Source organism: Python bivittatus, unplaced genomic scaffold, assembly GCF_059951505.1.
Source record: "Python bivittatus isolate LINGU-HERP-01145 unplaced genomic scaffold, Pbiv_v1 ctg000590_np1212, whole genome shotgun sequence".
In the NCBI taxonomy this organism is placed as follows: Eukaryota; Metazoa; Chordata; class Lepidosauria; order Squamata; family Pythonidae; genus Python; species Python bivittatus.
This window is the reverse complement of record NW_028277086.1, coordinates 31217500-31346616: the sequence shown is the minus strand read 5'-3', so window position 1 is coordinate 31346616 and position 129117 is coordinate 31217500. Positions and strand designations below refer to the sequence as shown.

The following is a 129117-nucleotide window of genomic DNA, read 5'->3' as shown; positions in this document are numbered from 1 at the left end:
AATAATAGATGATCGAAAGAAAACTAGTCCATGCAGAACATCCTGGAATCTTCAGAGGATTTTAGGTTATAGTGGCTGTGAAGTGAGTGATTACAGCCATTATCATAAATAGGGCAAAAGATGCTAGGCATAAGAGAATAGACTAAAAGGACTAGACTGAGAAGCAGAATAACACAAGGTACTTAGGGCGGAACAGGGTTAAACAGCTCATTTAATCAATTAGCATTATTCTATGTGATCAATGAACTCCATCTGAAGAGTTAAAGCTACAGAGAGAAAACCAAAGCTGCCCTATCTTACTCGGTCAATATGTGGTCAATCCAGAATAGTTGGAAGTAATAGGGAATAACTTGAAGTCCTGTGAAAGGTCTCACTGTGTTTTTATTTTGTGATGGCTTATTAATAGATGCAAGTAAATATTTGATGCTGCAGCAATCAGTGTGCACAGGTAGTAGATTATTTCACTGATATACATAATTGGCTTGGGCGTCTGCTATTAAGTAAGGCTGGGCTTTCTATATCTCAGTAGTAGTAAGATTAGACCACCAAGAAAGCAGTGTACAAGTCCCATGTTTATGAAAGCACTGCATTAATACTTGGATTACACAATACACTGGCCGATAGATAACTGCTTAAAAAAATTTTAAACCGGCTCCTCCTGGATAAGGTGCAGATGATTTGAATCATCTTTTACCATTAAATAAAAATGTATCTTGTTTTCCAGTTGTTATCTTGGAATGGCAACTTTCCCTTCCTTCATCTGAAAACTAAGTTTTGACAGAGCATATTTGAAATATAAAAATTAACATGGGAGTATAAACTCCATAACTGACTCCTACAATAATGTGCAAAAGATTTGTGGTGTGTACCTAACTTGCAGCTGTGAAGAACCTACAAACGCCAATCCCTGTATGGATCATTTTCCCTTTGCAGGTTGTTATGTTGTGCATGCATAAACCCAGATGTATTTTGAGTGGGTTTAATACAAATATCTATGCTGGATATTAGTGGAATTAATAGATTGTTTCTCTTGTAGTATTTGGCCACCTGCTGTATTCTTGAGCTGAAAGTTGTGAATTCTATTTCCAGTGCAGCCCTATTGTGTTGATTAGCAACTCTAATTCCTTAACATATATAGTTAAGTGGATTATAGACAGCAGCAACATAAGCAAAAAGCAGGAAAACAATACAGTAGGAAATGGGTCTAAGCACAATGTCCGCATTAAACTGGCAGCAGAACCTTTGATTTGGGTCTTTGGTATTTTTACAAATGAAAATAAGGATTGCCATGCAGCTATTCGCAGTATAATCATCATAATAGGAGAAACATTTCAAATGGAATATATAGGTAGCTTTTCCCAATGCTACCTATATATTCCAACCCACCATGCAAGTTGTACCAAGGACTAAAAACAACTCTCTCTCTCTCTTTTTGGTGGTTTTGAGTCAGTGTGGACTCCTGGAGACTGCCTGAACAGGTCCCTGCAGTTTTCTTGGCAAGATTTCAGGTTTGCCATGGCCTCCTTCCTAGAGCTGAGAGAGAGAGACTGGCTCAAGATCAACCAGCTGGCTTTGTGCCTAAGGCAGGACTTTCTAGCTTGATGCCTTAACCACTACACCAAACTGGCTCTCCAACAGACTCTGTCAGTATAAAAGTTTTCATCCATGTGTTAAAAAGGCAAAAAAACAGAGGAGGAAGTAGTTGCAGTCTTGCAGAAAAAAGCCTTATCTCTCGTCTTATTAATGGCCACTTTATATAGATACTGTGATTTTGTATGAAAAAGGCAAGCAACAAGAACAAAGACACATACCATAAACCCCTCTGAATATTAAAAAAAGGATCTATTGCCCTTCATATTTTGTACTTATTTATTATATTCTCCCTGTATTAAGCCTGGGAAAGGAAGAGACCTCAATGGGGGAAAGGTGTTAATGGTATAATATATGCCTAAATGGCTTGCTCCCTGCTACATGCACAACGAAGAGGAGACAGTTTATTAGGGTGCTTTGTTCTGCATGAGAAGATTCCTCTCCAGTCTGAGAAATTCCAAGATTACAGTTGTAGTTAAATGAGAAGCAGATTTTACTGATGATATCTTATCCATCCATTTGCAAGGGAGGACCCAATAACTTGAGATAGTGCCAGGTACATTCATTATGGAGCCCTTGGGTGCGTCCCAATAGCCCATATACTGGAGTACAATTTTATAGGTTAATCATACTAAGTATATGTGACTTAAAACTATGCTTCTTACTTACAATCACTACTGTATTTATAAGATATAATCACCAAACATACAAATGATCTGTGATGGTCATTCATTGTTTGCACCAGAGATGTTAATAGTTTGGTTCCAATCACCCCAGAATCAGCCAGAAGACACAACCAAGATAAATAGCTGATTTTTGTTTTTGTTTTTTTATAATATTTTATTGAGATTTTAAAGATACATATTTAAAAGTTAGAAATGAAAAGGAAAATTTGAAATACAAAATACAAAGAAAAGGAAAAGAAAAAGTGAGGTAAAGTAAAAGAAGAAAAGATATGAAAAATAGATAACTTCCAATCTATCTCTGGTCTTAGAAATAATAAGGCTATCATAAGTGCTAGTTTTTAATACATTCAATAGGAATAATTCTTTGTCTAAACATATCCCATTACATTTATAATCTAATCTTCAAATCCTCATGTAAGCTTCACCCCACCTGCATTTTGCAAATAGTCCATCAATCGTTTCCATTCTTTAAGGTAGTAGTTGTTTCAGTTTTCTTTTAATAGGCAAGATAAATAGCTGATTTTTATATGACAATATCTTTTGGAAAATTCCCTCACGCTATCCTCTCCCTTACATCATATGCACAGGAAAACACGTACAGTGGTCCTCCATCAATTTATTCTCAAAACAACCCTGTAAAGTAGGATTTAGGGACTTAGCTCAGTGGTTAAAGAGGGATTTGAACATGAGTCTCCACTGTTTTAATGTAATACTCTATACGCTTCTCTGTAATACAAGTATTCGTACATAATCCTCCTACATTAAAGCTGCTCTCTTTGAGTTTGTGGGTGGACCAGATCTTCTAACAAAAGGTGTCAAAACAAGCAGGCCTATGATGAACTTTCCCAGGAGAACAGTTTATTTATTTAGATTTTTGCAAGGGAGCTGCTGCTAGGTAATCATTTGGACCAAGTTTTAGTGGTTTAGTTATAAAGGTTATTTTAATTGTGTTGGTGTTTTATATTTTTATTATAAATCATTGAACGATAACAGTGGTTGACAGTAGAAACATGCAGAAACTAGTACATTTCCTTGTCCCTCTCCCTCTCTGCATCTGAGAGGCAGGGAAAAAAAAGCTGAGCATTATACAGAGGGAGGCAGAACTCAATACCTAGCTGCCATTTTTGTGGGCAGCTCTGGACGGAAGAGAACGAACTCCATATCTTGGACAGCAGTTCCTCTTTCTTACAGCACGTAGTTCTTTTGATATGTGCATAAGAGCAACTTCTATTATAAGAGTGATGCAACTACCTAGTAGTAGCAAACTAACATCACAGTTGCTATTCAGAGAGCTTTTAATCAGCAGCAAGATAATATTCAATTTTAGTTAACCTTATTTTACCTTTGGCATGGCTTGCATTGGGAGTTCTGAAACAACAGAATTATTGTGCTCCTAGATCATAAAAAGAAGTGAGTGTCCTGAAGTATAATTATGTCAAAATAAAAATAGGAAAGTTAACCTGGCAGCACTCACTCTTATTTCTGGCCAGGGGACAGGAAGATCAGAAAGAAAAGTGCTGGGCTGGACATGTGATTCTATAGCATGCTCTTGATGCGGTTCTTATCTTGCTGAGATACTCTGAATATCAGCTCATATTGCCCACAATCTTCCCACTGTTTTACCATATTTGTGTGGGTCTTCCTGCCAACGTTGGGATCAAGCTAAAAATTGAACCCACAACTGTCACATCCAGTTAATCAATGCTTTCATGAAATAGAAATAGTAGAAAGCATGCTAGCTCATGGCCAGTAAGAAGTGCCATAAAAATGATGTCCTAAATTTTATTGTTCTAAGACAAATGGGTTTTTGATGTGTATGGACTTAATTCCTATAAGCACCAATTTCCATGACACTTTTGGTTAGGCTGAAATAAAGATTTGCCATCTTTCTACACACACGTATTGTGTTGTCTTATGTTTGGTTTAGATTTTATAACTTAGAATGTTTGATTTGTCTTTGGTTACTATTATTCATATATCTATGACACTGGTTGATTTAAGGACAGGTATGTGCTAATTAGATTGAAAAAAAAAATCCAGAAAGATAGACTTTTGTATCCAATTAATAGAAACCAATTCAGAGCCTGATTAGGGGATCATCCAAATATGAAATATTACTATTCTCCTAAAATGTAAATTATTGCATAAACTATTTGCAGTAGTTCTCCTTGACTGCTTTTAGTTGTTTGATTTTGGTAAGAGCACAATTTTATATCTCTTCCCACTGCCCAGAGTACATCTGTTATTATCTCTGACTCTTAACCCATTCATGTATGGATTCACATATTGTCTTAAGCCAATCTATTTTCTTCTCATACAGTGAGTAAGTTCTGCATTCTCTCTTTTTGTTTGCGCATGTAAAATAAAGTTAATACTTGAACATGCTGCTTATAAGTGTTATTCTAGTTGAGCTAATTACACTGCACTATTTGTAAGTTTTGAGGGTGAGCTTGAACTAATTAATCCCTATTTGTTATTCTAAAATAGCCATTCCCACGTACCAAAACCAATATCGCATAAAAGTGCTTTTTTCAGGCTACTTCAGTTTAGAAATTCTTGAATTGGTTCCTGGTTTCACAAGTATATTCATGCAAATGTCAGAAAGGGATGCTTTGTTCAACAAACTTGTATGCATCAGGGCACCTGCACAAATTTCTTTTTTGATACAAACACCATGGAGCAATGTGGCAGGTGCATGCATTTTTAAAAGCATGGGGATAAAGAGACCCACAAAGGGAATTCTTATTTGTGGAAGGTGGTTTATGCTTAAAATAAAAGCATTTATCTGTTAATTAATGCTGTAGATTCATTTTTATAGCTGCAGCATAATAAAGTAGGATGGTATCTTACTGTCTCAAGATATAGCAAAACTAGTTATCCCCTCTTCCAGAAACACTGTAGTCCTTTTAACAATATTTCAGATGCCTAAAGGACAGCTGGAAAAAGTGGATTAAAGAAAACAGCACAGACCATCTGGCAGAAAAAAATTGTTCCAAATTTTAATTTTACCATCTGGGAACTGCTTTTTTCTCAGAGCATTTAGAAACCCAATAATCCACTAATTATGGCTAAATCGTCTCTGCAAAATTTCCTTCAGTTTTTGTCAGAATTCATTTAACCATCCAGTTTTGCCCTTTGCTGGTTTCAGAATTTATAGACATAACTTTACTAATCTGGGAGCAAGAAAATTAAAAATGATTGGGAGAGATCTACAATGTATTGGCTTAGTGGATGTGCAAAAGAATAGATGGACACATACAGTGTACAGAAAACCTTATTTTTATATTTATGGATTCTGTAGTCTAGAATTTTAACTCATTACATACTAATTTCTGCTCCATGCCATACAACTTGCTATGCACAACTGGCTAGGGAGGCGAACATCTTGGACAAAGGATTACTTTTATCAGTATCACAATAATGGGTCCCCTTTGATGGCCATATTGTTTTTAACAGATAGAATCTGACAGTTCTGAAATCTCAAGATAAATGGTCCTTTAGTGCAGTGTTCCTCAACCTTGGCAGCTTGAAGATGGGTGGACTTCAACTCCCAGAATTCCCTAGCCAGCCATAGAAGTTGAAGTGCACCCATCTTCAAGCTGCCAAGGTTGAGGAACACTGCTTTAGTGGCTTCTAGTATTGAATAAATTCTATAGCTATGAATCATCATCAGGGAATCAGTCACATGGAAATGAGAAAAAAGAATAATAATAAGCAATTGTAGATTGAGTGCAGGGAGAAAAAAATCAGGCGTCACACCTTTTTTTATTAAACTCCTAGAGTATGCATTACTTCACACATGGCTGATTATAATTTGGCACAAGATGCATTTTTGGTAGAAGAGCTAAGCAGTTAAATTGTCTTTTCTGAAATGATCCATGTAAAAATTGTTTTGTTTGGCCATTGTAACTATGAACAACTATGAGCTGCTGCCAAACATGTCAGTTATTTACCTGAAAACTTACCTCTTTTAGAATATTATGACTTCAAAGAAGGAAAATCTGAGTTAAAAGTACTTTCCCCCAACGTTTTATGTAATCAATCAATACAAACAATCCCAGCAACGTGCACCATTTAATCTAACCTTTATTCTAAGGCTCACTTGCTTTAAACAAAGTACTTTCCTGAACATGAACAATTGGCATTGCCGTTCTTTCAAAAGTTAAAAAGGAGAACGCCAAACATCACCATCTGAGCTGGACTGGCCTTTCTCCTATTTTTGCAGGGTTAGAAGAGGTCAGCCATTTGCCAACCACGATAAGTAAAATGCATCCCAGACAATGGTTTTACTTTATTCTAGGATAAGCACGGAAAGGGCTGATCTGGATCAGGACTTCTGAGCATGGAAAGGGGAAGTTAAACCTTTTCCTTTGGCCTTCTTAAAAATAAAACTCATTAAGGAAAATGTTCAGCCTAGTTCTCTGAGATACATCGTCACACAAGCAGATCTTGGCACTGTCCTTTGATTGAGAAGGGAGCTATGCTTTTAGCAATAAAAGGCCTTCCTACACAGAATCTCACTCCATTGCTTGGCTTCCACCAGCAGACAACCTATTTATCTACTCACAAATCTCCTTGGGGCTGGCCTATTAATTCCGCTGTATCTCCAACACAGAATGAAGTTCTCTGGGGCTCTAAGAGCCTTTAGCACATTTAATTAGTCTTGGATTACAGCAAGTTTTTTTCCTTCTCATTCCAGGTGCCAATTGTTACTGTGTCCCATCCCGAAAAGGCAGAAGATATTCTGAAATCTTGTAAAAAGAATAAGATAGGACCATATAAAATTAGTGTATAATGTAGTATATGATCGACCCAGGTTTGTAAATAAGAGCTTGTCTATTTGTAGGAAGCAGCAATTTCAGTCAACCAGGCCCAGGAAAAGATGTGGCAGCTTTAAGGTGTTACAGATGTTCATACTCTTGTGCACTCCAAATGCCTCTTGTAGATAGAATTTGAAGGGCTACACATAGATTCTGTTTTCTCCCATAACTTTACATCAGGATAAAGAGTGAAGATAGATAGAGCAAGTATAGCATCCACTCAGTGAATCAAGTTTTGCTTCACTGAGTGCAATGAATGAAGGGTATTTTGGAGGATAGCATTATAAAAGTGTATATTTCTGTCCCTTCATACATTGATTTCCAAGGGAACCTAATACGACACATTGTCTACATATCCAAAATAAAGCTGAACTTGTAAGTTAAGATAGGTGTGTTTCATTTGTAAACTATCCATGTTTTCCTTAAAAAAAAAAAAAAAAGCAAGGAAAATGCATAAAACACTGACCTGGCTTCTGTAAAGAGAGAGAGAAAATAAAGGACATCTACACATTTGTAACCAATTCTTTTTTTTTTTATTAGAGCAAATACAGTTATGAAAACTGTACATTATCCATTTTGGTTTCCAGAATTATAAATAAAGCAGCTCATTAGATAAAAGAGTTCATTCACAGCAAGAAATTTTAAATAGACAAAGTGACATGTCATTTAAATACATTGGCAGGGTTATAAGCTGTCCAAAATGTAGGGTACAGTATTACAACCAACTATAAATAAACTTTTATGTAAAATACAGCAATGCACATTTTAGAAAAATACTAACAATTTTTTATTGGAGCTTTACTCTTAAAAAAGCTTATAAATCATATTTATAAACAGAAACAACATGTTTAATTTATAAACATTTTCAAAAGCCATAATTTTTGGATTTTTAAATACACATATAATATTGTGTTACAAAATTAGTATAATCAACAACTTAATTGGGGCCTATTGTAGATAAGCATGTTTACATAAGGCTTGTTAAAATTTAATATCCTGATTCTCAATTAAGAATTATTTTTCTAAACTTGTAAGTAAACTGTTTTGCTTCTTTAAAAAAAGCATATCGTTTCATTTGCTGCCTTTTTGTTTTCTTCTCAATTCCATACTGGTCAAAACACAGGACTGTCAACCCATTTCTGCAAAAAATGCCACTATATTATTTTCCTGTGCTAAGAGCTCCAGGTTCTCCAAAATTATTCCAAATCCATTTCAGTTGTAATAGGCTGCCTTTTGTGATAGCTAATGTAATTATGAAAAACCTCTCTACTAAACCATGCAAATAATAGTAGTAGTAGTAGTAGTAATAATAATAATAATATACAATAGGATCAAATACCTGTTGAAAAGCATAATTTCTAAGAGATAAAAATAAAAGAAAACCCAAGCCCTATACCTTTAATTTCTAATTAAAATGCTGACTTTTCAAATGATCACAACCGTGTACAATTTTGTGATAAGTAAATAAGCATGCTCCTTTACTACATTTATTTCAGTGGGGAGCGAAAAACATGGATCACATCATCAAAGCAAAGGACTGTACATCTAGTTAACACAAAGAATCAAATGAAAGTTTGAGGCTTAAGTTTTAAGTGGCTGAGGTAAGATGACAGACTCAGTTTAACAACATTAAAGGCATCAAGCTGATAGTCATTGTTAACAGATTTAAATGTTCTACCTGAATGTATTCAACATGAAGTGTAATCTTAAAAAAATCGTTATTTATGGTAAGTTGAATTAACAGGTTCCACTATATAATCAGGCGTGGCTTTAATGCTAGTAGAATCTGGACTCAACAGGGCAATGTCCCACGTTGTTGAGTGACTGACAAAATGGTTTTCAAAACATTCCACCTTGCTAATCCAGCATGCTGCTTGATGAACCCTGCAGCATTTAAAATAATTCTACTTGCCAGTATCACAACGAAGATATAAACTATGGCTTAAAGTATCATGGTGTATTGCCTGCTAATCCTGAAAATATGACTTTTCTATCTTACATTTTAAAAGAAAAATTAGGTAGAAATGGATCTTGCCAGAAAACATTTGCACTGCACATATAGCACAGGCCTTATTTTGTTTTCTCCAATACGGGATAAAAACCAGTGAAGTTTTCCAGGCTGGTCAATATTATTATAGTACCGCTGTACAAAGGCTTTAAATAAATAGCAAGTGAGCAGAAATCATGCATAAGCAAATGAAACACAATCTCCCAGAAAATGGCAGAGATTTTAAAAGCAGCAGGTAATGGAATAAGACTGGTGAGTGATGCTGCTAACTATTTCTTCTAATGAGATAGGAGTGAATACTGGAATCTCTTCCACAGCAACAGAATCCTCTGACCACATTCCTCTGGCAGTCACTTTCCCATCTCCCCCACCAAAAACATCAGACAGCAAAATAGTAAGGCAGCTGTTCAGTTCCATCAACAAAAGTGCAGCTCCATACATTTCCAGTTTAGTTACACTCTCTGTTCAAACAGATGGAGTAACCAACACACTTTATTTGTTGGAGTGCTTCAGAAAGCTGGTGTGCACGATGATGTTTTTTTCCCCCAACAATGGCTGCTTGCTTCAGCTTTCAGAGGACCTCAAAAGCCCTTGGGCTGAATTTTCCAAGTCTCCACATCTCTCGTGTCCCATCCTAATTCCATGCCTCCTTCCCTGTGTCTGAACATGACTTGTGCCATTAAAAAGGCTGATGTCACAACTGCTGAGAACTGTGGACTTACGCCACTAGTTGTCATGACTTCACTGAAGGATCAAAACAGTTATATCATTAAGTAACTATGTTGAATCACATTCAGGCATAGCCAAAATTAAATTGGGGAAACATGAAAGTTTGCAAATCTTTTTATCATTTTAAATTGGAAAAATATTGGGGGAGAGTAGAATTTTTTTTATGTGAAGTACAAGAGCATTCTTACCTTTCTTAATTCCAATCAAGTTAGGAAATGGATGAAAAGAATGGCTAAGCCAATATTCAAGAGCATTACCAGGACAATCATGATTGAATTAGGACCCTGGAAATGGAAAAAAAAAAAGTGTAATTACACATGCAAAGTAAATAAATTGCTTCAAATTATATCATCATAACAGAATTAAAACACTTCATTGTAGGCCTTATGGTACTTTTGAAAAATTAAAGATTTTGAAAGGAAACACCTTGCTCCTGTTTAAAACCACATGTTAAATATATTTTCTGAGATGTCAAAGTAGCCATAGTCTCTTTGTTAAAAATAAACATGATATTGTCATATGGATTAATTTTTTCCCTGAGAAATCAAGAAACGCAGTGAAAAAAAAAAGAATAGCTCTAAAACTTCAAATAGTTTAAATTATAGATTTAATAAAGGTATGGCTTCCAAACACTTTGAAACTCTTATCTCTACAAACATTAAAACAAAAGATTTTGGAGAAATCATGAATCATAAATAAGAGCTGGGCCTCTCAAATGGCAGCTCTTAATAGAGTAGTCTAATTTTCCCCAATCTTGTGTCAACCAAATGTGTTGAACTTCAACTCCATGACCCTTACTCAGCAACACATTTGGATGCCATCAGATGGGGAAGGCACTTTTAATCCAACAAACTGAAATGTTATGAGAGACTAAGAAAAGAGAGAGGGGGGAAAAAAGCTTATTGTACTTATTATACACAAATCGCATCTTGCATTCTGCAAGTGGGGAGACACAGTAAAGTACAGTGGTACCTCGGGATACGAACGCCTCTACTAACAAACTTTTCGGGTTACGACCAGCTCCGGTTGCAAAAATTTACCTCGATGTGCGAACTCCGCCTTGGGGTACGGCCATTTTCCCGCCCCTGACACGTGGTCCGCGGCCGTTTTCCCGCCGTGCGGTGCGGCGCCCGGCTGTTTTCCCACCGCGAGGCGCGGCGTCCGGCCGTTTTCCCGCTGCACCGCGCCGCGCCCGGCCGTTTTCCTGCCGCGCCGCGCCCGGCCGTTTTCCCGCCCCTGACGCGTGGTCCGCGGACGCCAGAACGGATTAACGGTAATTACATTGAATCTTATGGGAAAATTTGCTTCGGGGTGCGACCAAATTCGGAGGGCGGAACGGATTAACCGGATTTACATTGAACCCTATGGGGAAATTTGCATCGGGTTACGACCAACTTGGGATACGCCCAGAGTCACGGAACGGATTAAGTTCGTATCCCGAGGTACCACTGTAACTTACATTCCTCTGAAGAAGAAGGAAATTCTTGCAATTCAGATGAATTATCTAAAGGACCTGAATTCCTTCACAATATTATCTGACATTTGCTCTAACATACAGTACTGTGCAAAAGTTTTAGGCAGGTGTGAAAAAATGCTGTAAAGTAAGAATGCTTTCAAAAATATATATTGTAATTCTTTATGTTTATCAATTTACAAAATGCAAAGTGAGCGAACAGAAATCTAAATCAAATCAGTATTTGGTGTGACTACCCTTTGGCTTCAAACCAGCATCAATTCTTACACTTGCACACTTTGTACACTTGCACAAAGTCAGGGATCTTGTAGGATTAGAGTCAGGTGTATGATTAACCAATTATACCAAGCAGGTGCTAATGATCATCAATTTCATATGTAGGTTGAAACACAGTCATTAACTGAAACAGAAACAGTTGTGTAGGAGGCTTAAAACTGGGTGAGGAACAGCCAAACTCTGCTACTAAGGTGAGGTTGTGGAAGATGGTTTCATGTCACAGGTCATACACCATGGCAAGACTGAGCACAGCAACAAGACACAAGGTAGTTATACTGCGTCAGCAAGGTCTCTCCCCGGCAAACATTTCAAAGCAGATTGGGGTTTCAAGATGTGCTGTTCAAGCTCTTTTGAAGAAGCACAAAGAAACGGGCAACTGGGGTTTCAAGATGTGTTCAAGCTCTTTTGAAGAAGCACAAAGAAACAGGCAACGTTGAGGACCGCAGATGCAATGGTCGGCCAAGGAAACTTAATGCACCGGATAGAAGACACATCATGCTTACTTCCCTTCGACATCGGAAGATGTCCAGCAGTGCCATCAGCACAGAACTGGCGGAAACCAGTGGGACCCAGGTACACCCATCTACTGTCCGGAGATGTCTGGCCAGAAGTGGTCTTCATGGAAGAACTGCAGCCAAAAAGCCATACTTCCGATGTGGACACAAGGCTAAGCGATTCAACTATGCACAAAAATAGGACTGGGGTGCAGAAAAATGGCAGCAGGTGCTCTGGACTGATGAGTCCAAATTTGAAATATTTGACTGTAGCAGGAGGCAGTTTGTTCGTTGAAGGGCTGGACAGCGGTACAATAATGAATGTCTGCAAGCAACAGTGAAGCATGGTGGAGGTTCCCTACAAGTCTGGGGCTGCATTTCTGCAAATGGAGTTGGAGATTTGGTCAGGATCAATCGTGTCCTCAATGCTGAGAAATACAGGCAGATACTTATCCATCATGCCATACCATCAGGAAGGTGTGTGATTGGCCCCAAATTTATTCTGAAGCAGGACAATGACCCCAAACATACAGCCAATGTCATTAAGACCTATCTTCAGCGTCAAGAAGAATAAGGAGTCCTGGAAGTGATGGTTTGGCCCTCACAGAGCCCTGATCTCAACATCATCGAGTCTGGGATTACATGAAGAGACAGAAGGATTTAAGGCAGCCTACATCCACAGGAGATCTGCGGTTAGTTCTCCAAGATGTTTGGAACAACCTACCTGCTGAGTTCCTTCAAAAACTGTGTGCAAGTGTACCTAGAAGAATTGATGCTGTTTTGAAGGCAAAGGGCAGTCACACCAAATATTGATTTGGATTTCTCTTCTGTTCGCTCACTTTGCATTGTGTAAATTGACAAACATAGTTACAATATATATATATTTGAAAGCATTCTTACTTTACAGCATTTTTTCACACCTGCCTAAAACTTTTGTACAGTACTGTATATTCCTGTTTTGAAGAGCTGGAACCTATGTTACAAATACTATGTAGTTTCATTACAACTGAAATAGCTTCAAAGGACCAACTTATTATCATATAACTTTCATTTGTGTTACTCTGTGGCTTGTTATGAAAATATTCCTATGCTATTCTCGGTAGCTGACACTGGCATAGACATCTCCACAGTAAGCACCAAACTCCTTTGAAGACTGGTGTTTCCTATTACGGTTCTAGTAAAATGAAGAAATCCATTCATTTATTTAGGAGAGTACGTGTGGGTTTTTGATTAGGGTTTTTCGTTATTTTAGTGTTACTTTATTATGTGTTTTATTGTTATACTTTACCCTGGACAGTTTATTGTTATTTCTGTTATACTGTGAATATTTTAAGTGTATTCTGTAAGCTGCCATAGGTCTAATTGGATTTGGCAAAATATAAATCACTCAGTCAGTCTCTACAGCATCGGCATGATATCTGTAATATATGCTTCAGCCTCAACTCAGCATTAACAGTGACCCCTGCTCCAAGGTATACAAAATGAATAAGCAATTTGCAAAGACGGTCATTTTTTTGATGCTCTCTGAGCTTGGTTGTTTGCTTGCAGATGTTTTATTACCCAGCTAGGTAACATCAGTGTAAGTATAGGCTTTGCTGCCTGTTGATGTTACCTAGTTGGGTAAGGAAACGTCTGCAAGCAAACAACCAAGCTCAGAGAGCACCAAGAACTTCTAATGGTAATTTTTGTCAGATTCCTAGTACATTATGATGTCAGTACTGCTGGTGATAGCAAAGGATTGATATGAGGCTCCTGAAAGTCCTGCGTGAGGCTCTGTGAGCTAGTCTAAAACTCAGAGCTACATTATTAACAGAAAATTAAAAACATGGGGAGCAATACTATAAATGCTTTAATGAATTTAATTATAATTTAATTATATTTAATTAAGCTCTGGCCTGGCTCCAGCAACGTCAAATTTAGTAATTTCCTAGCTTGTTTCCTCTTTTATTCTACTCCTCCTATATTTCAAAATGTGGCCCGTGGTGAGCCACTCAAGTATGGCACTTCGTTCAAAAAAGTTTGAGAGCCCCTTGATTCAGCTGAGATAAAAATATAACCACATACATCAAGAAGAAAAATAAATGGAATGTTTCAGATATCAGGAAGAACAGAGAAACACACTTACATAATTGCTTAAGATACTGGAGGTGTTTTAAACAATAAAAAACTGCAAAAAAATTGCTCTATAATAAAATTCAATGTGTGGCTCAACTTGCACCTTTTAAAACATTAATAGTGTGACTCCAGAATGCTTTAGGGTGAAGCACCATAAATAAGGGCTTAGTGATCAGCCATGGCTTAAAATAGAAAAAGACAAAATTAGTCTCTGCTTTCAGTGACTGATTTGAACAGGTGTTTATAAGGAAGCTATAATAGAAAAGCTTTATTCATGCCTGGAGAATTGTCCTTATATAACAGTAAGCTTAAGATGTACAAAAGAGAAAAATACAACATTAAACACCTTTTTTTCTAATAGGCATTATGATGTATTGGCTGGTAGGAATTGCATATTAAAAGAGGGTTGGTTAGGAAAGAACAGTTTTATTGTTGATTCTAGTTGCAGGTTTATTTTATAAACAGAATCTCATTATTTATGAAGCACAATTAAGGGGAAGGGAATGGCTCTGCAGGGCTATGCTCAGCTCTTTTTTGATCATCATATACCCAGGCTATGAAATATGTACATCACGCTGTTCCCTCTCAGGAAAAGTAACATTATGCAGAATGCAAAAAAAAAAAAAGAGGAGTAAGAACTAGGAAGCCAAAGAAATTAAAGGCATGAGACAAGGGAAAAAAAATAGCTAAAATTAGTTTACCCTAACACCATTCATTCTATCTGTCCATAACTTTCTGTCCTTGCTTCCATGACATTCATCAGCTGCTTCACGTGGAGCCTTTTAAACTTCTCACCTGTCTTTTAGAAGGTATCAACTCTACCTAACAATGATTTCTACTGTCTTCCTGTTCCTCTTCCTTCATGTATTTGTTTTGCAATTGGATCCTCATTCATTCTCTTGATATGACCAAATCATCTCAGCATACTCTTTCATACTGGTCATTCATTTTGCATTCAAACCACTTCATCTAGTACCCATTCATTGTTGATCCTATCTCTTCTATTACCACATTCCTACTGCATTCAACTTTTTTGTTTTATGTACCCAATTTTCACTTATATATAACAAAGAGATTATTCTTATACACAGCCATTTTGATTTCATTAGGCAACAGTAATTTCTCATTTTTCCATCGTTATTAAGCACTTTACCAATGTAAACAAATTACCTACTTGCCCTAGTTTTTCACCATGTATGTATAACTTGCAATTATTCACTCAATTTTCCCCATCAAACATAATTACCTTGGTTTTGGATACATGAACTTTCAGATCCATACTCTTGTTTCATCATACTATCTAATATTTGTTGCAAATCATTCAAGTTCTCAGCCCACAACTTAGAGTCATCTGCATATAAAAGTACATGTCCATTCCTGTTCCCTACTGATGCACCTCTAACATGATCAGAAGCATTCCTCATGCACTTATCCATAAATACTTTAGACAAATAAGAGGGCATCACAGATTGTTATCTCAGTCATTGCTCAATGTTGAACCATTTGCTAAGCATTTCATTTAAGCTTTAATCGTATACTGTTCTTTCTGTATTCATTAACCAGTCTTCCACTCCACATACGCACATAACTTTCAGTAATGGAAGCCTGTTCACTTTATCATACATGTTTCCTAAATCAACAAACACATTTTTATCACATTAATACATTTCCAATGATGTGCATTAGTAATCAAAATAAGGGGTTAGCCTTGGAAAGATCCCTTCTAGTGAAAGTAGATAGCTGTGGGCTGGAAGGATTAGCTGTTGTTATCAGACAGTTCTCTTCATCTCAAGCCTAATTAATTTTTTTTTAAATAATATACTCAGAACTTATTTCAAACTATTGTCTTTTACATCTTATAAATGTCACACCTCATTGGATTTTATCTCCAATATTTTCTTGCCATTCTTACTGCTGAGGAATGGCACACGGGATAGTCTTTTTACTGAAATGCTCAGAGGAGAGGTAGGAGGAGGAAGATAATTGCTTCCTTCCTTCAGCTGAAACAGTCCTGAAGAGAAACTGCAAGCAACATTGTAAAAAAGCTCTGTGTCAACAAGATACTGAGTGGATTTGAGTTCATTTAAGAGGAACTTAAATTGTTGAAAATAACGAAATTGGTGTTTGTATGGGAAATATTCCCATCATGCCCCAAAGACTGTGAAATTCTTTGTTGCTTGCAATGAGCAAAGTTGTAACACTTATGACCTTTTAATTTTTAAAAAAGGAGGCAAGCAAGCAAACACAAATATACACCTCTCTCTCTAGATCACCTATATAGCAAATCACTTTGATTACATTTGAACTAACTCTCTGACAGTTAGTTCAAAATCCTTGTTTTTTTCACTCTTCTTAGTAAAATCATTACATTCATATTGCCAACACAAACATACATACAGTAATTCAGTTATTCTACTAAGATGGTGTCTTGTGTTTAGTAAAGCTTATTTATCATATATGTGCATAAATCTGTTTCTCTTTCACAGTGCTGTTTCTCTGTGAAAAAGTTCTGAGAATGATCTTCAGGTATATACACATATAACTACAGGTTTCCTTACGCATTAGAAAGGCTAATGGTACACCTTTAAAAATTCAAAGCACTCAAGAAATGTTACGTTAGTACTTACCAAAGTTGTCCATGGACCATCAGTGCTAATTCTTAGTCTAGCAATAATCAAAAGGGGGATCATTTTGACCTGCATTTGATTTGCAGATGTTTCGTTTGCTGCTGCTGAAGGAAGCAGCTCTATGGGAGAGACCGTGGCATCCTTTGTAGCAACTACTGAATTAATATGGGAACTGCTTAATATTTAATACTCTCTGTTCTGTAAGGGGGGGTGGGGGTGAGAAAAACAACCTGTCTAGCCCAAAAATATTCTTAGGTTTCCTTTCATGCACGGTATGTTTGAAATCTGTCCACAAATTTTTAATAATATTCAAGTCTGAGGACTGTAAAACCCATACCAAAGCCTTTATCTTTTTTCCCCTGTAGTACTTCATGGTTATTTAGATAATAGTTTTACCAAAATGTCTAAACTTTTTCTGCTTTCAATTTCTTCACTGACTATGAGACAGCTTAGAGTATTTTGGAATTTAGTTGAATCCATTTTTCCATTGACACAACAGTTCCTGTGCCACTTGCTGCCACAAAACCTAATAGTATAATAAAGCCATCCCCAAGCTTAATGGTCGGCAAGATCTTCAAATGCCTCACCCTTTTTTCTCCAAATATATTTTGTGTGCCTGGGCCCAAACAATTAATTTTTTTTAATCAGTCAAGACACTTTCTTCTGAAACGTTTCAGGTTACTAAGGCTTTATTTTCCATACTTTAGACAATAAACTTTGTGATTATGTTTGTGGTAAGGTTTCCTTCTGACAGTATAGAGGTGTAAGCAGCTAACCTTGAAGAAGGAATGCAATAGTGGTTAAGTAAACATTAATTTAGCTCAGGAAGGGAAGGGGGGGTGACAAAGAATCTCAATATAACCCTGCACTGATTCTCTTTGGTATAAGAGGGGCAGAAGAAAATTCTGTCAGGCTTCCAATATTCTGTTATTAGACCTTACAACAATAACAGAGTTCCAGTGGTCCTTGTGGTGTCTATTTCCTGACCTGGCCTACCTGAAAGGGCTGACCCCCCTGCAGATCACTTTCATATAAACAATGCTTACATAAGGATCTGAGGTCAACTCTCCTGTGTTGGCTAAACTTTTCAGTAATGGTCTGTGAATTCTGTATCTCAGATCTGACAAATGTGGGGGAAGTTTAAGCAAAGATTTTTCTTGGCCTTTGAGATCGTCTCTTGACTTCCACAAGCCAGTGTAATTTTTATTTCTTAGCAATGTTTCTCACACTTGAAATTGCTAGCTGAAAATATTTAAAAACCTTTCCCTGCTTTGTAAGAGTGAACTATCTTCATTTTCAAATGCCCAGACAGTCATTTAGAGGAACCCAAAGTTATTGAAAGTAGAAAGAACCACAATGACAACTGAAGAGGCTGGGAAAGTCAGAGTATTCACACACTTCTGCTTTCTCCTGGTTAATTGTAGGTCTCAACAAGCCTATTACCTTTTCGGGCCTTACTAACAATTTTAAACTAAAAAAAGTAGCATTGAATTAACTCAGTGTCCAAGCTTCAGCACCTGCCATATTTACTACTTTATTATTTTGAAATAAACTGCATATAAATATACATTTAAATTTGCATCAAGATTTCATGGTTAACCTTCTACCACGGGGTGCTTCCACATGCAGCTGTACATTTCCCCCTTTCATAAATATAGTTTATGAATTCCTGAAAAATTTTACTATGTGGATGAAAAATATGAACAGTTCAGTAACAGAATTACCAGTTCAAGCCATTATTACTAATATGAATATGTGATGAAAGCAAGGGAGAATTACCTAGGCTTGTACTTTTTAGTGCGTCCATGAATATATTTTATATAGATTATAAATTGATGAAAATATTGTAAACAATCTAAGCAATGAAGATTTTCTTATACATTCTATACACTTTCCAGCCATCTAATATATCTCTTTCAGCTATTTCATTAGCTTCCATGCAAATTGCATGAGATACCTTGTATGTAGGGAGTACAGTTTATTCTGAATTTTCTCTTGATTTTCATGGAAAATGTCTAGACCATATAAGACTGCAGGAATATGAAGCCCACATTTAGGCTTAAACAAATTGTCATTACCCTCTAAGAACACATGTCAACAACAATTCTGACACTGATATAAACTACCGGAAAATAAAGGACAGCAGGAATGTACTATCAGATATGTGAGTCTCTTATTATTAAGAGATAGTCTTTAGCTTTCATAGAATCATAGAGCTGGAAAAAATCTTAAAGATTATCTAGACAACTCACTGCTCAGTGCAGGATCTCCTAGAGTAACTCTGACAATTGACTATCCAGCCCCTGTTTAAAGACCTCCAACTAAGGAGAACTCACTTTAGTTCTTAGTTCATGTGGCAACTTGTTCTGCTGGCTGACATCGCATATAATCAGGAAGTTCCTCCTGATACATAGCCTGAACTTAAAACTTCCTTCCTTGAAGTTTTAACCCACTGGTTCTGGTCTTTGGGGCAACACAGAACAAGCCAACTTCCTTTTCTATATAATAACCCTTCATATATTTGAAGCCTACAACCATCTCCTGTCAGTCAGCTTGTTTGTAGGCTAAACAGCCTTTAATCATTCCTTACAGGGCTTTCAATCCACCATACTTACCAAACTGATTTCTTTTTCCACTGAAGAGAAGTCATTATTATCCAGATTCTTTGGTGCAGAGGATTCCAATTTCTTTAATGATTCTTTGGCATCTAACTGAATCCCAGCTCTGGTGGGGCTTGGCTTCTGAGCTGATGCTACTGGTTTAAGTGCTGAAGATGATGGGTTGGTACGGTCCTCGTCTTGCCCAAGCTCGAATGGATACATTGTTGGATTAGTTTTCACATAGTACCCATGGTAATGATCGTGCAACTCTCCATTCTCTTTGCTCTTGGGATTGTTGCGGGGTGACAACTTTTGATGGTGTTTGGCCGTCACTTCCTCTTTCACAGCAGGCGCTTTAGAAAAAACAGGTTTGTGGATTACTGGTACAATGTTTTCACTTATTACATTCTTTTTTTCTTGAATAAGTCTGTCTTCTGAGGTGGAATTCTGTTTTCTTCCTTGTTCTGCAGAAGAAGGCTTAGCCGAAGGGGCTGAGCTATGCTTTTTGCTTTCTTCTGGAGACCCAGGAGGTGTAGTGCCCTTTCGATAGAAATGAGGAGATTCTTTTGGTGCAGGAGATTTTTCCTGAGCTTTTTCTTCAGGTATTTCCTTAATTTCCCCTCCTTCTTGAAATCGCTGCTTAATATAATCAGGGCCTGAAATTAAAAACAAGCCAACAATAACTTGAGTGAAGTATTAAATTATTGAAGCAATGGGAAGGAAATCCATTGGGTTTCTCACTGGAAATCCTTATTTTGTCCCTGTCACACAAAAAGCAAAGATACTCATAATGCCCATAATAAAAATGCAAAAATCCACAATGGGAGTAATATCCTAGTAATATTTTGGGATTGTTATTTTCGGTTTCCGTTTTGTAATAATGAATTATTTTCCTTGAGAATTAAACATTTCCACATTTTCTTAATATGTAAGAAATCAGACTTGGTTATAAGTATTTTTATATTTGTGTCCTCCTTTCAATAAAGACTATTAGTGATAATCAAACACACTTCAAACATTATTGTTTTCCTGATCTGTGACCTTGTCAGTAAAATATATTTGGAATTTTTATATCAGAACTTGTATTCTAAAACTCAAATAATTGCCACTATATTTCTATGGGAGTATTCATAGATACCATTTTAACAAGTAAATCCAAGTACATCAGTTATTACATCCGTTAGCAGAAATAAGAGTTAACTTTAAAAATAGTTAACTGTGAACAATGTTGAATCAGAATTGTTATGAGTAATATTATCAGTGGGAATTCAAATTTTCCACTATTTGAAACATGCAACTTCTGCAAGGCAATGAAGACTGCAAGATCAGTTTTCCAAAGCAGCTTCCAGAATGAAATCTCACTTATACCATTACTATTTCTTTTAATTCCTTTCACCTTGTCTCCATCTTTCCAGTACTGCAATTGCCAATATCCAATGCAGACATATGCAAGGAAGGGACTATCACTTTGCTTCTCCATGACGTTCTGCTTTTCCATACACAGCCTAAAATAGAATTAGCACTTTTGCAGTTGTATCACATTTCAATTACATGGGCTGAACCTGCAGTGTTTGGCAGTTAACTTGGACGGGTGTAGGATCAGGTTTCCCATCTAATGTGCTGACTCCTATCACCTCTAAGTTAGTTTCACAGCATTAATTTTGATTAATTCAAGCTTCTTCCTTTCACTCAATTACTATTTCTTTCTATTTTCTTTTTTGCTATTATAAAAGCATTGCCATTCCCAATCTCACCTGTATAATAAAAGCAATTTAGGTGATTTTTATTATTTTTTTTGGTAGTACTAACAATATGTCTCTGTGCTTTTTCGAAGTTTTGTTCATTTCACTGGCATTCAATTAAATAACAATATACATTCAATTGTAATTAAATCCTTTGCTATGCATTTCTGCTATGGTATGTATATGTGTATGTGTGTGTATGTATATATACATACATACATACACATACACCCACCCACCCACCATGCATACATACCCATAAACCCCTAGATTAGCTAAGTAGCACTTCCTTTAAATCTTACTCAAAGTTCATGTCTTTAAGTGAATAATTAGAGCTGTCCTGTTTATCCAGTTTATATTTCCTGATCTGCACATGTACTAGGCACTGCACATAAAATTAACTGCAAAGTAGGGATTGTCCTATAAGTGGCAGACTGAACAAAAGTTTGTTCTAATAGTGCAAAAATACCATGTAACTCTAACTATGATATACAAATACAGGTTACAAAAAATGTCCAGCATTCATACACCAAACTACAGTGAGTATTTTCAGAGCAATTCCCCCTGCTCCTGAATCTATTAATAGCAATACAACAGCAGGTTAAAAAAATGCAGTATTATTATATTCACCTAATACGACCTTCCCTGGTGTTCTCCAGATATGTTGGGCTGCAAGTCCCAGAGAAATCATCACTATAGCCTAAAAAGTCCAACACTGTCCTGAAAGGCCCTAAGTGGAGGAAATGCACATTAAATGTTGTAGAAGATAGAAGGAAGGCCATGAAGACCTGGGTCTTCCCCCAAGCATTGGGCTAGGATGGGGGTTTTGCTGAGAGGCTGTTTGGTCTGGTGCTTGGGGGAAGGGTGGTTTTGTTTTTATCTGTTTTAACTGATTGTTGTGCTGCCTAGGAATTATTATATCAGATAGGTGGCCATATAAGTTTTGTAAGTGTATAAAATAAAGAGAGATGGGCCTCTGGGGAGAGACTTCCCATAAATGGCCTGACCACAAGACCCTACTGCCCCTTGCCAATCCATATAACTTAAAAGGCAAAAAATGGGGACTGACACTTGATATATGGCAACTATGGTAAGAACGGGGGATATGTTCTTCCATAAAAAGCAATTGAATTTTCCTACACTTAGCAGTTATCAATGTGGAGAGAAAGTAGGTCCAAATATATACATAGCTTAAGACTGGAGCTATCCAATTTCTACTGTCTTTATCCATAGCCACAGAACATAGCCAAGGCTGGGATTCTCCACAATGTAGGGTCTGTGAAATGGATAAGAAGCACTCTTCTTTTAGTCTATAAAAGATCTGCCATGTGCCAATATGTTGATAGAACAACAGACAGCTTAGTTTAGAAGGGTTTTTTTTTTTTTTTTGCTGTCCTCAACAAAACTGGAAGCATGGGAATTAGGATCCAGAGAAGCAGTAGTATCTTGCAGCAGCTGGTAAACTGGATCTTCTGCATTGAGATAACTATTGAATTAGGTTAAGAGACTGCACGATTCAATTAATCCTTAGAGGAACAGACTCCTTCAGAAGGAAGGTAGGAGCTTCTGAGTGTTGGGCAACAAATAAATGGAAAAGCCTACTAGATCAAAGAGGCAAAATCACTGCCTTCTAAAATACTAGCATGAATCTTAAAGAATGGTGAATGGAGCATATCCCTAGGTCTATGGCAGTTGCGATATTTTGGGGATAGGGCATCTGAAGATGAAATTCTAATCTGTGATGTGATCATCGAGGTAGATACCATGTGCAAATCTGAAAGTGACTCTCTGGCCTGAGAATGGACCAGCAGTGTAGCAGAGATCTACTGATATCTCTTAAGAGATTATCACATGGACTCTAGAAGAGGCAGAAAGTCCCCAAGAAACTTTTGGCACATGGTAGGAGCACTGGAAGAAGATGAAGGTACAGTAGCCTTTAAATATGCAAATCTAAGAGCTTGTTCTCCAAGAATGGCATGCAAATAGGATGAATGATTGTGGCACACCTGGTTAGTAAACACTTGTCTGGACACTCCCAAGGGCTAAAAGACGAAGATTGTGCCTAAGTGAGAATGAAAATTTGCTTCTACAACACTAGCACTTATGATATTAGCCTTTGAAGTCATAAAGGTAAAGGCAGAATACTTGTCTACAAGAACAGTAAAAGACAAAATGAAACAGATAAAAGAACTCTAGGGTTTAGAAAACGAATATGCCATTGCTGGGGCAGTCTAAAGAAAGCATGTGTATAAACCACTCTTGAAAAAAAGACTAGCGTCTGTTCCTAAGTCAGCTCTACAACAGTAGTAGAAAGCCTACTCTATAAGATAAAAAATCTCTCATAACTTCCTTATCACCATTTTCTCTATGTAGGCTAGCATGGCTAGAAGCTTCCTCTGCAAATACAGATCCTGAGGACAGGATGCAGTGCCTCACTAAATAATATATGGGATATTTTTGTGTTTCCCTATTTGTGGTAAATGGCATTTTTCTTTTCTAGAAGCCAGGATAGTATTGTGGTTAAGGTATTGGACTTGGACTAGGGAGAACAAGGTTCAAACCCCTAGTCAGTTACTGAGATCACTGGGTAAGACACTGATTCTCAACTTCACCCAGTGTGGTGAAGATAAAGTTATGGAAGACTACATACCCTTGACCTTCAGGGGAAATACAATTATAACCCTCCAAATTATTCTCAACTCCTTTAAGGGCACATACAGCCTTTTCAAATATATAATACAGACACGGCCAGGTAGATGGTAATACTTAGCTAACCTTGGCTAAACTCAAAAAGCTATGCAGGGTTGAACCCAGCATGGTATTTGGATGGGAGCCTGTCAGGAAACCCCGGGGCTATAAGCTAGAGTTGGGAAGCTGAAAAACATCCCAAGGGAATGCAGTGGTAAGCCACTTCCCTGTTGTTAAGAGAAACTACACAGGCATGTCTATGAAGTCAGTGGCGTCAAGCATGACTTGAAAGGGATGTTGCTAATATACTTTCATATTCCTAAAATAAATAAAATACCAGTCTTTCCATCTGGGGCTGAAGAGGCTACATGGGATTCCTTCAGGGGTACTGTTAAATGGCTCTGAAATATTGGGGAAAGGCAAGATACAAATCTTTCATATTGACCCATAGGATATGCTCTTGGGAACTTTTGTATTTCAATGTACATAAGTAAATGAACTAGGAAATCTGTAAACGCTAAAGATGCTAATGTGATGACGAATTATACACCAAAACTCTGGACTCTGACTGTCTATGAGGGATTATGGTTGTACCCAGCCTGGGGTGGGGGTGGGGGGCAGGTGGCAAAAAGAATTACACTGAGAAACTGGAAAATTGCTATTATTTCAGACATTAAGGACTGGCTTTTGGAAAGGGAAACTATATTTTCAACTAATCATAGAATGAAACAATATGTTCTTTGATATAGGTGTGATGGTATTTTACAATAATACAGTGGCATTAATAATAATAAATAATTTATTAAATTTATATGCCACCCAACTTCCATGACTCTGGGTGGTTTACATTTAAGAGCAAAAATAAATAAATGAATAAAAAAACAAGAACAAAAATAATAAACAACCCCCCCTAACAATAAAGATAAAAAGAATGAAGGCAAAGAAAACAAGCCCAAAGGGGAACAAAAAGGAATAAAGGGGCATTACTCGTCTCCGAAGGCCTGGTCTTTAAGGCTCTTTGAAATACCAGTAGGGTGGCAACCATTCAAATTTTGGGGGGAACCTCATTCCAGAGGGCAGGCGGTGCTACAGAGAAGGTATGTTTCTGGCGTCCAGACAGATGGCATTGTTTAATTGATGGGACCCGGAGCGTGCCAACCCTGCCGGGTCAAACTGGTCGGGCAGACACTATGGGAGACAGGAGTATCCTCCAATAACCATCTAGAGCTTTATAAATGGTGACCAGCACCTTGAATCATACCTGGAAGCAAACTACAACCAGTGCAGTTCACAAAGCAGAGATGTTACACGGGCATACAGAGTCATGCCCTCACCACTGCATTCTGGACCAGCTGGAGCTTCTGGATTATCTTTAAGGGCAGTACCATGTAGTTTCTGTTGCAGTAGTCTTAGGCAGTTTCTTTTTATTTGTGTTGCAGTATTATTAGGTAGTTTCTTTCTCTTTTTTGCATTTTCTTTTCTTTTCTTTGTATTTGATTATAATATACTATTATAATATTTATTTTTTGCAAACCAGTGACTATTTATAAGTTTAAAACATGTGTTAGATCTTTACAATTGCAATTTGTCAAATTCTGTTTAGAATCTTTCAGGGTTTTAAGGGGGGTACATTTCCTTTTCTTTTTCTTTCTTTCTTTGGTTTGATTTTAATTTGGGTATTATTGTGTGCACAGCAGCTTAATGATGCTGAAAGTTGCCAGCCAGAAATGGTTGACACTTCAGCGGTTTGAGCCCAGCTCCGTGCAGCAGAGTGATTTCCTGCTTCCTCCCCAGCTCCTGCCAACCCAGCAGCTTGAAAACGTATGTGAATAGATAAATGGGTACTCTCACCCCGGTGGGAGGAAAAATGCTGGCGGCGCCTTGCAAAGGAAACGGGAGCAGTTGCCGGGAACGCGGAAGCCGTGCACGCCCAAAAAAGGCGCAAAGCAATGGAAACCCCGCCTCCTGCGCTCTCCAGCTGGGCTCTGCTCTAGGAAGGAGGCACTGGCAAACCACTTCCGAAACACTTTGCCTTGAAAACTGCAGGGACTCGTCCAGGCAGCCGCCGCAGAATCGGAAACGATTGAGTGCAGATAAAAAAAAAAAAAAAGATTGTGTGTATTCTGTTTATTTTTGTAATCTTCAAAAATAAAGACTAAAGTTCTATTTTAAAAAAAGATACAAACCTTTGAAATTCATGAAAATGTAGTAGAATAGATAAAAAGGTACTAGGGCTCTCTTGGCTCTTAGTTAATTGTTAGAAATTACTGGATGGAATCCAATTACATCATTCTGTTGAAGGAAATGCCCCTTCTCCTACATTTAAAGTCGGTACTGGAAAACTAGCAGATCATGTGTACTATAGGGTTCTTTCCTAATTACTGTATTTATTGGCGTATAACACGCACAGGCGTATAACATGCACCTTAATTTTAAGAAGGAAGTTTGAGTAAAAAACCTTAAATTTAAAATAAATGACTTGGAAGCAAAATAAAGGGAGCTCTGAACTTTTTGTTTATTAATATTTATACCACTTATAAGGTAAATATGTAATATGAAAGAAAAAGCATCTCTTTGAACGAAGAAAACCGGTGCTCCCCATCGCTCGCATGAGCGCCTGAGGTCGCTTGCTCACTGCTCATGTCCTGCTCTGCGGAGATCAGGCACTCGCGTGAGCGATGGGAAGCGCCAGTTTTTGCTCACGTGAGTGATGGGGACTCCCGGTTTTCGCTCGTGTGAGTGATGGGGAGCCACAGTTTTTGCTTGCGCAAGCGATGGGGAGCAAGCGATGGGGAGCTCACTCACCCGCCGCTCACCTCCTGCTCTGCGGAGCTGCCCTGGTTACAACCCTGGCTCAAATGAAGGCTCCACTCTCCCAGCCCTGCCACTTGAGTATCGGTGTATAACACACAGCTAGGATTTCAGCCCCAAATTTTAAGGAAAAAAGTGTGTGTTATACGCTAATAAATATGGTATATACAAAACTACTACTTATAGGTTTAGAGAAAAATCTTCAACCCAAAAAATGTTTTGGTAAGTTGTACCAGGATTTGTTTATGCAGAGACCAAAACTGATTTAGTATGACTATGAATTCAATGCTGGGAAAAATCAACCAACTGATAATAAAAAAATCAATATTGCAGTATAGCAAATGATCAGAGCAAAAAAAGTATTGTTTAAAAATGGTTTAAATCTCTTCAAAAGCACATATTTAAAATAAAAAACCCAAACCCACACACACGTCTCGGTATCTTTGTAGCAAAATTGAATAATTTTATATTCATGTTAGGCTTTCCCTATTATCTAATATATTATCATAAATATAAAAGAAAAAAGAAAAAAAAAGAAAGGACTCAGAAGAACATTAATGGCTGTAAATATCCCTAAAAATGTATAGTTTGAAAATAGGTTATTGGCAATCTTCAAATGTCCATAAAATTATGGCTGACAGATCATCTCAATGCAGGTGAGAGCTTCGTCCCACTTCAAGCTCTACCTTTCCTCTCCTCCACTTCAATGATGCATCAGCTGGCTAAATTTGGACATGGATGTAAATCCAAATTTGCCAGTCTTCCAGAGCACCTTTGCTTTATCTACCTGTTGGGTAACTTGACAGATGGCTAAAACCTCAGTTCCAGGCATTCACCTATGCTTGCCCAGCGTTAGGGTGGCCTGTTCTACCACACATTGAGGAGAGTGATTGAGGATAGCTTTTCCCACTGGTTGGTGATGCCGGCTGGGAGAGAAAAATGAAGCCAGGAAAATCCACCTGGCCTTAAACTGTTCTGCAATAAAGCTGTAAGGAGAGAGCCACTTGCAAATCCCATTACTATATTGAGGCAGATTAGAGCGCGGCCATTGGACAGTACAAATTACGCAGTGATACATTTCTGCTGACTCAGGGGCTGGAAAAGCCCACACTAACATGGCCATGAGAAAGAGTCTTTTAACCTGGCATGTTTATTAAAATGTGGATTACATTTTGAGACTAAACTTATTTGAAACTCAAATCCAACAGGCTTTATAGCAGTGTTTCTCAACCTCAGCAACTTTAAGATGTGTGGACTTCAACTCCCAGAATTCCCTAGCCAGCATGCTAGGGAGAATGCTGGGAGTTGAAGTCCACACAACTTAAAGTTGCTGAGGTTGAGAAACATTGCTTTAAAGAATGGTTTCCCCTTTTTTTGTTGCTGTTGAACTACAGAACATCTGAGGAGTTGCACTGGCTGAAAAATCCAATGTTTGTGAGTTATTTCTGATGAGCCTAAGGTAGATCTGCTCTCACAGCTTTGTGCAATGACAGCTAATTGGAGAAAAAAGGCAACTAACAAAATACCTGAGTCATAATGAATAAAGTAAAATAAATAAGGTAAAAGTATATGCACTTATAAAAAGCTACTTTGTTACTTTTTTAAGACACAGGGTAGAGATTAACCTATTACCATTTATAAGCAAAATGTACTTCACATAATTATAAGCAAAAATAAGGAAATTAAGTTTGCTCATTTCAGTTATACAAGTGAAACTTAAAAAATTAGAATATTGTGCAAATGTTCATTTATGTCAGTAAGGCAACTCAAAAGGTGAAACCAATATATGAGATAGACGCATTACATCCAAAGTGAGATATGTCAAGCCTTACTTTGGTATAACTGTGATGATTATGGCGTACAGCTTATGAAAACCCCAAATTCACAATCTCAGAAAATTAGAATATTACATGACATCAATAACACAAGGATTGGAAATAGAACAATATTGGACCTCTGCAAAGTATAAGCATGCATATGTACTCAGTACTTGGTTTGGGTCCCTTTTGCAGCAATGACTGTCGCAATGCGGCGTGGCATGGATGCTATCAGCCTGTGGCACTGCTGAGGTGTTATGGAAGACCAGGATGCTTCAATAGTGGCCTTCAGCTCCGCTGCATTGTTCGGTCTCATGTCCCTCATCTTTCTCTTGACAATGCCCCATAGATTCTCTATGGGGTTCAGGTCAGGCGAGTTTGCTGGCCAATCAAGCACAGTAATCCCATGGTCACTGAACCAGGTTTTGGTATTTTTGGCAGTGTGGGCAGGTGCCAAGTCCTGCTGGAAGATGAAGTCAGCATCCCCATAAAGCTTGTCTGCGGAAGGAAGCATGAAGTGCTCCAAAACCTCCTGGTAGACGGCTGCGTTGACCCTGGACTTAATGAAGCACAGTGGACCAACACCAGCAGATGACATGGCTCCCCAAATGAACACAGACTGTGGAAACTTCACACTGGACTTCAAGCATCGTGCATTGTGTGCCTCTCCATTCTTCCTCCAGACTCTGGGTCCTTGGTTCCCAAATGAGATGCAAAAGTTGCTCTCATCAGAAAAGAGTACTTTGGACCACTGGGCAACAGACCAGTTCTTTTTTTCTGTAGCCCAGGCAAGACGCTTCTGACGTTGTTTGTTGTTCAGGAGCGGCTTGACAAGAGGAATATGACATTTGAAGCCAATGTCCAGGATCCGTCTGTGTGTGGTGGTTCTTGATGCACTAACTCCAGCCTCAGTCCACTCCTTGTGAAAGTCCCCAACACTTTTGAATGGCCTTTTCCTGAAAATCCTCTCCAGGCTGCGGTCATCCCTGCTGCTTGTGCACCTTTTCCTTCCACACTTTACCCTTCCACATAACTTTCTATTGATGTGCTTTGATACAGCACTTTGGGAACATCCAACTTCTTTTGCAATTATCTTTTGGGGCTTTCCCTCCTTATGGAGGGTGTCAGTGATGGTTTTCTGCACAACTGTCAGGTCAGCAGTCTTTCCCATGCTTGTGATTCCTACTGAACCAGCCTGAGAGACCATTTAAAGGCTCAGGAACCCTTTGGAGGTGTTATGGATTCATTAGCTGATTAGAGTGGGACACTTTGCGCCTAGAATATTGAACCTTTTCACACTATTCTAATTTTCTGAGATTGTGAATTTGGGGTTTTCATAAGCTGTACGCCATAATCATCACAATTATACCAAAGTAAGGCTTGACATATCTCGCTTTGCATGTAATGCGTCTATCTCATATATTAGTTTCACCTTTTGAGTTGCCTTACTGAAATAAATGAGCATTTGCACGATATTCTAATTTTTCGAGTTTCACCTGTACATTTTTTTTCCTGTTATGGCACATTCAGCTGAAGTTCTCTGAGTGTTTTGTAAAAATTTATAGTGCAAAACAAACAGCAAAAGATGCCAAATAATCTGAAAGTGGCAAGAGGTAGAAATGGTTTTATCTGTAAAGGGTTTTCTCAAAGTAACTATGTAGGAGAAGGCTCACAAATTCAGCTTTAGCAAAGGATATGGTATATTTGCCTCAAGAGGTAACTGAATTCTGCCCCTAAATTAAAAATAAATAAATAAAAAGTTTTAAAACTAAACAGTATTTTAAAGAGCATCAATCTCGCAGTGCATACAACAGTTTTTCCCAACCCAATGTTTTGTACTTGTGCTGGACTTCAACTCCCATCATTCACAGATGGATAATGGCAATTTAGCTGGACAGATCAGAAAGGCATCAGGTGGGAGAAAGATGATGCCCAGACTCCAGTCCAGAGGTAGACCAGCAATGCATTAAAGAGGGGGAAAATGACTTTCAGATAATGCAGAACTGAGGACAGTGTTCTCTTACTGGAATTTTTTCTCCAGAAAGATCTAGACATTATAGATCACTTTTTTATTTTTAAGAAATCAGTCTTGTAGACTTATCCTATGAGTGGCCATTAAAGTCAGATAGCTTGCTTTACACATTAAGCCCTTTTCTACTAGAAAAGTGTAAAATTACATTTTCCGACAATATTGACTTTCAGGACAATTTGGCCCAAGAAGAGGGTGTTGCTTAGCTACAGATAGGAAATGCAGGGAACTGCCAGGGTTCAGAAAAGGAACCACCAGATCTTAATAATATACAATGTGCACCCAAAGCTGCTGGTTATGGGTGAGCTGTTGCAAGGCACTGAAACTTCTCTGAGAATCTCATGTCCCCCTCTGATCTGAAAACAAAACAAAACATAAAAGCTCCCACAATTTTTATTGGTTTGGGTTACTGTCTTCTTGAAAATTCAAGGTTGCAGTTTAGGTAGCTCTTGGATTCAGGAGACCTTGGTTTGATTGATGGCCAGGATTACATTTGCACAGGTATGGCTAGTACATTAGCAGTACACTAAAATCACGTATGCTTTCTCTCACATTTAAGTTGTAAGTGCACAGAAGATGTAAAAGTTACCATAACTTTCTGTAACAAAAGGCTGACATTAGGTATCCTGCCCTCTTCCCCAGTACATGCACTCTTAGAAGACAATACCACACTATCCCAAAGCTGTTCATTCATGAATTTTTAAAAGCAATCTAATGCATTGTATTATGTAAATATAATAAAGATTCCTTCTGTCACCTGGTTGATAGAAACCTGGAGAAAGTTCTCTGGCAACTGCTCTGGCAATGTCACATTCCTGACGAGCAGACTGAGCGGCTTGATCTGCGGCATCTGCTTTAGCTCTCGCATGTGCAGTTCTGTAGGGGAGATAGAAACGTTTATGAACACAGTGTCCTGGTACATAAATGTCCCTACTTCTGGGAAAAAAGGTTATAAATCTGTATTTAGGTAATCCAGTAAAGGTAACTAGTGTTAAATAAGTTTGAAACTGCTGTACAACATTATATCAACATATTTCTACTATTTTCTGTTACAGAATATACAGTTGTACCAAAATGGTCTGATGTCTGAAGAATTTCCACATAAAGTTAACATTGTAAAAATAGGGTAACTATGACCCTCTAGATTCGGTTGAATGACAGCTTTCAGTCTCAATATAACTATTGATGAGGGGTGCTGGGAAATGTACTTTAGCAACATTTGGAGGACCACAGGCTCCACACTTTTAGAGTTTTTAGTTCTGGAAAAAAAAATGAATGCAGGGGGCAAATGACAGAAGTTTAAAAACCTGTACTGGTATCCAGTCAATAGAGCATTTTTTCTTCTCTGATAACACAACAACCGGAGTGGTCAGAGTTTCAGGCAGACAAAAGTACATCTTCAGAGAAGCATTTACCACCACCCAAACTCAGCCTCCTGTCATGTCCCTGAAGGCTTTCAACAACCATGAAGGACAGGGATCTAAGCTATAAGTTAGCAGAGAACTTTGCCCATTTCCTCAGGACAAACAAGTTCAAACTCATCCTTGATAACTGCAAGATGTGGCCTCCATCATCTTGCTAGGTTCTACTCAGCTGCTGTCCAACCCTGAGCCATTTTATTGCCTAAATGTCCTGCAAACTCTTTACATGGCCCAACAAACGCTCTTCTGGTCCATCTCTATATAGCAGTTAAAAAAAAAAAATAAGTAAGGGAGAGTCTTCAAGTCCTACTTATACATCAATTTCCTAGAAGCATGAAATTGCATTATACAATGGACTAAATAGCAAACCCAGAAAATTAAAAAGTAGCATCTTGCAGATTAAAAATGTACAGCAATGATGTTTCTACAACACTTGGGAGAATGTTAAGCTTTCATTGAGGACTGGTTTCCTACAGAGGGGAAGACCTTTTAAAGTGCCACCTCTGCACTGATGCCAAGCGGCAATTCATAGGCCACAACACGAGAGTAGGTGTTCTGAAGACTGTAGATGCCTGGCTGTGAGTTGATATAACTGGAAACTTTTCCATGGTAACTTGTTTCAAGATGTTCAGGGCTTTGTATACTAATTCTCATATGTTGAATTGGGCTTGGTAGCAGACTGTCAGCCAGACATATCTTTTAGATAAATACAATATGCACAGAGCATGGTATACTTGTCAGTGTCCCAGCCACTGTATGGGGCACCAACTGTAGCTTCTTGTCAGCCTTCCAGGTAGACCAGACAGGAAACACAACCAGATGAGCTAATTCTACCTCATTGTAAAGCTACAGTACATTAGCAGAATCTTGCAAGTCTGAAAGTACAATTCTTTACAGCCCAATAACTTAGGGAGGGTTCCTTCTGAGGCTCTTCCTCCACCCACTATGCAGCTGTAGGCTATGCTCCCTCTTATCTGACCATTCCCTATGCAGTATCTCTTTGCCCAGCTTCCCACATACCATTATATTTCTGGACCTGTCTCAACTCAGCCATACCCTAAAAACATTACAGTAATCCATTCCTGAAGTTACCAATGTTTGAATCACCATGACCTAGCTATCCCATCCAGAATGGGTACAGATACTGTCAGGTTCAGCCCAAGAACAACAATGAGACAGTCCACAACAGTTGAGCTCCTTTATTAGCTTACACCTAATAGACAGAATCTCACCAGACTAAATCTACACCACCACAACAGTTACTATAACCATGAGGTCCTAGGAAGGTGCCAGTCTCATTCTCTTGGCTTTCCCACACTCTGGCTGGGGACTGAGGAGGTGCTTCCCCTGGAATGTCTCTCCCCGCTCCTGGCAACCCTGAAGCTCCATTCCAGAACCTTCCCTGCTCCTGCCTTCCATCACAGATACCAATATAAGCAGACAGTAGGTGTTCCCAACCACAGGTATCACCTGGGCCTCCACTGACAGTGATTGATCTAGGAGCAATGCAATCCCATCCACAGCAGGCAAATCTCCTAGTTTATGTATCTGGATATCACTTTCTTGCAGCTTTTCTGCCTTATCAGATTCAATTTTAGATTACTAGCCCTCATCCAGTCCACCACTGCACTCAAAACTGCAGAGCCTCCTAGAATTCTGATATTAGAGAAAAATATAGTTGTGTGATGATATCTTTCAGGAATTCTCTAGTGATCTCACCTGACAAGTAGTCTTTATAGATATTAAATTCCACTGGAGACAATACAGTTTCTTGGTCTGTTTCACATTAAGATTGCTAGGGACTAACCTACAGTCTTCCAGTGCTATTCTTTGGAACCAGCTCTGCCTGAAGTTAAGAGCAGAACCACTACACAAGAGTGCTTCAAATACTCAAAATCTCTGGAGTCAAACCAGGAGAATACTGTGGTTAACTGGAAAGAGTTTCAGAGATGACTTTGGAGAAACTATGCAGAAACAGTAGCAACAATCGCCTATACAGGTAGTCCTTAACTTACGACCACAAAAGGGACCAGAAAATTCGATAAGTGGTGTGGTTGTTAAATGAGGCATCATGTGACCACAACCAATTTTATGACATTTTGCAGTGGTCATTAAGCAAATCATTGTGGTCATTAAGTGAATCATGTGGTTGTTAAGCAAATCATTTGGTCATTAAGTGAATCATGCAGTTCTTCATTGATTTTGCTTGTCAGAAGCGGGCTGGGAAGGTCACAAATGATGATTACATGACCCCAGGATGCTGCAACCATCATAAATACATGCCAGTTGCCAAGCACCTGAATTTTGATCACATTACCACAGGGATGCTGCAATGGTCACAAGTGCAAGGACTGGTTGTAAGTCACTTTTTTCAGTGCTGTCATAACTGTGAACAGTCACTAAATAAATGGTCATAAGTTGAGGCCTACTGTATCAATAAATATACAGTAGTTCCAGTCAAACTTGTGGAATTGGTTCCCTGGTCTGGCCTACCTCAAAGGGCTGACAATAATGGTATCAAAAATTGCTGCGAGATCAAACAAGAGTAACAGACTGAACTATTTCTGTCCCTTTCCTGACAAAGGTCATGCATTAGGACAATCAAACTACTGGATTAATACATTTTGCATAAGCCTTCTGTACTTAAAAAAAACTCAGCTTGGTTCCTATGATACATGCATGATATAGAAATTATATACAGTGGTAATGCTGAAGATGAACAAAATTAAAATGCTTATTAGGAAAGTATATACATGAAAGAATAAAGCAACACATCTCTGGTAGTAGAGGGATCCCCAATGTTTTCAGCTACTTTGAGAGCACGTTGTGGATCTTGTAGATCTCATCAAAGGGTTTATCCATTCACAAACGTGTTACCATGATAGTACAGCCCAAAGGAAAATAAAAAGTCAAATGTTGATCCAGGTAGGCTACATGATAGAGGTCCATGAGCACACTGGACCTTTCAGGCACCACACAGGGATCTCTAATCCTTTTGAAAACCACTTGGGGAAAACAACAGAGCAAGCACCAACCTTATTGATTTATCTCATTGACATGAATACTATCAGCAAGTGCATAAACCTCAGTAATGTACTAAAAGATTTCTAAAGGCAAGCCATACATGAAATAAGGTTATTGTTATTTTAAGAGAAAAGCAAGGCCATATAAAATTGGACATCTACTGAGATGATACATCTACTTTATCAAAATATTTGACATAAAACATTAAGCACTAGGGACCAAATTAATCTTGGCTATAAATAATTGCACATCAGTTTAAAGAAGAAATGCAGCAAAACAGCTGGTACACCAAAAAGATGAATGAATTTCAAAAACTTATTTAACCTTGTAGCAGTTCCTATTATCTCTGTCACTCTGATATTCTTAATACATTGCTCAAAAGAAGTATTCTGATGTGGGAGTAATAACTGTCAGAAATAAAATATGAAGATAGGGACAGATAATATCAGAGGAAAATACTGTAACTGAAAAAGTGTGTGTGTTCCACAGCAGAGTTTACCAAGAAGCACATTCATGCATGTGGATGTTTAACAAAATGTAAAAATAATTAGCTTTCACCAGGGTTACCCAGTGTTATTAAAAAAAATCTATTTCCACTCATGCAAGATAACACAAGTCTTGTTCCACTTTTTTATATACAGCTCTAGTTTCTAGGAATTATGCCACTATTTTTCAGTTACATCCTCTGAAAGTTTCCTTTCTGCTATTCTTCTTCTTCTTACTCTGTTTTAATCAGAGTAGATTAAGAATAAAAATCCAGCTTTTAGTAAGGCATTACTAAATAGAGAATCATAACGCTGTTTATTGTTCCTGGGCTTGAAAGCAAGCTGGGTTAAGCCTGGTTAGTATATAGATGGAAGACCCCCAGGGAATAGGTTGGGAAGTAAATAATAATAATGAGGAATACAGGGAGGAGGAGGAAGATGAAGAAGCAGAATCATTCTGTACTGCTGCCAAGATGATCCCCAGGGACAAACTTGACTTGAAGGAGACTTTGCCTTAATGCTGCATTTGCAAGCCAACATTAAGAGGCAGGACAAATCTTCCTAAGCAGAAAATTCAAATCTGTACAGCAAAATAAAATGCCTTTACCTTTTCATACTGACAAAAACACACTTAACTCCCACCCAGATATTTTATTTTCTTCTCTGATAAATTCAGGCAAAAGTTTATCTTGAAAAAAATTCATTGTAATGAATTATTATAATTGCCAGTTAATTTCTATTTATTTTCTATACAACTTCCATAGTATGAATTTAGAGATACTATAATAGATTGCTATTTTAAATGTTTTACGAGCAATTTCTACTAAAAGTTTTACATAATATACTACATATATTATTTTGGGTTCTGCCTCTCCATCTTAAGCTTGATCTGTGCACGCACACATCAGTGCCTCTCAAAAGATTCTAGTCACTCACCATACTTCAAATAGCACAAATATACTTTGTATGTGTGGGTATAGTTTCTATATGTGAATCTCTCCCTTGAAAATATGAAAGAGGTAGCCTCCCTGCCAAAATGTTTTGGATGACTGGATCCTTGTTTTCCATGTACAATATTGTTAACAAGGTGCAATCGTCTCTTCTTGGGCCAAGCAAGCACTTGAGAAACAGGTGAGAGCTAACCAACATAACATCATGGTGCAAGATAAACACTTTCTAACCCTACTCGTATCAAAGAGGAAATTACTAGCATTGTGTTCCTATGCATGGTTTATCCTTCTGCTAACGGCAAACTCCTACGCATGGGGACATTTTTCAGATCTTTGTGTGTCACATCTTTGTAGAGAAAGTGACTAACAGATGGAATAAGAATGTGCTGTTTCTGTCATCACAGTTATGAATCTAACTATACTTTTTATAAAAAGAACCTCTTCAGTGTTCACTTTTTAAAATAGAGCTGGCATTCAAAGCTACTGAAATTCTTTTCAATATGTTGAATTAGTTGGTATATGTCATTAACAGAGGAAAAATTGGTATGTAACAATAGCCATATTATAGTCTGTTATTTTTTAAGAGTTAGGATTGAATAATGGAGTACCATACAGTTGGGTCTGAACTTAATCTCTTTAACATTCAGGATACCTAGGCCAAGCAGACTCAGGTTATTTAGAACAGGCTACCTATGCCCTACCCTACCTGCAGGTGGCTGTCAGAACACCACTAAAGTTGCCATTAAACTGTAAAATTTAGTGATCAAGGAAAAAAGTATATACATTTATGATAATCTTGTTAAATGCATTTAATGTAATGTAATTGTAATAAAATTAAATGTAAATTTAGTTCTTATCCTGATCCATACCAACCCTTTTTCTTAGTTCTGTTTATATGACAGAAAGGGCCCATATTTATTTATAAATAAAAATTCTGCACCATAGGCTAAAGTGTAGTGGAAGCGTTAGGCAAATACTCCAAAGTCAACAAAAAAATGTTCATACCAGCTTGGGTTCTGGTTGATTAGTAAACCTGCACATACAAAGAACCAATCAGGAACCAGCAGTCCAAAAATGACCAATCATAAGCCAGCATGAACAAAGGACCAATTAGGAACCAACACCACCAAAATGACCAATCAGGATCAGGCACAAACAAAGAACCAATCAGAGACCAGCCCTCAACAACCTGCAGCAATTGGAAACCAGATCAGCTAAAGACCAATCAGAAGTCAGGTCACAGAAGTCCAGACAGTCCCTGCTCAGTTGCCTGTGGTTTGTATAGCAGACCACCTTGCCTCTGAAGATGCTAGCCACAGTTGCTGGTGAAATGTCAGGAAATCTGTGGCCTAGACCATGGTCACTAAACCCTGAAGCTCAACACTGGCCAACAGATACCATCCATGAAAGCCTACAGCAGTGTGATATACAGCTGTAGAATTCTCTCATACAAAGCAGAATTCATGTTTCCTTCAATTTTGGCAAGTCACCCAGGTTCTGAGGCAGCAAAGCGCCCCCAAACTATGATACTGCCACCTCTGTGTTTGATAGTTGGAATGACTTTTCTTATTGTGGAATGTACTCTTTCATTCCACCAAACCTAGTAACTCCTATGTTGCCTAAATGTTCCATTCCATCTATCCACAAGGACATTCTAGAAGTCTGGAGGATCATTCAGATGCTTTGGCAAACTTGAGACAAGTACTGAATGCTCTTCTTAGTACAAGGATTCCTCACATAATGACCACAATTTGGACCGGAATCTCGATTGTTGAGTGAAGCAGTCATCAAGTGAGATGCCCACATTACTGCTTTGCTCAACGACTCCAATCTGGGCATCCCCAGTTGCAGTCGTTAAATGATCTCCTGGGTCATTTAGCAGACAGAGTGAAAGAGCTGCTGCTGAAATCCTCCTGGCAGGCAGTCCTTTTGCTCTCAAACATTCCTGCAGCCTGCTGAAGGGTTTTCCCTCCCTCCGTGCATGGAGGGGAAACCCTTCATGGGGCTGAAGGAACGGAGCTAAATCTTCAGGATCTGAGCTCCATTCCAGCAGAAGGAATTCAGCTCCCCTGTGCTTGTAACCTTCCCTGTTGGCTTCCCCATTTGTTTTCTGGGGAAGTCGACAAAGATTGCAAATGGTGATCACATGTTTGCAAGGGGCTTGGCAACTGGTTGTAGATGTGAGCCGGTTGCTAAGCACCTGAAATATGGCCACATGTCCACGGGTGGGGGGCAGTGCAACATTTTACGGGCCATAAAGTTACCATTGTAACTTCAAACCATCGTTAAACGAATGGTCGTTAATCCATGGTTTCCACCTTCCTACTTTCCCATGAATTCAATTTTTGCTCAGTGTTGTGGTGGAATCACAACCACTGTCTTTATTTAGGGAGAGAGGGGCCTGCATATCTGTAGCTACTGTTCTGAGTTTTTTGTGACTTTCTAAACTATGTTATACTGTCCTCTTAGAGTGAGTTTGATAGATTGATCACTCTGGGAAGATTCATGTTGTCCCAAATCTTATCCATTTCAACACTATGTTTCTGATTTCTGGAACACTAGGTCCCAAATTTTAGAATTAATTTTTAACTTTTTCCAGATGAATATAAAGATCTTCAGAAATTTCTTTTGAATAGAGCATGATGTGCCTCTAGAATATGTGTGATGATAATTTTATTGTGATAAAGTTTGTGAAAATTATACAGAGCAGCCCTAGCTCAAATCATCAGTTGTTTAATGAAGTGCTCATACAACAGACCCTATTTGCCCTGTAAACTCAATTAACTGAACTAGGGAATGATTGCTTCTGATTACTTTTCTACAACGATACAATGAATTTTGGATGACTATGTTAATGAAAGTAATGGAACAAGCATTGAACTGTGGTGTTATTTGTTCATTTAGACTCCCTTTATATATTAATAAGACTAACATGAAGCTCTGATAATACTTAATCATTCAGAACATCCAAAATCCATCGTCTTACTTGCCAAGTCTGCTCAAATAAACTGCCAGGTACTGTATGTCTTGATGATTAATTTTAAGTAGAAATAGAGGAAACTGTGGTTGTGATTTTTTGAGAGGATGAACATTGAAATGAACAATGAACATTGAAATGTATGCAATGCTTGATACTTTAAAAAACATATTATGTAAAACTTATTTACTTATAAAAACATGTTTGGTTTATAAAATTGCATAGTTTATTCAGATAGTAATTATTCAGATTTATAAATATTGATACTTTTCTTTAAGATTAAAAAATATTTACAAGTAGAAATATAAACTGTTAAACTCGTAAAACATACGTTCTCTTTTTTTTATTTAGGAAAAATTGGCAGGCAAAAAGGTGAAAACCGAAGAAGCCACCTTCATTGTATTAAAATGAACAAAGTTAAATACTCTGAATTTTGTCCTCCATTGTATCAAGCAGATACAGAAAGTTTTAATTTTCAGGAAAGGAGTGAAGTAGTAGTGGAAATAAGGGTCCAGAATGTACATTTTGCTACATGAAACGTTGCCTGATTTATCTTATTTTCTGAATTTGAAGTATCATTATCAGCTATTTTACTTCTTTCTTTTTTTAAAATACTTTTTTATTGAAGAATTTTACAATATTAAAAGATAATACCAACTAAAGTCAGAAATAAAGAACAGAAACGAGAAGAAATACAAAGTGTAAAGAAAAAAGAAAATAAAAAAAAGAACAGAAAAAAGAGAAGGGGTAGAAAAAGGAATACTTAAAGAAGTGATTCCCAATCTTCCTTGTAGCAAGTACAAGCAAATTAATATTTTCCCACCCCCTATGTGGTTAGATACTATCAGCCTTCCTAGGTACACCAGACAGGAAACATGACCAGATGAGTTAATTCTATTTTAAGTTAGGGAGATTCCTTTCTGAGTTTCTTTCTCTTTCCATTATCCAACTGCAGGCTATACTCTCTCTTATCTGATCATTCCCTAGGCAGCATCTCTTCCCCCGTCTCCCAAGGTCATTCCCATTATGTTTTATAATTCACTTCTTCCCATAATCCCTCCTTTATCCAATCACAAAACCAAAACTCTTTGTCATTTCTATCTGGGTATTGGTAGAAAGTCCATAAAGGGTTTCCAGAATTTTATAAAGTTAGTTATTTTAACCCTGATCAAATAGATCAACTTTATATTCCTTCCTTTTGCCTCTAACAGTCTTAATTTTTATTTCATCAAGCTGCTGTCGTAGGGTTGAGTCTCCATTGAAATTTTCTTTGTCCCATCTCAAAGATTTAAGGCTCTAAAAACCTTCTTTTTAAAATCCAATAATAAATTCTTGTCCAGGTCATTTCCCATCACTTGATTTGTCATTTGTATTTCCACTCTAACAATAATTTCTGTCTTATAATCCACAGTTTCTTCATTTTCCAATATTTCTACATTGTTTGGGATTTTTTCTTCCACATCTTTTACTCTTTGATTTCTTTAAAATCTTTTTCAAGAAATACGTTGCTGGTGTAGAAATTATTGCTGCCAGTTTATTTATAAGTTTCTGTCCAGTTCTTCAAGGATCCTTTGAAATGTCTTGAGCATCATACCTTTTCTGTCATTTTGCAAGTTTATGCCTGGAAATTTAGTCCCCTCTAGTGTCCCATTTCTGTATACACAAAATCTCAAGTTTCTTTATTTTGAACTTTCCATCAATAATCTCTTTTCCTAGATGAAACAATTCATGTTTCCACAAAAATGCTGTTTTGTTTTATTTACTCAGTTTTTCAAAGCTCTTAGCAAAAGTCCTAATATTCCAAATTTGTCTGGTCCCTTAATCCATTTAAAACTTTCTTAAGTTAAATTCTTACTTAGCTTTTTGCCATTTATTTTATGTTCTTAAATTCTTTAAACTGTAAGCTAATTTTTCTTCTATTTTACTATGAAGTTTTACTCACCAGATAGATTTTCAGACTTGTTGTTTGGAAGACCCCTTTTAACTTTAAAATAACTGTAAATCCAAAAGTGATTAGAAAGTAAGGTTAGACAAATTTAGTGTCCTTAAAAGCTCCATCGTGGTTGACAGCTTGATGGCTTCCCTAGTCTCCTGGTGCTGAAACTCACGGAAGAACTAATGTCCTGCAGTCTGCTCATGAGAAGCAGCTGTCTACAGCACAAGTGGGCAATCTCTTATCCCCTCCTTATCTACAGAGACTCCATTGAACCAAGTTTGCCACCGGTCCATCGGTCGTCACTGCAGGTTTGTCTCTGCTCATTCAGAAATGTCTAATTTGCCGTTTGCCTCACCTGAAAGTCTGCCATTTTACTTCTTTCAATACTTTTTTTATCATTTAATCATTTTTATTATCTTCTGAAAACAGGATTTTTGCCTTTATTGAGAAATCTTTGCTACCATTTTACCTGTTAGTTAATTTCTTGATTTGGTGTATTTCCAAATACAGATCAGTTTGTTTCATCTCTTATCCATTATATGTATCATTTAAAATAAAAATATTAGGAAATATTTCAAATATATATTTTTTTAATTTTCAGGGAAAAAAAGTCTTGGAAAAAATGGGGAAAGAAAAAAATCCCCTTCCTAATTTTTACTGCTTTTTTTTCCCTTGGACATTCACATATTTAATTATAATTTCAAAAGATCCATGAAAATCAAAGTAATTTTTAACTGAATAAAGCTCAATTACAACAATAGATTTGATATTCTACTACATTTCACAAGCTGATATTCCTGAATCAAACTCCTAGAATCATGCGTTGAAAATATTTTCAAATGTTATTTCTTATGATAATCCTTTATCTACAAGTACACAATCTCCACTGATGTGGAAAGGCACACTGCAAGTTTGGGTATGGTTTTGGAAAGCTTTTTTTATTTTAGTGAATGAAATTAAAACTACAAAAATATTTCAAAGCAGCTACCATTAAGCAAATGGAAAATTGATCACAAATCCACACTTCAATTAATATCTCCAGGATAAACTATAATATTCAAAGTTTGGTGATTACTTAGCTCCAAGCAGTAGTTTCTTCAAATGCTTCACTGAACCTGACCATCACAAATCTTTACCTACTGGTGTGATCCTCTAAAACAAATCAGCATAAGAGAAATGTTCCTGTAAAGATGTAAAGATACAAAAGGGGGGGGGGGGAATGACAAAGATGCTGAGCAAAGAGAAAAAAATAATAATGAAAATACCAAATTACTCAAAATTATACTACCATTGTACAAGGTCAAGCTCTCAGTTCTGTATTAACACAAATCATTTCTCCTATTTTTAAATAATGAAAAAAGTTTTTTCAAATATTCTATATTATATACTGTTGTTCAGATAGGCATATTGAAGTTAATAAAGGTAATGGAATAGTTGTACAATAGGGGCCATTTGGATGACTAGCTTGACATTCAGAGAGGTAATGCTCGTTAAGAACAATGCAGAGACATCTCCTATTCCAAGCCGTCTTTGAGCTTTCCATTCAGTTTTTTGATTTCCAAAGTAATATGGCACTTAAAATAAACAAATGATCTTCCAGGATAATGTAATGGGTATATTATCATAGAAACACTGGGATAAGTCAGTGTATATCCTCCAGTTCTTATAAAGCTTTAACATAGTTTCAGGAACATCACATAAGGTACCAACAAACTAAGGATGATGCAGAGGAATATCCAAATAGAATTTAGCAAAGGTGAAGATATGATAAAGGAGAAATTACAGGATGGTCTGTCAGAAATATTTTGTTGTTGTTGTTGTTGTTGTTGTTTTGGAAAACTGGATTTTTTTCAAATTATAATTTTGCCTTGAGTGAGGGTCCTGGTTCAAAGCTTGATATCTATTACATCTCCTTTCTCTCTGTTATGACATGAAAGGCTTGCCTTTTTTGCTTGAAAGGATCTAGTTTAAAGCCATGAAGGGAAGACAACCTTTTGGGGCTTGGGAGCTGAGTACACGGACAAGCTTTTAGGGCTTATGCAGGCATATGACTCTATGCACACACAAATACAAACTTTCTTCTACATCTACTCCCAAATATATACACAGAATTCTTTCCACGTATGGACACATATGTATGCACATATCACACATGCAACATGCAAGCCACCCTTAAATACAAACACATTCTCTCTCATCTACACATATATAAATTGTACTCCTACATAAGGTACATTATCTCCCTACGTTTTACAACTGCTCGATTTCATTAATAGATCCCACCCTCCCCCCAAGCTCCCAAGGAAGTAACTTTGAACATTTTGTAGAGGGGGACTGTAAGCTTTATGACTTGTGTTTTCATCCCAGAAAAGGCTTCTACTTTGCAACTGCCCCCTCAATGATTCTTTCCCCTCCAGCTCACCCTTGCGCTGCTACCATTACCCTTTCCTCCACCTACCACCTCAGCTTCTGCCACCTGATTACTTGTGCCCAGAAAAACTACACAGCTGCCATGATAAACTGGGAAAGCTTTAATTTGCAATTTCTCTTCCTTTCTTATGGAACTTGATTTGTACACGATGACTAAATATATACAGAACAGCACATCCAAACTGCTGAGAACCATCTCAATTGAGTTCTCTCCAGTGGGCGGACTCTCAACGGATTAATTTGCTCTTATATTGATCCTAAAAATAAAACAACACAACACAAAAGATTTATATTGAGATGGCTGCAAAATATTGGCCATATAAGGCATTTATATTTACTAGGTCTGAACTGGAAAGATTTCTTAAGGTAATTAAATGATACTTGACAAAAGACAGATCCAAACCTGGGAAGGATAAAACGTTGCTACTGCTAGTAGGTATACAATGAAATCACATGTTCATCCTCTGAAAGAAATAATATATGCATTGAGTTTGGATATTTATATTGCAAGTATCAACTTATAATAGTACTATAGAAAACTTACAAAATAAATTATAGAACAGGAAACAAGGGAAGCCAGACTGGTATCAGAGTTTGTAATAGCTCTTAACAAGATTCACAGTACTTTATGCAGCTAACATTTGGCTATTGTTTTCAAAGCATTTGCTTTTCATTAATCATTACATACTTCTTAAAAATTCATTGGATTAACCCATAACTGGCAATACATTGAAAATATTTTATGCCAATGATCTGGAAAAGAATAGTAGTATTTTGTTTTTGAGCTGGTAGGACTGTGAAGAAAAGTGTCCGTTAAGAGGCACTTCTGTAAATAAGTGTTATACCACTGAACTCACAGATATGAATAGGTAACACTGGAGAGTTATGAAATTTTCATGATCTAACAAGGTTGAGAGGCAAACCCTCTATTTTAAGCACAGATCACCAAAGCTGCCCATCCCAGATTAGTTAGATACATACTCAGTCTAAGTGCCAACTAAGCAAACAAAAAATTGAGCAACCCATTTGATCAGGTTTATCATTAAACTATGATAATCATAAACCCATTATGGCTTTGGACATAGCATGAAGTATTCCTGTGAGGGTTTTTTTAATTTTTGTATGAAGAGAGAATAATGGTAAACTATTTAACTGTGACCAGAATGCATGGTTCACACATTAAGATTTATGAAGGCAAGACCCCTACTTTAAAATGATGTGGGAATGTAGCCACTGTAGCAAATATCTTTCATACAAGTAGGATAAGAACATTTTAGAAAAACAGCTTATAGGTAAATTATTGAATTTATATTTGAAGGCATGTGTATTTAACTCCAAAGTTAAAATATTAGCTTTCCGTTTTTTTCTATTAAGAGAAAAATGCTGGACCCTAAAGGAGATGACAGTAGCACAAAACTGGCCTGGTGAAAAAGTCAAATGATGACAGAAGGGTGTTGTACAGAATGATCAATGGCTTCAAGCTAGAAGCTCATTTAAGGTTAATGCTGGATGAAGACAGGGAAGACTTCAGTCCATCCATCCTGTTATGGAAGCTCACTGGGCAACTTGGGCCTATCACCATGTCCCAGATCACATCTGGTGTGAGGAGAGAAGCCAGCAAAAGAAACACCAAGTCTGAAAATTGATCAGATCCAATTGGAGACTGTGGAGAAAAAATTTCCAGAAAAAGAATCCCTAATGCACCTTCCATATACTACTAAAACTCTCGTATCTGTAACCTTCAACTGGGTGAAACGGTGCGTCATAGGGCAACAATTTTTGAACCAAGGTACCTCAAATGGGCTAACTTACAGAATGTATCCAAAATCCGGGACCCATAACTCCCATGGGATTGATATTTGGGAAATTTATGGTTGCTTCAGCACTGCTGTGCTGCCGCAGTCATCCCAGGTTGCATGATTGTCATGGGTGTATCCCTTCCACCTCCCTCTGTCCCCTGCGCCCAATCAGCTTGTGGCAAAGTCTGATTGGGTGCTTTGGAAACAAGGCAGAAATTTGAAATCTCTTAATGATGGTGGGCATTGAAGGAAAGACGAGGGACTGACTTGGATGCCTGATGGTGAGGTAGGGCTGGCTGGGGGGTGCCAGTGGTTGGCAGGTGAGCCCTCTTCCTCCCTTGAGGGAGAGGGGTCTTGAGGATGCACCAGAATGGGGAGCGGGGGCGCAATTTTCCTCATGGTCCATGGATTCCCTTTTTCTACCTCCTCCTAGCAAAGTGGCAGGCAGTTCCATGGGTCAGCTGAAGAGTTGGAGGAGGAGGAGGAGGAGGTTTCACCGGGACTCTCCTGAGGGTCGTGAGGGGAGGGCAAGCAGTGCAAGCCTATATTATATGTGGGGAGGGAGGGAGGGGGGGAGGGAGGGAGGAAGGAAGGAAGGAAGGAAGGAAGGAAGGAAGGAAGGAAGGAAGGAAGGAAGGAAGGAAGGAAGGAAGGGAGGAAGATTTCTGACACTCCCTGCCAGCTTCCCACAAGCAACATCAATGGGGAAGTTGGCAACAAGGCATGCTCCCACTGCTTTTTTGCCCTTGGTTATTCTGTTTCTCTGTTTAGGTAAGGAAATATCTCTGAATCAATGACCCAATAGGTCATAGATAGTCTAGTTTCCTTTAAAATTAACTGTACTGAATTTAATTACATAGAGGTATTGGAAGATGGTGAGTTCTAGTTTCATCTTAGACATGAAGCCAGTTGGGTGACCTTGGGCCAGTCATTCTCTCTCAGTGCTAGGGAAGATGGGAATGGCAAACCACTTCCAAAAGTCTTGCCAAGAAAACTGCAGGACTACTCTAGGCAGTCTCCAGAAGTCAACTGACTCAAAGGCAAACAAACAAGCCATAATATGTCTTGCCTGGAAATAATTAGAGTGTAACACCACACTCCCTATTAAAAGCCTTCTTGTAATCTGAATTTCTTATTAAGGTACACAGAATACACCAGAATGAATTCCGATATTTTTTCAACTTCTTCTGAAATATTGGTTGGAACAAAGAGTAGTGTATAAAGAAACCTGTTAACAAGGATTTCTCTAGTTCAGGAGGCAAGATTAAGCTGATGAAAAAGACATTAATCTATAGTCAGATGCTGATTTGCTTTGCCACTTGCTATTTATTTTCTCATATTAATTTAGTACTTTACAAGTTCCTGAAATGTAAGATATTTGAGCTAAATATTTAAATCATACATAAGTATAGAGACTGCATGAATCATTTTTGCAATGTCCAAAAAGATAGAGCTAATCTGAAAAATTGCTGAAGGTGTGGTTTTCCAAAATGACCTCCCAGTGAAAATGTAAAAACTGCAGCATGATTTATATGGTGGAAATTTGTATTTATTTTTATAAACATTTGGGTATATGCTAGAAGTACAGTATACAGTATAAATATATTGATTGCCAGTACAACAATAAAACAAAATTGATTGAGGAAAACTATGTGCATGGATACATTTGAAGCCAAATTTAAATAAAAGCTGAGAAATCCAACTTTATGCACAGTATCCTGAGTGTCATAACAAATGGAGAAATAGTATTTCTGCCCAGTGTTTGGATTCCAAGGCAAAAAGGTAGCTTGGAGTATGCATGTATATGCAACTTCTACGCAGCCATGCCTTTTTCTGTGATCATACTGTTGTTCTATGAAGCCACCTATCGATCTTGAGAAAATACACGCGTGGTTTAGGTAGCTGCAGACAGGTGCTAGGTAAACACCCTTGCAAATACTTTTTTGCCTTCAAATCCAAAGCGCTGCAGAGCTTCAATAGCCACAACTATTCTGTAAACTTAAAACTTTTTGGGGATACCTTTAGGATATATATTTATGGTTGTATTACTGCATATGCTTCATGGGAAAAGAAGATAGGGCAAAACTTTCACTTTCAGTTCTACCACTGGACATATATGTTGAGACATATATGTTGACTTCTATTTCTTTATGGAATACAAGTGTTCAAATTATTAAAACTCTATGAGCAAAATTGGAGAGTTATTATGGGACTAATCTGATATCATGGCAGGAGCCTGACTTCATTTTTTGCCACAATTTCATAGAATTTCCTATATTTCCAGTATTTAAAGCTGCATGGCATAGTTTGGAAGATGCTGGGATGGAAGTGTAATTTTGACCCTTACTCACAGGATAGATGTTGGGATAATCCCAGTTTGAAAATGGCTCATAAATTCTTTTTGGGGGGTGAGGGAAATTAATGGATTAGTAGGAGTATTAATACTTGAGATCAGTTTATTGTCAACAAAGCTTTTGGACCATCTGAGATAGTGCATGAGGACTTGCATTATCTAAAACTGCATTAAAATGTATCTTGAGTTCTATCCATTACCCAAAACCCACAAGACGTTACCATCGCTGAAATTTTTCTAAATCTACAGACATTTAAAAGGTATTACTAAAATGTATACTAGTTACTTGAAAGAACTCTGAAATAAAGAATTGGAATACCCTGTGTTAGCAAAAAATGTTTAAGGAATTTAAATAATATTAAGTATTTTTTTCTATCATCTTAAAATGAGATTCAACAAAAGTTCTTTTTCATTGGATGCCTTGGAGAATTTAAGGGGGTTGGTTGTCAACCCTATTATATTGGAAGTGTAAAATGATGGTGTGTAATGGTATGTAGGAATGACTGGGCAATGTGATGCAACCAAGGGAATAGTCAGATAAAAGGCAGCTTAGCCTGCAGCAGGACTGTGGCTTGGCAAGAGGCTCAGAAAAGACCCTCCCTAGTTTTGGGGCTGTAAAGGGGATGGTGGGAAGAGAAGTACTTTCAGACTTATAAGATTCTGTTAATGTAACTTTACAATAAAGTAGAATTAGCTCATCTAGTCATGTTTCCTGTCTGGTCTACCACATAAGGCTAACATGGTGGGACCACTTACATTCTGTATATGATATGGGCTTGTCTATCCCTTTTTGGTTTAATGTCCATGAGGTTTGTCAGTACTGTTCTGAGAAGAATATAGTTTAAAGATGTGAATTAATGTTATTTTAAATTAAATACCAAAAATTTGGTATATAAAAAACTACAGATTTACAAAGCATGGGAACTGACAAGGAAAAGAAAATGCAATCCCTAATTTGCAATCCTGGATTTATGTTTGTTCTCTACTCATGCACTAAACCAGAAAGACTGACCAATATTATTCCATGTGCTCAAAGTTTAACAATATGTTTAAAAATTAAGCTGGTCTCCAGTATTATACTTTTTTTGTATTTTCTTCTGTTGTTTGATTGCTTTTGTACCTCTCCCCACTTTTCTGTATATTAAAGCAATAAATTTAAGAACAAAAAACAGAGTCCTTCTTGCAGTGTGATTTACATAGCTCCTACAAAAGTATACTTGGGAATGAGGTGAAAGTGCTACATCTGCTCCAAAAACTATTTGTGTGTGCAAACAACGAGCTTTTGTTTTGAAGGAGGATGGAAAAAAATGTTCAGCTGGGCATATGTAGTTCCAACTCTGCCTCTGTCTCCACATTTCTTTCACTGGTAATTCCACAGGGTTTTAAAATATATGTTACTTTATAGGTAGTCTTTGCTTAACAACCGTTCATTTAGTGACTGTTCAAAGTTGAGTCTGCACTAAAAAGGAACTTACGACTGGTGCCTGAAGTTACAACCATTGCAGCACCTCTGCGGTTACGTGATCTCTATTTGTGACCTTCTCAGCTGGCTTCTGGCAAGCAAAATCAATGGGGACCTGCATGATTCACTTAATGACCGCATGATTTGCTTAACGACCACTGCAAAAAAGATAGTAAAATCAGGTCCAGTCATGTGATGATTTGCTTAATGACCACATTGTTTAGTGACCTAAATTCTAGTCCTAATTTTGGTTGTTACGTGAGGACTACCTGTATTAACAGTAAGACTTGATTCCTACATAGAGCTACACCATCATGTGATTTATTTAGCCTACATTCAAAAACAAGGGTTAATTCAAACCAGGATTAGCAAGATGTGTGAATCCAAACCAACTCCATAAATAGTGGTCAATGGAGATATAACTATCACAGAAGCAAGACCATAGTATTATAACCAAATAATGTTTCTTCTCCCAGTGCACTAAGATTGAACACCCCTGATAAACAATTCCCCATCATTAGATGGTTAGTTTATCATTCACTCAAATGCTCTCTTTCCACCACCCTGACATTTTTAATATATGGAAGCAAATCAAAAAAATAAATTTCTGCAGGTAGACTGTTTGCCATTCTGAAGCACGGAATTGTTCACAAAGCTTTGTGATAGTCTTTGTGATTGTTCCTGTTGTTTGGAGGAAATTCCCTTCATCTTGGAGTACCACATCATGTCTCCAAAGTGGCCCAATTCAACCTAGCATTCAGCTGAATCCAAAGCTTATCCATAAATAAGCACAATGTTCTGCTTGCAGCAATTTAGTTGATGTGGAAAACCAGATTAGAGCTGATGAGATGGAAACAGCAATCACCATAGCAACTATCTATCTTTTAAGACAGAAAGAGGGAAAGAAGAGCATTATAGTCATTTCTCCTTAACTATTTAACAGTTTCACTCTAATAATTATACAATCTTAGCATCATATTAAAAAAGATTGCAACCACATTAGTGGAACCCATGACATAACATACTTTGATTTCTGCCTATAATACATTAATACAGATCTTGAACTGAGAAGAAAACAATGAACTGAGCATCTGCCTCAATATCAGAGTTTGTTAAGTTTTCAATATATTCTGCCTGAAGTTGTGAATATGATCACTGCAGAGGTGAGAACAACTGTGAGTTGGCTTTATCCTTATCCTAGACAGAAAGAATTGTGGCAACTGCTTTTTTGTAACAAGGAGTACTCTGTAGAGCAAAGGAAAGCTGACATAAGATCATAAGTACAGTCATGGTTTCACTTAGTAACCACTTTGCTTAACAACCAAATTGCTGGTCCCAATTATGGTTGCTAAATGAAGACTACCTGTAATTCTATTAGACCTAAAACAAGCAGTTGAGAGACTGTTGTTTAAAATAAAATTAAAAAATCATCTAGTCTCAATTATTTTATTTGTGAGTAGAGTCTTCTATTTTTTTTTTAATTCTATAGCATTACAAAACAAATCCTCAACAATGTCTCTATATATTTCATCATCTCTGATAACTACCAATAAGCCTGAATGCATTTTCCCACCACATCTATTATTCACATCTTTTGGTTGTAAATAATAATAATAATAATAATAATAATAATAATAATAATAATAATAATAATAATAATAGACTGCAATGAACCAGTCAACATTTATTGATCAAGGATCAACGATGCAGTCAACACTGCAATGAACAGTCAACTAGTGCAATCCCAAAACATCTGGAGTTTGGGTGCAATCCCAAAACATCTGGAGCACCACTTGAATACCACTGGCATTGACAAAATCACTATCTGAGCAGAAAGGAAACTGCCCAAACAGCAGAGGAACAAAATATCAGGTCCTAACTGACAAGATGATTTTGGAAAACTGCAAGAGAAGGAAGACCAACGTGAATGTAGCTTGAATTGATTACAAGAAGGCATTTGACTCCCTGCCACGTGATTGGATAATCAAGTGCCTAGAAATAACAGGAGACAGTAGAAACATCAGAAGTGTTATACAAAGATCAATGGCACAATGGAAGACACAGTTGCTGATCGATGGTGATAAATTGGGAGAGGTTAACATCAAAAGAGGAATCTTTCAAGGAGACTCACTATCACCATTACTGTTTGCCATTGCATTGATTCCTATGTCAACAATACTGAACAAGTCAGGCCATAGCTCTCAAACATAAAAACATCTGCCAGGTTATCCCACCACCTGAAATCAGGCCATGGCTATCAAACATCAAAATATCTGCCAGGCTATCCTACTTCCTTTACATGGATGATTTGAAGCTGTATGGAAAAACACCATCTGAAACAGAATCACTGCTCAACACTGTCCGAATATACAGCCAAGATATTGCAATGGAGTTTGGACTAGACAAATGTGCTATCCTTACCATCAACGGGAAAATTGTGAAAATTGAAGGAATTGTCTGAGTTGGTAGTTCCTTGATTAGGGTATTATTTACTGCTTGATTGTTTGTCTGGGGTTAATCCTGGTGTTAATCCCTGCTTACATGGGTGTTGATTGCTGGCGAGGAGGTGTTCTGGTCTTTTTGTTTCTTTTTTTTAGTTTTTTATTGCCTTTTTTTGAATGATGTAGAAATGTTGTTTATCTTTATGTGCCTGTTGATGGCTGACTTGTCTGAATACCAAGCTTCCAGGAATTCCTCGGGTTTTTGGATTTATCTTGGTTTAAGGATTAACAACAGACAAACAATCAAGCAGTAAACAATACCCTAATCAAGGAACTACCAAGGACAAAACAACATGCCCTCCAACACAGGCAAGCTACTGTATATAAACAGAGAATAAACCCCACTCCTCTCTAGCACTGAAGATGTTACCTAGTTGGGTAATGAAATGTCTGCAAGAAAACAATCAAGCTCAGAGGTCACCAAGGATTCCACAGAAGCAAGATGCCCAGTGGAAATAACATCAAGAGTCTGGATGAAGAAGATCACTACAAATACCTGGGCATCCTTCAAGCTAACAACATCAAGCACACTGAAGTCAAGAAGAAGGTTAGGAGTGAACACATCATGAGAGTGAAGATGTTCTTACAGTCCAAACTCAGTGGAGGAAATACCATCAAGGCAATTAACACCTGGGCAATTCCAGTCATGAGATACACAAGTGGAATAGTGGACTGGACTCAAGCAGAACTAGAAGCCCTAGATAGGAAGACCAGAAAAATAATGACAATGAATCAAGCCCCTCATCCACTCAAGGATGTTGACAGACTCTGCTTACCAAGGAGCATAGGTGGGTGTGGAATGTTACAAGTACAGCAGACAGTTGAAGAAGAAAAAAGGGCATTGGAAGAATATCTGAAGGACAGTGAAGAAGATGCACTGAAGATAGTACACCATGAAGGCTTACTGAATACTGAAGAGATCAAACTGGCCTACAAAAATAACCAAATGAAGAATAGAAAAGAGACATGGCAAGGCGAAGTATTACATGGCCAGTACACAAAAAAGCTAGCAGGCAAAGCAGATAATAACAAGGCCTGGTAAGGGCTAAGAGCAGGAAAGCTGAAGAAAGAGACAGAGGGGCTAATTCTGGCTGCACAAAACCAAGCCTTAAGAACAAATACATATAAAGCCAGAATTGAGAAGACAGCAACAGACAGCAAATGCCACCTCTGCAAAGACGCTGAAGAAACAGCGGACTACCTAGTTAGCTGCACAGACTGACTACAAACAACAGCAAGACAAAGTAGCAACAATGGTGCATTGGAATATCTGCCAGAAATACCATTTGCCTGCAAGCAAGAGCTGGGGGGACCACAAAAAAGACAAAGTAATAGAAAATGAAGAAGCTAAAGTGCTTTGGGACTTTAGAATTCAAACAGAGAAGCACCTGCCACACAACATCCCAGACCTAACAACTGTTCATAAGACAGACAAAAAAGTCTGGATAGTGGACATTGCAATACCTGGAGACAGCAGAATAGAAGAGAAAGAACTGGAGAAAATCACAAAATACAAAGACCTGCAAATAGAAGTAGGATGACTCTGGCAAAAGAAAACAAAGATAGACCAATAGTAATAGGCCCCTTGGGTGCAATCCCAAGACTTCTGGAGCAGTACTTGAACACCATCGGCATTGACAAAATCACCATCAGTCATTGCAAAAGGCAGCTTTACTTGGAACAGCTTACATCCTGTGATGATACCTTTAACACCATGAAACAACAACACCTGCCTATCCCAGGTCCTTGGGAAAGACTCGATAGATGGATTAAAATGCCAAATCCAGTCTAAACATCTGGCTGACTGTGCGACCAACAACAGCAATAATAATATAGCAACAACAACATAACCTCATGTAGAGTCTGAGAAATGCTATCTCTTTTACAAGTATAAGAAAATGAACATCTCAAATTCATCATTTTAAATTGGTAAACCCAAACAATTAACAAGCAATATATAGCGGCAGCAGAAGAAAAAAAAAATAATACAGCTGTTTAAAATCAATACTCCATAATCCAGCTAAAATGCATTTAAAATTTAAGGGAATTTCTTAATCAGAATTAGTTGAGAAATTGATTCAAGAAGAAAGCTTGTTCCCTTCTGCTGGAACTCTGCTCCTAGAACAGTGAGGTTCTATTATTTGTCCACACTATGTTTTTGTACTTTAAGGATTAATGTTCATTATAGTATATCACATCAATCACTTCATCAGAAGCATTTAATATTATCTCACTTGGCCTTACTAATTCTGAGTACATGAAAAATGACCCTCCTTTATTTGCATTTTTATTCCCAAGGAGAAGACACAGGGTTGCCTGCTCTGGGGCTAAATTAACTTGATCACCCCGGCTCTTACAACATTTGATTGGAAGGCATCACTATTTATTATTTAGCCCCAGGCAAAAAAAAAATGATTCAGCCAAAAACATATGTATAGAATACAACAGGGAAAAAAGTGGTAAAAGTGGGGTTAATAGTAGAACTTACCTTGAATTCCCTCCTTCCAAGAATTAAAAATATGAATAGCAAGTCTAGAAGCATCCCTATTTTTTAAAATAATATACTGCATTATGAATTCCCAAGAAATAAGATGCTCTTGAAAGTTAAATTTCTTTTAGCAGACTATGGCCTGGGTTGATATATATTGGTTTTTCAGAGTTTTTAACTTAACGAAGTTTGATTTCCTATTACATCTGAACTGGACAAGTCATAAAAATTTACAAGTCTTTAATAGCAAGTAAACGTTGAATATATAGTAAGAAGATATCTCAGCTTGCACATAACACGCAACAAATGTGAGAAAAAGGAACATTTATTTCTTTGCATCCTATCGTCTTACTCTTGTAAGTACTGAGTACTGATATATCTTGTGGGAGACTTAATCTTAATAATTACAATTAAACAATGTGATAAGGAAGGAATGTTGGTTTACATGACTTTACCAATGGACCTTTAAACCTTAATAGAAACAAACAGGACAAGAGGGCAAGACTATTAGCCAGGAATCAAACTTAAAGACTGTAGAGGGAATCAGTTAGATTTTATGGTAGTAACTAGTGCTGAAGAGATCATCAAGCCTCAGAGATCATCAGGCCTCACCTGAATCACAGAGCTTGCATTCAGTGTCAGGGCATTACATTGTAATATTTTAATTGATGAATAAATCATCATACATTGGCAAGATCCAGTCTATTGTACATATAGTGCCTGCTTGCGAAGGATGCAAACATATTATTATTACATTACATTTGCACTCTGTTTTGCTTCTGGGCCCTCAAGACAATGGACATGGAAGTCTCCCCACATTTTACTCCCAGATAATAGTCATGACAGACAGTTTGTATTAACAACTGATCCCAAATAACCCATTGAGCAACACAGCTGAATGGAACTTGAAGCCTTTAGTCCTTATATGGATGGAAATGCAGTCACCATTTCCAAAGAAAATCCCCCAAAACTGTGTTCCTCAAACTTGCAACAAGTGGAGGGCATGAGTGTGAGCATAGGAAAAAAAAAATCTCCCCTTACAGTACTTCTTACCCAGGTCAATGTAAAATGTACTTATGGAGTTAATTCAGACAGGGACCTAGAGCCTGCTACTATCACAGTTTTTAATCACTTAAGAAATTTCCATATTATAATAGCTGTAAGAGCGGCCTTCATCTAGGTAACCTGCTGAAATAAGTAGACAATAATTATGTAAACCAATGTCTCTCAACCTTGGCAACTTTAAGATGCATGGACTTTGACTTCCAGAATTCCCCAACCAGCATGGAGTCAAAGCCCACACATCTTAAAGTTGCCAAGGTTGAGAAAGACTTATCTAGACCAAAATAACACACTGGAGTAGTAACTGTGGAAGTTTTCTTTTTTTTTGCAATTTTTTTTCTGCTAGAGGCTCATTCAAGGACTTTAGTAGTGGATGGCAGACAGCATGCAGCAAGATGTGTTTTCTTTGGCCATGTTGTGATAATCATAACTTGATGTAATGAGCCAAGATTTGAATTTTACTTTTGCCAACATATATGGTCCATTTACAATATTAAGAAACTAATAAGAAGCCCTCTAATTAATTATGGTTTCCTATTTTGTCCAAACTGGGAACCTACCAGGTTCAGAGCAACCCTGGGTCTTAAACTGCACACGAAATAATATCCTGGCAAGTTCCTAGACTAGCAATCACAGTTTTGCAGAACTATGCAAATGCAGAACTGCATTTTAGATGAAATGGAGAAACTATAATTAATTGAAGATTTCCAGGTTCGATTTTGAGTCAAAGGGAAGAACAAAGGGGGTGCATGCATGGGCAAAAGAACAGCTTATTAAGAAGGGGTATTATCATCATGCTTCTCATTTCTCTGCTCCTACACATATGGAGAAGGCAGAGTCCTCCTATTATTATTTATAAAGCCTGAGGTACCAATCCAAATAGATACTTTCTTTATTACCATGTAATAAAGTATAGTCCTGTTTGCTAAATAGCACAAACCTATAGTCTTTAGGATATTTTCATGTCCCTATATTCAGACAGAACACTTTAATGTTACTGTCAGAAATGTAAAATATTCTCTACTTTAAATTTTAGGCTGCTTTACTAAGCAAAATAAGCATTGCTCATAAGGACTTGGTGACAAATATATACTTAAAAATTTATAATAAGTACTCTTCAGATGTTACACTGACTAAATGAGGCAATTGCCTTTCAGTATGTATGGAAAGCGAGTGTCAGCTTTGCATATGCAGAGCTATAGAAAAAAATGAAAATACTTTTAACATGTATTAAACATGGCACATGCAGACGCAGGCAATTCATTCTAATGTGATGGGCAATTTAATTATACAAGACACTACCTAGTAAGGCATATTTCAAATTGCTTTAATTACTCAACAGCTTGATAATTTTAATATAATTGTGGAACTCCAGGTGTATGGGGTGTCCAGGGAGGTTAGCACCTCTGGTGGAGGGGATTGATGTGCTTTTTCTAGGGCTGCTTGTTCACCTTTGGTCCCCACTTGGCACTCAGCTCTCACCTGTGGCTCCAAGTAGCTGTTTGGCAGACAGGCTAAACCATGTGAGTAGCTGATGGATCTTTGACTCTTGGTGAGATGAGGATTTATCCATCCTATTATGTGAAGTCTGGCCCTGGCAGATTGAGCACAGGAGACTGACTAATGGTCCAATGGTCAAGAAGGTGGGCCCAGTAGGTGTTGTGGAGCGCTAAGAGCATGATGAGACACTTAAACGTCCTGGTCATTCACTGCAGCAGGAGAGGTCTCCAGCCGTAACAGTTCTCCATGCTTATAGGAACCTGTTCTGAAAAATGGATGCAGTTTGAAGATGTCATCATGCAGATGGCAACAGCTGTACTCGGACTGAAAGCCCAGGCCCATCAAGACTGGTTTAATGAAAACCATGAGACCATTTCAGCAGCCCTCCAGGCCAAGAACAAGGCCTATCTAGACTGGTAGAATGATCCATCATCTGTCTCAAAGAAAGTCATGTTTAAGCACCTGCAGTTCAAAGTACAGATGGAACTGCAAGAAATGCAGGATGAGTGATGGCAGAGAAAGGCTGAGCAGGTAGAACACTAAGCAGACACGCATGCCACCAGAGAATTCTTTGATGCCATAAAGTCAGTTTGTGGTCCTTCTAAATCAGGATGCTCCTCCTTGCTGTCATCTGATGGGTCGAGCCTGATTAAAGACCAGGAAGGACTGAAAAACTACTGAGCTGAACATTTTTCCAACCTACTCAATAGGCCGTCCACAGTTGATCATGATGTCTTACAGCAGATTCCTCAGCTGGCAGTCTTGGATGCCCTAGATCTGCTTCCCTCTACTGATGAGATCAAAAAAGCGATCTCACAGATGAACTCAAAACAACAGGACAGCATGGCATTCCTGCTGAAATCTACAAAGCACTAGACCCAAATGCCTTACAGGCATTCCAAGACATCTTGGAAGACATTTGGTCCACAGAGGAGATGCCTGACGACTTCTACAATGCCCTCATTCTGGCTCTCTACAAAAATAAGGGAAGCAAATCAGACTGTGGAAACTACAGGGTTATCTCACTGTTGTCTATTGCAGGCAAGATCTTTGCCCATATTCTCCTGAAAAGACTTGTCACTGTCTCAGAAAGGAACCCCTCAGAGATGCAGTGTGGTTTTCAGCCAGAAAGGAGTACAACAGACATGACATTTGCTGTGAGGCAAGTCCAGAAGAAGTGCATTGAGCAGAACAAACCTTTTTACACTGTCTTCATTGATCTAACAAAGACATTTGACACTATAAACAAGACTCTGAAATTAGAATGGATTATGAGATTATGAGGACCACATAATATGATTTGATACAAGGCATCTTCCTATCTCAACACAACTTTACCACCAGACTGAATTTTATATTAGTCTAGGATCAGTGCCCATAACCCAAACAATCACCTTTTTAGCATGACCATGTTCACCCACTTTTTGGATTGCTATTTATTCAAAAGCAATTGAGAATTAATTATATCTCTCTATCAAAGTATGTACTGATTGTGGGGGGACTTCTGGTGGAGGCAATGCGAACTGAACCCATCTCCGGTAGAGATGGAGACAACAACTGAGGCAAAGACCAAAGAACCAGTGAGTAGGCTACTTCTTTGGAACCTCTCTGGATAAGGAGAGGATGGGAGATCGCTCACAAGTGCTCTGGATGGTTGCTCTTCATGAGGAGACTGCAGGATAGCAGTCTCCCATGGGTCTGAGAGCCAGGAGATGAAAGGATCAGCCATCATGCTAATAGCTGCGGCAGAGTCTTTTAAAGGACACTGAGTTCGCAAACCTCATTTTCTAATCACTTTAGGAAATTGCTTATTTACTACTCTAAGGCTATTAGAGATCCTTGAAATGACAAGTTTGAAAAGCCACCTGGTGAGTTTATCTTTCTTCTTGAACAAAAGAAAAATCAACTATAAGTTTAAGAAATTAAAGAACTGGAAATAAATGGCAAAAGGCTAAGTAAGATTTTGATCTAAGAAAATTATAAACGAATTAAGGGTCCAGACAACTTTAAACTGAGATGTTTAAGATTTTGGAAATAATTAAATAAAATAAATAGCATTTTGTGGGAACCAAAATGTTTTGTCTATCTTAGGTTAAAACAGTAATTTGAGACTTTATGATTTCAAAAGATTGGATGCTAGGGGCACTAAAGATTCCAGGCAGAAAGGAATAGGAAAAAAAATGACACAAAATGCTATAACATTAGAAATACTGCAGGAGATTTTCGAACAATGAGGCCAGACATTAGTAGCTACATTATCAGAAATGTCAGTAATGATGTTTGCTTCTATGGATAGACTATGTCCAAAAGATATTAAATGTGATGCAGAAATACTAGAATCAAAAATACTGGATAATAAGAAAAAAGTGGATTACAAGATAGAGAAGGCAGTTAAAGTGGAACTACAAATGACAAGCCAAGAGAATGACCCTGATAAGGACTTTTTACTGGATATACAAAAAAAGCTCATTAAAGCTTTGAAAATCAAAGTGGAAATACAAATGACAAACCTGGATAATGACTTTTTACTGGATTTACAAAAGAGGTTTATTAAAGCCTCAAAGAAGCCTCTGGAAAAAACTGAAGAAAGATCAAATCCTACGACAAGATCTGAATGAATTAAAGACCAAGATTGTTAGAAGTAAAAGGAAGGAATATAAAATTGGTTTGTTTGATCAAGGTTAAAATAAGACATGTTTTTATAAAGCTCTGCTAACCCTTTATGGACTTTCTGTTGACACCAGAACTGAAAATGGATGATTTATGGATTTACATATAGATAAGGGATAGATTATAGGTAGAAGAGATATTTGTGTGTAACCTTATAGGGGATGAAGAGTTATCAAATTTGCTCTTACTTTTGTGATGAAGATTGGAAACAACTTCTTCATATATTTCTTTTCCCCCCCCCTTTATCTTACTTTCTTCTTTTTCTTTCTTTGCACTTTTTATTATTTCTTTTTTTTTCTTTCCTTTCCCTTTTTTTGAGTTTAGTTTGCATTCACTTTTACTACTTCAATTAAAATCTTTAATAAAAATTGTGCTAAAAAAAGTATGTACTGATTGAGAGTAAGAGACTCAAGATTAAAAGCCATTCTTTTTTGAAACAATGTTTTCATATTCTTATTAGAGGACCATTTTATTCATTCATTCATTCATTCATTCATTCATTCATTCATTCATTCATTCAATTTATATAGCCACCCACCTCACATTTGTGACTCTGGATGGCTTAAAATTAAAACATAAACAGTGCCAAAAAATAAAAAAATAAAACAACCATGAAAACAATACAAATGTTAAAAACAATTAAACAATTAAAAGTCATACAGTACAATCACTGGGAGAGCACAGCCATTCAAGAACAGTACAGCCGTTTTATGGGCTTCACAACACTCTCTAATCCCTAGGCCAGTTGGCAAAGCCAGGTCTTCAGGCTTTTAAGGAATGCCATCAAAGTCAGAGCCAGCCTGACCTCAGGGAGAATGATGTTCCATAGGGTGGGTGCAGCAGCAAAAAGGGCCCTCCTGCTGGGTCCCCCCAGATGACACTCTGTAGTGGATGGAACCTGCAACAAGCCTCTTCTGCTGTACCTGATGGGACAGGTAGATGTCACTGAGGAGAGGCAGTTCCTCAAATAACCCGGCCCCATACCCTGTAGGCTTCATAGATTATCACCAGTGCCTTGAACCGGACCTGGAAGCAAATTAGTAACCAATGCAGCTCGTGCAACAGAGCAAATCTAGGTGCGCACATAACTGCCTATGCCACTGCATTATGCACCAGCTGAAGCTTCTGAATACTCCTCAAGGGCAGCCCCAAGTAGACCACATTACAGTAATCCATATGGGAGGTGACCAGGGCATGAGTGACTGAGTGTAGAGCCTCCTGATCCAAGAATGGGCACAACTGGGGCACAACATGAAGCTTTGCAAAGGCCCTCCTAACCATGACTATCACCTGCTCTTCAAGCAGGAGCCATGAATCCAGAAGGACACCCAGATTGTGCAGATTGTTCTGGGGAAGTACAACCCCATCCAGAGCTAAAGATGGCATAGTCCTAGATCCAGGTGGCCCCAAAACCCAAAGTCGCTCAGTTTTGCCAGGATTGAGCCGAAGCCTTTCGCTCCCCATCCAAACCGCTACAGCCTCCAGGCACTGAAATAGGACATTGGCAGTATCGCTTATTAACCAGTAGCTTCATGTAGATGTTAAACAGGAGCAGAGTAAGTACCAACCCATGAAGCATTCCACAATTTAGGGGCCAAGAGCAGGACCTCTTGTCCTGAATCAACATGAGGAAGGAAGAGAAACAGCCCAATATAGTGACACCCATTCCCAACCCCCGCAGCCAGTCCAGAAGGATACCATGGTCAATGACATCAAAGGCCGCTGAGAGGTCAAGAAGAACAAGGATGGACACACTATCCCCATCCCACTCTCCCTGTTCTGCAGGATTGATTTACTTAAGAATGCACAGCATATTTGCAGCTATATTTACTGCCCAATGTGTACATTACAGTGCAGAAAAGCCACTAAATACCCAGCACAGCTAGACTGATGACTATGGTGCTAAATCAAATATACTGCCATGAAACTGTTTAAGTTTATTTTGTAATAATCTTCTACTATTATATTTTTTTTCTGGCTCAGCAAGTCTGATCCTGGGTTAAACCTCCCAGTCATTAACTAGCTATGTGTTTGAAATTTCTCATGATTATGCATTTGAGTAATAAGTAACCACATCTTTATTACAGAGTAAGTTTAAATTATGTTAACACTCCACTGTAATATTACTAGTTCGGTTATATTATTTCTAGTTTAGTGCCATGCTAGAGCTTGAACTGGATTCATATTGAATATATTGTGAATTGGTCACATGTTATGTTTCAGAAGTAAATCACAAGATTCTGTGTTTTCTGTTACCTGGATATATATACGTAAGAAGAGCAAATTATCCATAAATGTACATCACAGTTATATTAGAGTCACAGAAGTACAACATATGACTCTACTTTAATTGTACTTTAGCAGAAATGTTTTCATTTCATTTAAAAGAGGAGTAGCAACCCACTCTCCATGGATGGCTGTGCACCTCTCAAGACTCAGCCCCAAATGGCCAATTTCCAGTAACACAATTTTCACTATGTTGCCATCTGCCGCATAACAATAAAAACAGGAGGACTTGGCCTCCCCCTCCATTCTTATTCTTAAGCTCCTCCCCAAACCAAAACCAGGTGATCCCCTCACTGCTCTACCTTTTCCTATGATATCTATAACACTATGGTGATACTATGTGTAGCTCTACACCAACTAAAGAAAGCATGACCCAGGCTACCACCCTTGGTTTAAAAAATTCTATATTCATATAACAAACCAGAATCATACTGGGTAAGAATGCAAATATTAAATTAGAGTATCTTCCAGGAAATGGTGAAGTGAATACATTCATGCCACTTGGAAAGTTGATTGCCAGCGCTTCTGCATCAATGAATATAAACTGCCCTGTTCTTATGAATGGCAGTGCTTATCTGGTTTACAATTGCAATAAATCCATCTGGCTTAACTCAAAGTCAGAAATCCATTCCAAGTTTCATGCATGCAACAACAGACTCAGCAGGCAGGCAGTATCCAAACATGGCATTTGCAGAGGAAGTCAAAGCAGGAAAGATGGTGGTCACAGCACTGTGATCAAAGGCCTGCTCTTTTTATTTATGTGCAATATTGACACATATAAAAAAGGGGTGGACTCTGAGTGGAATACCACATCACCATCTTGCCTGCTTTGACACTGCCCTGCCACAGATGCCTTATGTACAAGGAAGCAGCAAGAAAAAAGTCCAAACACAAATTGAGTCAAATCTCAAACCAAGGTCTTGTTGACTAGAAGTTTTAAGACAGAAATCCACAGAAACCTTCATGGAGTGGCATGGTTTCAGCCACCTTTCTGAGCACAGGCTGCTTTCTAAAGACTTGGCCCTGATCAAGACTGGCTTTTTTCAACAAGCTACTCCTGAGTAGCCCTCCCAGGTCCAGCTGAGAAGAAAAGTCCCTCATTTCTGCTATTATGTTACAGGAACTGCAATATAACAAATTCTACTTTAGGCAATTAATGTAGTTTGATTAGTGTTCACTTCAATCATTAACTATTACATTCCAGATTCTGGAATAGATTAAGTGTCTCCCATTCTCAATTTCTGATACATATACTTAAAGCCCTCTTTAAGTATACGGTTGGCTTCATACTCATGCTAATATTGCAATATTTGCATAGTGAACTACTTCAATCAAACTCAGAAGTTGTGAGTCCATGCTTTAAGTGATAAAAAAGAAATAGGAAAAAGAAAAAGCAATGAATAAATTTGTTAGATGATATTAGTATTAAGAGGTTTTTAGATATGCTTTACAATTATGTACACAGCTTATGTTCTGGTTCCATTTTGGAAACTATGACTATTCATAAGCACCCCTCTTTAGAAGTATTCATAGATTATTTGTCATATTAGAACAACTCAAAGTCAGCATTTCAGTGCTATGTTGCAAGCTGATCGCATACATTCAGGAAAAGATGTTAAAGTAATACCCCCAAGATCAATACTCTCATTGTACAACACAGAAAATAAAGAGACCTTTCATAAGCTTTCATTCTTTTTTGTGTTGCCATTAGCAGAATGGCAATGTTTACAAGATTCCTGCTACCGAAGAACAGAAAACCAGTTTGTAATACTGGTATTTTAAGGTCAGTTTTTTTAAAAAAGTGATGCTTATGCCTATCTCAATTATCTGTATTCTAAAGTACTAACATCTGAGAAATTCAAAGGTATTATTCCATATTTCTGATTCCAATACACAATTAAAGCTCTACCTAGAAGTATAGATACACTCTGTGATCCAAGCCTGCCAATTTTAATCTCAGTAAGATAAGCGCTGGAATATTTATTGCTGTGATAATAAAATAATACGCTAAAGCAACCAGAATATAGGATTACAAAATGTTATTTAACGTACGTTTTGGACACTTTTTTGTGAAAAGATTGTCAACGCAAGCTAATGAAACCAGAGATGTAAATCTAAAAACCCAGGCTTCAAAATTTACACAGAGAAACACTCCTATATTGTAAAATGGTAAGACAAAATGATAAAAGCTACAAACGTTTCTAAATATTATTATATGCCCTGGAAAGACACTACACTGGGGAAAGACAGTAAAGCCCAAACCCAGCAGGAACCAGTGGAATCTGACATTAGTTTGTAAATAGTTACAATATTAAAAGGTTAGAACTGAGATCATGGGGTATTGCTTTGGTCTGAACAGTGGTTTCAAAGTTCAGGGAGGGAAGGTATATCAGAAAACCACAAACTCCCTCCTCTTCTCAACTACGTTCAAGAAATTATCATTGTCTTCCCAGATACTTTTTTGAATGAGGCCATTACCAAGATGAAAGGCTTGAGTATACTTCCCATAGGTATCCTCCCATCTTGTGTCCTCTGCTCAGCCAACAACTGAGCACAAACTTGGGGTGGGGAGAATAAACAGGAATATGTAATGCATTCCCTTGGGAGTGGATTTGACCACAATCTCTATCTTTAAATAAATCTCTTGACACTTTTCCTCTGGACCTTTACAGGTTCGAATATGTACACTGTTCTGAACTGTAAGTCACCTTCCATGTTCATTTCAAACAGAAAGGTGGGACATAAACCTAAATGTAAATAAGTATGGAAGGCATGCCACAATTTCCTATTCCCCACAAGCAATACACCTGCATAGGAACTAGTAGGTCCTCCCAGAATTGTAGTACGTGAAGGCACTACATCTGGGGTGGACTATTTTGACCCTTCTGGCCCATGAGGTCTCCCCATTCAACCTACTGATTAGGCCTCCAAGCAGAGAAAGCAACTGTCTGAGAATCACCAAAGGAGACTTCAGAGTAAGAAGGAGCTCCATTTACTGACATCATGTACTGACATCTGGAAAAAGATTTCTCACTCCTGTCCATGTGTCAGTGAATAAATGTATGATTCATCTGAATAATTATAATGCCTTAAAATGTGAAACTTCTGAAAAACCTATTACTGAGATTATTCTAATTTCAGTATAGACCGAACTGCCTCACTTACCTGTAAAATACTTATTTTTACCAGGAAAAAGACTGGTTTTTTAATCACCATTAAAAAGAACATTCATCTAGTCAGTTGAGATTGAATAACAAAACTGTGACGGCATACAAGCAGCTACAACAAAAATGTTCTTGACGAGTGAACAAAGGAGTTCTTACAGAGACTGTCAGTGTTTTCAGTACAAGCCGCTGACTATACAGTAGAGTCAGATTCCCAGGAATGAAGTAACAGCATCAGATGGCCCCATGAGAGGTTTGCTTTGTATTAGGGCAGTGGGTACAATGGATATGAGAACACTGTGTATTCTAATCTAATCATTACTGAGATTACTGTTGGAATATGTGGTCATCTAGTTATACCATGGCATCTGCAGGATAAACATACATGAGAATTCCTGATCTGTTTCCAGTCTGGTCTGGCAACAAGAATTGTTTGTTGAAAAAGACATTTTAAAACAGAATTCACATTTGAATAAAAATAAAATCAAGGCATTTTAATTGAAAAAAGCTAGCAGATTGTTACATTTTTAAAATGCAGTATTTTTTGTTTATTTTAAAAATGCAAAGTATGTTTTAGGTGTGGCAAGCAATATGTTTAACATGGTACTCTGATAAATAAACATATGGTAAAAGCATAGTCAGAAAAAATGATGGGTTGCTGTTATCAGCTAATAGCTTATATTCCTGTCACAAGCTGATAGGGAAATGAATGATATCGGCTGTTTAATGAGACTTCTCTATGACCCACCAGCCAGTAAACTGTTTCAATGCTTGGGAAAAAGACAAACAAATCACACATTCTGTTTAAGTTTCAGTTTATAGAGAAAAAATTTCAGCACTAGAAAAACAAAAAACCTTCGACTGACAGGACAAAGACTGAACATGTAGTTGATTTGCTGATTAAAAAAAAAAAGAACCTAAAAGCCAAATTATGTTTTTCACAACAATCATCTTTGAAATGCATCAATTTAAAATCTCTCAAGCACCCATCCCAGGCCTTTCTTGTTTTTTAAAAATCTCCTTTAATTGGCTTACTTCAACATATTTTTAATTTAATAACAGCTGGAATATTATTTTCTTTCTCTTCCAAAATTAGGTTTATATTATAATTATATTAAATTATAATCATGTAGCAAGTAACCTTACTTTCCAGAAACAAATTGCAAAAAATACTGAGGAAAATTAATCTTATAATAAAAATGGCCCAGCTCTGTTTATGAAGGGGATTTCTAAGTTCTTCACTGGAACAAATGTAAATTTACAGAAGCACGTGGATTGTGATGTATTTATTTTTCACATGCATCAGATACTTTGTTGGGCATTCATTTCCTCCTTTTATCCACAGGGAATTTACCCAATTCTGTGTAAAAAGAGAAATACTAGTATGAGAGAGAAAAAGAGAGAAATCTCACTGTAAAACAGTGAAGCAATGCTTCTATTTTTATCTAATTTTACTTAGCAGTGGGCCCGATAGCAGGTTTTGAATATTTTTTTGTAACCACGTATATTTTGCCTCCCCTTCATGGATCACTGCCTTGTCGTGGCGAAGGGGCTTGCGTAACTCAGTGAAGCCATGAGCTATACCGTGCAGGGCCACCCAAGACGGACAGGTCATGACAGAGAGTTCTGACAAAATGTGGTCCACTGGAGAAGGAAATGGCAACCCACTCCAGTATCCTTGCCAAGAAAACCCCATGGACAATGTTAAAAGGCTAAAAGATATGATGCCGGAAGATGAGCCCCTCAGGTCGGAAGGTGTCCAATATGCTACTGGGGAAGAGCGGAGGGCATTTCCAAGTAGCTCCAGAAAGAGTGAAGCGGCTGGGCCAAAGCCGAAAGGACGTTCAGCTGTGGATGTATCTGGAAGCGAAAAGAAGGTCCGATGCTGTAAAGAACAATATTGTATAGGTACCTGGAATGTAAGATCTATGAACCAAGGCAAGCTGGATGTGGTCAAACATGAGATGACAAGATTGAACGTCGACATCTTGGGAATCAGCGAACTGAAATGGACGGGAATGGGTGAATTTAATTCGGGTGACCATTATATCTACTACTGTGGGCAAGAAACCCTTAGAAGAAATGGAGTTGCACTCATAGTGAATAAGAGAGTGGGAAAGGCAGTAATGGGGTACAACCTCAAAAACGACAGAATGATCTCAGTGCGTATCCAAGGCAAACCATTCAATATCACAGTCATCCAAGTCTATGCCCCAACCACTGATGCTGAAGAAGCTGAAGTTGACCGCTTCTATGAAGACCTACAACACCTTCTAGAACTAGCACCAAAAAAAGATGTCCTTTTCATCATAGGGGATTGGAATGCTAAAGTAGGAAGTCAAGGAGTAATCGGAATAACAGGCAAATTTGGCCTTGGAGTACAAAATGAAGCAGGGCAAAGGCTAATAGAGTTCTGTCAAGAGAACAAGCTAGTCATAGCAAACACTCTTTTCCAACAACACAAGAGACGACTCTACACATGGACATCACCAGATGGTCAATACCGAAACCAGATTGATTATATACTTTGCAGCCAAAGATGGAGAAGCTCTATACAGACAGCAAAAACAAGACCAGGAGCTGACTGTGGCTCAGATCATGAGCTTCTTACTGCAAAATTTAGGCTTAAATTGAAGAATGTAGGGAAAACCACTAGACCACTCAGGTATGACTTAGATCATATTCCTTGTGAGTACACAGTGAAGGTGATGAATAGATTTAGAGGATTAGATTTGGTAGACAGAGTGCCTGAAGAACTATGGACGGAGGTCCGTAACATTGTACAGGAGGCAGCAACTAAAACCATCCCAAAGAAAAAGAAATGCAAGAAAGCAAAATGGCTGTCTGATGAGGCTTTACAAATAGCTGTGGAAAGAAGGAATGCGAAAAGCAAGGGTGAAAGGGAAAGATATAAGCAACTGAATGCAGATTTCCAGAGAATAGCCAGGAGAAGATAAGAAGGCCTTCTTAAATGAACAATGCAAAGAAATTGAGGAAAACAATAGAATGGGGAAGACTAGAGATCTCTTCAAGAAAATTGGAGATATGAAAGGAACGTTTAGTGCAAAGATGGGCATGATAAAGGACAAAAAAGGCAGGGACCTAACAGAAGCAGAAGAGATTAAGAAGAGGTGGCAAGAATACACAGAAGAACTATACAAGAAAGATCTTAATGTCCCTGATGTCCACGCTGGTGTGATCACTGACCTTGAGCCAGACATCCTAGAGAGTGAAGTCAAGTGGGCCTTAGGAAGCATTGCTAACAACAAAGCTAGTGGAGATGACAGGATTCCAGCTGAGTTATTTAAAATACTAAAAGATGTTGGTGTTAAAGTGCTGCACTCAATATGCCAGCAAGTTTGGAAAACGCAACAGTGGCCACGGGATTGGAAAAGGTCAGTTTACGTTCCAATTCCAAAGAAGGGCAACGCCAAAGAATGCTCAAACTATCGCACAATTGCACTCATTTCACATGCTAGCAAGGTTATGCTCAAAATCCTACAAGCTAGGCTTCAGCAATATATGAACCGAGAACTACCGGATGTACAAGCTGGGTTTCGAAGAGGCAGAGGAACTAGAGATCAAATCGCCAACATTCGCTGGATCATGGAGAAAGCACGAGAGTTCCAGAAAAATATCTACTTCTGCTTCATTGACTATGCAAAAGCCTTTGATTGTGTGGATCACAACAAACTGTGGCAAATTCTTAAAGAGATGGGAATACCAGACCACCTTACCTGTCTCCTGAGAAATCTGTATGCGGGCCAAGAAGCAACAGTTAGAACCGGTCATGGAACAACCGATTGGTTCAAAATAGGGAAAGGTGTACGACAAGGCTGTATACTGTCACCCTGCTTATTTAACCTATATGCAGAGTACATCATGAGAAATGCCAGGCTGGAAGAATCACAAGCCGGAATTAAGATTGCAGGGAGAATCATCAACAACCTCAGATATGCGGACGATACCACCCTAATGGCAGAAAGTGAAGAAGAACTAAAGAGCCTCTTGATGAGGGTGAAAGAGGAGAGTGCAAAAGCTGGCTTGAAACTCAACATTAAAAAAACTAAGATCATGGCATCTGGACCCATCAATTCCTGGCAAATAGAAGGGGTAGAAATGGAAGCAGTAACAGACTTCATTTATTTGGGCTCCAAGATCACCGCAGACGGAGACTGCAGCCATGAAATTAAAAGACGCTTGCTCCTTGGGAGGAAAGCTATGGCAAGCCTAGATAGCATATTAAAAAGCAGAGACGTCACCTTGCCGACAAAGATCCGCATAGTCAAAGCTATGGTTTTTCCAGTAGTAATGTATGGCTGTGAGAGCTGGACCATAAAAAAGGCCGAGCGCCAAAGAATTGATGCCTTTGAACTGTGGTGCTGGAGAAGACTCTTAAGAGTTCCCTGGACTGCTAGGAGGTCAAACCAGTCAACCTTAAAGGAAATCAACCCTGATTGCTCATTGGAAGGATCGATAATGAAGCTCAAGCTCAGATATTTTGGCCACCTAATGCGAAGAGAGATCTCTTTGGAGAAGACCCTGATGCTGGGAAAGATTGAAGGCAAAAGGAGAAGAGGACGGCAGAGGATGAGATGGTTAGATAGCATCACTGAAGCAATGAGCATGAAACTGAGCAAACTCAGGGAGGCAGTGAAGGACAGGAAGGCCTGGCGCAATATGGTTCATGGGGTCACGAAGAGTCGGACACGACTTAACGACTAAACAACAAATATTTTGCCTTCTTAAAATGATTAATATTTCCCCAAAGCAATAAAAGCTTCTCAACAATAGTAATACAATAACATGCAATAGTAATACAATAACATAACAATCAAAAAAGTAAAAAGCAAAGCACAGTAATTACTAAACACCATTACTTTCTACACACATTTATCTACAATTAGCTTTTTCTAATATAATTTCTCTTATAATAAACCAGGATGTTAAGTATATGTCAAATGAGAACAATCTATTGCTAGTTGTGTTTGTAGTATAGTGATGTGCTGCATAATTACACCAAATCAGTGTAACTGCTAATGTTTTAACAGTTGAAACATTCATTTCCTTCTTTTTCTGAGAACAGTGCTACAAGGAAGTGAAATCAAAGTAAACCTGGAAAATGGTAGAAATGCAATTACATACAGTATATAGTGCAAGTATGCTAATTAATCACAGTGTTGAACCTATACTGAAAGTTTAGGAAACATTTAAGGATGCATTTCTTTTGGCTGGCCTTTAATTGTTAGATGATTTAGGGTTTATTTCATTATTAATTTTTATTTTTTAATTCTTTTTATCTTTTAATTTTTGTTAGCCATGGAAGAATGGATTATACATCAAATCAAATCAGTAAATCTGGACATAGTTCAGACTGGGCCCTATGCCTATTGAGTGTGAGGAATGCCAGTCAAAGCATGACAATGGCAAGGCACCTCCTTTCAGTTTATACTCCAGAGTGAGAGGGGAATTGAGCAGAAATGGATTTGGGAAAACAGTCTGAAGAGGCTCAGAGTTTCAGCCTAGGAAAATCTCTATCTGGCAGAGAGACAGGTTTGTGAATATATTTAGAGCCAGGAAGACAAGTATTGACAAACTATAGTTAGGTCCACAGTATCAAGGGATGGTGTTTATAACTCATTTTAAGTTATTTAATAACAGTTAATTCATTTCTTAATGTTAAATGTTAACAAGTAACTGGGTCATCCAATATCTTCCCCTTGTTCTACCTAGTTATGCTATTCAGAGATATAGAGGAATAAAGAAGAAAACCAAAATACTTTCTAAACTAGAAAAAGAGCTTAGTAGTGGCAGCAAAACAAGTAAGTTTTTTATAAACTTCCCATAGTTAATAGGATTTTACTTTAATTTTGAAAAATAATACATAGCTAGTTCCTGGTCTGTATCTAAATAATTCTTGGTAGCCAAAATATTGCTATACTCAAGAACTATTTTCATCATTTCCCCACCAAATCCATGCATATTTAACTCTTTTTTTTTATGAAGTGCTGAATTTCATTTCTAACTGAGTCACCACAAATTAATTACATGGATAACTCTAGTATAATGTAATATTAAACCCCCAAAAGGTTGAAATAAAGAAGTGTAGAGTAATATATTAGTGGACTCTCTGTTTGTGGGCAAAAAGCTGTCTTTCATTTTCATTATTTAGATTTGATCATACCTGCATAAAAGTAATTTGGGTGACTCAAAAGCAACAGGGACTTGCCATCAAATGCTGTAGTGTGGAATGTTCCTATTTATGGTTCCATGCAGTTATATTTCTTCTTAAGACAATCCATTCCATTCCTTCTCCAATCTCTGTTCCTTCTCCAAACAGATAATGTGTAACTTCAACCCTTTTGTGACTGTGGTTCCTAGGAAAAGACCCATCACTTTTAGAGACTTGCAGCCAGGTATTACATTTGTGCCCCCTTTGCTCCGCAGCACTTTTTTGGAATTGAATTTCAGCTGCTGCACATCCTTGCAAATATACTTGAGCCACAACTATTTCATGCTCCTGAATGTTGTAGTTTTAGATGGAAGAGACACCAGCAAGAAACATAAACGCTTACACAGCCAAAAGTGTTAGGTTACCAACATGCGTATGGCTATCCCTCAACATAACCCTGAAGTTTCAACATTTTTAAACTGACTTTCAGAGTGGAGATTAAGAATTGTTTTAACACATGTAAGTATAATAATTCCATTATATCTCTGAATTATTTATGTGATCGGAAAGACAAAGAAAAAAAAAGAAAGCAAATATAAAATACCGAGTTCTGTTTGTCTAAAAACATTAACGGCAAAAGCACTAAAAAAACCTTAAAGCCGTTAAGGCGAATGGTTTGATAATGTGGAAATTTGGCAAGAACTAAGAATAAAAAACATAGTTGAGAGTTCCTGAATAACATTATTCAAATTTATAGTCCATCCTATTGCTAAAATATATCAAATATAGTATACAGTCACATTTCTGAGGTATGTGACTACTATTCCCACTAAAAACAAAAAATGTCAACTAATTATACTGTAACAATGCTAGGATTTGAATGGAATTTTATCATTTTATCCATTTAATTCCACAACTCCATAGGTAAAAATCAACAAATCCGTCATGAGTTTGTTCACAGACCATTCAAGAACTGTAATTTTTACAGGCTTTGCTTGTTCCTGACATTGCAACATTGTCCTAGATGCACGGTGTTAAACATGCTATCATGGTTTACAAAAGCAGACAAAACTGTATTAATAACATCAGCACTAGCTGAACGCTATTCCTCTACATAATGTTCATACTGCAACTATAATAAGTAAAGCATTTTAATAATTTGTTTGGCACTACCCTTGACAAAGTGACCAGTTTAGTTTCTTGCGTCAAATAAAACTGTCTTGCCAACTTAATTCACAATGGAAAGTTGTCTGCTCTGCTCTGCACGTAAGTTTACATCTTTTGGCAGAGTAAACTACTAACGCTCGTTGAAGGAAGAATGTGAAATAGGATGGTCAAATGAAATGGCGGAGAATACTGAAACGTGTTCACAACCACCTCCCATAAGTAATCCAAATTTTTTAAATCCATGAAAAGACAGCAGGTGAGTTTCTTCAGTTCCCCTGCAGAAATCTCTAAATATTTATGGTTAGCTACTATGAGTAGCTTGGTTAGTGTTAACATGTATGAGTTTTAAAATCCAAATGACCACTAGATGACAATAAAGGGATACAGAAAACTCATAAATGGTCATCTGTAATTTTGCTGCCTGGATATTTGTCTTACAAAGTAACCTGGAAATAAAGTGTGCCAAACTGCATAGTGAATTTGTTTGAAGGCTCCATCTGTGGTATTAATACAGAACAATGTCCATGATAACTGTGACAGTCCAGGACCCTGATCTTGCCATTGTGGGACCAACTCTGTACCAGATCACCTTATATTTCAACTCTTCTCCACTCATTCACTCTTCCTTCCTTGGGTCTTAGGATTTTTTTAACCCCCTCTATAAATCCCCAACTCTCTCTCTCTTTGCCATTTTTTCTATCACAAATCATTATAATTACCAAATTTTCTGATTGTTACAGGATGTGGCCCTTTTAACTAAAAAGCTATATTGGAACCAAGAAAAAATCAGGTGCAGGAGAGGCGCTGGATGGCAGGACAGCATAAGGACTGGAATTGGCTTAGATTGGATCAGGGTGTGAAGGCATCTTTGGTGCTCCTAATCACTCTTCAGAAACTGTCTACCGCATGCCCAGCTCCAGTGCCACTAAAACTTGCCTGTCATCACTGGGGCTGCTTAGGTTAACTACGCTCATGCATGGCCATTCTTTTACACTACTCCCTTTGCATTTGTTGAACCCCAAGAAAGGAAGCAGGATCTGTCAGCATTGCACCCTCAGTACCTCAGCTGACATTAGCATTGCTTTCAGAAAGATACAGAGGCCACCTTGTTGCACAACTTGCTATTAGTCAACAGTAACACAGAAAAACTGCAGAAATAGAGAAGTATAACTACAGTTCTAAGCAGCATTCTTTCTGATATGCATCACAAGAGATTAGGGACGTTCATATTAGTGCATGAAAAGGCATCAGTGTTATAGCCTTTGGGCTAATAAACTACAGTAATTCTCATGCACCCCTTATGACAATTTGAATCTGAGTACCCTGTTCAAGAATATGAGATATTATTAACTTGCATGTCCAACACCTGGAAATAATACTCTTCTGACAACATCTTTTTTCTCTACTACCTATTCCGCACTACAATTGCTGGAGGATGTAGCTTTGCAGAGACATACGAAAAAGGCTAATTAAGAAATGTATAGTTTCCATTAACAAGGACAGAAATGGCTGTGACTCATTATGTTTTTGTGAATGCTTCCTCAGAAGTGTGGGCTTCTTCACTTAAGCCAGTTACATGGTCTATTGTAACTTAAACTTACACTAAGTATTTCAGTGGTACAACATGCTGATAATAAAGCATCATAGGCCTGTACCACTTGACTTACACAGAAGGTATATCAAAATACTAACTTCCAGACTACCTGAAGACCCATATCTTCCTCTAATTACACTGAAACTGCAGAGTTTACAGAAACCCAGCCTTGAAGCACATACGTATAGAGCCCTCCTTATTTTCTCACAAACTTACACATCTGCTATTTTTACAAAGCCAGTTTCTGCAAATCTCCAATTGCCACTGAATTTTATGATCATGACTGAGTTTTCCCAGCCATGCCTGCTTTCTCTAGCCAGTATAAACATTAGTCACACTTCAGCCTATGTCCAAACACTGATATCTAGTCATGCCATATACAACAGTCTTAGCTTTATCTAGCTGGAGCCAGAGTAGCAGTGAATGAATTTGCTGCTGGATCTCCCAGCAGGTAAATGTGCATAGTAATTATGCAGCAGGTAATTACTATCTGAGGAAGCTAGGGTGGGCCAAATTAAAGTGGAAAACTGGCCGACAGAAATTAAGAAACCCTTTCTATGACCTTTGCTTCTCTGCTTCACGTGTTCTTTTTCAGAGCAGCTTTTCTTGAAAAAATCTGGGTTTGTAATCTATATGCAGTAGCTTTCAGCGTGATTTCGGCTCTATTAATGCAGTGCCAGTAATATAAGTAAGGATTTGCAGGATCCCCTTCAAAGGTGGGAATGTGGGGGCTGATCTGCGTGGCAAGCAGGTGCACATGAAGAGTTGATCACCCAAAATTGCTTGAGAAAAGGTCTTGGCATGAAATGTCAAAAACCCACATATCTCTTAGCAAATGGCCTCTACAACAAGCAGCTTTTACACTGCTTAGCTACTGATTCATTGCAATCAGGACACAGAGGAGAGAAGAATGTTTGTTCCATATACAGTACACATCTCTGTGTGTTAGAAGACAATTAATTAAAAAAACCCTGATATAAAAATAGAAAAGCCCTTGCTTCTTTCAAGAGGGAATCCCAAAGTGTGGCATAGATCTGCTACAATTAAACATCACTATCTTTTCTTGATTTATTTTTGAGAAAAAGCCAAAATCGTAAAGGATATGACATTCCAGTTTTGGAATTTGCTCCGAAGCAAATTTCATCTCGTGTTTATTATTCCTTTGATAACAGACAAAGGCCTGAGCAATTCTTCTGTTGTTTTAATCTTAATTTTCTATTCTGGTTGCACTGTGGCCCCCTAATTAATTTCATATGGCCTCCTAATTAATTTTATATCTACTCTTGTGGCTTCTGCTTTTTAATAGCTTTTTAAATTGACTGGTTAATTTACTGTTTTGTCGTCTTTGTATACCACATTAGGAGTGGTTCAAATTGACTTGGGAGTGAGAAAAAGGGGTGCTGTATCATGTATCCATTTTAAGTTTGCCCATTCAAAAATCCACTTCAAAATCCAGTTGGAGAAAATGATTTTTATTTCACCCCCTTATTTCTCATATAAAATTCTAAAGAAGCTGAGATTGACAATGGGCAGACACAACAATGTTTAATCTGCACTGAGTTCAGTTATTTTTATTCATTCTATTTCTGTTTAACCTATCATATTTGCCTACATGTTGAGCTTAATTCCTACATGCAGCTGTTTTAGTATGATATGGAAATGGTCTGTCACAGCCTTCTTCCAGAATGTGTTTACTTCACAGTCTAGCCAACAGAATTGGTTTTCTGAGGAAGTCTTCCATCCACGTTCAGATCAGGTCACTCCTGCATAGTTTCCTAGATCAGCCAAATGTTCCCATAGTCTATTAACTTTTTGTAAGTTTTCACACAGTAGAGTTATAGAGTATGTTCATACCTATTGTTTCTTGGAATGTTGCTTCTCAATATGTTTGTTAAAATGGAGTTTCTTAGAACCTTTTCACCTGGAATGTGGGGAAGAGCATTTTCAACCCTGAGAGCCACACAGATGCCAGGTTGGTAATCAGCAGCTGGAAATTTGCATGCACATCCCAACTCACACGCACATACACCTCTTCACAGACATCTCATCCAATTCCTTTCTTCCCAATGTCTACTGTAGAGTGCTGGTATCCTGATGCCAGTAGTGGCAGGAAACCAGTAATATGATCCCTGCCATCTAACTGATCATATAGTGCTTGGTTTCATGCTATTAATGGCAGCAACCCACCTCCCCCTCATCCAGCAACCTAATCCTCAAAAACTATTTGGCCATGCTGTTCAGCTGGCCAGTGGAGAGAAAGGGGCAGAGTGTCTCTAGGACCACATTTTTTGGTGGCTGAGGGTCACATATAAATCTGTGCTTTTGCACACATGAATTAAACGTACCTCTCTGAGTACAAACTATTGTTCATATGAAGAGCACATGCTTTTCAGAGAAAAGCTCCTGGTTTCAGTTTTGATACCCTTAGTTAAAAAAAAACCAAAAAAAGATGCCAGGAAGTATGATTGAAAAAGATTAGGCTTTGAACATAGTTCTAGATTAGGAGTGATCCCGCAAACTGCATATGAAACTGACTTTCACACATCAACCGATAATGAAGAATATTTAAAAATTCAACAAAAATAAGTGTATCTTTTAAAAATCCAAATTTCTAAATACAAGCCCATAATGAATATCCATCCAAACTACTGTTTATTTTCCCAAACAGAAATATGGGGGGGGGGGGGAGGAAGGTTGCACCATTCATCTGCCATCTAATAAGATGAATCTTGAACACATTTCAGCTATTTATTTTAATTTTAACTTTATTTTATATATCAGTTTATATAGCCACCTATCTTACCAATGCAACAAAACTTGGTACATTAAAAAAATTAAAAAACACCATTCCCAGCTGAGTAACACAAAGTGATTCCTGAACACACTATTCATCAATAGTGTGGGCTTGATTACTCTCCTGGCCCCCATGCCTATGAAAACAGTCAAGTCTTCAAGGCTTTCCAAAAGGTGAGCAGAGTCAGGGCCAGCTGAACCTCAAGCAGTATAGTGTTCCAGAGGGCAGGCACAGCTATGAAAAGGCAAGCTTCCTGGGTCCCACTAGATGACAATCCCTAACCTGGAGCATGTCCCTCCTGCCCAATCTAATGGGACAGGTAGAAAAAACCCTGATCCCATGCTATGCAGGCTTTATAGGTAATAACCAGCACCTTGAATTGCACCTGGAAGCAAACTGGAAGCCAGTAGAGCTCATGGAGCAAAGGTGTAACATGGGTAAAGTGAGACACACCCAAAATTGCCCATGCTGCTGCATCCTGGACCAATTGAAGCTTCCTGATGTTCTTCAGGGGCAGCCCCATGTAGGGTACATTACAGTAATCTACTCAGGAGGTGACCAAAACATGAGTGACTAAGTAAAGTGCCTTCTGATCCAGGAAAGGGTGCAATTGGTGCACAACATGAAACTGTGTGAAGGTCCTCCTATCTATGCAATACTCTGCTAGCAAGTGATGGTTACCAAGCTCTTCTTTATAAAATCAAGCCACTGTACAACATTTCTTGTATAACCATGTACATTCCATCTCAAGATGCATATTTTAAAGCTGATTTTTACAAGATACATTTACTTATACCTTTGCTAAATCCTGTTTTTAGAATGTCATTCAAATAGAAAGCTTCCTGACTCAAACTTGTGCAAGTATAGCGAAGGTACACTTAAAAAGTATGGCCTACGAGCAGGTTTATTTAATCTATATGTCAGGGGTAAGTTGCACAAAATCATTTTTAAATAGGTAATATAAACACATCCTTACAATTTATACTGCAGAATGTTTTTTGCCAAGATTACAAGGTAACCATCTCTACCACAGTAATAAAAACTGGTTTCCTTGAATTTTCTGTACAACTCCCCAAATAATTATTTTACAGTGGAGAAGCTAGTCAGAGTTTTCTAAACCTTCTGTTTGAAAGATTTATCTTCCCATTAATAGGTTCTATAGTCATGTTAATATAATGCAAAGGCTACCCTGCAAGAGAAGATATTGGGGGAAAAAACCCACATGTTTACCAAGTCAAAGTTGCAACTAACATTCAAAAAGCATGAACTGACCAATACAAGCCACCAGAAAACACCCAGGAAGCTTTAAATTAAAGACTAAGAAGTTCCACTAATTTTGAAGGGCCTAAGTATGATTAAATCTGAATTCAAATCTTTGCATCTGCCTTTGTATCCCACCTTCAGCACCATTATTGCCAAAGCAGCTAACAAAAAATATAGGATTAAAAATAAATGCCATGCTTTGCTTAAGTATCCAAGATGCTCACATAACAAATTACATGGTTGTCAAAAGATTTTGTATTTGATTTCAGTATAGCAAGTACATCCCACATAATTCCTAAAAGCAGACTAATTCACATCAATTTTCAGCTACATGGTAATCGCGGGGACTCCTTCGAAGCACATAGGCTAAGGAAGCTTAAGTGAATGCTCAGGAGAAAAAGCCTTTAATCAAGTCAGCAGATACGCCATTTATCTTCAGCATCAACTACAGGTTTAGTTAGGAAAAAAAAATCATTCTAAGAACCAGTGAGGGGAAAAATACATATGACTTGGTTTCTAAACAGATTTATACACTCCATAACTCAACAATCAATGCTATCAATGTTGTGCAACCTCATTTTAGAATGATTGTACAGCTCAAACATTTTGATCCCCGTTCTCTTCTCACTTTGATATCCAATTTGATTGAACCAAGTAAGTTCCACACAAGAAAGTATAAGCTAGTTAATTCATAGCTAACAAAATTCTTCTAGTCTGTGTCATTAAAGCAAAGAATGAACCTACCTGGAGGTTGCAATTTCCACTTTAGTTCTAGCCATGGCAGCTGCACGCTGGGCACCTTCAAGTGCTCGCTCCACTTTTTCTTTAGTTTTTGTGTTCCTTATTGGTATAAGCTGCTTCCTTATTCCACGGACCAAAACATTGTTTTTATACTTTCCCTCTTCCTTGGTGCCATCTGGAAACATGGTACATCCATATCCATGTCTCTTGTTGTTTAGCCACTCTCCTTCATATTTCATACCATTTGAACGCTCACTAATACCAAAACCATTACGCTTGTCATTCTTCCATTCACCCATATAGGTTTCTGTGGTGGTAGCATCAACGTGGTCTTCTACTGGAGAGTAATCACAGTCCATATCTCCAAAGCTAATGGTAGAATTGGCATCACTAGAACTAATCCTGCTCATGGCAGCATCACTCCTGACAGAGCTACGTTTGCTAGAAATAGATGATTTTGATTCAGATTTTCTAAGTTTTATACTACCAAGAAGAGATCCTCTTCTGAACAGGCCTCCTTTTTTCTTACTACCAATACTATCGAGATCACTGTGAAAATTCAACACAAACCCTCCTCTAGTTCCAGCTGGACTGTCTGCAGTAATATCATGTAGAACAGTGCCATTGCTCTGCTCGCTACGGAGTGAAGCTAGAGATGTCCGGAGGGGTGAACGGATCACAGTCGCCATGCCATAAGGAACACTTTGTCGCATACCATAGCCATGTCTCATCCCTCCTGTCCACTGTCCCTGGTATGTACCTTGTCAAAGAAAAATAATGAATGAAATAAATACATATTTGAAGCTTTTATTCATATTGCATCAATAGTCCTCAGGATTCAACTTTTGTATTTTCACTACAAAGCATTAACCTTGTCTGAATTTTTTTCTTTTGATTCATTTAGAAAGAGAGTGAAGACAACAGCACATTACAAAGGTTAGGTTATGATGGGCGTATATTTAATCAGCATATATAATATTGAAAGAAATGACATGGAAGCTTCATATCTCTCTATGTTGTATTCCAACTGTTGGCCAAGGGACCAGGGGGAGTTTGGAATTGTGGAGTGATACTTCAACAAATAGGTGAGCATGGGTTAAAGACTGCAGACTGTTGAGTCAACACAAAGCCTTGATAGAAATAAATGGTGGTTTTTGATAAGGATGCCAGAAGAGACACTATATACTGTATTTCTTCTGTAATCTGGGACACTGGGATGGCTTAGTCTCTCATCTATTGCATCCAGAAACTGATAGCAGTAGTTTAATTTGACCTTGAGGGTAGATTAAGTCACAGTGAATAGATGATATTAACACTATATTCCTTCCTGACTTCAGCTGAATCCAATGGGACTTGCTTCTGAGTAGATCTGTCTATCAAACCTGTGAGGCAAATTAGAATCACTGTAAATCAAGGTGTTCAGTAAGCTTCTTGCTTCAGAAAGTACCTGAATCTGGATTATTCACATCTGAAATGCTGTAAATTCAGCTGAATTTGGTCATTATTAAATGGCATGAAAACAAAGGATTTAAATTGGTTGCAACTGATTTGTTTGGTTTCAGTGAGATCAAATCCTAAACCTATTTACTAAAAACTTAGTACCATTTCAAAATACCTTTTTGAAGGTATTTATACCATGTAAACATGAGATAAGTCATGATAAATATTTGTTAGACTGCCACAAAGGTCTATTGTGGACTCACTAACAAGGAGGCCTCAGTCACAGCAACTTTGAGGGCCATGTATATGGTATTCTGTTTAGTACTTATATAAAATACTTGGCAGTTCGATTGTGACATTTGATAATTTACAAAATACATTGTATCTTAATCAGATCTATAAATATTACTGTTCAATACACTGAAGACAGCTTGGATTTCAGGCTAAAAAATTGGCTTTTAAAAATTATCAATTACAATGTAAGTAATCACTGCATAGGAAGCTCTAGGAGTACAAAAATATTTTTATTGTATATTCTAGGAATGCAGAAAACATCTTGAAATTTTTATAAAGAGAGAAGCATTTTAAGAACAGCACATGTACACAATCATGAACATGAACCTATAGAAATATATCCTCCCCAGATTTTACATAATTTTAAGGAATTCAACAATACATTTACCATCAGTATAAGCTTAAAAAAAACACAGTAAATATGAAAGCAAGATTTTCTTCAGTAGCAGCAAACTACAAAAGGATTTGAACTTTAATTCTATATAATGGATTTTTTTAGCTTTCACAGTTAATACTGACATTGTTGAAATGTTGTTTATTGTACTTTTTGAATGACTGAGAAAAGTTATTATCCATAGGCAACACTGGAAATAATTATTTATACTTTCTACTCATCATTTCCAATGCATTAATCTCATATTTAACAGCACACTTTAATAAAACACCTACGTAAAAATACTTGGTAGTTCAATCCTGTAAATTATATTGCCATGTAAGATTTTGTATAATGTAATATATAAGATTGCAAAGACTTCGCTCTCTGAAGAAGTCTATAGTGATGGGAAAGGTGGAAGGAAAGAGAAGAAGAGGACAACTAGCAGCAAGGTGGATGGACTCAATTACAGTGACAATGAGTGTACCATTGGAAGATTTGAGAAGGAGCAGGTTGGGGACATAGTGTCCTGGACAAAACATATGTGGTCACTAAGAGTCAACACCAAAATGTGTTATGTGTTAATGGCACATAATTGATCAATCAAGACTGAATCGGAAAATGACCTTTTGAAAAGAATGAAGAAGCTACAATTCTCAGCCTATTTACTTGAAATAAGCCTCATAAAATACACTAAGAATGGCTTAAGAACCTAGAGCATAACTGTAAGATATGAAGATAAAACAGATTTTTTAAATTTACAAATTTAAAAATATTTTAAAGGAAAGCATATCAGTTAAAGGATATGTTTGAATATATCTGAAATCAATTTTAGCACTAGGTACCCAGCTATAATCACTGAGATCATGGCTGAGTATATATATTTCTGGGTGTATGTATGTATGTACGTATTTATTTCTAGGTCTTCCAACTCAGAAACACTGATCCTCTGATATGAATGGAATAGAAGAATGGGCTGCAATAGCTCCTAAGTAAATTTTATGGGAGGCTCACTACATATGTACACACTCACCAAAAGTACCATCTGGACACTTATGTACCAGCAAACACTCAGAGAATTAAGCTACAAATGGGTCTTCCATCTGAGCAAGAAGTTGCATAGCATTTGGCCATCACATTCTACAGAGTGTGCCAAGACAGAATAAGATTTCTTTAAAAACATGTTTATTTTTTCTCTACATAGATTTGGATATAAAATATTGTGAAATAATCTGCAAAGTAAATTTCTTGTACGTTATTTGTGCAACATTAATTGCTCAAGCAAAATAAATATTGCTGTTTTATTTACATAAGTATTTTTATTCTGTCTTTCCTTAAGTGTGAGATGACTGTGAGATTAATATATGGAAGGCATTACATTAGTAAACTATCTTTAGGTTAGAATACATCAAGAATGTTACTATAGCCTCCCGTAAATGTTGTCACTGAAAACTGGCCAAACATTGACTAGCGTTCAAATGAGGGTGTCAGTGAAGGAATTATCTGAACAAGATGTACTCTCTCCTGAAGGTGCTTGTTTGATACCCTTGCAATGTTCACTTTGAAGCCAGAAGAAATTCAAAGATTAATTGCAAAGTTTTTTTCTTCCAGAATAAAGTGATAGGTTTAGAACAGGATAGAAACATCATAGTAGGATGCTCAAGAACGTTGTTTTTGTCATATACCTTATATAAAATAGATTATTTTAAAAGGTTTTTTTTACAATAGAAAAAAAGGTTTTTTTTACAATAGAAAAAAAGATTCACTACAAGAGAGCCTATAAAGAAGCATTTTACATCAACTGTTGATATGCTAACATTATCCTCAGCAATTAACAGGACAAAACATACGATCACTTGTTATCTGGGCTCATCACAGCTTATACTAAATTTTAACAAGGAATTAATTCACTATATCTAAGAGATCATTTAAGCACAATTCTACATCTAAAATCTGTATGCATAAATGAAGATGAGAATTGTCTTCCTTTTCACTAATCCTTTCAACGTCCTGCTGGATAAAAACTATAGTGGGAAAGGGACTGGTATATTATGTGTTCTGGTCATGTTCTGTCCCCCTCTCCCCAACTGTTTCCACTTTTCAGCAGTTTTGGGGCAAGGAAAGTATTTACAACCTTCTGGGTTGTCCACTTCTTCCAGCCTGTCCACTGCTTAATTGTCGTGATTGCTCCTTTTTAACCATAAACAGATGGGTGTGGAGGTGAGATTTCTACCCCAAAGGTCACAAGGTGACCTTGGAGGGGAAAACTCACAATTCAAAGCTGTTCTGGGAGGCAGAGATAGGTAGGCAAAGAACTTCAGGTTCTTAATTAATTAATTAATTATGAATTATTAAGACTTAAGTTTCCTAATTCATTAATCTCATATAAAATTATGTCCTTTAAATTAAAACAATTGATAAATAACAAAGAGAGGCAATATGGCCGATATATTTCTATTCTACCTGTTAAATATTATTTAAAAAATCAAGGAAACCCCCCCCCCACAAGTAACACTCCTAAGATTCCTAACTGAACGCTCATTAATTCTGGATGTTACTGACTGATCTCAAGTATTTCATACATTTGCAGTTTCATATCTGTATGAAACTTTTTTTCTGAACTCATTTCAATTTGATTTCAGACCTGAATGACAGTGCCCTGTACCCCCTGATGCAGTGTTTTTCAACCCTGGCAACGCTAAGATGTCCGGACTTCAGTTCCCAGAATTCTGGGAGTTGAAGTCCAGACATCTCAACGCTGCCAAGGTTGAGAAACACTGTCCTGATGTATAGTGAGAAAAGAACTGCGACCCAACTTATATTCCTGTATCTTCAATATCTACATGGAGCTGCTCAGTGAGATCAGCTGAAGTTTTACAGTTCAGGTGCCATCAACCCGCTCATTAAACTCATGTTACTTCTTTCAGCATGGTAGAAACTCTGAATCAATGTTTGAAAGTACTGTAGTATTATACCATATGAAGGAAGCCTACTGAAGCTGAACTCCAACAAGACAGTCATTATGTTGATAGATGATTTGGTTGACTAGAAGTATCAGACATTTAATTCCTTTTTATAATGTATTTTAGCTCTGCTGGATTTGGTTGGCTTCATGGCTTCTATTTCTTTTACCTTTATTTTCATATTTTTATTGAAATGGTATGGCACGCTCTCCACCAGTTTTACAGTTATGCATATAGGTGAATGTATAGTTGAATGTATATTGCTCTGTGAGATCTCACCATAAAAGAGTTGGGTGGTTGTGTGAATTCTACATCAAAGCTATTTTTATTAAAATCAGTTTGATTTCCCAAGTACAGCTTGTATTATCAATATTCTATCAATGTAGCCAGAACAACACATCTCTCTGAAATGGACAGAAAGGACAGAAAAAATCCTGATGTTTCCTACCAGTGATACTTAATTTTAGACTGGCATATTTCTAAAGAAAAAGTAAGAATAAAGATTCAAATCCTTTGTGATTAATTGTGAGAGAACTTCGCACTTAAGGTGCAACTTAATAACTCAGAAATTCTTTGGCAAGAAAGGGTTCCTGAGGATGACTTGAGTGAAATTCCAAATTGAAATCAGATTAGCCGTATTCAGTTCTACCAATGCAAATACTACCAGGGAGGGAGTGGGGTACATTGGAAATTCCTGGCAAATTTCTAGTTGCTGTCAAGCAAATATTTTTGGCTCACAATAGTTTAACAATGGAAAAAAGTGAAATGATGCTAAAATGTCTCTACCGCAGTGTGAAAGATCTATGAATGTTGCTCAGATCTGATATTTAATTCTCGGGTTTGCTATCATTTGAGCCCATTTGTATTTCTTTGCAATCGCGTTATCGATTGACAAGTTTATTTCAGCGAGGAGGGAACATACATTTCTTTGCAAGCCACAAGTCTCCAAGAATTCATCTGAATGCGTTTATTCATTGTAGATGAGAGAGGGGTTAAAAAAAAAAAGTGAAAGCAAGAGAAACCAAACGCATTACCTGCTGAGCGCACCTTCGCACTCCTGAGCCCCGCGGTTGCACACGCCCGTGTGGAAGAGCAGCGCTTTGCATGCCCCAATGTGCGCCGGCCCCGGGCGCCCCCTAGCGGCCGTTCCTCAGCTCACCCACTCACCTCCGTCCCCGTAGGTCTCGACGCCGTAACCGTCCTGCAGCCCGTTGCTCCAGGTGCCCTCGTAGCGGGCTGGGCTGGTGAGGCTCTGGCGCACGCCGTAGCGGCCCTTGAAGCCATGCGACCACTCGCCCCGGTACATCCATTTGCCCTTCGTCTCCACGCCCAGCCCGTGGCGCTTGCCCTGCGCCCAATACCCATGGTAGGTGTTGCCGCTGGGCCAGGTGTAAGTGCCCACCACCTCGAAGCCGTGCGCCCACGAACCCGCGTACTCGCCCTGCCCCTTGGGCCCGGTGCAAATGCCGTGCCCGTGGGCTTTGCCGTCCTCCCAGCCGCCGCAATAGGTGCCGCCATCGTCGAAGTCGAACCTGCCGCCCGTCATTCAGGGGGAGCGGGGCGCGCCCGGGCCGAACTCAGCTCCTTCGCCACCTCGCGCTGCTGTTGCTGCCGCCGCCGCCGCGCGCTGCGTTCCCTGCCAAGGTGCCCGCGACAAATGCCGCCGCTCCGTCCCACTCAGCGATCTTCGGCTCGGCACGGACTCCCGCCCTCGGCTCCGCTCCTCCCCTCCTTGCCCGTCTCCTCCTTCCGTCCCCAAGCCCTCGCCGTCCGGCTCTATCCCGGGCGAAGGAAACGAACAGGAGGCGCGGCGAGCGAGGCGGAGCCCGCCGGGGCAGGTGGCTCAGGAGGCTGAGCGCGCGTGAGAAAAGGCTGATTCCGGGAACTCGAAAGCCAAGGCTCGCCAGCCCCAGCCCCTGGAGTTGTCGTCTGACCTCAGGAGGGCGAAGCTGGGTGTGGGAGAGGGGCGAGGTAGGGGAAACCGCTTGCGCAGCCCTTTGGCCACCTGAGACCCCCGGGGTGAACGGAGCCCCTCCTGGGTATTGGCAGTCCCAGAGCCCTGAGCTGGGAAACATTGGAAGCCCTATTAGGCTTCTGTCTCTGAGCATGAGCAGAGACCTTTATTCTTGAACAAGTTTTCCCTCAGGATGTGACTTAGTTATTGATTTCCAAAATTACAGCTTCCAAGATTGAATTGCTTCAGGCTGTGGATGAGATACCAGAATTCTAATTCTCTGGGTGCAAAACATGCCTTCATGAGCTGAGGACTACAAAGCCAACTAGGTTGACTGTCACTGAAACCTTGCTAGGTACTTTAGGTTATACCTTATGTATTTAGTAGATGTATATTCTTACATTGTAGCATTAAAAATCTCTCTCACACACAAACACACAGGCAGACTCTAAAAAGGTATACATAGTGTAACTCATTCCTGTTTCATTTTCCTGTATGTGGAGATCAGGCTGGAACTGTTTGAGGAAGACAGAGTTACTACCTTCGTTCCTTGCACATCCAGAAATTAATCAGGTCCATCCCGGGAGTGAAGTGCGGAGGACATCTGCATCTGTTGAATGTTGAAGTACTGCATACTTGCTTGAAATCTTTGCTTAGCCTTGACAGTCATTTAGGTCACCTTGGGCAAGATCCCCTTTCTACCTAGCTTGCCTTTAAAATGTTTTAGTGAGGATAAAATGTGAAGAACTCATATGCTGCCTCAATCTCTTGCAAGAAAAGCTGGACGTAGCTATAACCAATAAGCTGTGAGCATTCTCTCAGTCAAAACCCTGCTTTTAGCATTCCCAGCAAAAAGGCATGGAAAAAAAATGGCAACAGGGTACCTTTTAGATGCTGGAAGAACATCTAAAAGGCAATAGAAATAAACTAGGATCCTATATGCATAAGGCCTTAACTCTAATGGTTATGGCTTTTGGCCAACAAAATAAACAACTCGCCTTTCCCAGGGGTACTTCCTTCCTGGGGTTTAAGGTTTTCTACAGAAGTCAGAGCGAACACAGCTTTGAAGCGGAAGATCTGCAGATGAGAAGGATTGGCTAATTAGAGCGATGGTAACACAGAACAATAGAAAAGTACGGTGGAGGCAGTGACATGCCAAAGGAAAAGAGGGAAATAAGTTTGGCAGGCAAGAGGAAAAATAGAATTAAAAACTACAGGAAGGGGGCCTTGGAGAAACAATAGAAACAAATGTAGGTTGTCATGGGAACCAGCAGGATTGAGCGTTCAGAGAAGGATGGCAAATACATGACAGGCCCATAAGTGGAATGACAATTAGGTGGAATGTCCATCTCCCATCCCCAAGTGAAATCATAGTGTCCAGGGTGAAACAGGAACACCTGGAGTGGAATAACAACTGTATGTGTTCAGGCAGATACTGAGGAATAACAATGAGAGCTGATACTTGACTTGCCAGCAGTGCAAGTTGTGAGAAAATCCTCCAATCCAGTTTTAACTCATTTGTGAATTTACAAGGTGATCCTGAGAACGTAGGATTTGGTTAGATTGGACGTTAGTTTTGACTATTTTTATAGAGGAATAAAAATGCTGTACTTTCAATAGGCACATAATTTGCTTTAACCTGGAGATTCTGTTCTTAGAACAAAGAAGCCAGATTAAATATGTGTGACAATTTTCAACTTTGGAAATGCCCTCTATAAGCATATATTTCTGATAGACATAACGTTTACTGGAATTTTCTGAATAAATAGTGTCACAGGAGTTAAACTGGGAAGAAATATCCAAACAGCAGTGTGACTTTTGGTTTTCTTATGGGTGTATTTTGGGAAGTGATGTCTAAATTCTGATATATGTATTTATCAGTTATTTTATATATATTATAGCTTTCCACAGCTGACAATAAATAACATGAATATCTTCGATCAGAGCAGGTTGAACAGGGTAGAAGACCTCAAACTAAGCATTCACATTTAGAGGTTAGGGTGAGGAGCATTTTAGAGTGGCATACTAATGGTAATTCTTTTTATGGAGACTTAAACAGAAGGAATTGATTGGTAGAGAATGTCATCACATTTTTCAAATGCATCACAATATATATTAAGCCTAAGAGAATTATCTTCACAGTGTTAATGTTTAATTTTGTCTTGTGCTTATTTACATTCACTTGCCTATGCTTGTTTTTCAGTGGTTATTCTTATCACCTCTGTGTTCTGGTTGGTTTATTATATGAATGTCCCACTTTCTTCCTATGAAGATCAAGCAATGGCTTTGGTTCTTTTATTCTCACAGGAATCCTGTGAGGTGGGTTAGAGCGAGAGATTACCCAGGAAATGTTATGACTTAGTGGGTATTGGGACATGACTGGCCACTTCTCTCTCTCCAGATATTGCTGAAAGATAACTCCTGGCATTCTTGCCATTAACCACACTTTTTAGGAATGCTGGGAGTATAGTTTAGCAACATCTGGTGCATCAGCAGTTATCTATTCTTATTCTAACTAGTATATTACATGGATTCATGGTGGTTCTTTCTTGGCACCAGATGCTGCTCCAATTAGAGTGTACACACACACACACACACACACACACACACACACACCCCTTTAAAGTATCATGTCTCCCTATAGTCTTTTGAAAGCTAAACGTGACAAACTCCTTAATTGTTTCTTGCAGAGCTTGGTTTCCAGACCCTTTATCATCCTGGTAGGTCTCTGAATCCACTCCAGCTTCTCCGTGTCCCTTTTAAAATGCAGGTAGTCCTTGTTTAGTGACTGCCTCATTTAGAGACTGTTCACAGTTACGATGATAATGGAAAAGTAACTTTGCGATCAATCCTTGCATTTACAACCTTCGCAGATCTGTAAAGCAAAGGAAAGCTGAAGTAAGATCATAAGCACAGTTGCGGTTTAAACTTAGTGACCACTTCACTTAATGACCGAGTTGTCAATCCCAGTTGAGGTTGCTAAACAAGGACTACCTGTATAATGTTCAGAAGTGGACACAGTATTTCAAGTAAGGTGTAACTGCTAAGTACTAGAGAATGTTTACTTCCCATAATCTGAATAACACGCTTCTGTAAATTGCTTTACATATTTTGTGTGAAAACAAAAGCAAGGGATGACTATTGATTTCAGTATCATAAACCTTGTACATGGAATGCCCTAGCAATTAGGAATTCATATGTTGCCTGTAAGCAGATATGACAATCCCACATATTTCCACATTAGTCTGGAAACTATAATCCATTGCAATTTTCCTGTGCAGGGGCAGGAGAATGAATTGCATGTGATCTGTCTGTCTGTCTGTCTGTCTATGCAAATTTGGACAGAAGGGTACTGTTTGTGTAGGGATTTTGCCATATTTGGAGCACCTTATGACTTTGCATTGTGTGTGTAACTAGCACGCTGATGCTTGCTTTATACAGTCTGCTACATCTGCCAGCCAGCCAAGATATGGTAGGTGATGATAAGCCAACCCAGCTTTGAACTTGTATGAACCAACACATGAGATTAGCTGCATTTTATAGGAACAGGCTGGGAGAGGAATAGGTATAGGTATAAAATGCCTCGATGTAAGAGGAACATACTGCATATTATTGCCACATCAGGTTTGAATACATTGTAGTTAAGATTTTTTTTTTTAAAAAAAAAAGGTTGATGCATGCAAACCGTATTTCTTTGAGTAAACTGTATATTTTACTTCATTCCCTCCTGCTAGCTGTGAGTGTTGAAAGACGAAGGGGCAGGCAATGTGCTTCTGCTGCCAAGAGAAGAGAGGCAGCAGCAGGCTGCCCCAGAATAGCAACAGCCATAAATATGGTCATACTGCTACTCCACTTGGAGATCCAGATCACATTCCCGGTCCCCAACAGGACCATTGGCTGCCAGGCATTCAAAGGCTTTGATAAAACAGTTGCAAATGGAGCTGTGGTTAAGAGAAGCTTAACTGCCCTCCCAGTCAAGCTGACATCGAGCAAAACAGGAGGCGGCGTATGGCTCTGGAGCAAAAAATGCTGCAGGCTGTTTGGGGCTAGATATTACATGAGCAGCTGACTCAGGGTTTCGGATACAGAGTACGTTCCACATGAAAGCTTGCTCTTATTTGTGGTCTTGACAGCAACATGCATCTCCTTGCATAATGCAAATGGAAGAGTAAAGCCATGGTATTTCTGACTGACAGTTCCTTTCAGTATTATGTAAAATTGCCTTTGGGGAAGGTGAGAGCTATCATATTTGGGCACAAAAGTCTGGATGAGCAGTAGTTACTGCTTTGCTGCCACCTAAGGATTGTCTGGATTTTTTCAGCCAATATACAGCAGACCTATTGAAGGTATCAACCTGTTAATATGTAATGAAGGAGTTAAAACTCTATTTAGGCATTATAATTGTCTCTCCCATTAATTTAAACATTTCTTTTAAGAAGAAAGTAATACCAGGTATGTATAGTTTGGCTGTTGTTTCAGACTGCTCACAAATGTCCATTCACAAATTCTAAGAAGATGCATATATACAATAAATAAAACAATGTTCCATTTTTTTTTACAATCATCATTACAAATATTAACTCTTCCTTGCTTTGATTTTTCCTAAGGTAAAATACGTTATCCAAATCTTGTCCCCATTGCAAGAACTAAGCTATTTCTTTTTTAACTACAGTTGAATCTATAGTATACAGAAATAATTAATCCAATTAAAATAATTGCCTTGATTTTTGGATTTTTTATTAAAATGACGTTTTTCCTAATCCAGCAGTGGAAATCGTTTTTTAGCCAGAGGAATGCATTCTCTGCTGGAGAATTTCCAGAGACTATGTGCTGGTAAGTGGAGGCATTCCTGGGCGCTGACTCCACCTACCTTTGCCTCCAGCCCTCTTTAGAGCTGGCATTGTTGAAATCCAAACATTTTGGAAGGCATCTAAATACTCTGGCCTAATTGCTGCAAGGGGAGATATTTGGGGAAGGTGGAGGAGGGAGACTTCTCAGCCTTCTGAGAGCAGGGCCTTTCCTCCCAGGCTCTGACTTTTCCTGTCTAAGAGGTGCTATTTTTGGAAAGGAAGCTAATCCTCTGGATAATGTCTGGGCAAACTTTTATTTTTCCCCAAGTGAAAAATGAGAACACAAGGGTCAATGTGTTGTTTCACCTTTCTTAAAACCTACTGGGATCACATTGTGGGGTGACCTCAGTTTAAAAATCCATTCAATTCTTTTGCAAGATGATGGCGGTAAACTGAGCCTCTCATAATAACTTTGGACAATCTTAGGTCTAAAGAAACAGTTTTAAAAATTTCTGTGCAACTTAAAACCAAGTTTGATTTACTTCAGAACACTTAGTAAAATGATAATCTGTATTAGAGATCTATGGGTTGAGGTATGTGGAAAATCTTTCTCCAAATTCATAGTTTCCTGGGTAGAATGGTCTTTAAAAAAAAAAAAATTGAATTCTCTGTTCTCCCACCACATCTATGATTTTTATTTGAGTAAATGTAGTTTACATAATTCTGTTCTAGATGTATATTGATACACATATTCAACAATTTTGTTTTTAAATACAGATTGAAGCTTTAGCGTATTCAGTAAGTGTTTCTTATGGAAAAAATATTGTCCTGCCTCAAAAGTTTGTTTCTGTCTGTTATACAATGATATAATAGATTCTGCACGAGGGGTATTTATAATAAATCTTGATCTCAGGGAAAAATAGAACACTTTTATTTCATGCATTATTACGTCTTATTTTGAGAGAATGTTGTATTTGCCATTTGGACACACAATTAAAAATCACCCATGACCACAGATATCCCTAAAATAGCTAAAATACACATATAGCTTTATGAGATAAAATAAAAGTAACAATGTTAGTGTGAGAAGGGGGAACACTTCTCCCCACTACAGAATTCATACTGAAGCAATACCTTTATAAAGCCAATTTATGGTTTATTGTTATGGGAAGGTTATAAATGTCCAACATTTTTCATTGTGCAATATTATTAATAAGAGTAAGGGAGGGAAAAGCAGTGAGAAGTATTTGGCAGGTGTTTCAGCCATGCTGGCACAGTTTGCAGTCGTAGCTGGAGTGCATGAATTTTCCATAATCATGCAAATTAGGTTTTGTGAAGTGTAAAGGTAGGGTGAGGTTACACCAAGAAAGTAACTAAAAGTTGGCCTCATTTTTGGAAACATGCTAAATACTCCTATTGGCTTAATTCTCTTCCAAAAAAATCAATGCAGTTTATTGAAAATTAGCTTTGGTTGAATTGCTGTCCTCCAGTTCCCTCTAGTTGCAGTGTTCATGATTGACTGCTATTGATTTTGTAGCCAAACCAGTATCACCCATGCATGACAAGAAAGCAAACAAAATAACCAACAACACTATAAAAAGAACCGAGGGAGGCAGGGAGTCCTCCCCTCAAAAGTAGTGCAATCAGAACTGTATATGCTTGTCACTGTAGTGTCTATTTTTCTACTACTGCAAACCTCAGGTTTTTCGTGGGTCTGCTGATAATTCCTTCTTGTTCACCGGTAATGCTGTTTTATCTCTGCTAGCAAATACAGTCACAGCTGAACATTTGGGGGAAAAAAGAAGAAGAATAAATTCAGTATCTGAAAGGGAGGGGAGAGATATGCATGCAATAGCAAATTGAGAACCACAGGGCAGTTCCCCCACCTTTGAAATGTTAAAGTTTTAAAAACTTCAATTTCAGTTTCCGGAAAAGAAATATGCCAGAACAATATATCTGACGCGTGAAATTAATGTAGAAGGGAAGGGAGGATGGAAATTTTTAGTTTCAATATAAGCAGGATAATTAGCTACTAAAGGTATGTAATACACTTGGTAAAAGTTTTTTTTTGCTGTTGCTATTGTTGAATTGCTAAGAGCTAGCAGAAAATCCCTGTATTCCTAAAATTTTGTATAGGTTAGCTTACATTCAATTTCCATAGTTTACAATCCTTAATATGTGTATTGAACCAGGAAAAAATGCAGTTTAAAATTGGTGGGACTTACCTAAATTTACATAGGATAGCTTTTAATTTTGTTTCCTTCCAATACCTCTAAAATGAAATTCAACCAGAATCTGAAACCATGCTTTATAATCAAGTATTAGGGTAAAGTGAAATGAAAACAAACATGAAGCATTTTATATACTGAAAGTGTTCCATATTATATACTTACTATTTTTTATTGCAAGTATTCCAATAATAGGTTTGAAAAATTCTGGCTCTCTCCCCTCTTTTAATTAAAAAAATGACCCACATTTTGTACTAGTAATCAGATATGAGTCTCAACCCACAGAGGCAACAGATCAGAATCTGAGATGTTCCAGTTTTACATATCTCTCTCATATTGCCGACATAACAAAACCTTATGTGACTTGTACAGATTACAAAGCAAATGGGTAAAGGCTTTGTAACAATGTCGAACCATTGCCAACTTCTAGTCATAAAAGGTGTGCACCCATGAGTAACTGTTATGGAATGCAGTGGATCTTAATATTTATTTGGACTACTGCTTACAACAGTGATAGGCAGACTTTTAGGGGTTGCACTAACATTTGGGGGGAAGGGCGGGGATAGCTAAATGATTAAATCCCAGTATTCCTGTTTTCACTTTTACTGGTTGAATTCAGCAGTGGGGTTGTCATAATGGGAGTTTTTTAAAAAAAAATTATTAAATTTTTTAATTACAAAAAAAGGGAAAAATATATAAAAATGCTTTAACATAAAAGTGAAAAAATACAACAAAAAAGAAAATATAATAGTACACAGTTAGTATACAATTCTATATCTAATTCAAATATTGTTTGAATACATATATATTTCTAATAGAGTTATATGACTATCTTTTTTTTTTTAACCCAGTGTATTTTGTATAAATGAGTCCCATATTTCATTATACTTGTCCATACAAAGTCTACATCTGTAGGCAATCCGCTCATAAGTAGCAAGTGTAATTAGATCTTCAATCCATTGACTAAATGGGGCCATACATTTATCTTTCCAATGTTTCAGTATCAGCCTTTTGGCCATAGTAAGGGCACAGAGAATCCATTTATGTTGTCTGGTTGTCAAGTTCCATGTACTAGGTATATAGTTCAAAAGAATATTATCCTCTGAAAATTTTAGCTTTTGTTGCACAATCATATTTATATAGTCCAGTACTTTCTCCCAAAACTTAATAAGTATAGGACATTGTAAAAACATATGTTTTAAAGAGGCATTGTTCTTATTACATCTCCAACAAAATGCTGTTTTTGACAATCCTTTTCTATACAGACATAGTGGAGTCCAATAAATTCTAAATATTATTTTTTGTTGTATAAGTCGTAGTTTAAGGTTCATTGACACTCTTGGTATAGAAGTTGAGACTCTCCCATTGTCTAGGCAATATAGAAACCTCTAATTCTTTATTCCCACTAATCCCTTAGCATCTGCATATCAAACTGATTTACTTATAACAAATATCTATACAAACTAATAGTAGGTTTTTTAGTTTTAAAGGATTTAACAAGTTCTAATGTCTCAGGTTTCTCAGAAGCTACAAATGCTGCTGGTCCAAAGAATGTTGTTAACAAATGTTGTAACTGTAAATATTGCCATTGGGTTACATCTGATAGATATTTATCTCTTAACACAGCATACATTAAAAATTCATCTTCATCATCTATTACTTGGCCCAAAGTCAATATCCCTGCTTCCATTCAATTTTTCCATATTGCCATCTTTTTCCCACTTTTTAAAGTTGGGGTTCCCCAAAAAGTCAATTTGGTATAGGAAAAAGGGTCAAATCATTTTTTTTATTACACATAAGATTCCATAGCTTTCTAGCTATGGTGTTTTAGTGTATTTTGATCCTAATACTGTCTATCTGACCCAAGGTGTTATATATTTATATTCCAATGTTGCCCAAATCGGAAAATTAACACCACTTGTGGGCTTCCAGTATTTAATACTTGACAATAGGTAAGCATGATGATATAGATGCTCCAGATGTGGAAAACTGAGTCCTCCCTTATTAATTGATAATTGCATTTTCTGTAAAGTTATTCTTGGAATTGAAGAACCCCACAGAATTTTTTAAAACTAAGAATTTAATTTCTGAAAATATTTTCCAGATATAAAAACTGGAATTCCTCTCAGAATATAAATGCATCTGGGAATAATATTCATTTTGAGAGCACTCATCTTTCCCCAAAGGGTGAAGTTTAATGACTCCCATCTATTGATATCTGAACAGACATCTCTATATATTTTATTTATATTACATGTTACTGAGTTGTATCTTTTAGTATAGACATTCCTAAATATATAATAGATTCTGTACAAATATGGAATTGATATTCTTTGAATAAATGGGTATGATGGGAGGTTCTTAAAGAAAAGTCTCCTTCAAGTCAAATGTGACCCCGGTGGACTTCATGGACATATCCTAGTAATTTTCTTGGTAACAATATGCAAGTGATTTGCCATTTCCTAGTCCAGATTTGGTTTTTGGGTGGGGGGTGGGGAGGAGGGGGGCAGGTTGAAGCATCCTGTATCTGCATGTCAGTAGAAGTCTGACTTAAGCAATGATTAGTGAAGCAGTCTTTATAACAATAACAGAAGGGAGATTAACTTACAGGAAAACATGATAGCGATAGGCAAAGCCCAGCACCCAGGTTAGCCACATACTACCAGGAGAGTCCAAGAGCATGTAGTCAGTGTATGTGTGCCTGGGAAGAAGGGCAGAAGACAGCGACCTCAGATTAGCTGTATGTTAGACAAACAGGCAGAGTGAAAGGCAGGAGGGGACACCAAGTTAACCTTTAACTACAGGCACCCTACTGCCCTCTTGTGGTCAGTTGATCTGACATGCTCAATAGTCAGTGCCACTGAATTTGGACCTCCAATATTTTCAACTTTTCAATCTAGTCTACAGCACTGAGATTTCCGGATGGCCTGTTATCTAGGAGCTGTGAAAAAATGCCTGGGGCTTGCCCTATACAAGTGTTGCCCTTTTCTTGGTTTATAGAGAACCAGGATTGATGGTGCTTTTCAATTTAGTCCCATAAATTTAGATTGTTCACCTCTTTAATCTTTTTCTTTATACTGTAACAAACAGCCGTGAGTACAGGAAGTATATTCCCAAATGGCAGCTCTTTCTCCCTTTGGGATACTCCTGACTGATGTCATGTAGAAGTTTGAGGTACAATTTGCCCTCTTGCCCGAAAGAATTTAAAAAATTTAAAAGTATGTCTGGGGACTTATGTTGCCAATTTTTAATCATCATCATCATCATCATCATCATCACCATCAGTACTCTGGGACTTTAGAATTCAAACAGACAAACACCTGTCACACAACACCCCACACTTAACAATTGTTGAAAAGAGAGACAAAAAAGTCTGGATAGTGGACATTGCAATGCCTGGAGACAGCAGAATAGAAGAGAAAGAACTGGAGAAAATCATGAGATATAAAGACTTGCAAATAGAAGTAGAACAACTATGGCAAAAGAAAGCAGTGATAGTACCAATAGTTATACGTGCCTTAGGTGCAACCCCAAAACATCTGGAGCACCACTTGAAGACCATCAGCATTGACAAAATCACTATCAGTCAAAAGTGCAAAAAGCAGCTTTACTTGGAACAATTTATATCCTGCAACAATACTTTTAACACATCAAACAACAACATCTGCTTATACCAAGTCCTTGGGAAGGACTCTGTAGGTGGATAAAAATGCCAAATCCAGTCTAAACATCTGGCTGACTATGCGACCAACCATAATACAGTAATACCTCGGTTCACGAATGCTTCTGTTCACGAACAATTTGGTTCACAAACAGCACTGTTCGCAAAATTTTGCTTCCGTTCGCGAACTCCGCATTGGGTGACAAACATGACCCGCGGCCATCTTCCCTGCTGTGACACATGGTCGTGGCTTCCTGTAGGCGAGGAGGACTCTCCCTCCAAACAATAACCGCCTCCCCACCCGCCTTCCTGTCCTCCACGCCAGAAGTCGCCTCCAGCAAGGTTAGCGTTCTCTCTCTTCGTACTGCACTGTACTGTATTTTGTTTCATATTTTTGTGGTTTTAAAAAAAATACATATGGTTCAGAACGGATTAACCTTATTTACATTGAACCTTATGGGAAAATTTGATTTGCTTGGCGACCAAAATCGGTTGGCCACACCTGACCACATTTGTAGGGGTCAGAACGGATTAACCTTATTTACATTGAACCTTATGGGGAAATTTGATTCGGTTCGCGACCAATTCGGTTTGCGACCAGAATCGTGGAACGAATTAAGTTTGTGAACCGAGGTACCACTGTAATAGTAATAGGAAAATAGGAACTAAATGTAGCTTTTTAATTGAGGAAATGTTTCCCCACTATTTCTAGAACTATGGAGACCTCTTGTGGTCATTCAGGGTTAAGTAATTTAGCTGGTTAAGAATTTTTCAAGTTGAATGAATATGATGCTTTTCCAGAAACATTTATTTTTCTGTGGACATTTATTGGCAAAACCCTCTTGCTTTTAAGTGACTCTTTTAATTAATTATTCTATAAGTTGAAATATTTATCTATTTTTATTCTGTAATCAAAATACTCTAAAAGAATTTAATTTTCTAAATATAATGTTGCCCTAGTTAATTACACCTTTCAATTTTTATTATACATTACCTTAAGGAAGATTGCTAATTTGATGTTCTAGCATGAAACCTCTAACCCTTATTTGGATATTTGCATGATTAATTTTTACCTTTGGGAAACTGCACTTTTATGCAATCCTGATCTGAAGCTTAGATTCCAAAAATGTATTTGTGATTTCCATGACACTTTCAGCAGTCTGTATTTTTTCTTGAAACCAGTTAAACATACATTCATGCTGAAATATGGTTAAGGTGTTCAGGTTTAGCCTGAGCCACGGGATGAATAAAAGTGAAAGAAGATCCCCAGTAAACTTCTTTAATCTTACATGGAAAAAATTTGGAATATACATTTTTAAATACCTCACATAGTATCACATCTACTGTTATGAAGCAAAGGCAAGGTTAATTACAATGGAACACAATTGTGGGCCACTGAAAGGCCCAGGAGGTTTATAAAATTATCTATGAAGGTAAGTTGAACTAAAAGACAAACATTGCATGGGAAACACATAACGTTCATGTACCTCATACACATTTTGAGGCAGATATTAATATGCTATTGAAATGTGGTAGGCATATCCATTTGAGTCCATTGTCCTGCATTGTTTAAGTTCAGATTCCAGTCTGAAACCAAAGAAACTGCTTTGGACTTTATTTGTATGAATTAATTAAATGTATCTTAGAATATTTATTTATTACAAATTAGAGAACAGATTCAGGAAAAAGGATTCCCTTTTTCAAATTTGTTTTCTTCATGTAGGTAGATTTTCAGGCTTCTTTATTTTATGTGTCATAAAACCCTACGGGAAAGTGAGGGCAACATCAGGAAGGCAACTTCATCTGCCAATAATGAGCATGCTCAGTTCACGGAGCAGACTCAGTAACAGAGGAGAGAAAAAAAAAGAATCAAATCTCATGGGCAGAATCTCCGAGCAGTGAATTGAACAGGAACAAAAACGTGAAATGGCAGAAGGAAAGGAGGACCAGATGCCAGACAAAGCACCCCCAGCTGAAGTGGATGACAAGACGGAGGCCAAACTCATCCTGTATCACTGGACACAGTCCTTCAGTTCCCAAAAGGTGAGTGTCTAATCTGCTTTCAGGAATGTTGAATTTCAGAACCTGGACAGCTCCCTCTGCCCACGTAGCCCACCTTGAAGCTGCCTTCTAGGCCTGTGGGGTTGAAGCATCGTATTAAAAGCAGCTCTGAGTGGGTGCCTAAAAGAAGAAGGAATCAAAAATATTGAAAGGGTTGAAGACTTAGGCCAGGAAGCTTCACAAACAGGCCCAGAGCCTTTCCCATTATCGTTACATTTTGTGCATTTAAAATTGGGGCTTGGCTCATCCCAAGATAAAGGAATGAAAAGCAGGCAGTAACAAAATCAACCAACCAAATGAGATCAAAGAAGCTTGGAGGGAAAAATATCATAGGAAGAGCTGATATATAATATTCACATTAAATGATGTTCCTGTGGGTTTTCTTACTATTGCTCTGGAGCAGCAACATATTTTATTTAGGTATTTATTACCATTATGTCCCATAGCAACTATCCTAGGAGCAGGTTGGATTTGAACGTGAGTCTCTGCAGTCCCTGTACAATGTGTGACAAACTGTATAATTTATTTTTTTAAAAAATGGAGCACCCATGATCTATAACAGGAAAGTCCATCAATTTGTTTCAGGTGCGACTGGTGATTGCTGAAAAGGGGTTGAAATGTGAAGAGCATGATGTAAGCCTTCCATTGAGTGAACACAATGAGCCTTGGTTTATGCGTTTAAATGCATCAGGAGAAGTCCCTGTGCTCATTCACAAAGAGAACATAATTTGTGATGCAACTCAGATTATTGACTACCTTGAAGATACTTTTGTGAATGGTAATTAGAGTACTTATGTGCTTTTTTAAAAACAATGCATTAATGTATGTACCTTACTTCATACAAATTTATTTACCTACTCAAATGATTGTAGTGTGAAAAAGTGATCAGGTGGGATACATGATTTTCAGCTTTATTCTTGCAGGGCATAGAAAAAAATACTTTGAAAGGAAGTTTTTGGAGTGGGGTATAGACACATATAAATCTTTTTATCCTCAACTTTTCTATAAGAATAGGAATCTGCCTTGACCTGTATTGTTTACTGTAATTGGCAATGGTTCTCTGGGAAGTTGGAGGATTTCTCTATTTCTTATATGATGCTGTTAACTAAAGGCATAAGCATACCAATATTATTCAATAGGATGAAGCTAAATGATAAAATATAGAACTTTATGGAATCCTACAAAACATATTCCATGGATCTGAACAGAAATCTACCAGCACTACCTTCTGGAGACAAGCACCTAAGTAAGAACAAGCAAAAATTATCCAGACCTGATTAAGGCAGTCTCTCAAAAGGATACCATAACTAGTAATATTAGTCTAGTGGAGTGGGCATCTATAACAAATTTAAATAAATAATAACAACAATAGTAATAATATTGAAAGTTGCTGAGGGCTTTGAGAGGATTAACAGGGTCCCATTTATCTTGCTTCTGTCTAAGGAAAGATTATTGTACTGGGCAACCAAGTCATAACTCCTGGTGAGTACAGGGACATGAAGTTGGCAAAAGTATCGAAATGGCTTGCCATTGTCTTCTTCAACAGACTCCTATCCAAGTACTAACCAGGAGAGATCTTGTTTAATTTCCAAGTACAGATAAGATCAGCCCTGATTCTACAACCTGATGAAACCTATTCAGAATAGTGTCACTGCCAAAACAAGGCTAAATCCTGATGAAAAAGGATTTAGAAAATCTGTTTCATCCAAGAGTGGGTAAAACTTACCAGCTTCTACACTTTCTTAGATCTGGGGCCAGTAATCTAGATTTTTTTCAGGAGTTAGGATTGATTTCTGCTTTCTTTAAGAAGAGCTTGGCCCAATCCACCTTGTAACTTCCTGGACCCAGCTGAATATGAAGGCAAGGATGAAGGAAATAAGTGCTGTTTACCATGTCTTTTATTTACATTCTACAGCTTTAAAAATGAAATATAATCAAAAAATGAGAAGGAAGTTCCCTATATATACAGACAGTCCTTAGAGAATGATGCTTAGTGAGCCCCTGAGGAATTTATTTGATTTCTACCGAGACAGAACTTAACCAGTTCTGTCTCGGTAGAAATCAAATAAATTCCTCTTAACCAGGTCTGTCTCAGTAAAAACGTTCTGGGGAATTCTGGTAGTTGAAGTCCACATGTCTTCAAGTTGCCAAGGTTGAGAAATACTGCCATAAACTAATAAAAGCTTTTCTGTATGGCATTAAGAAGGTGCTGTGGTGGAAGGGAAGAGTGGCTGTTTATCCCTGTCATAAAGAAGGCTCAAGAATGAATTCTCATTAGGACCAAGCAAAGAAAGACTAACCCTATCTCAAATCTCTTGTCTTGACTAGTTCATCTTCTTATCTACAATCAGATCATAGATAAAAGAGATTTTATCATTTACTTTCTGATGTAATGGCTGAAATGGTAAGAGGTTATAAATATCTAAACAAAGCTGCTGTTAGTTTTTTCTTAACCTTCATCTATGGGTGTTCTTCTGTGTAGAAAAAACTCCAAGATTAATGCCAGAAGAAGGAAGTATGTATTATCCAAGGGTTCAGCACTACAGAGAACTCTTGGATTCCTTGCCTATGGATGCATATACACATGGCTGCATTTTACATCCTGAATTAGCAGTAGACTCCATGATACCTGCATATGCCACAACAAGAATTCGTAGTACGTACAAGTGTTTTATGTGCTCTGGTTTCTGTGGAGTTCAAATACTGATTTTGATCAAATGTTCAATACATTTGAATGGACCCTTCATTCTGGCAGTCTGATATTAAGCCAAGGACATTCACTTGTATTTTTTAAACTGTCTATGCGTTTTATTGCAAGTACACATACAATAGTTCACCTGTATGGCATATTTTTATCTTTTGATTCTTAAGGATTCTGTGCCTTACTTGCTTATTTAAAATATATCTATCCTTTTGTACTTAAAACAGATTTAAAGCAGCTAACAAAATACTTAAAACCAGTGTTTTAAATGCAGCCTATATTTAAAAATCTAGCAACTATGTGCAGCAAATATAGTTTTTTGCTATTCAGTCAATTTCTATTATCATGGTATTTGAAATATAAGTGTGCATTTCTACTGAGGCCTCAGATTTTGAAGGTACATTCAGGAAATCTAAATTAAAAACAACATTAATAAATAAAAATACAATTTGGATAGCACCAGTTATGGACTTTGCTTTTTGAAGCAGGTATATTTTCTCAGCTGCTTTTTGCTTTCTATTAAGCTCCTTTTAATTTTTTTATTTAAATTATTTTACTAACTTCATATTTATTAAAAATCAAGTTACGTTCTTACTGAAATAACCAACAAAATTGGTTTTTTTAAAAAAAGACAACAACTTGGTCTTGTCAAATAGATTTTAGTTGATTTTCAGGATTAACTTTGCACCACAGATGACGGTGCACTGAACTGTGCACAGAAGATACTATAAATCCATACATTTGGTTAAATTTATACACATTTTAACATTATAAGCTTTATTTAACATTTACTGGAAAGTTTGATGAAATTTGATTATTAACCTTAACTGATTTATTGCTATTTTGCAAGGCCAGATAGGTAATACTGAATCTGAATTAAAGAAACTTGCTGAAGAAAACCCAGATCTGCAAGACGCATATATAGCAAAGCAGAAACGACTCAAAGTAAGAACAGAATATATATAACTAGTCAAAACAGATCCAGAATTCTAGGATTGCTTGGTGTATGATATTAATGTGAAATAGCAGTCATTGTTATGGCATGCATTTCTACCTGGAATAACTCCATTTTAAAAGGGATTATAGACATGTCATTTTTGTTCTGGGATGGTTCTGTAATTGTGCACAGTATGGTGTCATTCAGCAGAGTCTTATAATTGCTTGCTAAGATTCACTGTATTCAAGAGAAATTTTCCTAATCATTTTTGAAATCTAACATATAATCTATTTCCTTTAGTCTAAACTGATGGATCATGATAACATAAAGTACTTACAGAAAATACTGGATGAGTTGGAAAAAGTTTTGGATCAGGTTGAGACTGAGTTGCAAAGAAGAAATGAAGAAACGCCAGGTAGGAAATTGTTTGCAATCAGTTCTCTCTCATTTTCTGTTCATTTCGCAGTGCTGAACAATAATTCCATAAGTAATCCTTAGGCTGTTTCAAGTCAGGCAATGCTCCTGAGGCAAGCTATTTGCTAAACCATTGCAAGAAGTCATCTGGAACTAAAGGTTACATACGTACAATAAAAAAATTAATCACATGTGCGTAGCCTGAGGGATCTTTTGCATCCTATTGCACTTTATTATTCTCTAATTATTTATGCCTTTATTTCTGATATCAGAAAATGGACATCAGCCTTGGCTCTGCGGAGAATTTTTTAGCTTGGCTGATGTATCCCTTGCTGTAACACTCCATCGGCTGAAGTTCATTGGACTGGCAAGGAGAAGTTGGGGAAATGGAAAACGACCTAACTTGGAAGCCTATTATGAGCGTGTCTTGAAGAGACAAGCATTTCATAAGGTTTTGGGACATGTCAACAACATACTAATCTCAGCAGTTCTTCCAACAGCATTTCGAGTAGCGAAAAAGAGGGCACCCAAAGTTTTTGGCACAACCCTTTTGGCTGGCTTCTTAGCAGGAATAGGGTATTTTGCTTTTGTGTGTGCTCGGAAGAGGTTTTCCAACTTGCTATTATCAATTAGAGGAAGGCAAAGTTATCTGTAGGTGCTTCCTTGCCAGATTGGAACCATACTACTTTATCCACTAAAGAGGATGACTTGAAGAATAATGGACCAAAACATTGTCCTCTATTATTAGATTTTCTTCTGTTGTAGAAATACATTGGCAATGTAAAGGAATCTTGCAAATTGGAGTAAAAAGAGACAAAGGCTGATTTCAAATATCTTGCTAAGCTATAGTATGTGCAGAGTAATTTCGATTTAGTGTAACATATCCATCAAGCCATTATGGATTATAAACTATGGTTGATGGTTTCTGTGTCGTAAGCGATTCTGATTTATTCAGCAACCCATGCTTAGCCGAATGTGTGAAGCAGCCAGCAGCCCATATGTGGAACTGTGGAAGCATATGGAATGAAACTTTCTTATTCCCTCTTGCTCCAGTGCTGCCTTTCTTTACCTACTGAAGAGTCTGCCTGGAGCAGGACGGGATGAAGGATACAGAGCTGTGAGTTAAAGCTGGACTCATCCTAAATTGGTTAGATGGAGTTTTCATAAATTTAGTTTTGTGTGAAGCTCTTTCATACAATTTTGATTAACTTCCTCTCCATCACATCACCCTGTACACTATCCCATTATGTTCAGGTGAGTCCCGAGCCAACCGTGTGGAAGAGAAGGGCGCGGAAAAATAAATCGCCCTTCATTTTTCCTAAAGGTCATTTCTTAACATTTGCTTTAATTATGTCATTTGATAATTATGCATTTATAAGTCAGAATGATAATTTATTATATCTTGCCATAAGTGAATTAGTTTGGATCTGTAAATATTGGAAGTTTAGGCCTGTTATGTTAATGGATTGTTGTACTGTGATTGGCTCAAAATACATTTCCCTATAAGCCACTCAGATAAATGTTGGCTGACACAGTGGCACACGCTTCAATCACAGGTTTAAAAAGTATGACTAGATAGCATTTAGTACAGAGCAGATAGATTTCCAAGGCACTAATTAAATTTATGCCTATCAGACTCCCTTGATTGTCTGTGTGATTGGAAATGTTTATGGAATTGCTCTTGCACATTAGTGGCATATATAATCTATTCATTTAGAAGCAGTGTACATTTTGCACTGGATATTGTGCATATAAAATGTAGATGTCTGTTTTTTTTCCTTAATGTAAACACATATTTTGTGCCAGTGTATTAATGCAATCTATGATGTACTTCAGACAATATCTGTTCCACAAATACAACTTCTTCAGAGCAAACATGAACATGGTGTTTTGACTAATTCTTTCATGCTTTTTTTTTAACAATTAAAATTAGTTAACCAAACAATAGCTTAATTGCTAAACATGTCTGAGTACTACTTTAGGGCTGGAGGGCATGAAAATAATCTAATACTGGATCAAAGCCTTCTATAACCCAGGGACCTCCCCATGCAGAGAAGAGTGAAACTACTGTTTTCTGAGGTCTATAAAGAAGGCATTTGCACAACCTACTTTTCCCTAAAGACATAACTAAGAATTCAGACTTTCTCTCTTTGTTCACTAGAAAACTTATTTTAGTAGTTAGGTATCTAAAATAGCGTATAGATTGTTCAACTGTCAACAACGTTCTTGTTCTGTTGTTGTTAGTATCTCTTGGTTTATCCTGAATAATTTTTTATCTGTTTTCTATGTTTCGACCTTATCAGATATAAAGTTAATTTGATGCAGCAATACCAAGGCAAACATTGTGGTGATACGGATTTGCGGAGGTGGGATTTCTGTCAACATTCTTTCTTCAATCATTTGAACTTGGTCTTGTCTGCAATATAAGTCTCTACCTTTATATTCCACCAAGGAAATTCTTTTCTATGAATAAGTGTTGACCCAAAGTAAATAGTGAACAAAGCCAGATCTGGTAGTATAGGTTTGCAAGACTCCTCTGTTGAGATGTACACCAATGCACACATGCAAAGCAGGAGTTTCTAGAGAGAGAGTTCTGACCGATATACTTTTAATGGTTCTCCTTGTAGTGATCTAGATAGAAATAAATAGATAGCACTGAACCTGCAGTGTTCAGACCACGCGTTGATTCTGAGGAATGTAGATTTTTCTCTCCAACTCAAAAGGCCACTTAAAGGCATCTTTATTATATGCTGAGTACAATACCAGCTGAAGCCTTTGACAGATATGATCATCACAGGATGCCTACGCTTAAAGAAATAGCTTTTAAGTGGGAACGGGATGCACTGCATGTGTGAAATTGCCATAAATGTTTCCCTCATAGTGACTTCTCTCAATGTGCAAAGCTACACAGATTTGTTGACATCCTACAAAATTATATCCAATAGTTGCTGATAGAGCCAAATGACCTAAACTGTTTTTGTAGTGCACTATAGAATCAAAATTTTGTTTTGAATAAAATAAACCCAGATGTTTACTTCGAGGAAGACTCGAGTGTCTCATGATGCCAGGAATGAGTAAAGTAAAAAAAATCTCCCTTGGTGAAACAAATCTGATTTAGGAAAAAATTCATTCCAGACCATGTATATTGCAATGTCAGACATTGTGCACAAAAGCCAAGATTAAGCTTCCCATATATTTTTCCTTTTATCCAATACTGCAAAGCTAGTTGTACTAGTTTTAACCTAACCAATAGCGTTGCTGAGGCATCACACTATTTATTCATTTTAACAAAAATCTATTCTTCTAAGGAGTTTCATGCCCTATGCATGTTAATTCAGGAACAAACCACACTGAGTTCAATGAGAATAAGCCCCAAATTAGAATATAATTTTACTCTCATAACAATCTTAGCAGATAGATAAGTTAGATACAGATATGTTAGTTCTTTTGTCCCAGTATGAATGATTCTCAGTCTTTTTGAACTCTGTTCAATTTTTTGTTTATATTTTGCTATTTGGGGACCCCCCCCCCCCTTCTATAGAGAAAATCAAAAGCAGCAAAACTTGAGAAGTTCCAGAGCAGGCACACAAATATTTCAGTACTTTTATCATAAACTTAGGCTCTTATTCCTAGATCCTCAAATTTTCATTTATTTTAGGCACATCAGAAAAAGGATTAGGACCTTGTTTTCTTTTTTCTTTAACACTGCATCACATAGCAAGACAAAATCCCCTTTGGTGAAACCTTCTGATAAGGTCCCAGGTATTTATTTAGACATGTTTGTTGCAAATCTTATGAATCTTTCCTCTGTAGGTAACAGTGGCAGTAGGGAGGAAGAAAAGGAACAGAGTCCCATCTGTTTACCAGCATGTTTAATCTTGTTCTGATGCTTGGGGTAGAACATTTGGAATAGGCAGGCCATTGTGTTCTTTTCTTGATTTTGTCCAGTTGGAACAGCTGGGATTTCTCTTCCTAAATCAGTCATTCAGCTAAAATGGTTTATTGGCGAGTAAACCAGTAATCTTTCATGTACCCCTGAAGTTTATTCATGTCACTTAAGAAAGTCCCACCATGGGTACTGCACTGCCCTCTACCATACCAAGTTGGTTCTCAGTATGGAATGTTGGCTAAAGAATCATCTATCTTCAGCATCATTCTTATATCCAAGAGAAAGGCAGGTCTGGTATTTTCAGGTAAATACTGTATATGTACTGCAGCCAGTGGCTCAAGGCGCAACCATGTCTGTTGCTTCAGAAATGCTATAGCTGCATTTCATTAAAACACTAACTGGCATGCACTTCAGACTGTAACACATGTAAATCAGCTGAAACAGACCATAACACATAATTAGTTTGGGTCTCCAAATGATAAATATTGGTTATGCTTTAGTGGTCATTACAAAAAGTTTGAATTTGTATTATACTGACAGATCTTTCAATTAAATACAGTATTTTCCAGGATTTTCTCCCAATTGAAGAATTCATGCATTCAGTTTTTGAATGTTGTTATCAACTCTACTAGATATAAACTTATACTAAAAACAATAAGCTAAAATGCATTCTATTAGTTTTTCTGGGATTAAATTCTCAGTTGGGACTAAGTTAAAGTCATATATAAAAATATAGTCAGACTTAAGAAATAGGTCTTAAGTAAACCATTGTTATATAAAAACAGAAGTATTAAATTCCTGAATCCTTATATTTATTCATTTTATTCATGAGGCTCAAGTGTCTTAGGAGAGATGGCTTGATAAAGAATGAACTAACATTTCTGAAGAAAGTAAGTAGACAAAATTTGGTCAATGTTTAGATATGGAACTCTCTGGAAACATACATTACCTTTAGTTTTATGACAGAAGAAAGCTGAAAATAAACAAATAGACTTATCTCTGTAGCTCCTATTGAATGTTGGCCATCCACTCACAAGATTTTAGATGAATTTTCTTGCCAACAAAAATATGTATTAAACTAATTTACTTGTGAAAATGGCTAATTAGCGTGTTATACTTCTAATTTTTTAATAGAATGTTACTCTGATTCTCTGCTTAAACTGTAATGAGAAACATATTTTTAAAATTTAGAAAACAATGCTTTTTTGGGTTTAGTAGGTGGTAGAAAACAGATGAAAATAATTTAACTTCATGACCCAGATATTCTGGCAATACTAACAAATTGGACATGCTCTGTTTACCACAGATTTTAATTTAACCAAACAATGCTGATTATATACTGGCATCTTCTTTATTCTTTAGTACTAAGCAGATTTAGATGGAAAAAAGCCCAACTGTTCTCAATAGAGGTTACTTCCAGGTAAGAGTAGAATTAGAACTTTCCTTTGGCATTATTGCTAATCTACTTCAATCAGCATTTAATATACAAGAATGGGAGACCAAAACTGGAGAATATGCAGCAATGGCAAAACTAACTATATAGATTCAGAACAGAAGTTTAACTAAATTCAAGCAGGAATGCATTCCACAGCAAGGCAGGCTTTGCAATATAGTTTTGAAAAAAAAAAGAGATTATTTAAAAAATACCAGAATAAATGATTTAAATAAATATAAGCAACAGTCTCCAATATTTCAAGAAAAGGAGAAATACTTAAGTAGTGATTAGTGGTTAGGGACAATGGAAAAGAAGGAGACTGTGAGCTATCAAAAGTTATTCCTTTCCTTGTTTTTTTTTCTTTTGTATTTTTCTTTTTTATTTCATTTCAGTATTTAATTTTTATGTATCTATCCTATTTTTTACTATCAGCTTGAAGAATGTAAAGTGATGATTTGTTTATAATAAAATTTCATATTTTTAAAAAGCATTTAATATTCGCAAATTCTGAAACTGGATAGCTGCCATGGTACATCTTCTTGATTAGGGATTCTGTAATTTATTATTAAAACATAATCCGCTCTAACCATTATAAAACTAAATTATGTTATTAACTGATGGTTCAGAAAAAATAAACATGCCATTCTTTATCCACAGTGCTTTCTAAAAATGTACAGTGACATTTTTCTCTAGATTAAAGTGCATGCTTTCCCAAATAGTATGACCTATAATGAAAATTTGTTATTCAGACACATGATGCCATTTCATTTACCGGGTTAGTTATTCTCTGGAATATAGGAAATTGTCATTGACTATCAAAGGACCACCAGATGGCAGTGTTTCCCCAAGACTACGTTCTGGTTGGAGGGAGGAAAAAAAACCACGAGTTTACCAGATTTTTAAAATTTTAAATATAACCCATTGGTATTGTTATATCTTCTACTCATAGTTTGAAGATGTATATGGGAAAGTGGAGCATCAAAGAAACGCAGCTTCATGCATGCAAAAAGAAGGCAACGTTGTCCCTGAGTTGAGCTTGACTCCTACTGACTACATGACATTCCTGTGCTGTTTTCAGGGCAATAGTAGGGGAGAGTTTGGCATTACCTTCTCTGGGGAACTTTTTAGCTTTCTGGTCTAGCTTATAGCCCTGGATTTCATAGGTAGCCTCCCATCCAAGCACTTACCAGGCTCAACCTACTTATCTTTGAAGGCCAGATAAAATCTGTCCAAGCATATCCATGCCTACAACAAGCATATCCATGCCTACAACAGTCTGAAAATCTGACCAGGTGATGTCATTAAAAAGTACATCTATTTATCAGAATCACATAGAACAATTAAACCAGCTTGAACAGAGTTCCAGCAAAGTCAAGTGGTGCTTCTTCCTATCATGTAAGCTCATGAGGATTAGGCCAGTCCATATACTGATCACTGAACTGAATGAATTTGTATTGTAAATTTTAGATCACAATACAAATCAATGATTGCACAATATCCAATAGAAGGGAACATATGTAGCTCAGAGTTGCACTGATGATGTTACCTCATGTCAGTCCTTTGAGGTAGACTAGACTAGGAAACCAAAGTTATGAAAGCTAATACTACTTTTACTGTAAGGTTACAGTAACAGAATCTTGCATGTCTGAATGTGTCTGCCCCCTCCCTTTATCTTCAAGAGAACTACGGAGAGTCAAGCCTGAGATGGTTTCTCAAATTACATTTCTGCCTCGGACTCAAATTTCTTTTACCTGACCACTGCCTCGGTTGTGGCTCTTCCTCCTGTGCCTCAAGAGTATTCATTCTTTTTTCTCTATCTCCAATATTTCAAGTTATCTAAACTGTAGAATGTTAATAACTTTAATACTGTACAAATATCCTTGTATTGAAGCAATGCGATGGATCAAGATTTATAACAATATAATAAAAAGGAAAAAAAAGTTATTGCTACTGCCCATTATGCTTAGTTGGGTAATGAAACATTTGCAAGCAAACAGCCAAGCTCAGAGTGCACCAGGAACTCCACAGTAAAATATCCTAACAGTTGCTAACATCTTACCTAGAAGTATATTTTGTTCCCTTTCTCATACTACGCTTGAGCAAAAGGGTATTTGTGGCATACCTTTAATTTTTTTTTTCATTATCCTCATCTGTTACCCAATCCTTAGAGTTCAGAAGACCTGAACTTACAGTCAATTTCTGAATTGATTTGCTGATCAAACCCTCATTGCATTTATTTTTATACATAGGAAAGTCTTGGTACAAGGAAGAAGCATTCCGGGGGAAGAGGAAAGGAACGTGCTAAGGCAGGGCAATCTGTAGACTCCATTTGGCTCCTCCATCTATTTTTTTGCAGTCTCAAAAGCACCCTCTGATTTCTGAATTTTGACAGCAAAACTACCGTATTTTGTGGCATGATTTTCTGTGTATATACTGATGGTGGGTATTGTGTGTGTGTGCCCTAAAAAGGTACAAACTAGGTACATTAATCAAATGCTTCCAAGTGCTGATCATTTTCATCCCTGTCTTTCTCCCAGAGATATTCCATATCCTGGATCCCTCAGAGGCTTTAGACATGATCCATGTCTAAAAAATGTAGCAAAGAACTAAGGGGGCAGAAATACATTAAAGTTATCCCAGTGAGGAATGCAACACACTAGAGTTGTACAAAGCTTCATGTGGCTTAGTCAGTTTGAGAAAGCTCCACTGGAATTACCCTGTGAAGCAGATTTGTAAATTGAAGTGAGGACCTGCTTTGAAGTAATGAATGGAACCTGATGACTTCAAACACTTTGGAGCTTTCAGAAGTTCTTCAAAGAATCAGTGGCTTTTCTGTTGCTTCTAAGATTCTAATAGTCAACACATAACCTACAACTTCAAATCTTCATATACAGAATGCAGGAGGGGAGATGCTGAGTGATGTGATTGCCTCTCTGACATTACCATGAGTAGTGAGTGCATGAGATTTATCTCTTCATTCAACTCTCTGCGTATCAAAGCTGTGTCAGATTGGGAGGCTGACATTGTGGCCAGCCACAAGCTTTATTTTTTCTCTCTCTTGTGCTAACTGAATGTTATATTTTCATTCTGGTTCTGCCAACACAACTGGAGGTCTGTTCAATTCTCAATATGGGTTCAAGGCTGGCCAGTCCAGGATCATGCAGTCAAAGGTCCACTGGAAGTTGGGTGCTAATAAATTCAACCAACTAACTAACTAACTAACTAACTAACTAACTAACTAACTAAATGGTCAAACCCTACTTTTACATTCTGCCTCACGGGGACAGGTTGAAGTCTGCTTGCCTTATAATAAGTGACTGTGCTCCAAGCTTACATTGATAGGTGCTGATTTAAACATTTACTACTTCTAACAATGGAGGTGGGGGTGAGGAGAGAGGCTTAAGAATGCCATTTTTCCATGCCAGCCCAATTCTCTGTGGTCAGCCTATCTGTGGCAAAGTATCTATCTTTACTAGACTGCTTCTGGTACCATTGCTAATAAACTTAGAATATTGCAAGTGGTCACAACTCCGATACAGCAAATCCTGACAGTGTTGAATAGGTCCTTCTAAGAAAAGGCCAAGAGAGCCAGTTTGGTGTAGTGGTTAAGGTACCAGGCTAGAAACTGGGAGACCGTGATTCTAGTCCCACCTTAGGCACAAAGCCAGATGGATAACCTTGGGCCAGTCACTCTCCTTGAGCTCTAGGAAGGATGCAATGGCAAACCACTTCTGAAATCTTGCCAAGAAAACTGCAGGGACTTGTCCAGCCAGTCACTAGGAATGAACACTGATAAGGAAGGAAGGAAGGAAGGAAGGAAGGAAGGAAGGAAGGAAGGAAGGAAGGAAGGAAGGAAGGAAGGAAGGAAGGAAGGAAGGAAGGAAGGCCCAAGCTTACTAAGCAATTATTGCCAGCCCTCTGGTACCCAGAAAACCAATGGATGCCTGAAATATCCCAGAAAACAAATGAAAAGATGAAGCTTATATATAAACAAACATTTTAAAAATGGAAAATTCTGATTTTCAGGTTGGAGTAGGACACTGCATTGGTTTAGCTGACTTCTCTGAAGGATTTCGGACATGAATAATCTGGAGGCTTGTTGTATATTCCTTTCCTCATTCTGCTTTCTCTGTTCTATAAAGGATACAGGGGAATATTTTAAACATTTATTGTGGTTACAAACTCAGAAGTATTTAACTGAAACTTGACAGGATCAAAGTTCTAAATTTGCTCTCCTATCCCTGTTATTTTCATCCTATTCAGCCCCCTCCCCAAAATGAAGCAGCTGCAGATGTTTCAACGTTTCTCCATTATAGTTGATTGATCTTTTGTGAATTAAATCTTGAATCAGCTCAGATCAAATTGGGTTGCTATTGAATGTCAAATCACAAGCTCTAATTGGATCATGCCATCCTTGGATCTTATATGCCAATTCAAATTAAATAGGCTTTACTGATTTGCACAGGTCTACATAATGTCCGTGACCTAGCTATGCCTGCTCAGTTGGTGGGGATTCCCGGGGTACAGAAAGGCATTTAATATAGAATTGCTTCCAAGTCTCATTGATGGTCATCTATGGAACAAGTTAGCCATGCCTAACTTAAGTTAAATTTCTTTTAATTAATTGTACTTAGTCATGGCTAACATTTTGCTGGTTTACAGATCTTGATTACAATTCTTGAGCTATTTAAATGGTAAAAGCTGTGGAAAAAACAACTTATTCTATCAGCCAACAATATGTCAGAAGTAAAATTTGAGGCTGTTTCACTTAGTTTTCATCTCTGATATAACTTAAAACTTTGGACAGAAATATATGTCCATGTCTTCCTTCTCCCCATTATCCTCTCTTTTTGGTAAAGCGAATTAGCAAGAACAGAATGCCATTTTGTCATGGGAAAAACAAAGTAGATGGTGCATTTTGGGGAGCTGTCAAAATGTGAACAACCTGAAAAGTCAAATTTCACTAAGGACCAAACTTGCAGTGTGGGAGAGGTGGGATATCTACTTTTTCAAAAATTAGCTTTGGAGGGTGGTTATTTTTCACTTTTCTCTTTCTCTCACCTTTTCCCTCTGAATGTTCTTACAACAGATCAGTGAGGTTATTTACACCATTAATCACAAAATACTGCTCTTTGCATGAAGAAGTATCTTTTAAAAACAGCCCAGTTGGTTCTGATTAATCAAGAGCCTCATAATATTCCTCTTTAAAAGAGGGATTGCATGGTAAACATTGAACTGCAATGGTTTAGCTCTGTTTAAGCTTTGAATATGGGCATCATGTTCTGAACTTTGGAACACAACGTTGTTTCCTTAGGGAAAAGTCCATTTAACAACAGTTTGTGAGTATGTTTAGGATTGTTTCCAGGATAGCATCATAAAAGTGCATGTGTATTTTTAACACAACAAAATAATGCTAAAGTTCAACAGTTTTCTTCTAAATCTCTAATCTTTTTAAAGGGGAGATTTCAGCTGCCCAGGGAAAATGTAATTTATTGCATTAGTAATGTCCTGGGATAAAGGTCCTGGTTACTTCATATCACTGAAAACTTCCAAGAAATTATTGTCACAAAAATATCAAATTAAATACTCACTAATAAGGTTATAGCACCAATTTCAGTGTGCAATACATTCAGCCATCTCAACAGACATGATTCTGACTGCTATTAATTCTTAAAAACTGAGATGTGATTCCAAGGGGGTAACTTAAGGACACTTTAGCACTTGGTTTTATATTCATCAAAGCAATGGGAATGTTGTTTACACTAGAGAGGTTCTGCTACTTAGTCCCATTACTCCTTGGTTTTAACATCATAGAGATAGAAGAACACTTGTAAGCTATCTAATTAACTGTCCAGTTCAACATACACACACACACAACTAGAGCTAGTTACCCAGATAGTTATGTAGGGAGAATCCACAACTTTTTCTTTTACTGTCCCAGAGGGCAGAATAGGAAGTACAATAAATGGTTTAAATTAAGGGAAGGCAGAGCCTGGTTAAATCATGGGTAGGAAAACTTTCCAGTAGTAGGAACTTCAGTAGGAAGATAGTGGGATTTCTTTTGTTGGATGGTTTCAAACTGGTTGCATTGGATTCCATTTGCTAGGCATGCTCTAATCTTGATTATTGTACTGAGCAGGTAGCTGAACTTGGTGACTAAATGGCATAAACTATGATTCTGATGCTCTGTGATTCATCCATTTTTGCATTTTAGTGCTTTTTGTATGTTGCCAACACTGAAAAGATGATCCATGCATTTATTTATTATAACAATGATAGAGTTTGAGGAAAGATTCGTGAATATTTCAACTTGGCTCAGTATTGTGGCACAGAGATAAGGTCAAATGAAAGAGGGCATCATCTAACAACAGTTAGTGCCATGATTTGTGATTCTGGATTCAGAAGAACTAACTTCTATGCAAGTCATGCACAGACTACATGTCCCATTCAAAGCAATGGAAGAAATACTAGCTGATTCCATTCATTTCATCAGTCACAACCTATCTGAGCTCAGTTTTGCTAAGAATATGACTTTCTGAATAAAATGTACTTTTCTGTTTTTGTCAAGAGAAACAGAATGACTTGTTGAGTTCTTTCTTTGAGTGGATATTTTATCCTGCTCCTTGTCACAAGATAAACATGAAAGGGCATGAGGAGATTGTGCTGTCTAAAGCAGTCATACTAATATTAATTGTTTTTGTATGCTTTCATTGTAACATTTGCTGTTGCAGTATATAGCCTAGATGTTCTATAATAGTATGCAATTTTATAGGAAACTGTGTTTGGATAAATCATTTTTGTGTGCATGCTTGTTTGATGGATTCCCTTTTTCTGAAGCATCAGTATCTTCACTCTTCACTGTGTCTACTTAAAACAGTGTTATGGACAGTGTTAATGTGTCCATTGGACATTCCATATATTTGATCATGAATACTTTTTTATTTGCATATCCAGGGTCTTGAGTCTTTATAGAATATCCATAACCTGGGTAAAAAGCAATCAGAGGTTTTTTTTTTTTTTGCTGTGTTAATCAATGAACGATATATATGAAGGAAATGCATTCAACATATATCCAAATTCCAGAGGATTTTTCTCATTCTCCAGAGGATACTTCAATACGAGCACTACAAAATCTGCTGAAAACAATACAAATACAGTATGTTTTCCAAGTCTTGGTCTGAACAGGCAACAATGTCTATGTCCAGTTCTTCTGTAATATTAAGGCACAATAGATTGTATCCCAACAGCTCAAACTTCTCCCTGATAGCTTTTAGTTTCTCCTGAGAAGGCACCAGTGCTCTAACTATTTTACATGCTTTAACTGATCCCATAAAACACATAGCCATACATCACAGGTTTCAGGAGTATTTTTTAACATGCCTTCTCATAGACACCCTCAGTATCTGTCAGTAAATCTCATGTACCCCCCAAACAGTGGAATGCCAGCAACAATATGTTGGTTTGCAAAATTAGAGATCCAAGTTTACCTAGTATGAGCATGTTTGGGGTAAAACTGGTTATACTGTGCTTGTGGCTTACTGCCCAAATATGCCATAACTAATGTACTCTCCCTGTTGTCAGCAGAGAATGCTGCATTTGGCTTGGGACAACTAAGGTTGAGTAATCCAGCTACACCTTCCCTACGTTACTAAGAGCTTTATGTGAGAACCTCAATTGGCCAAAGCCATGATAGCCAGCAGAAGTCAATATCTATGGGGCATGTAATACAGAAGTGTACAATCTGGAATGTAAGAAGAGTAAATGGTAACTAGCATGAACTAACAAAGGAAAGGAAAGGAAGAAACATAGATTATTTATTATTATGGTTTATTTAAATTTATTGGCTGCCCATCTCCAGTGGGCTCTGGGTGGCACACAAAACTAAAAGAGATATAAAAACAGCTAAAAATATTAAATCAACAGACAGCCCAGACTAATGTGCTCAAGTAACAAAATCCACCAAACCAAACAATGGCTATTAAAAAATAACAAACATCAGGCCTGGGACCAAAGCCAGGTTTTCAAAGCTTTCCGGAACCCTAAGAGAGAAGGCACAGCACATCTACTGGGGGAATGCTGTTCCAGAAGGTGGGGCTGCCACAAAGAAGGCACACTTCTTAGGTCCCACAAGATGGCAACATTTAATGGAGGGGACCTGGAGCGCACCGACTCTACTAGAATGTACTGGAGACAAGCAGTCTCTCAGGTAGCCAGATATATTATAAGCCTGTGAATAGCAAAGGGGAAAGATATGATAGATCTGAATGACGGTGGTCTGATCTTATGGAGTTGTGTAATACATGTAGGGAAGTGAAGGTGTACATTTAATTATGAATGAACGGGGTAAACTGTATGTCAAAAAATATGAACTGATGTCATCTAGGTTATTGTGGGTATATATGAAAGCGGAAATTCATAGGTTAGTGAGAGCTGCATGCTATGCTCCGGTGAAGATGATAATGAAAGAACCAGAGATGATCTTGGGGAAAAATTGTGCAACATTCTGAATGAACTTGATGCAGCGGAAAATAAAATGAATGGATGGGGAGGAATGAGAATCTAGATAATGGTTGGGCCATTTAGAGAACTAAGAATGAATGAGAATGGTGACTGGTAAATATTTCCTTAGAAGGATGAAGCCAAACAGGCGGCGAATGAGAAAAGAAAATGCATTACAGGTAGTCCTTGGCTTACATCTATTTATTTGACATCTGTTCAAAGTTAGGGTGGCACTAAAAAAAATGGACTTACAACCAGTCGAAGTTCTGGCCGTCACAGCATCCCCTCCGGTCATGTGATTGTGATCTGGGTGCTTGGGTGCCCAGCTTGCAATTACAATGTCACAGAAAACTGCGTCACATGATTGCTATTTGCAACCTTCCCTGCCAGCTTCCTACAAGCAAAGTTAATGGGGAAGCTGGCAGGGAAGATCACAGGTCACCACAGTAAGTCACTCTCTGTGCTTTTTCTCATGAACTGTTACCCCCCACCCTCCCGTGACTTTCACTGATCTACCCGAGGCCTCCACCAACCCTCCTGTGGCCCCCACCGACCTGCCCATGCTCTGTAGAGCCTGCCTGTGGCACCCTCTCACCTCCCTCATGGCACCCCCCCCCCCATGCTCCTTACGTAGAACTCCCGCCTCTTCTCACTTAACAACTTATGCATCCTGGGGTCATGACGGCAACTGGGAATGCCAGGATTGCCGTCACTAAGCAATGTGGTCATGTGATGTCACATTTTATGACCGTATTGATTAGTGATGGCAATCCCAGTCCCAGTTGCCTTCAAAACCTGAGGACTACCTGTAAGAGAAAGATCACTGAAAAAAAATTGAGGATGAGAGGAAATGCTGTATAATGTGTATTTAGAGAATAAGATAGTTGCAACAAATGTAGTCAGAGAGAAACAAATGGCTAAAGACACAGAGAAAAAAAAAGCAATTTTGATGGAAATAAAACATTATTTTAGAAATGGGTGAAAAAGGTTAAACAAGCAGCAGAGTCAACTGAATTAAAAATAAAAGTGATGAAATTAGTTGAAATGTAACTGAAGTGAAGGAATATTTTAGAGATTTCTATGGCAATGATATTAATACGTTGAAGCATGGAATTGAAACAAATGACATAAATATTAGTATCCAAGAAAAAAAAATAATGAAAAGGAAGTCATTATTATTATTATTATTATTATTATTATTAATAATAATAATAATAATAATAATAATATATTAAACTTGTATGCTACCCGACTGTCATTTTGCGATACTGTTGAAAAATGGTGATAGACAGCGGGAAAAGATGGTATAAAGTGAACTTTTTTAATAAACAGAATATTCTTAAACTATGGATGTGTTTTCCTTATTGAATTGCTGCTTTAATGTGTGTGCGCAGACTGTATTTATGTTTCATAATTGGAAGAATGCTGTCATCATTTCTGTGTAAAAAGGTAAAGGCAGCAAGAAGGATGTTTTTGAAGGCAAAAAGTACAGGGTGATTAATTGGTTAGGTATGTTTGAGAAGTTGTTTGGTAAATTTTTGATCAAAAGGATATGATAGCTAACAATAAGGAAGCTTTAGAAAGTGCAGTCTGACTTTATGCCAGCAGGAAGTGTGCAGAGTTTGCTCTTCAGAAGGTCACTGAGAAACGTATGAATGTGAGAAAGTATATTGCATGTTGAATAATTCAATTAAAGCATATGATAAAGTGAATAGGTTTGAATTATGAAATGTTTTGCATGTACCTGGAGTTTAAGGTTGGTTGCAATTAAAGCAGTTTATGATGGAACTAAAGCATGCATTATGATGTTGATGGACTCAACAGGGTAGATGCCATGTATGGTGAGATATATTGCACTTCTATGTAAATTACAGAAATTATGTGCAAAATAGCAAGAATATATGCAAATTAGTTTATGCACATTTTATGGAAATTGATTTTGGGGGGGTCATGCATTTTCTCTTTGGAGGACCTGTGCAAATGGCCTTTCTTATTTGAGAGACCATTCACTTCTGGGATTTGCCTTAGACAGGGATGGACAAAGGCAACCTTGGTATGCATGTGCCCCCCTGCCCAGCCGCCCTTGTTGCCAGTAGCAGAATCCTCCAGAACCCCTGAAAGCTGCCATCCACTCTTTTGACTAATTCAGACCGTGTCTACATATGTGACGGCATGCTAGGCCTTTGAGTAATCTGCCTATTTATTTCAAAAGGAATTTGAAGAATTATACAAAATGCTGTGTCAGGTTTTAAGTGGGGCTGAACTGGCCTGTGGTACTGGAATTTCTGAAGTAAAATTGCATTTCAGAGACCCTCCTGAGAAATTAACTAGATGGGTGAAATTCTTGGGTCAGTGGAAGAATTCCCTCCAACTGCAGTCATTGTTGACACGATACAGTTTATAACCAACTGACTCAAAGATGCATCCCCATATGGGAAAGCTCTGGCTACTTCTCATTGGCTAATGCAACAGATTTGTAAATGATATGTTTATTGTTATGGAAAAAGACATAGCAAGTGTTAAGAGCAGTGGGGGTTTTTTTTTTAGATTTTTTTATCCCACCTTTATTATTTTTATAAATAACCCAAGGCAGCAAACATTCCTAATACTCCTTCCTCCTTCTATTTTCCCCACAACAACAACCCTGTGATTTGAGTTGGGCTGAGAGAGTGACTGGCCCAAAGTTACCCAGCAGGCTTTCATGCCTAAGGCAGGACTAGAACTCTCAGTCTCCTGGTTTCTGGCCTGGAGCCTTAACCACTAGACCAAACTGGCTCTCTATTCACATTGTTGTCTTTATAGAAACAACATGAAATTGTTTATAGAAACAACATGAATTTATAGCTTACATATGAAATTCAGCTTAAGGAGAAAACCTAGTTCAATGTAAGTTGCCAAATGAATTTTATACTAGCAGTAATGAAGAAAGAAAGATTCTCTGACACTGTTTATTTACTGTCCTCAATTATTTATTTTGGATGCTTCCATATGAACATATGGAGATTTCCAGGGGTCCTGATCTAAAACTGTAATCCCATGTGATATTGAGCTAACTAGAAAACTAAACCGAGGGCAAGTCACAAGCAATTTACATTATGGGAAAAGCTCACATCATGTGCACAAAACCGACTGCTCTGGAATAGAATTGCTCTTTAGGAAAATATGGAATTAATATAATACTATTAACTGAAAGAGTGTTAAAAAGCAAAGCAAAATGAATGTTCATTATGTACGCACTATTTGCAGATAAAGCTGGCAAATGTGATTCCCTTTTCAGAGCCTTTTTCAACAGAATGCCAAAATTGAGCTCATCTGTTGTTTGGCTATAGTGGAACATAACGTCAGAAGCCACAAATAACTTCCATCCTTCTTTAATTATAACAACAGAGAATTGATTGCTAATGATTAAATGGAGTAAGCTGCCATTCTATAGCCATTACCTAGGAGTAACCACCATTATACTGAATGAAACTTCATAGAAATGTAGAAAACTGGTTCACAATTTATAAATCCACTGATTTTAAATAGATGCTTATGTAAGCAAAATCAAAGCCTTTTCAAAAGTGTGATGAGTCTGAGCAGGTTTTTCATTAGATCCCCTCCTTTTTCTCAATACATTCTGTATCGGTGCATATTTTAAAATTCCGTAATATAGTAAACAGAAAAGTGTGGTAATATCCTGGAGTAATGACTCTTGGGATTTTATTTTAACTGATTGGTTTTACAGTCTTGAATGAAAAGTATCAACCCTTCTCATCAACTCCAATTTCAAATCTTACTTTGGAAGAGGGGGACTGGGTGCCACTATCCCAACTGCCTGTGTTTAAAACCTTGAACAGTTATTTAAGGACACATTTTCCCCAATATCTATTTGGGGGCAGCCTCTGTCCCCAAAGTCTTAAAATATACTTTCAAGAAGTCTAACCAAAGAAGTGAACCTTTAATCATTAGTTAACCTTTCCAAGACAGAGTATTTTCTCCCTGCATGCTCTGTGTAGCAGCCCCAGAGAATCCTTGGAAACAATTATTACCAATAACAGAGCAACATTTTGTATATCAGCATCTGTACCAATCCAATCGCTAACTCAGTCTTACAGCAATCAGGTATCAATAGTTGGGGACTACTAAAAATCTATCTTGCTTTACTTCTGGAGACCCAGTTCCTCCTCTAGACCAAGTCTGATCACCAAAAACTAATATAAGAAAAATAAAAACTTCTTATACAGCTCTAAAACTGGAACCATCAAATGGGCAAGCTTAATTATAACAGTTATATAAAATGCATTTTAGGGTTTTTCCAAATAAAAAGTTACCTCTACATATCTGTGTCCAACTACTAGACTGTGCAAATGGTCTCCACATATATTGTACTTAAAAATCCACATATCTTCTATTACCTGCCCCTCCTATTTCTATAAGTGTTTGAAACACCACTACTTAAGCATTTATGCAGTTGATACCAGATCTTCCCTTTCATAGCATTCAGTAAAAGGCTGCAAATGGCATATCAAATCAATCTCTGACCTGTCAAAGTCATCAATATGGCACTGTTGACAAAGTAAAAAAAACCCTCTTACTTATTAATTTTGAGGTGGGTAATGATGTAATGAAATGTATATATAGATTAAAGATCCATGATCGCAAGAGTCAACCCTGGTACCCTTTCAGCAGGGTGAAGAGTTGTAACAAAAAGGATGTTCTTTAGAAGACTGGCAATTTTAAGTGAATCTTAAAACACTTAAAACCCCGCTTCATTAAAGGAAGAACATCTGTCTTCCTTACAGGGTTTCATAAGATATATTCTTAACAATGCCAACAGGTTTGGGTGGCTTGAAGTGCCAAATTGTAGGCCTAATCATTGTTAATTTGGCACACATTTCATGTTGGTTAGATCATATTTGTCCTGAAATTAAGGTTCCCCTCCCCCCCCCTTTTACTTCATGGATGGAAAAAAAAAAAAGAACAGAGAGCAAAGACATGTGCAACTTGAAAAGCAGTCAACTTCTCTGATACTTATCAACTGCTACACTTTCTTGGACTGAGCAATGATAAATGATAATTTGCTAACCATCTTCCAGGATAGCTCAGCTCATTGTAGGAGGACCCCAAGTTCAGAAAGAATAACTGGTGAGCCAACAGCTGTGGCTAGTTAACACAGAGAGTATTAAACAGACCAGCTGGAAGAGAATGCAAAGCTTATAGGCAACACTTTTCAGAATTTTAAGCACATCAACAAAATTGAAAACATGAAAACTCTGATACCCTATAGAATTGATTAGTTTAGGGGATTGTGTAGGTTATAGCTCAGCAAATCTCAGTTTTTCATGGGGTATGTGGTTGGGCTGAACAAAGTTTGGAAGGAGTGTTTTAATTCAACAAAGCTTTGACTGAAATTGCTTCATTGAAATACATTAGCAAATTGAAATGGGGACCTGCTTAAGCACTGAATTGAATCAAGTGGCTTCAAAATACTTTGTAGCTTGCTGAAGTGCTTAACATATCCAGTGGCTTTTCTGCCATTCTGGAGTTTCTACAGGCAACATATAATAGTACAATTTCACTTCCATATATGAGAAGCACTGGGGGTAGAGGGACCACTAGCATGGTGGGCTTTCTAATGTTAACATAGTAGTTGGCCAAAAAGTTTTACTCTATCACTTTTTAAAGCTCTCTGCCTATTGGGGGTTCTTTGGGGTAGCAACATTGTTTTGGTATTCTTGCCAACATGACTAGAAATTCAATACTACTAATATGGGCTCAGGAATGACCAGACCAGAACATACTCTTGGATCAAAGTTTATTTTTAAATTCTGCCAAACTAGGATAAATTTAAGTCTGTCAGCAATGAGTAAATAAGAGCTGGCCTAACATGAACAGTGCTGGTTTTAATCATTTATTGTTTTTTAAAAATAGAAGGTGGCAAAGCTACAAATCTTACTTTTTTGTGCTAGCCACTTCTTTGTCTTCTGTCTCTTACACTGTATCTTATTGTGCCACTTTTGTTCTGCTGCTGCTTCTAACCCAAAGTATTGCCAGCAACCACAATACTAATACAACCACATTCTGCCAGTGATGACTGGGTTCTTCTCAGGAGGGCCTAAACCCATCAGCCAACTATGCGATCTCTCCTGACACTACAGAAAACCCAATGATCTGAGGCAGCAAAACACCCCACCCCATAAGGACCAGACAATACTGATTTTTCAACATCTTATTAAGTCCTGGCATTCCAGAAAAGCAAGTGAAAAGTAAGAACTTACTTCTAAAACTAAGTCTGAATGTTTTTATTTGAAGTTGTTGTAGAATACTTTATGTATCAGCACAGCTTTAGGATCTGCTGGGCAGTGAGGGCACTATAGTGATGTCCTTTTCTTATTTTTGCTACCTCTGTGCAAGGAGTTTGTCCTAATCCTTCTGGTTGAAACCTGACACAGTTAACATCTTTTAAGGTCCACCAACTCTACCATTTTCATTCCATTTGGCCTCAAAATGAAACAGCAGAAGATGTTAGCATTACTTCATATAAAAGCAAAATATAACGAAGTACTGTACCATGAAATTATATAGGTAAATTACATTTAAGTATAGGACTGTGAGTTAAATCATTGTATCTTCTCCACTTCTCCAGTTGAATGGTCTATAAATTAATAAACAAGCAAACAAAGAAAGTATGAATATACATACTGTAGAAGAAGGGAGTTGAATAATTTTGCTTCTAGTTTTAGATTTTTGTCACATTGATCACTTTGATTAATATATTTTGTTTGAGTTGTTTTGTCTGAGTTAAGGTATACTGTTCTGGAATCCAGATAAAATTTTTACAAAAATCTGGTTGTTGTTTATAGAAGCATGCGTGTGTATAGCCATTTAGTCAAAGAATATAGCAATATGTAGAATTTCACCCAGCTTTATGGTCATGTCAATAAAGCTTAGAGACAGAGAAATTAAAGCAGTTTCATACATTCCTTCCTACCCCAGTCTTCACAAATCTGGTGTTTTGCTGGGAACTATGGGGATTGTAGTCCTAACATATCTTTAGAACACAAAGTAGAGAAAGCAACTCTATCCTCTGTACTATACCAGCATTTATTTAGGACTTCTAATTTGGAGATGTAAATACAGAATACCATTCACTTCAGGTGATATTAATACATTATGGTCTCATGGTAAGAGAGAGAGAGAGAGAGAGAGCTCAATAGAACAATTGAAGTTGGTATCCATACCATGAGTAATTGTTAAACTAATTCTGCCTGACGAGAGAATAATAGAATCATATAGTTGGAAGACGACATCAGATTCAACTCCATGCTCTGTGCAAGAATCCAGATTAAAGTATACATAACAGATGCCTATCTAGCCTCCAACAGAGTGAAGGGGAACCCACTACCTTTCTGGTTAATTGGTTCTACAATTGAACTATTCTTACTGTTAGGCATTTTTTCCCCCTAACATTCAGTCAGAATCTGTTTTCCTGTAACTTAAATTCATTATATTCTGCCTTGCACATCTGACCAATGGAGAATTGATCTGCTTCGGTGGGACATTCTTTCAGGTATCTGAAGAGTGCTGTATATTCCCTCCCCACCAGCTTGACTCTGTTACATTATATGAAGGCACAGCTCTTTAAAATTTCCAGGATTCTGATAAAATGAGCAATATTACTAAGTTTTCAGTTCAGAATATGAATTAGTTTAGTTATTTATGCTTGGTAGCAGCACATATCAAATGGCATCTCCCTACCCAGGTCATAGTGTGATTCTGCTCATGAACACAGATGTTGCAACTATCCCTGTTCAATTCTTCATGAGTAAATATGTTGTTAGTTGGCTACAAGCAATCTTGCTCAGTCCACATGTTGAGTCTCATTTCTGCCTTTATTTTTTTCTCTTGCATTTCTCAGAGCTTATTAAATTACTTGGAGCCATTGTGACTCTTGGATGGAGTGTTCATCCTGCTTTGGAAATCTTAGGAGGAAAGTGAACTTATTTGCATCAGTTCCATCAGGAATAAGACAGAACATGAAGTAGAGAGAAAGAAGATCAGAACATGAAGTAAACAGAAAGAAGGAGGAGAAGGAGAAGAAGGAAGCAACAGCTCCATCTAACAATCTTACTTCATGGTGTTACATCATTCTAATTTGAATACTAGAATTTAGATTTAGATTATATGGCATGATTAATATTTAAGATGTCCTCCTGGGGGATGATGCTTACATATATGTCAGGGAAGGAATATCTCCCTAGAAAGTCCAGTTCTGATTCAGATTCCTGATTCAGTTGACAGGATCACAAACTCCTGTCTTTGTATAAGGAGGTCTTTCTTTGAAATGTACTAGACATGGCAGGCAGAATACCTTAGGAAATATGGGACACTTGAATAATGGGAATAGTGCTTGTCCCAAGAACCATAAGCCTATGCAATACAGCTTCAGAATCAAGATGAAAGAGCAGCATGTTATTACTTCCCAAAAAGGAACAGACTATTGGCGTACCCAAAGTAATCTATCTGGAATTAAGAGAAAATGAGTTGATGTAAGGGGATCTACTTTACCTTAAATTCTCTATATCCTGTAGAAAGCACTTTTCACTACTATGTTCCTAGTTACCACTTATTGAATATGTATCTGGAAAGCTGTTTTCCAGGGGAAAGGTAACCATATGGAAATGGTTTGCTATTGCCGTATTAGACAGCCCTGAGATCTCCTGATGGTCTGCCACCTAAGTACTAACCTTAGATTTTTTGAGATCCTTGTGACTGAATTTCCTTATCTAAGAGCTATTTGATTTAAATCCTTTTGAGGGAACAAATAATTACATGTGGACCAATTTTGTACCAATTGAAGGTACTCAGAAGCTTACTAGAAATGTCAGCTCCTGAATAACTGTTCCAAAATCTGGGCATCAGACACTTAGAACATCTGATAAGATAAATTTATAGGATGGTTGCTGTTCAATACTTTTAGGTCAGTCCACATAATATTTATTATTTTTCATGCAAGACTAAGAAGCAAGGCACCACTTTGAGCCTGAACTTCAGAAAACATCTGAACATGTAACATTTAAAATGTATTTTAAAATATACTTAAAAATTCACTTGGAGGTCTATAGAGGTCTTAAAATGAATCATGGCCTTCCTAATTTCACAACATTAGTCAAATTAATTTGCATTTATGAACATCTTTTATAATACTAATCCACTCTGATGAGTTGGAATTACTGTTTAATTCATAACAGTTGAATGAGTCAGCAGGAAGAACAACTGAACTCATTACTCTTGCTAGTAGGGAGAAGAAATCAGATTGCTGGGCCTATAACTTTCCTCTAATAAATACTGCAACAAGACCACCCTTCTTTGGTGAGAATAGTTTATAGCCTGATTATAATAGGCTCTGGGATAATCACAAAGCACACACACATTATTTCTTTCCATGCCAATGCACTGTAACTCATCTTGGCAGAGAACCTTGGATCTCGAGGGTTCCTTTCCCTTCCTTAATAAATGGATATTATCCAAAGGCCTGTGTGGATTGTTCTTGGAAACATTGTTTTTCACTTCTATCTAGGTACTTAGTCATCACAGAAATTAAAACGACCAAATCTTTTAAAAATAGCATCAGGCAATGGCAGCACCTCATCTTTGGGGAGTTTCCAAATTTATTGTGTGGCTTATGGCTCAAGGTCTGAAAATTGACTGTTGTTTTCGGAGGGTGCCTCTGAGAAAAGGGAAAGCTAATTTAACCCTTGCTTTTCCTCTGTGATACATTAATGCCTCAAATTAGCAGTTGAAATCTGTTCCCCTTCTACCACACCAGAACAAAGACCCGTCATTGTCAAATCTTGATGAAAAGCTCAGCTAAGCTACATTTTAGATATGCAACCTCACTTTAAATCCCAACTGTCGCCAACTCATTTTGTGGCCCAGAATGACTTCACTTTAACTAAAGTCCATTTCAAAAGGAACCCAGTTTCAAGGGGAACTAGTCAGTTTCAAAAGGAAGCAACTCAATGGAGTTGTTCTGAAGAAAGGCTGTCCTTCTTTGCACCTGCAAATTGGCTCTGTTGACTGAAATTAGCATGAATTCTGTACATCGGGAACATTGAATTGGCCCCTGCATATTTAGAAGACCATAAGATCTAACAACAGGAATGTATGGGAATATGCAGATTAGAACTCTACCATTTAATATTGAAACACATGGCCAAAGGAAAGCAAGACCATTCAGGTGCCGCTTTTGGATTCTTATAACGGCCAACTAAAATGAAAGATGCAACCCAGGTATGCCCAGAAAACACCCTTGCCTCCAGAGCGGATGGCCATGTTGCTCCTCCTCTCAGAGCATTTCGTTATGATGGACGCAGTGAAAGAGAGCCTCACTCAGTTAAAAGCTGCAGCAGGTTGTCAATTCCTCACTATTTACTAGGGATATCATGCCTGGCTGGCAAAAATCTCAATGACCTTTAGACAACAGGAAAGACTTAGCATTTTCTTTATTCTCTTTGCTGTCTTCTAACGATTATCTGGATGTTTGCAGCCCAGATCTGGTACAGTAATGCTCTTTCTAGATAATATCACTGGTCCTGCTGAGAGGTTAAAATAAATAGGGAAGAAAAGTCTGAACGCTGCCCTGAGCTTCTAGAAGGAAAGACAAGTTATACAGGTCAAAACTGTATCTGATGAAGTGAACCGTAGCACACAATTTTATTTTTAAATAAAATTGGTTGGTTTGAAAAGATGCTACCAGACTTCTGATTAATGTCAGAAACAAAGCAAATACAAACGTATAGACAGCTATCATCTAACATGACACACCCTCAAGATGGTCTTCCTGGAGTCTTTTGGCAAGTACAGAAACTAATGAGAATAGATTCCAGATCTAATATGGCACTCCATATATTTTCTTCTTTCCATAGCAGTCATAACAGTTTTGTTTCCTTTTTGCCTGGAATTAAGTTTTACAATCAGATTGTGTTAGAGTGCCCTCCAGTGATTGCTGTTGGAAAGGCTGTATACATCCTACCATGAACAATAATGAACAGATTTATTATAAAATAACTACAGTATGCCTACACTGTATCAGAGTTACTCCTGATAAAGTGAACTATAATTCTAACAATTGCACAAAAGATAAAATATGTTAAAAGTGGGAAATATTTGATTGCAATGAATATGCACGTTTATTTATTTTTCATGATTTAGAGCCTACCCCAATCCCAAAGGACTCTGGGTCGTAATTGCCAATTAAATATTGCATAAATATGTAAAAATAAAACAGAAATAAGCAGGTAATTTTCATGCAAGTTTTTTTTAGCTACATAAGTAATACTGCAAGAGATGGACATTGAAAATTATAATTCTGCTGCAAAATTCTTTTTTTCATTGTAAAAGGGGGGCAAACAGTCTCCCTGAAGCTAAGGCTGGAGGTTTCTCTCTTTTTTAAAAAGCTTTTTTTGTGTGTGTGGTTGCCATTGAAGATTCAAACAGTAATAGAATGACTCACACACCTCATTGGAATGGGACAGGGCTAGAATCTTCTCCCTTTCAGAAGAAGTCAAGTCTCAGCACTGACACCTTATACGAAAAAAAAGATCCAACCTGTTTGTTACATTTCCAATTTTTTTTTTTTTTAAGAATAATACTGGAAAATTATTCTTTGTAGAACAGAACACATTCTGGAAGTTGTAATCCCATTACAACTTGAGATACTCAATTTCACTAAACCATATAGTCCTTCAAAATACACTGAATTAGCACTGTGTATGTTAACAGCTGCAAGGATTCTATATGCTTTTTATCAGAAAGATCTCTGATTCCATCTTCCAAAGAAAGGCTAACTAAATTGTGTCTAGAATAACTTCATATTTAAATAGTAAACCTGATGTAGAATTTAATTCTAAATAAAAACCATTGCTGGACTACAATTTTATACATGGAATTGTCCCACAGCCAGAGTTTGGATTTTAGAGTCCATATCTTAATTTAATGCATACTTTACAGTATTGATGTAATATATTGTTTATTATTTACAGTCTTTTTTAATGACTTGAACTGTGTTAACTAAGTACTTTTATATTAAGTTTAACAGAGACATGTGGGTTATTAGAAAATAAATATGGAATATTTTATATTATAAGCTTTTTATGATGTATTAGTTCTATAGTGTTTCAGATTTGTTGTTTGCCTGTATCTCATTACCTTACTTGATTCTTTTATTTGTATAATCTATTTCTTATATTCATACACACACACACACACAGACACACGAAACCATAAAATAAGTGAAGGGGGGAGAAGAGTCTCCATCATTCCTGGTGACTTCATGGACACTTATAAGCAGTTTTCTTGGTAACAGCCCTAGAACTGGTTTATATCTTCATCCAGAATGTGTTTCTATCCATCTACAGACCTGGCATTTTCTAGTAGTGTCCCATTCATGCCTTACTCTGCTTAGCTAACCAGCCTAGAAAGGGCCAGTGAGATATTTCCAGCTTGGAACCATCCCATTGAGGGTTGTATTTGGAAGTCACATGTGGCATATCCCTTATCCACTGCTGTTGTAGGAACTGAGGATTTGTTAAGACCAATTGACCTCGAAAGAATCCCAAGTTATTCTTAAAACTGTTGGAATTTCCAGTTGGTTTGGTTCCTGCTTCTGACAAAGCCCTTTCTCACTTTCTCCAATTCACAGCAATTAAATCTGAAATCATTTCCTTGCTATTGACTATGAAGAAAAAGA

General features: G+C 37.6%; 2 protein-coding genes across 3 annotated transcripts; one reads left to right on the top strand and one right to left on the bottom strand.

Moving 5' to 3' along the window:
• Window positions 1-7617: 7617 nt before the first annotated feature.
• On the bottom strand, window positions 7618-85512 carry JPH1 (junctophilin 1). 2 transcript variants are annotated; one of them, XM_088149221.1, is made up of 6 exons: window positions 84983-85512; window positions 78749-79505; window positions 31264-31382; window positions 19435-20075; window positions 10022-10117; window positions 7618-9848 (listed from the first exon to the last, which is right to left on the bottom strand). In XM_088149221.1, the coding sequence occupies exons 1-5, from the start codon at window positions 85359-85361 to the stop codon at window positions 10037-10039; spliced, it is 1977 nt and encodes a 658-aa protein (XP_088005347.1). In that variant the 5' UTR covers window positions 85362-85512; the 3' UTR covers window positions 7618-9848; window positions 10022-10036. The 2 variants fall into 2 exon arrangements, with proteins under 2 accessions (XP_088005347.1, XP_088005348.1); XM_088149222.1 differs by having other exon boundaries at window positions 7618-8235.
• A 12583-nt stretch (window positions 85513-98095) lies between these two features.
• Window positions 98096-104416, top strand: GDAP1 (ganglioside induced differentiation associated protein 1). Its single transcript, XM_007433063.4, has 6 exons — window positions 98096-98491; window positions 99095-99287; window positions 100992-101165; window positions 102061-102155; window positions 102448-102562; window positions 102834-104416. Exons 1-6 carry the CDS (start codon window positions 98375-98377, stop codon window positions 103214-103216), a joined length of 1077 nt encoding a protein of 358 aa, XP_007433125.1. The 5' UTR covers window positions 98096-98374; the 3' UTR covers window positions 103217-104416.
• The last annotated feature ends 24701 nt before the right edge of the window (window positions 104417-129117 follow it).

What these genes read in the sequence shown, in the direction of transcription:
- GDAP1 (XM_007433063.4), top strand. Translation starts at nt 98,375, where the DNA reads ATGGCAGAAGGAAAGGAGGACCAGATGCCAGACAAAGCACCCCCAGCT. An exon ending in TGAAGATACTTTTGTGAATG is followed by an intron (nt 99,288 to 100,991) that starts GTAATTAGAGTA and finishes TCTTCTGTGTAG; the next exon opens with AAAAAACTCCAAGATTAATG. An exon ending in TGCCACAACAAGAATTCGTA is followed by an intron (nt 101,166 to 102,060) that starts GTACGTACAAGT and finishes CTATTTTGCAAG; the next exon opens with GCCAGATAGGTAATACTGAA.
- JPH1 (XM_088149221.1), bottom strand. Translation starts at nt 85,361, where the DNA reads ATGACGGGCGGCAGGTTCGACTTCGACGATGGCGGCACCTATTGCGGC. An exon ending in CGAGACCTACGGGGACGGAG is followed by an intron (nt 79,506 to 84,982) that starts GTGAGTGGGTGA and finishes TTCTTTGACAAG; the next exon opens with GTACATACCAGGGACAGTGG. An exon ending in TGGAAAAAGAAATCAGTTTG is followed by an intron (nt 10,118 to 19,434) that starts GTAAGTATGGTG and finishes TTCCATTTCCAG; the next exon opens with GGTCCTAATTCAATCATGAT.